Raw genomic sequence first — 144179 nt, forward strand, 5'->3', positions numbered from 1 at the left:
TGAAGAAGAGGTACATGGAAATAAGACTGAGAAGTTGTCAGGGAGTAAGAAAGAAAATCTGGATACAGACATGTCAGTAATGTAAAAAGAAGACAATGCTTCAAAGAAAAAATAGTCAAATAGAATTGAAAACTAGTGGGAGGTGAAATATGAGGAAATCTAAAAAAATATCTACTGGACTTAGTGACATTGTTACCATAGAAAAAGCTTCTTTAGTTTCATAATAGGAGCAGATGGTTTGTGTGAAAATTCAGTGAAGTATGTACGGATAAATAAAGATTCTGAGTGTAAACATTTTGAAATTGGTTCATCTGAGAGAAGAGAGCGATGGTTATATCTGGAAAAGTGTGTTGGATTATGATTTGATATAGTATATTTAATGGGAAATTTAATGGAAAGAGAGATGTTGAATATATCAAACAGAAAGGCAAATATTTGAAGTTCATGAGAATGGGGATTCTAAATATGGGTAAAGGAATCAGGCTCAAATGCAAGGAGGACAGCTTTTCTTCTGTAAAAGGAGGCAGTGTGCCAGTATGTTTCTCAAAGGGAAGGTGAAGAATTCTAATCTGATCTTCTCTTAAACAGTAATCCAGGCATCTGTAGGGACTGTGGTTTTAGATTGAGGGGTGGAGTATTTGAGGAGCATGGGCAAGACATAAAATAGTTATGTCAGAGGGAGAGAGCAGGTCAAAGAACCAGACTAAGATCGCTAGGCCATTTTGCATGCTTCCTGAGATCATGAATTTGTGGCAGTAACTATGGGCAGTGATGAATAAAATTCCCTAGCTGCCTCTGGCTCTTCAAATATAGGCATAGAGAAGGTACACAGGGTGGTGTTTTTGCTCCAATCATGCCATAACAATTCAAGAAGTTTCTGCACTGGGCAGAATGGCCTGAAATCTAAGTTGTGAGAGGACTGAAAGAATGTTTTATAACTGATATCTTTTTTTCAGGGGGGAGGTAAAAAATAAAATTGCTAGACTATTCTCAAGCAAATTTACTGGTAATTCATAGATACATAGATATTTTGACTGGAAGACACTCTCCACAGAATGTGGGACTGTGACTTAGCACCTTGTCTGGGCATGAGCAAACTAAGCTCATGCAAAACTGGCAAGCAAAACTCATCTTTCAATTATCCAAATCAGGTATATATGCACCCTACTGACTTCCCTGGTCAATGTGCACCCCAATTTGTTTCTTCAGATGAGCAAATCCACTTACTGGAATTACTACTGGGCACGGCAGGTGTGAAGTGGGACTTCCAAGATCCCCATCCTGCTTATTACAAGCATTCCCTCTTCATAGTCAGAGTCCCAGTGGCTGAGCTCACAGATTCCCCCTAGTTTCTATGGTGAGATTAGAGTAGGGGCTCCCACAAAGAAGCACACAATGCTGTGAGGAGATAGATGATCATCTCCCCTGGGTTCTCTTTCCCCACTGGAAAGAGAACTGAGGCTCAGAGGAGGCCTGTTCACTTGGTGCTGCATTGTCCTGGGGAAGGAGCAATGATGTCAATGTGTAGCCACTTGTTTTTTAATGCAGTGTGTCTAGGTCTCTGAGGTTCAAGGGGGCGCTCAAGTTCCCTCTGCATGCTCAAGGATTCTCTCAGTGGTGTCTTATTGTAGTTTTTCATTGATTTTTTTTTTGTGCAGGGTAGTGAAGTCAGAAACAACCTATGTGGCCATGTTGGTGATGCCCCTCTCAACTCTTTGTATTATCTCAGCAGACAAGGTACTTTTTTCCTCCAGCTTCATTCAGAATTTTGTCTTTATCTTTGATTTTCTGTCATTTGGAAATGATTTGCCTAGGTGTAGGGATTATTTTGTTACTTGTATTTGTTTGTTTTGTTTTTGAATTTAGCCTGTTGAGTGTTCTCTATTCTTCTCAAGTCTGGTGTTTAGTGTCTGACATTAATTTGGGGAGATTCTCAATCATTGTTATTTCAAATATTGCTTCTGTTTCTTCTTGTTTTTCTTCTGGTATTCTCATTGCATATATGTCACACCTTTTTTAGTTGTTTCAAAGTCCTTGGATACTTATTTTTGTTCTTTATTTTGGTTTTCAATTAAAAAGAAAAAAAGAAACATTCTTTCCTTATCTCTGTTCAGTCAACTAATAAGCCCATTAAAGGCAGTCTTTATTTCTGTGATTGTGTGTTTTATCACTAGCATTTCTTTTTTCTTCTTTCTTAGGATTTTCATCTCTCTGCTTACATTGTCCATCTGTTTCTGAATGTTTTACCTATTACAGCCCTTAGCATATTGATCATAGTTGTTTTACATTCCTGGTCTGATAAGTTCAACATCCTGCCATGTCTTTTTCTGATGCTTTGTCTGTCTCTTCAAATTTTGTTTTTGTCCATTATAGCTCCATAAAGCATAAAGATAAAAAGAAAGAAAAAATGTGTCTCCTACCTTTTGGTATGCCTTGTAATTTTTTCTTGGTAGCTAGATATTACGTCCCACATAAAAGGAATTGTTGTAAATACACCTTTAGTTTTGTGAGGTTTGGGGGAAGGGAGGTGTCCTACAGTTCCATGATTGACTCTCAGTCTTAGTTACCCTGTGCTTCTGGACTGGGAACTTAACAAGTGTTTTTTAGGTTTTTTTTCCACATTAGGTGGGACAGTATAACTAGAGTGGGTTGGATTTGGGTATTTTTGTTCCCAAATCAGTTAGGCTCTATAAACCCTAGCTGGTTAGGCTCTAGTTAAGTAGTTTACCCTGAGGTTGAGTCTTGTTGAAAAGAACACAATTCCATGGCATATTTCAAATTGATTCGTTTTTCCCTCCCCCTGCCAGAAACCTACAATTTTTCTCTGATATTTACTGCTGGAATCTATTTTTCTCTTGGAGGTAAATCTCACAATATTGTGGGACTCCTTGACCCACTACCACCAGTAATGGGTCTCCTTGGAGTTTTTAACTCTCATAGTTGTGCCTCCAGCAATTCATTAATTACAGTGCAGTTTTTCCTACTGCAGTTTTTCTTCCTGGTTCCTGTGGTGGTTTCAGCTTGTAAGTCTCTGATCTCGTAAGTCATGACTCTCTGTATTTTCCTGTCTGTCTCTCTAATCTTGGAGCTGGTGGTTTTCTATGTGTACTTTCTCTTTTTTGGATCCAAGAAGAATTATTGATTTCTGAGTGTGTTCAGATTTTTACCATAAGGACAGAGTAGCAAGCAACTTCTAAGCTCCTTACATGTGGAACCAGAAGCTCAACAGATATCTTCTGTTTATGTCTCAAATCTTCAATGTCTCAATTTTTTCCATTTTGTAATTTTTTTCTGGATAGGCTTCTCTTACTACCATATAGATACCACATTATGTTAAAATTCTCTGCAGACACTAACCAAAATTTCTATTTGACCCCTCCCTTGTGTTTGCATTTCTTTTCTTTCCACTGTGCTGAAATGTTATGCTTATTCAACTTAGTCCTTCTTTAATATGAAGTTTGCTTTTTTTCGACTTCCCAGAGAGTTTTGATAGCCGGTTTATGTTTTTCAATGAATAGCTAAATTAGTCATTTTAGGTATTTGGCAAATGTTTTCTCAGTGGCTGAGACCAGCTATTCCTGTTGTGGGCATTTCCACAGGATGTAACTTATATGACTGCAGGTAAGCAAGAGTCCAGATGTGTCAAAATGCAAGCTATCTTTAGGTTACACAAGCAAGGAGATCCCAGCAAAGTAAGATCTTTAACCCTTCAGTAGAGAAATCTGTCTACTTAAGTTACAGGTTGGCAGCCTCTGCTCCCAATGCCTTTTGTTTTTGTGGAGTTCTGCCATTACCTCCATGCATCTGCTGCTTTTCTATATCTGCTCTCAACACCAATACAGGGGTAGGGCAAAGGTTTATAATTGTGATATAAATAATACAATATTTAATAAAAATAATACAAGAAAAATCTCTGTGTTTTGCATAATCACAACTGTAAAACTACTTTTGCCCTATTCTGTACAAGGGGCAATCAGGAACAAATATTAACTTTAGAGACCAGCTCTCTGAGCTATAATGGGGTATGCTGAATTTCAACATGTAGAGCAAGGCCCAGACACATTAGCATCCTCTGGGAGCTTATTGGAAATGAAAGTTTGTGGATAATGCCCCAAACCTACTGACTCAGAAAATCTGGGGGTTGGACTTAGAAATCGGCATTTGAACAAATCCTCCATGCAATTTTGGTGAGCCATAGTGTTTGAGAACCGCTGTTCAGTTACACAGCCAACTCCTCTGTATACCAGGTGGAAGTTGGGGTACAAAAGGACTGCCACAACTGGCTCTTCTTTTTCAAATGTATTTAGTTAATTACATGGTCAGAAATCTATTCCCCTTTGTCTATTGATGATGTGAGCTAATCCATGTATTATGTTGGGAAAACTGGCTTTCATTTCTAACTCAGCCCCTCTGGTACTTATTTTTGTTTGAGGTTTTTCTATAAATTTGTGTTCACATTCTGTGTCAAATTTCCTCAAATTTCAGTATCACAGATGTGGCCTGCTTTATTGTAGTATTTGGAAATTCTTTCTCTCTCTCTCTCTCTGAATATATATATACAGGACAGACAACATGTTAGGACACAAAACAAGTCTCACTAAATTTAAGAAGTTTGAAATTGTATCAGCCATCTTCTCTGACCACAGTGCTATGAAACTAGAAATCATCCTCAAGAAGGACACTGAAAAACCTGCAAAGACATGGAAGCTAAATAATGTTATTAAACAATGAATGGGTCAAAAACAAGATTAAGGAAGAAATCGAAAGATACCTTGAAACAAATGAATAGGAGGACAGAACAATCAAAATATGTGGCACATTGGGAAAGCAACTCTAATGAGATATTCATAGCATTACAGGCTTATCTCAAAAGTGAAAAGAAAAGCTCAAATAAACAATCTAACTTTACACTTAAAGGAACTTGGAAAAAAACAACAACAAAGCCCTAAGTAGAACGATGGAAATAATAAAAATCAGAGAAGAAATAGACAAAATAGAGTCTTAAAAATGACCCAAAAATCAATTAATCCAAAAGGTGTTTTTTGAAAACAAGATTGACAAATATTTAATCAAACTCATCAAGAAAAAGAGGGAAAGGATCCAAAAAACAAATAAGAAACAAAAGGGGAGAAGTAAAAGAAGAAACATAAAAGATTATAAGAAAATATTATGAGCAACTATATACCAGCAAATTGGACAACATGGATAAAATGGATAAATTCTTAGAAATGTACAATCTTTCAAAACTAAATCAGGGAGAATCAGAGAATCTCAATGGACAGATTACGCTTAGTGAAACGGAAGCAGTAACAACAACAACAACAACAACAAAAACTCCCAACAAACCAAAGCCCTGGACTGAATAACTTCAAAGGGGAACTACTAACACTTCTTCTCTATTTCATAAAATTCAAGAGGAGGAAGGGCTCCCAAATTCATTTTATTAGGCCAGAATTATTCTAATTCCAAAATCAGATAAAGACACTACAAAGAAATAAAATTATAGGCCAATATCCCTGATGAACATAGATGTGAAAATCTTCAACAACCTATTAGCAAAATGAATACAGCAATATCCAAAAAATAATAAACATGATCAAGTGAGATTTATTTTGGAAATGCAAGGTTGATACAACACTCAATAATGGCTTGCAGCAAATCAACAAATGCTATTCAACACATAGACAAAATGAAGGATAAAACCACATGATCATATCAATAGATGCAGAAAAAGCATTTGATAAAATCCAGCACCAATTTATGATAAAAACTCTCAGCAAAGTAGGAATAGAGGAGTCATACCTAGACATAACAAAAGGCCATATAGACAAACACATTACCAGTATCACACTCAATGGGCAAAAACTACAAGCGTTCCCTTTAAGATCAGGAACAAGACAGGGATGTCCACTTTCAACATAGTACTGGACAGCACTCAGACAAGAATAACAAATAAAAGGCATCCAATTGGAAAGGAAGAAGTAAACCTGTCTTTATTCCAGTATGATATGATTCTGTACAGAGAAAAACCCAAAGATCCACCAACAAACTACTAGAACTGATAAAAGAATTCAGCAAAGTAGCAGGATAGAAAATTAATATTCATAATTCAGTTGTATTTTTATACAGCAATGGTGAACTAACAGAAAGGAATTCAAGAAAATAATCCTATTCACAATTGCCTCAGAAAGAATAATATACTTGTGAATTTACTTAACCAAGGATGTGAAAGACCTATACTTAGAAAATTATAAAACACTGAAAAATGAAATTGAAGAATATATAAATAAGTGGAAGCATATACTGTGTTAGGAAGAATTAACATTGTTAAAATGCCCATACTACCAAAAGCAATAGATAGATTCAGTTCAATTCCTATCAAGATTCCAATGATGTATTTCACAGAACTAGAAGAAATCCTTCAAAAATTTGTATGGAACCACAAAAGCTCCTGCATAGTATTCCTGAGAAAGGAGAACAATGTTGGAGAATTCACACTACGTAATATCAAACTGTATTATAAGGCCATAGTAATTAAAAAACATGGTACTGACATACAAACAGAGAGATAGATCAATGAAACAGAACAGAGAGCCCTAGATATAAACCCAGCCCTTTAGAGTCAATTAATATTTGGTAGAGGAAGCATGCACATAAAATGGGCTCCATATAGTTTTTTTTCAACAAATGGTGTTAGGAAAATTGGATAGATACATGAAGAAAAATGAAACTAGATCACTTTCTTATACCACACACAAGAATAAATTCAAAATGGATCAAAGATGTAAATTTTAGACCTGCAACCATAGAAATCCTAGAAAAAAACATAGGCAGCAAAATGTTGGACTTTGCTTGTAGAAACTTTTTATTGGATATATCTCCACAGGTAAGAGAAATGAAAGAATAAAATAAAAACAAATGGGACCTCATCAAAAGTTTTTACACAGCAAAGTAAATCATCAATACAATAAAAAGACAACCCACAGAATGGAGGAATATGTTTGCCATATTTATGTCATATTTGTAAAAATTTATGAAGTACTTACAAAATCACATCTATAAAACAAACAACCCAGTTAAAAAATGGGCAAAAGACCTGAATAGACAGGCACTTCTCCATAGAGTAGATACAGATAACCAATATACATGAAAATTTGCTCCACATCACTAATTGTCAGAGAAATACAAATTAAAACCGCAATGGGATATCATCTCACATGTCAGAATAGCTATCAATAAATCAACAAAAAAAAAACGAGTGCTGGTGAGGATGTGAAGAAAGGGGAACACTGTTGCACTGTTGGTAGGAGTGCAGACAGGTGCAGCCACTGTGGAAGCAACATGGAGATAGCTCAAAAAATTAAAAATAGATGTGCCTTTTGACCCAGTGATCCCTCTTCTGGGAATATATCTGAAGGAACCCAAAACACTAATTTTAAAAATATAAGCACCCCTATGCTCATTGCAGCATTATTTACAATCGCCAAGACATGGAAGCAGCCCAAGTACCCATCAGTAGATAAATGTATAAAACAACTGTGGGACGTTTGCATAATGGGATACTACTCAGCCATAAAAAGAAGAAAATTTTAGCCTTTGCAACAGTATGAGTGGACCTGGAGAGCATTATGCTGAGTGAAACAAGCCAGAGAAAGACAAATACCATATGATTTCACTGTTATGTGGAATCTAATGAATAAGCTGAACTAACAAGGAAAATGGGGATGAACTCATAGATGGAGAGCAGGATGACAAGTAACTGGGGTGGGGAAAGGTTAGGAGGTGGAGGGATTGAGAAAAAAGGACTCAGGAAGATGGACAACAGTGTGGTAATTGCTTGAGGGAGGGAAGTATAAGGGGACTTAAAGGTAATGTGAAAATACAATAAGAAGATTAAAAAATAAAACAAAAATATATAAAACTATAGAAGAAAATGAACTATTTCATGGAAATCATAAAAAGTGAGAGAAAGAAAAATAAATCAATAAAATATATAGTAAATTGTTGTGTGTATATATGTATACATAGATGTGTGTGTATACATACGTATCTATCTAATTCATATATATTTTTTACCTCTTATTGTGGAGATCTGTAAAACCATATTGTGTGGAAGTGCATTTCATTCTCTTAAGGCACACACTCTGTTATGGAATTCTGTGGACTCTGCCTTGTAAATACTCCCATTCTTTCCCTTCTTACGCAGTTCCACTGCTGCTATATGGCATAGGTTCCTTTTATCTTTCACTTAAATTATTTTGACAGCCTTCTCAATGTATCTTAAAACTTCTAGGTCCTTATCTACAGAAGAGTGAGGGCAATGGGTACCTGTAAGAAATAGAAGAACATAGCAAACCCTTCTGAATCTGTTGGCTGTTTTGTAAAATGGAGATAAAACAAGTTAATTATATTAATTATGGTGACCAACACTTGTTATTTAATGAAAAATATTGACAAATTAAATAATTCTTCACTGTAATGGACAATAAAACTATTCTGGGCATCAACAAATTTTTAAAAATATTTTATTTATTTATCTTTAGAGGGGAAGGGAGGAGAGAGGGAGAGAAATATCAATGTATGGTTGCCTCTTGTGCTTCCCTTGCTGGGAACTGGCCTGCAACCCAGGCATGTGCCCTGACTGGGAATTGAACCTCAATTCTTTGTTTTGCAGGCCTGCACTCAATCCACTGAGTTACACCAGCCAGGGCAACAAATAAATCTTTTATGAATTTATTTTTCCCACCAAGACCCACCAATTATAATGTACCTGTTCATCTTAATGACTTTGAATTCTGTGTTTTCTCAATCCTGAGATCTTATTTGTTGTTAAGACATACCAGCAATTTAATAACAGCTCTTCAGAAACAAAAACAAAAAAGCTACCACACTATACGCATACATTTATTGTAAGAAATATTTCAGTGCCAGAATATTAGAATGAGAAACGTGTAACTATTTAAAAAAGGAACTATGGCAGGTAAACATAACCATGTTATGTTAGCAGTCAGGTGATAGCAGGATTCTCTGAGGTCTGAGTGTATGTGAGTGGGTGGGGTGTTGATTCTATGGAAAAGAAAATTGGTTCAGTAATTTGCCTATTTTACAAACTGTGAAAACAACATGGAAATATGTCTCTATGATTTTCAATTCCTGTTCTATCGGACACACTATATTGACTTTGTAGGTCAAAAAGGATCACTCTTTAATCCTGCTGGAGGCACTGGATACTATCCTCTCATGTAACCAAATGGCAATTTGACTTAGTACATTTAGGAAAACAATTTTCTTCATTCTTTCTTTAGTGCTAGCCATAGAAATAGCATCACTATTTCTAGGGAATGAAAATAATTCCAGCTTCATTTTGAGAATTTTTTCAAGGAAAATCCTTAATAACTTGGTCTACACAAGAAATATAGAGGTTTTCTTTCCCCATGTAATTGGAAGTGAATAAAAGTTACAAAGCTTTGTATAAATCAATACATTTTATTTTCACTTTAAATAGAATTCACACCTAACTACCTTTTTTGCTTATTTGCTAAAAGACCACAGAGATTTTTTGCCTATAGATAACTAAAGGCAAGTTCCACCTGATGGTGAACTATTGAGATTTGTCATGATATATTCATCCTCAGTATTTGTGTCATTTCTAAAGTTTTCTTAGCCATTTTCTCTTTAAGGTAAATCATACCACTTCGCCTAAAATTATATGGACATAGAGTGTTTTTTTGTGCTAATCCTAATTCTGAATGTATTGCATTTCCTCCTAATGGCAACTTGTATTGCTACAAATGTGTTGTTTCTGTTTTTGCTCCTTTCTGAAGTCAGATTGTTCAAATGACATCCATAGAATAATTTTTAAATTTTTAAAATTTTTTTCCACATTTTTATTGTTGTTCAAATACAGTTTTCTTCATTTTTCCCCCACAACTTCCCCTCACCTCAGCCATGCCCACTTCCTAAACTCGATCCTATCCTGCTTTGGTTTTATCTATGTGTCCCTTAATACATGTTCCTGAAAACCCTCCCCTCCCTCCCCATTATTCCCTTCTATCTCCCCACTTGTTACTGTCAGTTTTTTCTGAATTTCAATGTTTCTGGTTATATTTTGCTTGCTTGTTTCTTAATAGACATTTCTTGGAGTTATCATCAAAGTTCAGTGATTAAGAGAATCTGCTGTAGAATTGATTGTCTCAGATACAATTTAATCTGTTATTTCAAAGTTGGGTATATGTTCTAGCCCCTCCTAAGTTCAATTTATTCATCTTTGATGTCGAAATAACACATGAACAAATTATGTGTAATGCAAATTAAATGAGACAATCTGGGAAAATTTTAATAAATGCTAGCTACTGCTCAACACATTTCATACCAATGTAAAACCTTTCCCCCTAGTCTTTAGCTTCATTGCCTAGTGCACCTGTTAACTGATTTATACACAAGTGTTTTACTTTCTATTTAGAAATATAGAGTTTTACACTAACAATTGGGATTTCTTTTTCCCCTTTCCTCTCTTTTTTCTCTTTCCTTTTTCTTCTTCCTTCCATCCATCCTTCCTTCCTTCTTTCCTTGGATGAACCAGGAGAATGAAAAAAGAAGAGGAGATTCTTGGAAATTACAGGTATTCAAGGGAAGAATTTCCATGGATATGCATATTATCTTCATTTCTAATAACTTACAAATTAAATAAACAATGTTCAGCTCACTGATTCAATCATTGGGAATTTGAATATCTATAGTATCAAATAACACTTGAAAATGAATTATAGTATGCTTGGCTTCTTCTACACATAATCTAAACTAAACATTTGGAAGCAGATGATAAGAGTGCAATAAAATATACAAAAATTTTAAATTTTTTTATTTAATTATTGTTCAAGTACAGTATTCTGTTTTTTACTCCCATCCCAGCCCACCCCCCCAGTGCTCCCCACCTCCCTCCCATTTCCACTCCCCTTAGTTGTTGTCCATGTGTCCTTTATACTAATTCCTGTAAATCCTTCCCCCATTTCCCCTAAAATTCCCTCCCCTCTCCCCTCCAGCCACTGTCCCCCTGTTCTCTATTTCAGTGTCTATGTTTTTAATCTTGCTTGCTTGTTTGTTTTGTTGTTTAGCTTCCTGTTAAAGGTGAGCTCATATGGTATTTGTCTTTCAATGCCTGGTTTATTTCACTCAGCATAATGCTTTCCAGTTCCATCCATGATGTTGCAAAGAGTAGTAACTCCTTCTTTCTTTCTGCTGCATATAATTCCATTGTGTATATGTACCATAATTTTTTGATCCATTCATTTACTGATGGGCACCTAGGTTGCTTCCAGCTCTTGGCTATTGTAAATTGTGCTGCTGTGAACATTGGTGTGCATAGGTTCTTTTGGATTGGTGTTTTAGGTTTCTTAGGATATAATTCCAGCAGTGGAATTGCTGGGTCAAAAGGCAGGTCTATTTTTAGTTTTCTGAGAAAGTTCCATACTGTTTTCCACAGTGATTGTATCAGACAAAGGGGGCAGCAACATAAAATGGACCAATAATAGCCTTCCAACAAATGGTGTTGGGAGAACTAGACAGCTACATGCAAAAAAATGAAACTCGAGCACCAACTTACACCACACACCAAAAGAAATTCAAGGTGGATAAAAGACTTAAATATAAGCCGTGACACCATTAAAGTCCTAGAGGAGAACGTTTGCAAGAAAATCTCAGATATTTCACTCAGCAACTTTTTTATTGATATGTCCTCTGGAACAAGGGACATAAAGGAAAGAATAAACAAATGGGATCTCAGCAAAATTAAAAGCTTTTGCATGGCTAAAGAAAACAGTATTAAAATAAAAAGAAAACCAACTATATGGGAAAACGTATTTGCTAATGGTAACTCAGACAAGGTTTTAATCTCCAAAATATACAAAGAACTTACAGGACTCCACTCTAAGAAGACAAGCAACCCAATTAAAAAGTGGGCAATGGACTTGAACAGACATTTCTCCAAGGAGGACATAGAGAAGATCCAGCAACACATGAAAAGTTGCTCAATATTGCTAGCTATCGGAGAGATGCAAATTAAAACCACAATGAGATACCACTTTACACCGGTCAGAATGGACATCATAAACAAAGCAATAAACAACAAGTGTTGGAGAGGTTGCGGAGAAGAGAGGACCCTAATCCATTGTTGGTGGGATTGCAGACTGATACAACCACTGTGAAAATTTACAGAAAATTTTAAAGATTTTAAATAAAACTTGCTGAGTGTTCTTTGCATGTATTTTTTTGTTAATCAATACCCTCAGTTTTATTTGGAATTCTTAATTAAAATCAGCTGGAAGGTTTTGACAATATCTAATATTACTATCCAAATTTCTTCATAGTCTATCTATCTATCTATCTATCTATCTATCTATCTATCATCTATCTATTTATGAATAGTGGGATTGGATTGTGTAAGGAAGGAGGATTCTTTAATTATGAAGCAGTCCTTGGGGTTTCCAGAGCCACATCATAGATGCTTTAACTTGCTAATTCATTCCAATTACTTAAATTAATAAAAGACCGGTGGGAAGTTGTTTTCCAGCCTTAAAGTTATTCAATGTCCAAACCATACACTTTATAAGATTACTTTTATGCTTTTCATGGCATACCACAGAAAGACATCTAAAGATAGAGAGTCTCTAACCCACATTTGTTGCTGAAGATGGATATTTGGCATATGTTCAGCTATTTCCAGGTTCTTTAATGAAGTAAAACCACACAACTAAGTTGATCATTTATCCATAGATTTCTGAGCTACATACATATCTTGAATGAATGATTTAAAATGGCAGTCTAAGGACATAAGTGATATGTGCTAAAGTGTAAATCATGGATTTTTTCACCAAAAAAGTTGTAAGAATAAAAGATGCTAAAAATCTATATAACACTTAAATGATCAGGGAATCAAAAAGTGTAAGATGTACATTTATTAATGCTTATTTATGTTGCTAGTGTGCACAGTCAGGATGATTTTTTAACTAAACGTAAATCACACAGATCCTCCTCAAGTGTTCTAGGATGTCAAAAAGTGAATTGCTCACAATCCATTAAAGCAGTTTTTCTTTTAGCTATAGAAACAAAAATGAGCATGATAATAACAAATATCCACATATATATGCATTATGTATTATATATAAAGTTTACAAAATTAAAGTGATATGCAAATTTTCTTTTTTTAAAGATTTTATTTATTTATCTCTAGTGGGGAAGGGAAAGAGAGAGGGAGAGAATATCAATGTATGGTTGCCTCTCATGGGTCCCCTGCTGGGAACTGGCCTACAATTCAGGCATGTGCCCTGGACTGGGAATTGAACCTCAATCCGTTGTTTCGCAGGCCCGCACTCAATCCACTGAGTTACACCAGCCAGGGCTCAAATTTTCTTTAAAGTGACAATCCAGTGATGTAAATCTTATTTTTAAATAACTAGATGGATATTTGCACATATTGAATGACTCAAAATTAGATAGCTATTGGTAACAGATGTCAGAAGCCATTATAGCTCTTCTGAAATACTGAAAAATGCTGTTTTCATACTGAATGAATGGTTCATTTAACTTTTGGGAATGGGCATTTAGGTCATTTTTTACTCTTTCTAGTGTTTTTCCTACTAGTATTCTAAAGTGCCTACTGCTTGGATATAAGCTGAAGTAGGTGTTTACTGGGGAAAGTCCAATAATCCTCACATGGGGATCATTGAGCTATAGCTCTGACATGTTGAAAGAAAAACTGTTTTATCCACTCATTTACTGACGGGCACCTAGGTTGCTTCCAACTTTTGGCTATTGTAAATTGTGCTGCTATGAACACTGGGGTGCACATGTTCTTTGGGGTTGGTGTTTTAGGGTTCTTAGGATACAATCCTAGCAGTGGAATTGCTGGGTCAAAAGGCAGGTCCAATTTTAGTTTTCTGAGAAAATTCCATACTGTTTTCCATAATGGTTGTACCAGTCTGCAATCCCACCAACAGTGGACCAGAGTCCCCTTTTCCCCAAACCCTCTCCAACATTTGTTGTTTATTGGTTGTTTTTTTTTATGATAGCCATTCTCACCAGTGTAAAGTGGTATCTCATTGTGGTTTTAATTTGCATCTCTCTGATAGCAAGCAATATTGAACATCTTTTCATGTATCTCTGGATCCTCTGTACGTCCTGCTTGGAGAAGTGTCTGTTCAAGTCCTTTCCCCATTTTTTAATTGGGTTAGTTGTCTTCTTAGAGTGAAGTCGTGTGAGTTCTTTGTATATTTTGGAGATTAAACCTTTGTCTGAGGTATCATTGGCAAATATGTTTTCCCATACAGTTGGTTGTCTTTTTATTTTAATGCTGTTTTCTTTAGCCACACAGAAGTTTTTTATTTTGATGAGATCCCATTTGTTTATTCTTTCCTTTATATTCCTTGCTCTAGGGGACATATCAGTAAAAATGTTGCTGTGTGAAATATCTGATATTTTCTTGCTATGGTACATATACACAATGAAATTCTATGCAGCAGAAAGAAAGAAGGAGCTCCTACCTTTTGCAACAGCATGGATGGAACTGGAAAGCATTATGCTGAGTGAAATAAGCCAGGTGTTGAAGGACAAATACCATATCATCTCACCTTTAACAGGAAGCTAAACAACAAACAAGCATGCAAAATATAACCAAAGGCATTGAAATAGAGAACAGGCAGGGAGAAATAGTGAAATAGTGACCAGAGGGGAGAGGGGAGGGGATTTCAGGGGAATTAGGGGAGGGATTTAGAGGAACAAATATAAAGGATAAATGGACAACAACTAAGAGAGGTGGAAATGGGAGGGAGGTGAGGAGCATGGGGGGTGGGATGGGATGGGAGTAATAGACAGAAAACTGTACTTGAAAAATAATTAAATAAAAAAATTTGATTCCTTGCAAAAAAAAAAGAATGAAAAACTTTTAATGCACTTGTTAAAATAAGTAAGGGAAACTTTATTCAACACAGACTACTAAAATGCAAGTTTTTCAGTAGAGTAGAAATATTGGGTTCAACTTCAAGTCAACAAGGATAAGTGGGGATTTATAACCATGAGGCAGGGTAAGGGTTAGTGGGTAGAAAATCACTACAAAGAAACAGCAGGGATAAGGGGGTGCTGGCTAAACAGACTTGACAAGATTCTTATTGAAGTCAGTTCCTGGTGGTAATACTTAAGACTGATGAATGAGGAATTTAACCAGATATCCTGGGTAGCAGGATTTTAGCTAAACTAAAGCAGCAGGGTTCTTGCTAACACTGGACTAAGATGGTAAAGGATGAAGCTCAAGGATAGATCTTCTCTTTTTTTTTTCTTTTAAAAAATTATTTTATTGTTATTCAAGTACAGTTGTCTGCATTTACCCCCCACCACTTCTCCCCACCCCATCCATCCCCTCCTACCTCCCTCTGCAGCTTCCACCCCTCCCTTGGTTTTGTCCACATGTCCTTTTAGTTTTTCCTGAAAACCCTCCCCCTCTTCTCACCTTTATCCCCTTCCACCTCCCCTGTGGTTACTGTGAGATTTTTCTTAATTTCAGTGTCACTGGTTATAGTTCGCTCACTTGTTTGTTTTGTTGATTAGGTGTTCACTACTTTTTAAATTTAATTCTTATTCAAATACAGTTTTCTGTTTTATATCCCCTGCCCTGCCCCCCCGCCCCCGTCAATTCCACTATTAGGAGTATATCCTAAGAACCCCGAAACACCAATCCAAAAGAACCTATGCACCCCGATGTTCATAGTAGCACAATTTACAATAGCCAAGAGTTGGAAGCAACCTAGATGCCCATTGGTAAATGATTGGATCAAAAAGCTATGGTACATTTACACAATGGAATTCTATGCTGCAGAAAGGAAGAAGGAGCTCCTACCTTTTGCAACATCCTGGATGGAACTGGAGAGCACTATGTTGAGCGAAATAAGCCAGATGGTGAAAGACAAATACCATATGATCTCACCTTTAACAGGAAGCTAAACAACAAAACAAACAAGGAAGCAAAATATGACCAATGACACTCAAATACAGAACAGGCTGACAGGGTCCAGAGAGGAGAGGGCAGAGAATCATAGGGGAAAAGTGGAGGTACTCACATGAATAAGTATAAAGAACACATGGACAATAATTAAGGTGGGGGGCGGAAATGGGAGGGAGGTTAAGGATGGGTCTTTTCAATAAAAGGACTCTGAGGAGCCTGACTCAGGTTTGGTCAATGGAACAGTCTTGATGTCAACTTCTTTATCCTATTGGAACAAAAATAATCTTCAGTTCCTTACTCCACTCCCATTCTTGCTGTCCTTTACACAGGGAAGATGTGCAAGGAAGGGGCAAATGTTAACCTCACTTTAAACAAGAAATTTAAGTTGCTCTGAGAAAAAAAATATTAATTGCTTTTCTCAGTGGTTAGTGAATGAGTAATCTGTATTTCTCTGACAACTTTTTCAGTGTCAAGGAATGGCTTGCTCACTGTGGGATGGGGGTGGGGGGTGGCTAGGTCACAAGACCTGAAATATCCAGAAAGACCATAAATTGTAGGTGAAGTTTAATCTGTTCACCCTCCACTTTATATTGGTTTTAAAATATATCAGACACTTATGCCAAAAAATCATTCTTTAATTTTCCTTATTTTTGCAAAAGTTAAAGGAAAAAGTGTTCCTTGCTCTTCTTATATTTCAAGTTACAGTTATGGGATTATGACTATAATTCACTTGTATTTAGTTATAAAGGCCTAGTGAGGATTTTGTTGTTGTTGTTGTTTTCTTCTGAACCCAGCATTGTCATTGTTTTTCGCTCTAGAAGCCAGGTTACCTCTCTTCCTCATGTAGTCCAGGATGGCTCAAGTTGTTATCAATGCTTCCTGGGAATCACAGCTGTGTGGGAGTCACAGCTGGTAAAGCCTAAATAATGACACCAGCTGTAGTGAAACTCAGATGGTCTGGGATTAGATGTAGAGATGCTGTGTGTGCTGCTCACACCATTCTCACAGATACTGAAACGTTGTCCTTAGACAATGAAAATGTGTCTTGATTTTTTGCTACTTTATTGTGAGTGCAGAGCCTTCCAGCACCAATCTATAGAGAGGGTGAAGTGTTCCTCTTATTTAACTTGTTTCAAAATTTATCAATGTTGAATTTAACCAATTATTGTAAAATCTCAATTTTTTTATCCTAGAAGGTCTAGGAACTTGTGTTTTGGGGAATCTTGGTGGCAGATTCTGATAAGGACTGATACAATTATTTTTTCCACTGTAGATTTACTGTAAATGGTATTATTATAACAGGTGCAGGGATTTATTTATCCAGTTTAGGTCTGTGTCTAAAATAATGCTTTTTGAGGAAACAGATTTAAATAATTTTATTTGATATACACTGAATTTCGCACATAAGGAATCTATTTATGTACTCATTTGATCATTTATTTAAGAAATATTAATGAGTACTTCATAAATGACAAGCACTGTAGTGATGAGCAAAACAAAAATAAAAACAAAAATCAAATAAGGTCCCAACCCACAAATTGCTTATGGTTGTAGTTTTTTTTTTCTTGTCATCTTTGGCAAACCACCTCCAGTCATGACATAAAACATTTTCATCATGTCCTGAGAATTTTTTGAGCCCCCTTTCAGTGATCCCAATTTTCACCTTCAACCACAGACAAGTGTTGATCTGCTTTTTGTCACTAGAGATTTTTTTGAATTTTGTAGAAATGGAATCACATAATATATACTCTTTTGTATCTAACTTCTATCACCATGAATGATAATTTAGGGATTCAATTAGGTTGTTTCACATGTCAATAGTGTTTCTTTTTTATTGTCAAGTAGTATTCCATCCAATGGCTTGACAACATTTTGTTTATGTATTTCTTAGGTGCTGAGCATTTGCATAGTTTTAAATTTGTGGCTTTTATATACAAAATTGTTTAAACTTTTTTGTACAAATCTTTAGTTGGACAAATGTTAATACTTAGGAGTGGAACAATTCATTCCAATGCCAGGTATATATTTAACATTTCTCAGAAATTGGTGAACCATTTTTAAAGTGGTTGTATAATTCTACATTATTATCAGCAGTATTGTGAATAAGTAAAATGAAGAGTTTACTCCTTTATCATTACTTATTAATTTTTGTATTATTTTCTATATGAACAACTATAAACCTACTTATGTCCATCACTGTGTGTATGAATTCTAGCTGCTCTGCATCTTAGCCAAGGTATTGTCTTTTTGAATTTTAGCTATTCTCCTGTATGGTAAAAATCATGGTCATTTAAATTTGTGTGCCACTAAATACTGATGATGATAAGCATTTTTACATGTGTTATATGACTACTTGTTATTTTCCTTCTCTTGTGAAAGTCTTTTTAAATGTTTATCCTTTATTTTATTTTTTAAATTTATTTAATTATTTTTTCAAGTACAGTTTTCTGTCTATCACTCCCATCCCATCCCACCCCGGGTGCTCCCCACCTCCCTCTCATTTCCACCCTTCTTAATTGTTGTCCATGTATCCTTTATATTTGTTCCTCTAAATCCCTCCCCTATTTCCCCTGAAATTCTCTCCTCTCTCACCTCTGGTCTCTGTACCCTTGTTCTCTATTTCAGTGTCTTTGGTTATATTTTGCTTGTTTGTTTTGTTGTTTAGCTTCCTGTTAAAGGTGAGATGATATGGTATTTGTCCTTCAACACCTGGCTTATTTCACTCAGCATAATGCTTTCCAGTTCCATCCATGCTGTTGGAAAAGGTAGGAGCTCCTTCTTTCTTTCTGCTGCATAAAATTCCATTGTGTAAATGTACCATAGTTTTTTGATCCATTCATTTACTGATGAGCATCTAGGTTGCTTCCAACTCTTGGCTATTGTAAATTGTGCTGCTATGAACATTGAGGTGCATAGGTTCTTTTCAATTCTTCATAGTGCTTCCTTACAATCCCTTCTATTTCTGTGATATCAGTTGTAATCTCTCTGCTTTCATTTCTGATTGTGTTTATTTATGTCCTTTCTCTTCTTTTCTTGATGAGCCTACTTAAAGGTTTGTCTATTTTGTTTATCTTTTTAAAAAACCAACTCCTGGATTCCCTGATCCTTAGAATTATGCTTTTAGTCTCTATGTAATTTAATTCTGCTCTGATCTTGGTTATTTCCTTCGTTCTAGTAGCTCTGGGTTGTCTTTCTTGTTGTTCCTCAAGTTCTTGTAGGCATAGAGTTAGATTGTTTATTTGAAAGGTTTCTATCTTTTTTAGGTACGCCTGTATTGGTATGAACTTCCCTCTCAGGACTGCCTTCGCTGTGTCCCATAAGTTTTGGGTTGTTGTGAGTTCATTTTCATTTGTTTCCAGAAACGTTTTTTTAAATATTTTATTTATTTATCTTTAGAGGGGAAGGGAAGGAGAGAGGAAGACAAACGTCAATGTATGGTTGCTTCTCCTGCATCTCCTGCTGGGAACTGGCCCCTGCTGGGAACTGGCCTGCAACCCAGGCATATGCCCTGACTGGGTATCGAACCGCAATCCTCTGGTTCACAGGCCTGAGCTCAATCCACTGAGCTACACCAGCCAGGGTTGTTTCCAGAAACTTTTTGATTTCTTCCCTAATTACATTCTTGACCCATTCATTGTTTAATAGCATACCATTCACTCTCCATGATTTTGGGTGTTTTGTGTTTTTTCTTTGGGGTTGGTTCCTAATTTCAGTCCCTTGTGGTCAGAGAAAATGCTTGGTATGATTTCAATTTTCTTGAATTTGTTGAGGCTCATTTTGTGTCCTATCATGTGATCTATCTCTGAAAATGTTTTATGTGCATTTAAAAAGAATGTGTATTTAGCTTCTTTGGGATGAAGGGCTCTATATATATCAGTCAAGTCCATTTAATCTAGGGTGTTGTTTAGTGCAGCTATATCTTTGTTGATATTTTGTTTGGAAGATCTGTCCATTTTTGACAATGGGGTGTTAAAATTCCCTACTATAATTCTGTTGCTGTCAATATCTTTCTTGAAGTCCTCTAAGATTTTCCTTATATATTTTGGTGCTCGTATGTTGGGGGCATATATATTTACAATGTTAATGTATTTTTGGTGGATTCTTCCCTTGAGTATTATGAAGTGACTTTCTCATCTCTCTTTATAGCCCTTTTTTTGAAATCTATTTTGTCTGATATGATTATTGCTACCCCAGCATCTATTTCTTGTCCATTTGCTTGGAAAATTTGTTTCCAGCCTTTCACTTTTAGTCTGTGATGGTCTTTCATCCTGAGGTGGGTCTCCTCTAGGCAGCATATGTGTGGGTCATGCTTTCTTATCCATTCAGCTATTCTATGTCTTTTGATTGGAGCATTTAATCCATTTGTGTTTAATGTTATTATTGAAAGGTACTTATTCATTCCCATTTTTGTACCAGAGTTCCTCTCTGTCTCTCTCTTTTCCTTCCTTTCCTTAAAGCAGCCCTTTTAGTAATTCTTGTAGAGCTGGTTTGGTGGAGGCATATTCTTTTAGACTTCTTTTGTCTTGGGAGCTCTTTATTTAGCCTTCTATCTTGATTGAGAGCCTTGCTGAGTAAAGTAGCCTTAGTTGTAGGCCTCTGGTTCTCCTTACTTGGAATATTTCTTTCCATTCTCTTTTTGCTTGGAGTGTTTCCATTGAGAAGTCAGTAGCTAACCTTATTGGGGCTCCCTTGTATGTTACTTCCTTTTTCTCCCACTACTGCCTTTTTCTTCCTTCTTCTGCCACTTTTTCTCCCTTGCTGCCTTTAAGATTCTCTCTTTGTCTTGGAATTTTGACATTTTAATGATGATGTGTCTTGAAGTGGGATTCTTTGGGTTCCTGTTGAATGGGACTCTCTGTGATTCCTGGATTCGTGTAACTTTTTCTCTCATCAAATTAGGAACATTTTCCATCATTACTCTTTCAAATAGGTTTTCTATCCCTTGTTCTTCTTCTTCTCCTTCTGTTATTCCTATTATTTGGATATTATTATGTTTCATATTATCTTGCATTTCTCTTAATCCCTCTTCATTCTTTCTGAACCTCTTTACCTTTTCTTGCTCTTTCTGGGAGATTCTTTCTACTGTGTCTTGAAAGTCGCTGATCTGATCTTCTGCCTCATTGATCCTGCTTTTCATTCCTTCTACTGTGTTCTTCAGTTAAGAAATTGTATTCTTCATTTCCTGTTGGCCTTTGCTGATTGTTTCTATTTTCTTTTTCATTTTGATATAGTTTGTGGAGAGGTCATTGTAGCTCCCCTCTAGTTTCTGGTAGCTCATTGTNCTTCTTCTCCTTCTGTTATTCCTATTATTTGGATATTATTATGTTTCATATTATCTTGCATTTCTCTTAATCCCTCTTCATTCTTTCTGAACCTCTTTACCTTGCTCTTTCTGGGAGATTCTTTCTACTGTGTCCTGAAAGTCGCTGATCTGATCTTCTGCATCATCGATCCTGCTTTTCATTCCTTCTACTGTGTTCTTCAGTTCAGAAATTGTATTCTTCATTTCCTGTTGGCCTTTGCTGATAGTTTCTATTTTCTTTTTCATTTTGATATAGTTTGTGGAGAGGTCATTGTAGCTCCCCTCTAGTTTCTGGTAGCTATTGTGATCTCTTTGGATTTCCTGATAACCAGTGCTTTGAATTCAATATCTGATAGCTGACTTGCCTCTCTTTCATCTAACATTATTTCTGAGACTTCCACATATTTTTTCACTTCGGCATTGATTCTTTGTCTTTCCATTGTTTGTGAGATGCTTCTTGTTAGCTTCAGCTTCTTAAATTGATCTGTTCTGACTCCCTAGGCTTATGGTGTGAACTTCTGTGGTAGAATATCTGTGAAATTTAGTGGTGCAGTCTCCTGCAGGTATCTTGGTGTTCTTCACTTCCACCTACTTCTTTCTTTGTGTGTGTGTGATCAGTTGGAGGGGGAGGCAAAATGGTTTATGACAGCAGGAGAGTACTTTATGATATTTACAGTCACAGCTAGTAGAGAAGAGATAGTAGATCTTTAGGCTATATATAGTGTTAACCATAATCTTCAACCCATCTTGCCACTTTTTAAGAAAGGATAGACCAAAGATAAGTCTCTTCTTGGTGGGGGGGAGGCTTGTGAGTTGTATCTAGAAAGCAGTGAGGTTGCGGGAGGTCAGATTTTGAGGTAAGATGAGAGTAAAGTATAGTAAATAGATGTAGCATGTGAGCAAGTAGATTAATCACTACAGTAATAGAATTCAGGAACCTGTAAAGTGGGCTAAGACCTGAGAGATGTGTTGTGAAGTATTTACAGTGGTATAGAAAGCAACAAACAAACAAACAAACACACAAAAAAAGGGCAAGAGAAGTGAGGAAAAAGTGATAAGTTTGGGATGAGAGGAAGAAGAACTAAAACAGGAAAAAAGAAAGGAAGGGAACAAAGTATTGAAAAATAAAGCAATAATAAAATTAAAAAACATATACAATTACTGAAAAACAAAGTTTAGAAAAAAGTTTTTTAAAAAGTTAAAAAAACCCCTCCTTTGTTGGTTTCAAACTGTCCAATCTGGTTTTTCTGGTTTCAGCAGGAACCCTCTATGTGCTGGGTTGTAGGTGCAGATGCACACCCACGCGCCAGCCAAGCTACCAGACTGGGGTGCCGGTGCCTGCCCACTCAACAGGCTGCCTGGGTCCCACAGGATCTGGTACTGGTCCTTCCCAGTCTTGTGGCTGTGTGAGAAGCAAGTCAAGCTGCCTTTGCAGGAGAACACTTCAGTCCACTTTCCAATAAAAACTTCTCCAGAAAGCCTGCCTCTCAGCTCAGCCCAATCCCCAACCCAACCAGTTAGGACAATGCTCCTCTCAAATCTCCCGGGCTGGCAGGCTGGCAGGCTGGCAGGCTGGTGACCACAGAGATCGCAACTGAACATGGCCCCCTGTCCTTGCCACCCTCCCTGCAAACCTGGGCAGACAGGTCTCTGCCCAGTGGTACCCAGCCCCGTCTAGATGGGGAGGGAGGGAGCCAGCTCTCTTCCAAGGACCAGGCAGCTGGCCCAAGGCTCCGCAGGGTGTTGAGCTCCCGAAGAGTCCTCCACGGCAGATGCCCTCGATGCTGGCCAAAATCAGAAGCCTCTGCACCCCTACTGCAGCGGCAGCGGGAGGCTCTGAGGCCCTTAGGGGCTGGCCAAGGGCTGCCGGTCCTACTGCTGCTGCTTTTGACTTTACTCTGGGGTGCCTGGCTCCAGATGAGTCTTCCGTGGCAGAGGCCCCTGTCGCTGGGCACAGACGGAAGCCTCTGGGCCCCAACTGCTGTAGCAGGGCCACCTTCATCCTTACTCATGTCCCTGGGACCCCACCGACCTGTAGCTGTCTGGTCCGTCACTATCTCTAATCTCTCATTTTAATAAATGCTGGGGAATTGTTGGTTGGGGAATTGATTGTGCTGTTCCTCAGTAGATCTGCCAGAATTTTCTCCCAGGGGTATGAGAAGTGGAGTCGCTTCATCCTACTCTGCTGCCATTTTCTCCTGTCTCCCCTAAATGTTTATCCTTTAAATAAATGTTCTTTGCATTTTGTTTCATTTTGAATATGTGTATATGTATAGTATATATACATATGCATACACACATACATATATGATATGTGCCTAAATATATATATCTCCCTTTTTTAATTTCCCCCACTCTGTGACTTGCTTGTATATATTCTTTGTTGAATTTGTTTTGTATTCATTTTGGCTTCTTTAGAAGAGTAGAAGTTCTTAATTTTAATAAGTTCAACTTATCATTATTTTCTTTCTATATTTCATGGCTTCCAGGTCCTAAAACAAGGTTACAAACATTTTTTCTTCTGTAGCTTTAAAATAATTCTATAATTTTAGTTTTTACATTTAGATCTATGATTAATTTCAGGTGAAATTTTCTATATTATGTTAAGTAATGTTGATGTTTATAACTTACAGATAACAAGTTGTTCCAGCAGAAGTGCTTTTAAAAAATTTATGTATCTTTATTTTTATGCTTTTTATTAAATACTTTTGAATTTTATTGTTGTTCAAGTACAGTTTTCTGCCTTTCTCCCCCATGCTTCCCCACCATGCCAGCCATCCCTACCTTGCTGCCCTGTTTCCACATCTCCCATTGTTTTGAACATGTGTACATTTGTCTGTGTGTTCCTGAAGGCCCTTCACCCATTTTCCTCCATTATTCCCTCCCCTTTTCCCTCTGGTTACTATCAGTTTGTTCCTAGTTTTAATGTCTCTGATTATATTTTCCTTGCTTGTTTGTTTTGTGGATTAGGTTCCAGTTAAAGGTGAGATCATATGGTATTTGTCTTTCACCGCCTGGCTCATTTCACTCAGCATAATGCTTTCCAGTTCCATCCATGCTGTTGCAAAAGGTAGCAGCTCCTTCTTTCTTTCTGCTTTGTAGAATTCCATTGTGTAAATAAACCATATTTTTTGATCCATTCATTTACTGATGGGTACTTAGGTTGCCTCCAGCAATTGGCTGTTGTAAATTGTGCTGCTATAAACATTGGGATGTATAGGTTCTTTTGGATTGGTGTTTCATGGTTCTTAGGATATAATCCTAGCAGTGGAATTGCTGGGACAAAAGGCAGTTCCATTTTCAGTTTTCTGAGAAAAATTCCATACTGTTTTCCATAGTGGTTGTACCAGTCTGCAATCCCACCAACAGTGAACTAGGGTTCTCTTTTCTCCACATCCTCTCAAACACTTGTTGTTTGTTGCCTTGTTTATGATGGCCATTCTGACTGGTGTGAAGTGGTATCTGGTTGTGGTTTTAATTTGCATTTCTCTGATAGCTAACAATACTGAGCACCTCTTCATATGTCTCTGCACCCTCTGTATGTCCTCTATGTGCACTATCATTTCAATTGCAAACAATGATGGCTTTGTTTTCTCTTCTCTAATTTGGATATTTTTTATTTCCTTCTCTTGTCTGATTGCTGTGGCTAAAACTTCCAATACTATGTTGAATAGAAATGGTAAAAGTGGACAAGCTTGTCTTGCTCCTGATCTTAGTGAGAAAGTTTTTAGTTTTTTTGCATTGAGTATGATGTTGGCTGTAGGTTTCATATATGGCCTTTATTAGGATGAGGAATGCCCCCTCTATTCCCACTTTGCTGAGTATTTTTATTATAAATGAGTGCAGTGCCTCATCAAATGCTTTTTCTGCATCTATCAATATGATCGTGTGATTTTTGTCTTTAATTTTATGTGATATATTATGTTTATTGTTTTGCAAATATTGTACCATCCCTGGGATGAATCACACTTGGTCATGGTGTATGATCTTTTCAATGTATTGCTGGATCTGGTTTTCCAATATTTTGTTGAAGATTTTAGCATCTCTGTGCATCAGTGATATTGGCCTGAAGTTTTCTTTCTTTGTTGTGTATTTATCTGGTTTGGGGATTAAGATGATGCTGTCTTCATAAAAACAGCTTTGGAGTCTTCCATCTTCTTGGATTTTTTTGGAATAGACTGAGAAGAATAGGGGTTAGCTCGGCCTTAAATGCTTTATAGAATTCTCCTGTGAAACCAACCAGTCTAGGGGGTTTGTGTGTTGGGAGTTTTTTTTTTTTTATTACTGCTTCAATTTCATCATCTGTTATCCATTTATTCAAGCTTTCTCCCTCTTCTCCATTCAGTTTTGGAAGATTATATTTTTCTAAAAATTTGTTCATTTCACCTACATTTACAAATTTCTTGGCATATAGTTTTTGTGGTAATTTCTTACAATCCTTTGTATTCTGTGGTATAAATTGTAATCTCTCCTCTTTCATTTCTGGTTGTGTTTATTTGGGTCCTCTCTCTGTTTTTTCCTGATGAGGCTGCTTAAAGGCTTGTTGATTTAGTATATGTTTTGAAAGAACAAGATCCTGTATTTCCGGACCCTTAGAATTGTCCTTTTAGTCTCTAGGTCATTTAATTCTGCTCTGATCTTGGTGATTTCCTTCCTTCTACTTGCTCTGGGTTGTGTTTGTTGCTTTTCCTGGAATTCTTTTACATGTAGGGTTAGGTCATTCTCTTAAAATGTTTCTATCTTCTTTAGGTAGGCCTGTATCATTATGAACTTCCCTCTAAGGACTGCCTTCACTCTGTCCCATAAGTTTTGGATTATTGTGAGTTGATTTTTGTTGGTTTTCAGAAACTTTTTGATATCTTCCTTGATCTCATTCTTGACCCATTCATTGTTTAATATCATGCTATTCAATCTCCATGAGTTTGAGTGTTTTGGGTTTTTTTCTTGAGGTTGGTTTCTAGTTTCAGTCCCTTTTGGTCAGAGAAAATGCTTGATATGATTTCCATTTTCTTGAGTTTGTTGAGGCTTATTTTGTGTCCTATTGTATGGTCTATGTTTGAAAATGTTTCATGTGCATTTGAAAAATATGTGTATATGCTTCTTTGGAACAAAAGGCTCTGTATATATCAGTTAGGTCCATTTGATATAGAACATTGTTCAATGTCTCAATGTCTTTGTTGATATTTTGTTTTGAAAGTTTGCCCATTTTTGACAGTGGGATGTTGAAATCCCTGCTATAATTGTGTTGTCATCAATATCTTTCTCGAAGTCCTCCAATATTTTCTTTATGTATTTGGGTGCTCCTATGTTGGGTGCATATATATCTACAATGTTTATGTATTCTTGATGAATTCTTCTCTTAAGTATTATAAAATGACCTTCTGTGTCTCCTTTTATGACCCTTTTTTGAAGTCTACTTTGTCTGATGTGAGTATTGCTACCCGCCTTTTTTTCTTGTCCATTAGCTTGGAATATTTGTTTCTAGTCCTTCATTTTCAGTCTGTGTAGGTCTTTTGTTTTTTGGTGGGTCTCTTGTAGGCAGCATATGAGTGGGTCATGATTTCTTATCCATTCAGCTATTCTAAGTCTTTTTGGTTGGAGCATTATTCCATTTATATTTAAGGTTATTATTGTTAGGCACTTACTCGTTGCCATTTTTTCATACCTGTGTTCCTCTTTCTCTCACTCTTCTTCTTCCTTTACTTAAAGTAGTCCCTTTAGCATATCTTACAGAGCTGGTTTTGTGGTGGTTATTCTCTGAGCCTACTTTTGTCTGGTAAGCTCCTTAATTGACCTTCCATTTTAATGATAACCTTTTTGGACAGAGCAGTTTGGTTGCAGGCCTTTGGTTTTTATTCCTTTCTTGCCATTGTCTTCTGGTTTGGAGCATTTCCATTGAGAATTCAGCTGCTAGTCTTATCAGGGCTTCCTTGTATATTACTTTGTTTTGACCTTGCTGCCTTTTATATTCTCTCTTTGTCTTGGAATTTTGCCATTCTAATTTTGATTTGTTTTTAAGTGGGCCTCTTTGGGTTCCTCTTGATTGGAACTGTGTGTGTTTCCTGAATTTGTGTGGCTTTTTCTCTTATCAAATTAAGGAACTTTCCTATCATTACTTCTTCAAACAGTTTTTCTATCCCTTGCTCCTTTTCTCTTTTTAGTATCCCTATTATGTGGATATTATTATGTTTCATATTGTCTTCCAGTCCACTTAACTCCTTTTTGTTCCTTCTGAGCCTCTTTTCCTTTTCTGGCTCTTCCTGCTGTTTTATTTTACCTTGTCCTCCGGCTCGCTGATTTGATCCTGTGCTTCATCTAGCCTGCTTGTAATTCCTTCTAGTGTTTTTTTTTTTTTAATTTCCAATCTTTTATTGTTCATTTATTCCTGTTTTTTTGTTTATAGTTTGTATTTCCTGTTTCATACTGTTATAGTTGTCACTCATTTCCTTGTAATTGTCTCTGAGTTCCCTGAGCATCCTTATTACCATTGTTTTGAATTCTATATCTCATAGTTTGCTTACCTCTCTTTCATTTAGCCTTTCAGTGGGGTCTTCCATTCGTTTTGATTGCAGGTTCTTTTTTTTGTCTCCCCATCTTAGGTGACTCTTTTTTTTTGTTTATGCACTTCATGCTGTTTCACTTTGCTAGGTGTCTTTGTAGGGTGAAATTAATAGTAGGCATTCTATGGCATTCAGTTGTGTGGTCTCCTTGATCTCCTTGTCTGGGCACTTAAGGTTTGCTCTTTCTTCTGTTTGTGTGGGCTCTCTTGTTGTACTTAGGTTTTTACCTTTGATGGTTCCTTTGTTGGTGGTTTCTCTCCTCCAACAAGTATACTGATATTTGCAGCTCTCACCTATTCTCCCACCTATTCCACCAGCAAGTAGAGAGGGGATAGGAGATTCTTTAGATAAGTATAGCATTAACTGTGATATTTCACTCTAGTAGCCACTTTTTAGGAAAGGTGAAAGAGCGATAAGACTCTTGTTAGAGGAGAGGAGGATTGTGAACTGAATTGAGAAAACAGAGTGCTTGTGCAAGGTTAGGTGATGAGATATAGTGAGAGTAAAAGATAGAAAGTAGGCATAGTGTGAGAGAGAATAGAGTTAACCACAACAATAATGATGCTCAGGAATAAAGGGAAGTGGGCTAAGATGAGGGAGAGTTGCTGTGTAGCATGTACAATGGTATGAAACAACAATTATTTATAATAGTACTGGAACAACAATAGTATGATAAGAAATATAGGATTTGGATAACCATAATAGAAAGTACACCATCAAGAGTAATGTGTTATTGGAACACAAGTAAAGTAAAAGCATGAAAATTGAAATAAAATCAAGAGAGAATGAGAAAAACCAGTCAAATAATGCAATTAAACAGAGAAATACAATGAGGAAAACTAAACATATGAAGAGATATTAAAAATACTGATAAATTAAAATGGTAAAAACAATGAAAAAATAATAATGATACCCTTTAACAATGAAATGCCAGGTCTATGGGATAGCAAAGTGACATTTGTCTCAGTTTCTCAATTTGGGGGGTTAGCCTTGTGCTTCCCCTTTGGATATTTCTCTGGAGCCTTCATAACTCCACATCTTATTTTCTCACTTGGGGGATAAAAAATGAAATAAAAGACAGAGGAAAGAAAAAAAAATAAGCCTCCTGCTGACTTTAAACCTATTCAGCAAGTTTACTGGTCTTCCTGGATGCTACAGGAAGATGGGGGCGAGGCTTCACTTTTCTTCCTTCCTGTGATTTTGAAAGGATGGGGACCAGTTCGGGGCTACAATATTCACAATTTCCCAGCCTCTGGCCCAAGTCCTTTATGAACTGTCAGGCTCAAATCACCCACTGAATCTCTATGTGTGTATTGTGATGCATTCTCTAGCACTCTGTTCCACTCCACCACTCAGCTTCTGGGAGTGCAGCGCAAGTCAGGCACCGGTGCTTGGTTGCACTCAACTACTCAGACTCTTGGCATGCAATGGGCCTCAAGCTCAGGTACCTGGTTCTGCTTAGCCACCCAGTCTCTGGGTGCACGCAGCTCAAATCACTGTTACAAAGCAGCTGCCTGACATTCTCAACAAGTACATGGCTTTTCAAACAGCCCAACTTTTGAACTAGTCCAGAGACTATCCAAGTCAGGGTTTGATATGGCCCAACTCCTCCCTTCTCCAGGTATTACCCAGCACCCCAATTTTTCTGATGCTGGTGTCCACAGTCCCAGCGGATGTATACTGCCTCTGTGTGTGTCCCACTTCATCTCCATTCCCCCCAGCAACATCCAGCATACAGGTCCCTCCTGGTGTCAGGGTGCCCTCCCTGCTCTGGTAGGGAAAGAAGATGGTGATCTAACTCTCTTCCCCACATCCTGTGGCAGATTCCAGGTGGGGGCTGCAGTGGTCTAAGTCCCTGCACAGATCCCTGGGACCTTACCATCCCAGCACAATCTCCTCGCCATCTGTTTTTCAATGTCCTCTACAATTTTTGTCCTCCAAACTTTATATAAGCTGGGAGTCCACTGGCTGTTCACTCTGTTCCTCAGAAGATTGGCTAGGTGTTCTAGGGGCTCAGAGGGAGAACTGGGCTTCACTCCCATCTGCCTCCCCACCATCTTGCCCCAAGATGCTGTTCCCCATCTTGTCATTTTTACCTCCATTTATTTTATCTTTGTCTCTCTTCCCCTCTCTCTCTCTGACTGAAACATCAATACATTGCCGACGTGGACACCAGCCTGCAGTGTCTGCAGCATTATGGATGAGATACAAGACAAATTCACATGGACTACTAAGTCCTGTGAAGGAAAAGGGATGGCATGGCTACTCCCTCAAGGGGGCAGTGACTCAGAGTGGCCTAGCCACTCTCTCAAGGAGAGAGCATGCTGACCCTTCCCAGGCAGGGTTTTATGGGGTTCAATTAGCACAGGAATACAGGTAAAGTTAATTAATCATTGTAAGGCAGTAAGAATCAAATAATAGATAGCATAAAAAGAACTATGAGGGCTTATTCTGAGTCAGGGTCTATTAGCTAAAGGGCTACAAAACATTGGGTAATAAACTTATTTCCTGCTCGGAACCTTATCATTTAATTAAGAGCATTCTTGGCAAAGCAGGTTTCACAGGATTTTCTGCATTCCTTCTCAGGCCTGATCCCTTGGGGAACCTGCCTTTTCAGCACAGGGCTGTACCACACTCTGTCATTGTTTCAGGTTTAGGTCAGATAGGGGAAGTTAGGCAGCCAAGAGATTAGGAGACTTCTGGCAGACAGAATAAGGACTCGGGCCTTGTCAACGCTGAGGGGTGAGGGTCCATAACCCCCTTTTGCTGTAGCCCCCAAGTCCTTCCCTGGGGCCTCTATGTGATCGCGCTTGTCTTAGGTCATTCCCCCTCTGGGGAATCTTACTTGTCATTTTCTAACAGATCAAGCACTGGGGGCCAGTTATGGATGAAGTAAAAGGAGCAGAAGTGGCACTTCTGCCAGGGGGATAAATTTTGTCTCCTTAGTGGTGTATGGTCCAAAGGTTGTTCACTCAGCCTTAGCCATGGGGGTGGGGAGGGGATTACAGCTTTTGAAACCAGGAAAGGCAGTTCTCAACATATTTTATTTCTTTTTGCATTTTCCATTATTACATAAAGGTAATATGATTATACTTATAATTCTGCAAGAGGTTTTCACTGAATTTTGTTATTTGGTAAACATTAGTATGTGCGAAAATAATGTATTTGTTGACACAAGAAATATTCATCTTTCCTCTGTCGATGAACATATTTCACTTGCTTTTTATGCTACTATAGGTAATGTCACAGTGAAACCTTTGTATATGTCCATTACATGCATTTATGAGTTTCTACTAAACATATACTGAAAATTAATGGGTAATAATAGATACACAAGTTCAACATTGTTAAATATTGGCACATTTTTTCAAACATCGCTTGTAGGCATTCACGTTTAAAGCAGCAATATTTAAATTTTCATGTCCTCATATTTATGATATTGATGATTATGAAATGGGATCTCACATTTTAAATTGACTTACCTGATTACAAGAGATTAAACATATTTTCAAAAATACTAGTCATTTGCATTTTCTCTTCTTAAATTGATTCAAGATGTTGTTTGCCCGTTTAATTTTTCTTTGGGCTAGCTTGTTCTATTGATCTGTAAGTATTCTCTTTTTTTTCCTTTTTACTAAATTTTTTTCAATACACTTTACATTCAATATTATTTTGTATTAGTTTCAGTTTTTGTTTCAGTTTTACAGCAGTGTTTAAAGAATCATATATTTTACAAAGTGTACCCCTGATATTTCCAGTACCCATTTGACACCATATATAATTATGATATTATTGACTGTATATCCTATGCTATATTTTATATTCCCATGGCTATCTGTAACTACCAATCTCTACTTCTCAGTCATTTTACCTTTTTTAGTCAACTCCCCAACCACTCTCTCCTCTGGCAACCATGAGTCTGTATCTATGAGTCTATTTTTGTTTCGTTTATTTGTTTATTTTGTTCTTTAGATTCCACAAAAAAATAAAATCATTTGGTATTCAACTTTCTCCGACTGACTTCTTTCACTTAGCATAATACTCTCAAGGTCCATCCATGCTGTTGTCATGGATATTAAGATTCTAGGTTTTTTAATTGCTGAATAATATTCCATTGTGATTACGTACCACAGCTTTTTTATCCACTTGTCTATTGATGGGCACTTGGGTTGCTTCCATACCTTGACTATCATAAATAACACTGCAATGAACATAGAGGTATATATATTGTTTCAAATTAGTGTTTTGCGTAAGCATTTGTTTAACTAACCCGTGGCTGGTTATGTATGTTGCAAATGTCACCTTCCAAACTGTAATCTATTTTATTTTTTAACTTTGTTTATTGTTCAAGTATAGCATTTTTAAAACTTAGCTTATGTATGTCTTTAGACATACAGAAATTGTTTAAAAACAATGCCACTTTTATCACCATTTCACTTTTTTCAAGAAACCTTACCCTACCATGAAATTCTCATAAATTTTTATCTAAGCTTTCTAAAGTTTTCTTTTTCAGAGTTAGAGCACTAGTTTATGTGGAATTTATCCTATGTGCATGGTCAGGTGGAGATCTAATCTCATAATTTTCCAAATCAAATATTTGAAAGCAGTTAATTAAATAGAACAGAGATTGTCAAACTGTGGTCCATGGGCCAGCTGCCAGGTTTTGTAAATAAGGGTTCACTGGAACACAGCCCTCTCATTTATTTGCAAATTATATTTGTCTAATTTTGTTCTACAATAGAGCGGCTAAGTAGTTATGATGGAGACTCTACGGTCTGTGATACCTAAAGTAGTGACTATCTGGTTCTGTAAGATAAAATTTGTCAATAATAGGAGTAGTCAAAATTTAATTTACTGCTTTATAAAATATGAGTTGTTACATACCAAGTTCCCATAAAAGGTTTGTTTCTTTTCTGTTTGTCTATAAATCTATTCCTTTGCCTATATCACACTATTCTAATCACTATAGCTTTATAACATGTTTGGATACCTAATGTACCAATTTCTCTCCTCTTATCTCCCAGTTTATTCTGATTTAAAGTTTTCTCTATGATACCTTTGTAAATTTTTGGTAGATTGAGTCTTATTTATGTTCACATTCCCATTTATATCTCTTACCTCTTCTATTTTATTTCTTCATTTCTGAGCTACATTGTAGGTAATTCTGTTTCTCCCAGAAACAAATTTCTCCTGGACTGGAATTAGAAATGTAAAATGAGCGAACTAAATGGCATGCTCTCCATCTCAGGAGCATGCCCACAGCTTTCACCTTTCCCCCATCTTCTTCCTCCCAAGTGCATTACCTATTCCTTTCTCCTAAGCTCCAAAGGCCTTCTGCCTTTTAACTTTTTTCCTGAGCTTGCAAAGCCTACCTGGCTCACTTTTACTACCTCTGTAACCTTCTAAATAAACTTTCTCTTATAATTAAAAAATCTGAATAACCAACCAAAGACTAGCTGAACAGAAGTCTTATAACCAAGGATTTACAGAAGAAGCTACATGGAGAATTCTGGGAGAGGCAAAGATCTGAAAAGAACTGCCCCCACTGCTTCCCATTGGTGGCCACTGAGATCCTGGAGGGATATCTCAGCAGCAAAGTTTCCCTCAGAGGAAAAAGGGGTCTTAGTCCCATGTTGGATTTCAGAGCCAAGAGTACCAGAGCCAGGAAGAAGCACATATATATCTCACTGTGAAAATCAGTGAGAATTCTGTCCAACAGGGAGAGATGAGGGTCGTCTAAAGACACAGGTTTCCTATTAAAGTGCAATGCACCAAATTTCACTAGTAACCATATACCTGGGACTCCAGTGGAGGGATGGCAGAACATCTAGAATCACATTAGGAGAGTCTGGGATTTTTGGCTCTGGGGAAAAAGTTGAAAGGAAAGCTGCCAAGATTCCCTACCACAAAGGTCTGAGGGCACTGGCAAGTAACAGCTAGACTTCATATACACTGGGGCTTTTGCTGAGTGGCCTCAAACAGCACTAGCACCAAGATTGAACTCGTACCAATATGGTGAACTCCACTTTTTCCCTACCTGGTAATTCAATGAGAACCTTCCTTATACCAGTCAAGTACCACCTGGGGCTCTTTCAGTGACTAAAGCTAACAGGCAGCTGGCAAGCAAAGGAAGGCAGAAGCTGATTTCAGGGTGCCTTGGCCTATTGCTGACTTGCCTTCAGACTCAGTGTTTGTGGAAGCCAGCTTTCTTTCACAGCTGGTCCTTCCCACATGCATCCAGTCCCAGCATAGGCAGGCAGAAACTGAATTTGTTTATAGCTCCAAACAGTTGGCCCAGTACCAGCCATAGGCAGTGTATAACATTGACTTGAACCAGAGTCTCTTTCAAGAGGCCCCAGAAACACCATACCTAGTGACAAGCTTCAGACAACAACAGAGCAGGATCCAATCAGCTTCCAAAGTGGAATATGCATAGGGTAACCTCAGCAGGCACCAGACACTGCTGAGGTGAATTCCACTTAGTATGGTCAGTACCTACATAGCAGCTCATACACTATAGTCAAGGTCAATTCTCACAGTCAGCCAGTCTGAAGGTTGAAGACATGGATAAAGACCAATAATCAAGAAGATTCAATTACAACAGGAGAGCTTACATAACCCGCATAAGGGGCATTTCTGAAGTACCTCGCTAAGGTGAACAAGGACACTGTTCTATTGTACTACACAGGGTACCAACTATATAAGGCCACTCTTATGAAAATTGGAAGACACAGCAGATTTACCTAATGCACAGAAACAAACTCAAAGAAGCAGACAAAGTGGCAAGAGAAAGAAATGTGCCCTATATCAAAGAAAAGTAGAAATATCTAGAAACAGAGCTAAATAAAATGGAGGCAAGCTATTTACCACATATAAAGTTCTGAAAAATGGTTATGAGGATGCTTAAGGAACTTAGTGAGAACTGAAAGGAACTTTGTGAGAACTACGACCGTGTGAAAAGGTATGTAGAAACCATAAAAAAGAACCAGTCAGAGAAAAAGAATACAATATCTGAAATGAAGAATACATTAGAAGAAATAAACAGTAGGTTAGATGAAGTAGAGGATCAAAAAAAAAAGATTTGGAAGACAAAGTAGCAGGGAAAAACAGAACAGCAAAAAAGGTTTTTAAAAATAAGTATAGTTTAAAGAGCCTTTGGGACAACATGAAGCATACCATAATCTGCATCATAGAAATTAGAAATATCAGAAAGAGAAGAGAAAGAGCCAGTGATCAAAAACCTGTTTGAAGAAACAATGATTGAAAACTTCCTTAACCTGTTGAAAGAAAAAGATACATAAACCCAGGAAGCATAGAGAATCCTAAACAAGATGAGCCCAAGAGTTGCAAAACAAGACACATCATAATTAAAATAGCAGACTTAAAGGCAGAGAGAGAATCTTAAAATTTGCAAGAGAAAAGCAGTTACCTACAGTAAAATGTCCCTAAGGCTATCAGCTGATTTTGCAAAAGAAACATTTCATGCCAGAGAGGATTGCCATAAAATATTCGAAGTGATGAAAAGAGAGGACCTATAACCAAAATTACTTTATCCAACAAGGCTATCATTTAAAATTGAAGGAGAAATAAAGCATTTTCCAGGTAAAAAGAAACCTAAAGGAGTTCATTAGCACAAAACAGTATTACATGAAATGTTAAAGGGTCTTCCAAAAGAAGAAGGAGGAAAGATGAACATAGATATAAAGAATATAATGGCCATCAATATATACCTATAAATGATCACTTAAAATGTAAGTGATTTAAATGCTCCAATCAAAGACATAGTGTAGCTTAATGGACAATAAAACAAGACCCACCTATGTGCTGTCTACAAGACACCCACCTCAAAATAAAAGATACACAAAGACTAAGAGCAAAGGGATGGAAAAAAGGTATTTCATTCAAATGCAAAAGGAAAATAATCTAATAAAGCAATGCTTATATCTATAAAAATGAAACTTAAACAAAAAATATAGTAAGAGACAAAGAAGGACACTACATAATGATAAAAAAAGATTAACCAGTAAAGAGAATATAAACCTGTAACCACTTATGCATCCAAAATATTAGCACCTAAATATGTAAAACAAATCTAGATGAACATAGAGGGAGAGACAAAGAGTAATACAGTCACAAAAGGGGATTTGACAAACCCATTGACTACAATGGATACATCTTCCAGACAGAAAATCAACAAGAAAAAAAGGGCCTTAAATGACACACTAGATCAAATATGTATAACTTATATCTTCAAAGCATTTCAGACAAAAGCAATAGAATATGTGTTCTATTCAAGAACACACGGAACATTTTCTAAGATAGACTATGTGTTAGAACACAAAACAAGTATCAATAAATTTAAGAAGATTGAAATTATATCAAAGATCTTCCCTGATCATAATGGTACTAGAAACCAATCACAAAAAAAAAAACCTGCTGAGAAACACACAAACACATGGAAGCTAAGTAATATGTTATTGAATAATGAATGGGTCAACAATGAGATTAAGAAAAAAATCAAAAGAAACTTTGAAACAAAAAATAATGAGAACACAACGACCCAAAATCTATAGGATGCAGCAGAAGCAGTCCTGAGGGAAATCCAAAGCATTACAGGCCTACCTTAAGCAACAAGATCAATCTCAAATAAACAATGTAATTTTATACTTAAAGAAACTAGGAAAAAAGTAACAAAGCCCAAAGTGGGATAAACAAAAGAAATAATACAGATCAGAGAAGAAACAAAAAGAGTCTAAAGAAATAATACAAAAGTTCAATGACACAAAGAGATAGTTCTTGAAAAAATAAACCAGATTGGGAAAAATTTAACCAGATTTATCAAAAACAATGAGGTAGGATTCAAACAAATAAAATCAGAAATGAATAAATAGAAATAACAACTGACACCACAGAAATACAAAGAATGGTAAAAAATATTTGAAAAAAAAACTATATGCCAACTAATTGGACAATTTGAACAAAATGAATAAATTTCTAGAAATATACTTCAAAAACTGAATCAGGAAAAATCAGAAAGTCTGCATAGAAGCAGCAATAAAAAAATTCCCATCACACGAAAGTGCTGGACCAGATAGCTTCACAGGTGAATTTTACCAAACATTCAAAAAACCAACAAAATGGATGGAACTGGAAAGCATTATGCTGAGTGAAATAAGCCAGGTGTTGAAGGACAAATACCATATGATCTCACCTTTAACAGGAAGCTAAACAACAAAACAAACAAGCAAGCAAAATATAACCAATATAACTGAAATAGAGAACAGGCTGCCAGTGACCAGAAGGGAGGGAATTTCAGGGGAAATAGGGGAGGGATTTAGAAGAACATATATAAAGGATACATGGACAACAACTGAGAAGGGTGGAAATGGGAGGGAAGGGGGAGCACGGGGGTGGGATGGATGGGAGTAATAGACAGAATACTGTACTTAAAAATAATTAAATAAAAATTTTAAAAACCCTTAGCTTTCTTAAACTTTTCCAAAATATGCAAGAGGACAGAAAACCCCCATGCTCATTGTGTGAGGCCAGCATTGCCCTAATACCAAAACCAGATAAAGACACTACAAAAAAAGAAAATTATAGGCAAACATCCCTGATGAATACAGATGCCAAAATCCTCAATAAAATAATAGCAAAACTATCCAACAATACATTTCAAAAAATCACACACCATGATCAGGCAGGATTAATTCCAGGGATGAAATATTGGTACAATATACACAAATAAATAGATGTTAAACACGCCCAAAAAGGGGGGGGGGATAAAACCACATAATCATATCTGTTGATGGAGAAAAATCATTTGATAAAATCCAGCACCTGTATGATAAAAACTCTTGCAATGTGGGAATAGAGGGAACAAACTTCATCATAAAAAAAAGGCTATATATAAAAAACTCACAGCCAAAATCATACTCACTGGACAAAACCTAAAACCATTTACTGTAAGATTGGGAAAAGGATATGGATGTCCACTTTCACCAGTCTTATTCAACATAATATTGGAAGTCATAGCTACAGCAATCAGACAAGAAGAAATAAAAGACTTCAAAATTGGAATAGAAAAAGTAAAACTTTCACTATTTTCAGATAACATGATATTATATGGAGAGAACACTAAAGATTCCACAAAAAAACTGCTAGAACTGATATATAAAATCAGGACAGTCACATCATAAAATGAATATCCAGAAAGTAGTTGCATTTTTATACACCAATAATAAACTAGCAGAAAGACAAACTAAGAAAACAATCCCATTTACAATTATATTTTAAAAATAAAATATACCTAGGAATAAATTTAACCAAGGATGTAAAAGACCTGTGCTCAGAAAATTGTATGGCGCTGAAGAATATACAAACAAGTAGCAGCATATACCATGTTTATGGATAAAAATAATTATCATTAATATGTCTATACTGCCCAAAACAATCTACAAATTCAATGCAATTCCTATCACAATACCAATGATGTATTTCCCAAAACTAGAAAAAATATTCCAAAAATTTATATGGAATACAAAAGAACTCAAGTAGCTACAGTAATCTTGAGAGAAAAGAACAAGTTTGGAGGAATCACATAATCTGATATCAAACTACACTACAAGTCTGTAATAATCCAAACAACGTGGTACTAGAAAAACACCCACATATAGCTTAATGGAACAAGGTAGCCCTGAAATAACCCATGTCTTTACAGTTAATTAATATTTGACAAATATATTTGACAAAGAAATTACAATTTGGTAAAGACAGTCTGCCGTCGTCCGCGGCAGCAAGGTGGTCTCGAGGTGAGGCGAGGGACTTAAAGAATGGAGAGGACCAAGTGCTCTGCTGGCAAATGGCAAATTTATTCAAGGAACTGCTGGCTTATATGCAGAACTGCAGTGGCCTGAGAACAATGCTGTTTTACAAAAGTTTGTACACTCCCGAAGGCTATCAAGAGGGCAAGATGTTCTCATATCCTGAGAACATGAGCCCAAAGATAACAGTGTCCTCATTACTATCACTTCCTTGGAACATGACGCATATGCCAAGATCTTGTTCTTTCCTTCAAGGCTGAGAAGGAGAAGGTCTGGAAGATGTCAAGATACCCGCCGGCTCCAGGGACCAGAAACCAAGTCCCGCCACCATTTTCACAGTGGGGGCTCTGTCCTTGATCCCCTGCGGCCTGGCGGGCTCCCACAACAGTCTATTCAAAAACTAGTGTACAGAAAATTGAAGAGATATGTGCAAAAAAATGAAACTAGATCACATTCTTACACCATACACAAGAATAAATTCATATTAGAATGAAAACTTAAATGTAAGACTTGAAACCATAAACATTTTAGAAGAAAACGTAGACAATAAAGCTTAAATATTTCTCATAGCAATATTTTTCTGATATATCTCTACAGGCAAGAAAAACATACATAAGACTACGTCAAACTAAAAAGGGTTTGTAAAGAAAAAGAAACCATCAACAAAATTAAAAGAGAACCCACTGAATAGGAGAACATATTCCCCAAAGATACATGTGATGAGGGGTTAATATCCAAAATTTATAGAGAACTTTTACAACTCAACACAAACCCCTCCCAAACAGTTCAATTTAAAAATGGGCACAAGACTTGAATAGATACTACTCCAAAGAACATACAGATGGCCAATAGACATGAAAAGGCACTCAACATCACTAATCATCAAAGAAATGCAATTTAAAACCACAAAGAGTTATTAACTCATGCTTGTCAGAATGGCTATCATTAACAAATCAACAAATAAGTGCTGGTGAGGATGTGAAGAAAAAGGACCCCCCATGCACTATTGGTGAGAATGCACACTGTGGAAAACAATATGAAATTTCCTCAAAAAATTAAAAATAGAAGTGCCTTATAACCTTGTGATTTCACTTCTGGCAATATATCTGAAGAAACCTGTAACACTGATTTGAAGAAATATATGCACCCCTGTATTCATTGCAGCATTATTTTCAATGGTCAAGCTTTGGAAGCAATTTAAATGCCCATCAGTAAGTAGATGTGTGGAAAAAAAGCTGCAGTAGATTTACACAATGGAATACCACTCAGCTGTAAAAAAGGAAGAAAACATTGCCTTCTGCAACATATATGGAACTGGGTAGTGTTATACTAAGTGAAATAAGTCAGTCACAGAAAGACAAATACCATATGATTTTATTTATATGTGGAATCTAATGAACAAAATAAACAAACAAAATAGAAACAAACTCATAGATATGGAGAACAGACTGACATGTGTCTGAGAGGAGATTAATTATGTGGCTGGGTAAAAAGGTAAAGGGATTAATAAAAAAACTCATAAACAAGACAGCAGTGTGGTGATTATAAGACAGAAAACCAATGGTGGAAAGTAGAAGAGGGTAAAGGGAAATAAAGGGTGAGGGAGACTTGATTTTTCATGATGAACACATAATGCAATATACAGATGTATTATAGTATTATACACTTGAAATTTATATAATTTTATTAACAAATGTTACCCCAATAAATTCAATAATTTTTAAAAGACAATATCAAATAACATGGATTTAACAGTAGAAAAACAGTAAAAAATAACCAATTAAGAAATTAAATATACAATGTATATTTTTTAATTACTTGGGTTATAAAAGAAACTGAAACCAAAATTAGGGGGGCTTATGTCTTTGGAATTGAGAGAATTCTGTACATGCCATCTATAGTATTTACAAGAAAATATATTTTTAGTTTATGTACTAGAATATGAAATTAGCACAGAGTAATTTTAGTATGGAGTAGTATTGTGTAAAGTATTAATATAGAGTACTAGAGAGGCAGTAATAGACTTGTTATACATGTTTCCAAAGGCAGAAATTAAAACCTAATGTAGATAAATAAATAAATAAACACATATGCTATATGAAAATAGATCTGAAACAAGTTAATGTCACCAAATAGTCATCCAAAAGCAGTTTAATTGGTACATAAAAATTTATTTGATAACATAGGTGACATTCATTATTAAACAAGATAGGCTATTCAATAATATGTGCCAAAATAACTATCTACTAAATATTAGACATCTATATCCCAGGAAAATAAGTATAAGAAAACATCTTTATAATCTTTGTTTAAAGAAATACCCCCTAAAGACATTAAAACTCAGAAACCACCAAGAATATTACTGACTAAATTGGATAAATGACCACATAATTTAAAATAAAACATAAGTTACAAAGGTTAAAATATCTGTGATGATTTTTAAACATTTTTTAAAACTGCTGACACTAAAAGAAATTGTAGAGCCTAATGCTTAATTATCCTCCTGTTGAATAAGGGTCAGTCTGAGGTACTTGAAGCTAATGAATGAAAGGCATCCGAAATGACTGAATCACATACAAAGTTGGTCCAGAAAAGGAAATACTATTTTTTGTCCAAATGTATCTTAAAATACTTGATCTTGGAATTCAGCTACTATGTTTTAAGAAAGCCCAGGCCATGAGAAAGATCTTACATAGGTGTGTGGTCAATAGCTCCAGCTAATTTCAAAGATGGAAGCTAGGGTCAACCAAAACACATGTAAGCTAATAATTCTTCAGATAATTCCAGTCTTCAGCCTTTGATCTGGGCCAAATGAGGAAGGGTGGAAGAGAGTCAAGTTGTTCCCATCAAACCTTGTCCAAATTACAAATTTATGAATAAAATAAACATTATTTGTGGGGGCCCGCCAGGCCATAAGGGGACCAAGGACAGAGTTCTCCACTGTGAGAATGGTGTGAGCTTGGTTTCTGGTCCAGTGAGCTCTCTCCACTGTGAGCTTGGTTTCTGGTCCCTGGAGCCGGCGGGTACCTTGACACTTTCCTAACCTTCTAGTTCCCAGCCTTGAAGGACACAACAAGACTCTGGCACAGGTGTCATGTTCCCAGATGGTTATGAGAACTTCTTGCCCTTTTGATAGCTTAAGGGAGTGCACGAACTTTGAAAAACAACATTGTTTCTAGTTCCCTGCAGTCTTGCTTTAGGCATTAACAGTTTGTATATAAGACAGCTGTTCCTTGAATAAATTTGCCATTTTGCCAGCAGAGCACTTGGTCCTCTCCATTTTTTAAGTCCCTCGCCTCACCTCGTGACCACCCTTGCTGCAGCGGGCTGCGGCAATTATTGTTTTTTAAGCAACTATTTTTATGGGCATTTTGTTCTGAAACAATACATCTCTAGAACAATATCTTTTGTATATTAAGATTTTATACAATTCAGCCCTGGCCCGGTGGCTCATTTGGTTGGAGCACCATCCAACACACCAGAAGGTCCAGGGGGTTAATCCTTGGTCAGAGTACATACCTGGGTTGAAGTTTTCATCTCCTGTGGGGGCATCATGCAGGAGGCAACCAATCATGTTTATTTCTCACATCTTTGCCTCTCTGTCTCTCTCAAACCAATGAATATATCCTAGAGTGAGAGTAAAAAAAAGATTTTGTGCAATTCAAAATTAAAATGACACACTACCTAAAAATAGGCAAAAGTGAAAAAGAAAAACATAGAACAGTAGAAAAACATATGAACAGTACATGCATAGAAAAACATATGAACAGTACATGTACCCCCAAAATGCCCAATGATTTTAGTGATTGCAGGGCTTAAAATTATAATGACATGTATATACATACATGCCATATTAATATGAAAACTTTAACTTCTGTGACAAAAAAAGATCTTAAAAGAATACATTTATTAAAAAGTAATTGCAGAGAACTTTCAGCCAAGATGGAGGCATAGGTAGATATACTTTGCCACCTTGCACAGCCAAAAGAAGGACAACAACAAATTTAAAAACAAAAAATAACCAGACCTGCCAGAAAATTGAACTGTGTGGGAGTCTGAAAATCAAGGAGTTAAAGAAAAAAACATACAGACCAGTAGGAAGGGCAGATACTGGCAGCTGGAGGGAAGAGGACTTGCAGCAAGACCACAGCTGGCTGACCACACATTGATGAGGTGAGGTGGCAGCTGGCAGAGTGGGTGGTCCCACATTTGTGTGTGGATAAACAGGGAGAAACAACTGGGGAGGAAGAAAGACTGTGCAACCTAGTGTTCTAGTACAGGGAAATAAAGCCTCAAAACCTCTGACTCAAAAAACCTATGGGGGTTGTGGTTGCAGGAAAAATTCCCAACCTCACAGGAAAGTTTGTTGGAGAGACCTTCAGGGTCCTAGAATGTACACAAAACCACCCACCTGGGAATCAGCACCAGAAGGGCCTAAGTTGCTTGTGAGTAGCAGAGGAAGTGACTGAAAGTTGGAGAGAACTGAGCAAGTGGCATTGTTCTTTCTTGGATCTCTCCCCCAAATACAGTGCCATAACTCAGCAAGGTGGGTTGCTTCACCCTTGTGAATAACTAAAATTCTGCCCCTTACTACAAAACAGGCATGAAGAAACAAACAAACAAAAAAAATGACCCAAATGAAAGAACAGATCAAAGCTCCAGAAAAAATAATGACAAATGACAAAAATAAAAACTAAATGACAAAAAAAAATAGACAACCTATCAGATGCACAGTTCAAAACACTGGCAATCATGATGCTCACAGAAATGGTTGAGTATGGTCACAAAATAGAGGGAAAAGTGAAGGCTATAAAAAGTGAAATAAAGGTAGGTGTACAGGGAACCAGCAGTGAAGGGAAAGAAACTGGGACTCAGATAAATGGCTTCAACCAGAAGGAAGAAATAAATATTCAACCAGAACAGAATGAAGAAACAAGATTTCAAAAATAGGAGGAGAGGCTTAGGAAGCTATGGAACAACTTTAAACATTTCAACATCTAAATCATAGGGGTGCCAGAAGGAGAAGAGGAGGAGCAAGGAATTGGAAACTTATTTAAAAACATAATGAATGAGAACTACCCTAATCTGGCAAAAGAAATAGACTTCTGGGAAGTCCAGGAAACTCATAGAGTCCCAAAGAAGTTGGACCCAAGAAGTACACACCGAAACATATCATAACTACATTACTCAAGATTAAAGATAAGGAAAGAGGTTTAAAAGCCTCAAGAGAAAAAGAGACAGTTACCTACAAAGAAATTTCCATAAGACCATCTATCAGATGATTTCTCAAAAGATACCTTGCAGGCAAGAAGGCAAGGACCCACATGCAAGATTACTCTACCCAGCAAAGCTATCATGTAGAATGGAAGAGTAAAGTGCTCCGCAGCTAAGGTCGAGTAAAGGAGTTCATCATCACCAAGCCCTTATCATATGTAATGTTAGAGGAACTTACCTAAGAAAAAGAAGATAAAAAATACAAATTGTAAAATGACAGCAAACTTACAACTATCAACACACAAACCTAAAAAAAATGAACTAAGCAAACAACTAGAACAGGAACAGATTCATATAAATAGAGATCACATGGAGGGTTATCAGTAGTGAGAGAGAGGGGGAGAATAGGGGAAAATATACAAAGAATAAGAAGCATAAATGGTAGGTACAAAATAGACAGGGAGAGGTTAAGAACAGTATAGGAAATGGAGAAGCCAAAGAACTTATATGTATGATTCATGGAGATGAACAAAGGTGGGAAAATGATAGTGGGAAGGGGCTACAGGCCAGAGGGGAATAAAAGGGAGAAAAATTGGACAACTGTAATTGCATAATCAATATAATATATTAAAAATAATAATTTCAAAATATATAATGATACATCATATATACATTTACTAACAAATAAAATATGCATAAAATAGTCAAATTCTAAAATCATAAGGAAATAAAAGATATGTTATTTTCTGATTAATAAATCATATGTCTGTATATGCACATGAAGTTGGTTGCAGGTACAGGGTTGACACAAGAAACTTAATTTTTATTCTACGTATTTTTGTATTTTTAAAAAAGTAGTATGCATTACTTTGGTAATAATAAAGAATCAGTTTTTCATTAAGCTCCTACTGTGTAAAGGAGTGTGGACACTGGAGTTTGCGCAGAGTGGAGGGCCTTCAGAACTAAATATATATGACCCTCTCAGGCTGTTACCAATAGAATCTACACCCTGATCAAGTAAAGTGAAAAGACAATCCACAGATTCAAATAAGAGTAAGTTATATTTCTGAAGAAAGACTTGCATCCAGAATGTATAAAAAAACTTCTACAACTCAATAACAAAAAAGAGGACTCAAACATTTACAAAGGATTTTAGTAGACATTTCTCTAAAGAAAATATACAAATAGCTATTAGCCCATAATATAACACTCAACATCATTATTCTTTAGGGAAATGAAAATCAAAGCCACAATGAGATACCACTTCACACCCATTAGAATGACTATAATCAACAAAATAGACAATTATTAGAATCCTCATTCATTGCTAGTGGGAATTTAAAATGGAACAGCTACTTTGGAAAAGTTTGGTAACTTCCATGAAATGTTAAATAGAGAATCACTATGTCACCCAACAATTCCACTCCTATAAAAGAAATGAAAACCCAAAAACTTGTTTGCACAAATTTATAGCATTAGTCATAATAGCCAAAATTTGAAACAATTGAATGCCCATTAACTAATGAATGGTTAAACAAATGTGGTATATCCATACAATGGTATATTAATAGGTAATTAAGATATATGCTACAATATGAATGATCCTTGAAAAAATTATGTTAAGCAAGGGAAGCTCATCACAAAAAAAGAATATTATATGATTCTATATTTATACTAAGTTCCCAGAATAAGCAAGTCTTTAGAGACAAAATGAACCAAGGGTTGCGTGGTATGGGGAGTGTGGTGAATGATGAGTCACTATTAGTGTGTATGAAGTTTCTTTTTGGTGTGATGAAAATGCTTTAAATTTATGTTGTGGTATATATGCACAACTCTACAAATATACTAAAAACCACTGAATTACATATAATTTAAATTGGTGAATTGTATGCATTCAATTAACTGTTTGAATATCTCGATGAAGTGTTTTTTAATAAAATAACTATACTCAATATCTTGGTCAAAGAGTTCAGTGCCTTATGAATTCAAGGTGGGTAGACCACAATAGCTTATCTAGCTCTGGAGAGAAAAAAATTTAGTCTTTCCATGTACACAAATTGGTAAAGGGTCAAAGGCCTCTATTGTAGGAGGAAGTAAGAGCAGAAGAAGGAAGATCCCAAGTCAGAGGTGAAGAAACTATATAATTTAATCTCCACCATATTGCCTTCAACTTAGAGCCACTGTATATTATGTAACCATCTAATACACCCCAGTACTATTCAGGGTGTAAATAAAATAACACCAGGTTGTATTTATCTCTCAATTATGGAAGGCCAGAACTGTATCTTATCCATCACTAAACTGCTTTGGATCTGTAAAAGGCAACATATGCTCAACTATTGCTGGTAGAAAATAAGAATGAATTCATTAGGACATTCTAAAGAGATTCAATGGACAAAGATTCAAAGCAGGTCCAAAGCATTATTTTATCATTTACCAAAAGAGGTAACTGAAGTTCAGATACGTTATCTATCCGAGACCATATAATCTGATTCAGAGTAAGGAATGAAACTCAGTTCTACTTGCTTCTTAAGACTATGCTTATTCCAGTACCCCCTTTTAAGGCCTCAGATCAAGTGTCCCATCTGTGAGGAAAAAGTTCATGTGGACCTGCGGTTTTCATAAGGTGGTCGCTGAATTAGTAGCATTAGCGACACCTGGGAAATTGTCCAAAATATAAATTCTCAGGCCCCACCCAAACACACTGAATCAGGCAGTTTGGAGATAGAGCTCAGCAATCTGTTTGAACAAGCCTTTCCCAAGATTCTAGTAGACTGAAGTTATATAACACTCACATAAAGAAAAGCGAAATATAGAACACTTATTTACAGAATAGGATATTAAGAACATCCAGCTTTCCTTTACATTTTTAGGCCCTTAAGCTATCTGTCCAAGAAATAACATCTTTTTCTAAAGTGACAAATTATATATACAGAAAAATTTCCATTGATGTTTGTGAATACTCTTAATTACTGAGCTATAAAATATTAAAAAATTCAGTGAGTCTCCCAGTTTGTATTGAGATCTGAGAAAGTTCTAGTTGAGATTCATGGGGAGACAAAGAGTGCCTCCCCCACCCTCAGAAGTGAAGACTTTTCCAAGTACTTTAAGCCAAGGCCTGGAGTTAGAGACAATACACAACTGCCAAAAGCTTCAAGCCTCCATTTTAGAAGAAACTGTCTCTTAGGTTTCCAAGGAAACAGAAATTTCAGGTTTGAATCTTGATTTAGACTGAATTGAGTTCTAAAAATCATCAGGATCTACACCCAAGGCAAAAGGTTAAAAATAGTGTATTCCACTTTGGCCACTGAAAAAGACAAAATAATAGGTAAGAACAACAATTGCCAACTGCACAAATTCTCCCAATTGCATTGCCTAATTTTGAAGAATGTATTATTTCTAATCACTACTGTCATACATGAGTTACCAGGAAGGAGAGAAGATTCCCAGCATTTACGGAGATGTGCCTCAGAGAGATTCAAATACACGGTTAAAAATAAGAAAGAAAGTCACACAGCTTCTATTAGGCAGTAAAACCGATTCTAAATAATTAGTGGATGATTCCAGAACCAATATGTGTGTGCATATGTGCCAGTGTATATAACATGTATGCATGTGCGTGTGTGTATGTGTGTGTATAAAATATGAGACTGGATATAGATTGCATCAATTAAGAGCTTCTCACATGAAAATAAAATACAGATTGAAGAGAAAACAAAAAATGCCCTGGAGCCTGGTATTAAAAAATGATAAAGTCAGCCAAACAACACATCTCAATAATCCTAGCTAGATGTGCTGAACATGGCAGACTATAAAACAAAGTTGTATAAGATTGAAGCCCAAGGTACCAGCACTGATCATCAGTAAAATTTATCCTATGACTACTCAGTTAAGAGAAAAGAATAAAAAGTACTCAAAATAGTACAGTATTTTATCTTTTCATTTTTTTAAAAAAAGTGTTTGCTTAATAGTACACTGATCACTTTTTTAATATTATATGGGAAATGCTATAATATTTTTGAGAGTACACTATGCTGTCTTTTGAAAAATATTTTTTATTGTTGTTCAAGTACATTTTTTTTCCCTTTCCCCTTACCCCCTTCCCACCAACCCAGCTCTCCCAACCTCCCTCTTGTTTTCACCCCCCCCATTATTGTCCATGTGTCCTTTATAATTGTTCCTGCAAACGCTTCACCCTTTCCCCCTATAATCCTCTCCCCTCTCCCCTCTGGTCACTGTCAGCCTGTTGTTTTAAAGGTTCCTATACCATTTATGGAAATATTTAAATAGTTATATACATATTTATAAATTAATAGGCTTTATATTTAGAGCATGTTTAGGTTTACAGAAATATAGAGCAGAAAGTTCCAGGATACTCCCATCCCTCAGTTTCCCCTATTACTAACATCTTCTATTGATGTGCCACATTTCTGACAATTGATGAACCAATATTTATCCATTATTAACTAAGTCCAAAGTTTACATTATAGTTCACTCTTTTGTGTTTTATTTTATTTTATTTTTATTTTTAAAATTTATTTAATTGTTGTTCAAGTACAGTTTTCTGTCTTTTACTCCCAGAACAGCCCACCCCCCAATGCTCCCCACCTCCCTCCCATTTCCACCCCTGCTAGTTTTTGTCCATGTGTCCTTTATACTTGTCCCTGTGAATCCTTCCCCTTTTGTGTTTTTTAATTATTATTATTTTTTTTAGAGAGAGGGGAAGGGAGGGAGAAAGAGAAACATCAATGTGTGGTTGCATCTCATGTGGCCCTTGCTGGGGACCTGGCCTGCAACCCAGGTATGTGCCCTGACTGGGAATCAAACTGGCAACGCTTTGATTTGCAGCCCGTGCTCAATACACTGAGCTACACCAGCCAGGGCCCCTTTTGTGTTTTATATTGTTTGAGTTTCAAAACTACACTGTCCTAAAACTCCCCTATGCTCTGCTTGTTTGACTCTTACTTCTCCCCTTCCCCTCACCCCAACCGTCTGTCAAGCATTGCTCTTTTTCTCATCTCCATAGTTTTGCCTTTTCCAGAATGTCATATAGATGGAATCACAAGGTATGTACACTTTTTGAACAGACTTCTTTCACTTAATAACATGATTTTAAGATTCATTTATGTCTTCTTGTGACTCAAAACTCACTTCTTTTTATCCCTGAATAATATTCCATTATATGGAGATCTCACAGTGCCTACCTGTTGAAAAACAGCTTAGTTACTTCCAATTGTTGGCAATTATGAATGAAATATATATATTTATATATATGTGAGTATATATATATATATAAACATTAGTGTATGAATTTTGTATGGACTCCTCATTAGCTATAAAATTAGATTTTAATAAACACACAATCCTAAAAATGTATTTTGTACCTCAATATCTCTTAATCATTGTTTTCCATATCAGGTCCATGACATTTGGTCCTTGAATAAAAAAGGGAGGAAAATAATTGTTAACAAACAAAAATGAGGTTTGGCTGTTCACTGCCAAACACAGGTATTTTCCAAAGACAAATGTTGGTGGGGAAGGAAAAGGTCTTTATTAAAATGCAGCATAATTCAGGGAAAAGGGACTACCCAGCTCCAGGCTCTTTTCTTCTTCAAAACAGAAAAAAAAATTTGTTCCCCAAAAGTCTGAAACCCAAAACCATGCCCAGAAATCTTGCTCCATCCTTATCTGTCCTTCTGAGTACAAGGCTGCTAGGCAGACTGCCCTCTGGCTTTGTGCTCTCTGTAGTCTGCACACTGGGTCATGCTGCCATCACCACACCAGCACATGCCTTCTGGGGCCTGCAGTTCCGTAAGCGCTCTGGCCCTCCCATCCGAGCCTGCAACCCAGAGGAAGAGAAAGGCAGGTTTTTGTCTACTCTTCATTTAAATTTCTCAGGCCAAACTTCTCTGCACTCCAGAAATATTCAGCACCCCCAGCCAATCCCATTCTTTTCCCAGGCTTAATTGGCAGGTCAGCACCTACCCCAGTTGCCATGTACTTGAATGGTGTTTCAGAGCTTTTCACTAGCCTCTCATGTGAGACCTTCTTCTTCCACATCTCTGCCCTTGGATAAAGAAATCTGTTGTTACCTGCTGTGCTTGCTTGCTTACAACTGTCTTGGGCAGCCTCTTCTTAAGTCCCTTCCCCTCTTCAGATACCACGTTGATATCAGAATCATAGAAAGTCATGATTTAAAGGAACATTCATGGCCATAGAAGTCAGTTTCTGTGCCCTGTGCCCATGCTTGGATTCTCCTATGTATCTCTTATATTTGTACAGGTTTTGCTGACTATACTTTTGTTGTTTGGCATGCTCTGAATTTTTAAAATATTATATTTTTTATTGCACCAGCTGAAATTCTATTTTAAGGGAAACACAAGAATAGTAGACTTCATCATCTTCCTGGAAGTCATGAGACTTTTTAAGACATTGTCACATTTCCCCAATCCCCCCCAAACTTTCTTCTTAGAATATGTTTCTGAGTCTTTTCATCAATAAGATCCAGTCATGATTTTAGTTCCATTCTATGTCAAATTCCCACACTATTTCTATCTGAATGCAAGGAATAGACATGTCATCCTACATGTTAATAGGTAGCATACAATGATAAAAATCTCATGGTTTTACACTGCTTTTAACATCAAAATCAAGCTCTGAATATGGCATAACAAACTTATTTATATATCATGCTTATTTGGATTCTCTAGTAGAAATATTGACATAATGAAGACATAATCTTAAAACCCTTGTAAGAGACCTTGAGGATGCTGTTTAGATTTAAGGATGGGAGAAAACCTTAAGATATCTCATTTGAATTATTAATAAAATTGCAAAATTCTGCGGTAAATTCATTTTACGAAAAATAAAACAATCACAAAAAGCCAGAAAGAAAGAAGAAAGGAAAGACATGAGAGGGATTGAGATCAAAACTACTGTGTTAATTACAATGGCAGCAAGATCTCAAGCAGGAAATATAAGAATAGTAAATTTGTAGATTAAGTAAAAGTTCTAGAAATTCTTCCAGTTAAAAAATTTAAGTATATGCAACAAGTTCATACAGAAAAAAAGAAATATGGACGTCAACCAGAATAAATAATATATATGCACAAATATTTTTTTAAAAAATTTAAAAAACTTCCTTGATCTAAAGTTAAAGAACACAATAGATAGTGAGTGAAATTATTGAATGGGGAAAGTTGCATTTTACATATGCAGACAATTTTTACATTAAATGCAAAATAAATAAAATGATTTCACAAGTATTAAGAAAAAATATCTCACTGAATTTTCTGATAAAATAATACTAGTTACAATCAATCCTGTCCCCTACAGCACTATAACAAAAGTCATCAAAGTGTATAGAAAAATAAGAAGAAAAATTATACACATGAAAGAAAGCTATAAACAATATAGTAGAAATGAAGACAAAGAGGAAACAAACACACATAGAGAATCAACAAAACCAAAAATTAGTTATTTGAGAAAAGCAACAGAGTCTATAAGCCTCAGGCAAATCTAATCAAGAAAATGAAGAACAAAAAAGCCTGAATTATAAATATCAGAAGTGAAAGAGGCGACTGCACTGTAGATTCTAAAGACATTAAAATGATAGAGTATTCTATAAAACAATTTATGGCAATAAATTTGAAAACTTGGGTTAAACAAACTAATTTCTAGACAGAATAATGTTTTCACAATCAACACAGAAAAATAGTATTTTAATACTCCTATATGTTATAAAATAAATGTAATGTGTAATTTAAAATCTTCACACATAAACACTAAGGAACAAATAAAAAGAGTAAATCTACCATGTGAATTATCACTTTAAACTATTAAAGAAAAAATATAATCAATTTTATACAATATCTTCTAGATTGTTTTTTTGGAAGAGGAGCTATTTGCTAAACTGATTCTTTTAGCCTTGATTTTAAAGTACAAATGACAACTAAAGGCAACCCTAATAAACCTAAGGTACACATATGTAAAAATGGTAATATGTCACCATCAAATGGAATTGATTCAAGAAATGCAAGGTTAGTATAATATTTAAAAATCAACCAATGTAATTATTCATATTAACAGGGAAAATAATTTATTCTTATATAATGTAATACTTCTGGACATATCTATTCTTATAATAGTATCACACTATCTTAACACATTAACAATGTTTTAAATCTGGGTAATAGGTAGAGTAAATCATCTACAAAAGTTTTTATTTAAGATTTTTTTGGTTTGTGTAGGTTATTTGAATTCTATAAATTTTAGATTTAGCTATATCTTTTAGAAACTATGCTGTAAGGTTTAATTAGTATATGGAAAGTAAAGAAGGATTGACATCTTAACGATATTGAGTTTTGTAATCCATAATTAATTTCACTCAATATTTGTTTTGTTTACAGTATAGAGATTTTAGATGTTACTGGAGTTCTTTACATTTCAACATATAGGTGTTTTACATTTATTTCTAGATAATATTTTAGCCCTATTAACCACTGAATGCTGTCATACTCTTGACTCTTGATACATGTAATATGAATTATTTAAAAAACATGTTGAATGTAAGAAGTCAGATGCAAAAGAATAAATAATGTAACAAAGAAATATCACTTACATAAAACTTAAAACCAGCAAAACTAATATATGAGATACAATTATGAATGATTGCTTGTCACTGGGAGTAAACAGAAATTATTGGAAAGAGACCTAAAATATTATTAAGTAATTGAAATGATTTATATCTTTATCTAAATGGAGATCGTATGGGTGAAATCATATGTGAAAAAATGATAAGGCTGTTCACATAAAATGTGTACATTTTACTGTAAGTAAATTATACTGTAATATAACACTGTTTTTTTAAGTACATTATTTCAAATCATAAAACTGCATTGGGACAATTTTCAAATGTAAAAACTGTAGTGATGATGAAATGCTTTTGAAAAACAGTTCCTGAAATATCCAAAACGTTCCTTAATATATCACTTTTCTCTCTAAGTCTCCAAGGAAAAATATGCATAGAAACAAACACAAAAAGCAAAGGGACAGTGTATTATTTATTTGGCTTTGACCCCAAACGGCAGTTTAGAACTTTATGAAACTATTCTGGACTCCAGAGCCTCTTTTTATCTTAGCTTTATATTCTAGCATTGCATCAAAACAAATCTGTCAAATGGTCTTCACCTCCAATCCTAACCCCATTAAAGGGAAAACTAAATAATGAGAACTCAACAGTTAGGCAGCTCAGGACAGGAAAAGCAAGAACAAGGTAGTTCGCTCTTGTACTTTGAGCAAACAGGTTAAAGCTGCTTACCTCCTACCCTCTGAAAAGAATCACTGATAGAGCCAGTAAGCTCTCCCCAAGTGAGAGCAATCCTTTGCAAAGGTACAGACTCATTCAATAGCTTCATTCATCCTAGGCTGTGGACCAACACAAAGTCCTTGGATTTTATGAACGTAGAGCTGTACTCCTCCTCAGAGACATGATGCGAGTGGAGGTTGCATGGACTTGAGTGGACCTGTGAGTTGTTTCTGCCCCAGAGTTCAGTATTAATGAGTTCCATGGCTTCTGGGCTTTGTTTAACTAAAAAAAAAACACATTTTTTTAAAAATAGAAAGAAGGTAATAATACCAAACATATAAGTTTCTTGTAAGAAGTATGTGCCAGGTATACAAATCCCTAAAAGTCATTCTTAGCATGCAGCAGGTGGTAGAAAAATTGGTAAATTTTTCCCAATTTGGTAAATATTATTTAGTTATTTTTTCCCTTAAGGTTGAAAATTCTATGGGTGAGTATCTCTTACTTGTTATCTTACATATATAGTAGTACGGATCTCTTACATATATAGTAGTACCTGACAGGTGCTAAGTAAATATTTAGTGAGAAAATGAACAGCAAACATTGTGCTAACCATTGTGAAAGGGTATATGACTGTGGTTGCTATGGTCAATTATTTTATGATATACTGAGAAATTGACATACAAATACCTAAATAATGAAATGAAATATACACTGTGAAGTCCTATGAAGTCAGAAGGGAACTCTAATACAATTAATGAAAGTAAGTTAATTTGGATCATCATGGAATGGATGAGTCAGATTTCTCTATTATGTGCTACACCACCCAAAAATGATGTTTGATTTGAGCAAGGATATAATCTTTAGAAGACCCAGCTGAGGGGACATCTTGGAGCAGGTAACATCTGAGTATCAGATAACATCTAACAGGACACAAAGCAGCCTCAATTAACAACTATTAAGTGGTGCTGTTTACCCTAAAAGCAAAATACATGAGTGCCAGAGTTTTGGACTATGGGTACTACTTAATATCACTCCTGTAGATTTACCTACAGGATATGCACTTTCTGTCCTCCAACTCTAGATTATTTACTCTGGAGGTTCTGGATTCTAGAAGATAAATGCCTCCACCAAGGACACAGTAAAATACCATAAACTTTAAGCTTCAGATAACACAACTTCAGGCTCCTTTTGCCAAGAGACTAGCAGGGCAGGAAAGTGACCATCCTGGTAGAAATAACTGACCCTGATAATTAAGAGGAGCTATTTGTTTTTATACACACTATGGAAAGGAAGAATTCATTTGACAATTAGGCAGTTCACTGGACCATCTCTTGGTTCTTACTTTCCTAATCTTGATGGCAAATAGACAAATACAGTAGTTTAATAGGATCATTGCACCCAGGACATCAGAAGAATGAAGGTCTGGGTTAAACAAATAGACAAGCCTCCTAAAGCACCAGAACTTCATTGCCAATGATGAAGGGAATATGTAGAGGAAATAAAAGATGAATATTAGCTGTGTATCCAAGACCAATTACAATAATGGAGACTGTAGTTCATTTCGCTAAACTTCTTTTATGTTTCCTCAGTTCTGTTCCCATTTGGAATGAATATGTATAACATAAGTGGAACCAAGTGGCACAAAGAATGGAGTTTTATGGATATCATAGTTTGCTCCTGGAGAGCTCCCCTTTTGGACCAAGACACTCACTCTTTCCAGGTGCCAATAGTGTTGGCTTCATATGGCTCACAGCTCAGTCCCTTCCAGAGATTACCCATGGACCAAGCCTCAGTCAAGGTTGATCCCTCCCCAGGCAGCCTATACCCATTTCCTCAATTCAGAACAAATACAAAGTTTTGATGAACTCTAAAGTTCTCCTGGAATCAACTGAAGATTTCCTTGAGATTGCATCATAGCCCGACTTCTTCCCCTGCCCAGTCTTCCTTCCTTCTGTCCCTCACAGGTATTGTTCCCAAAACACTACCCAATAAAATTACTGCATACAATTCTACTTCAAAATCTACTAAGGAAAGCTGACCTAAGAAACATATATCACCGGATTCCATTGAGAAATTCTCTAGCACTGGTGCTTAAATACAAGCATTTATAGTTTTTCTCCATAAATTCTCATTATAATGTTTTTATTCAAAGTATTATCAGTCATTTACATGTGCTAAGAACTTAATAACATATCATTAAAAGAGCAAATTCATGTGCCATGAATATAATATTTCAAGTTTATATTTGTGTGTAAAAACTAATAAGTACCAAAGTTAAATTTCTTGCAATAAAACTTACTTGTTTATGTCAACCATGAGGTATGTATTAGAAGCTATAACCATCTCAATCAACTATGTTAAACAATCCCATGATTTTTCATATGCCCAGTAAAAACTTAGAGAACACTGGGCACAATATAATCCAACATAAATTTCTTTATACAGTACTTCTTCAACTTTATTTTTAGTTTATGGCTTTAGTCTTTTCATGTAGGATGCTGCAAGTGGCTCACAGGAGCAAATTATGGTACCTGTGAGTTTCTTACATTTCTGTATTCTTTATTCTCCAAAGAGCAACACTCACCCTTTTGCATTCTATAACAAAATGAATATTGTGTTTGATCCAACACAAAGTAGTATCATCCTACACATTTGCCTCTCTATCATTTTCCACAACCCCATCAGTTAACAATTCTCTCAATCCTCCACTTTACTGTGTCTCAAATCTTTTTCTTCTTCTCCATTCCTCTTGCCATAACATGGATTCAAATATTTGTTCTTTGAGCACCTCTATGATAATATCAATCTCCTGTATAGGTTTTAGATATAGCCAATGATAGCATCTTAAACCTCTTTCCTACTCCTTCCACATACCTTCATCTCTTCCACTGTCTACCTAATTCTGCAAGGGTGTCAGGACAATATATTTTTTTCATTTTTTTATTGTTGTTCAAGTACAGTTATCTCCATTTTCCTCCCATCACTACCCCCATCCCAGTCATCCCCTCTTCCCACCCTTGTTCCTAACCCCTTTTGCTTTTGTCCATGTGTCCTCTATACATGTTCCTGAAAAGCGTTCCACTTTCCTTCCAATTATCCCCACCCACCTCCCCTGTGGTTACTGTCAGTTGGTTCTTAATTTCAATGTTTTTGGTTATGCTGTGCTTGCTTTTTTTGTTGTTGATTATGTTCCACTTATAGGTGAGATCATATGGTATTTGTCTTTCACCATCTGACTATACTACTTCACACCGGTGAGAATAGCCGTCATAAACAAATCAACAAACAACACGTGCTGAAGAGGTTGTGGAGAAAAGAAAACCCTGGCACACTGTTGGTGGGAATGCAGACTGGTGCAGCCACTGTGGAAAACAGTATGGAATTTCCTCAGAAAATTGAAAATGGAATTGCCTTTTGACCTGGCAATTCCACTGCTGGGACTATACCCTAAGAACCCTAAAAGGATCATATTTTTAAATCACAAATCTCAACTGTTACTCTCTTACTTAAAATCCTTTGTTGTGTGTATGTTAAGGTAAATTTTTATCACAGAATGTAGGGGACCAGTTTGTTTTGGTCTGGCAAATGTGACTCAGCTCTGTATGGAAAACCTACAGAAGCAAAGTGGTGGGCAGGAGCTAGACCTTCAGACCTAGTTTTCCTGTGAGAATCAGGTCTAGAAAATGCATACAGATTGTTATGGCTTGTTACAGCTAAAACTCTATCACCCTTGTCTAAAACAACAAATGAGTATTGTCTCTCTTCAAGGTAATTTCCAAAGCCTGTATGAGTTCTCCGAAGGACAGAGCTAATCAGCTCATCACCATTCCCCTCTGCATGTTATTTTCATTTTCTTGATTGTACCTAAAATGTAGACAAAAATATTCTATGTAATAGATAATAAATCTTTATCTGATGCAAGACCTGAGAAAAACAATAAAAGCCTGTCTAGGGCAAGGGTTGAGGTGCTCCCCTCTTGAGGGCGTGGCCGAGGCATCCATAGGCACTCTCCCCTTGAGAGAGTAGTCATGCTATTCCCTCCACAGGGGAATGGTCATGCCATTTTTCTCCATAGGATTGTTGTCCCCTGTGCATCCATTCTCGCCTTCATCCACAATAGGCGGATTCTGCTGGCCAGAGTCTGCCACAGCAGAACAAATGTTCTGGCTCTCTATTTTTTTAACATCTTCTCCTACCTGTCCTCCATATATATATCTGTTTTATCTGTCCTTAATATTATAATTTTTCTAAATGTCACATGACCATTTGCCACCGCAAATATGCCACCACATATTTCCCCTATTTACCACCCTCTATCCTATTAACACTATTTGTGTACATACTTTATTCAATATAAGCATTATTTCTTCAATTGTACTCTTCCCTAAGTCACATTCTTTCTATAAACCTGCCAATAGCTTGCTGCGTTTGATTATTTGTTACCCTGTAGCCAGTACTAACTGCAATGATTTACAGCCATGTATTTACTTGTTTTCCTTTTTATTGTACTCAGATACAGGGATCTTATCTTATGTGACTTTGTATCTCTAGAGTCTAGCTTGGTTTTAGCATATTGTTGATACCCAAAAGTTATGGATTTAATTAGATAGGGTTGTATTGAATTGGATTTTTACTGGATTTAACTAAACTGAATATAAACATTTAAGATTATTGACAATAGCCCGAAAACCATATGAACAATTTTCCTTCCCTAAATTTAATGGTTAAAAATTATTTTATTCCTCAGTATATCTCTTTAGAGACCTGAAGAGACAGGTAAGGGGACAGTCATAGACAAGAATTCCAAATTTTGCTCACTAGGCTAATGATTACATTCTTCGAATTTAACAAGTCGGTCATGTTTTAACTCTGAAGTAGAGGTGGGACTTTGAACACTGTAGGAATCAACAAATCATCAAGAATCAAGGATATTAGAAAAGGTGTTAACCCTACTGCTATAGAGGTTGTTTACTTGTTACTTTTCTTCTAAGAATTCTTAATACCTGCTCCTGCCACTCCATTTTCTTGGAGGGAGTTTGTATGAAGATATATGTTTCAATTAAGACAATATTTTGGATTTTGTTTTCCCTATATTGCTAACCTTAGGTTAATTGTCTGAATATTGTTAAATTTATTCAGTACAATAATACACATAAAAGATAAAATTAGTATGATGTTTGAGAGAAATACACAATATAATTTTAGAATAAAGCTTCATCTTTGAGTACTCTGGTACATTAATGCAAAGGATTTTCAAATTATAAGTTTTTTGTTATTGCAATAAAACTAGTTTCTATTTTGGAATATCATCTTTCACATAAGCATAAGTGGGTGATATAGATAGAAGACAGTGATTAGAAAGACTGAGAAATGAAAAGAACCACAAAAGAATAGTATGTTTCACAGCAACCAGAGTATTTAAAGTATCTTCCAGTTAGACAACAATGTGGGAAATGAAAGCAAGAAGTGAGCTCCCCACTTAAAAGTAAGAAGTATCGGTTTGAGAAGAAAATAAGACATAGTATTCTCTCATTTAAATGTGTTTATCAGACTTCATCTACACCTTTTACACATAAAATAGTTCTCTTCTGAGAAATGAAAATTTTATAGAAATAGAGAATAGAATGATGGTGACCCAGGGCAAAGAGGAAGGAAATGGGCATGGGAGATATTGTTCAAGGGTACAAAGTTTCAGTTATGTAAGATGAATTAAGTTCTGGAGATCTAATGTACAACAATCTGATTATAGTTAACATTTCCGTATTGTATACTTGAAATTCTCTAAGGGAGTTAATCTTAAGTGTTCTCACTACAAAAAAGAAAAAATGAAAGCTAAGTGATATATATATATATATATATATATATATATATTGATTAGCTTTTTGTGATTATTTCACTTTATGCACATAAAAATTATCAAGTTATAAAAGCTTCAGCAGAAGGGTATATTTATTGATTTTAAAGAAAAAGGAAAGGAGAGAGAGAAAAAGAGAGAGAGAAATATCAGTGTGAGAAACATGGGTCAGTTGCCTCCGACACGGGCCCCAACCAGGGACAAAGCCCACAATCTAGGTATGTGTCCTGACTAGAGATTGAACCCACAAACTTTTGGTGTATGGGACAATGATCCAACCAACTGAACCACCTAGCCAGAGCTAAATATATATAATTTTTAATTGTCAATTAGCTCAATAAAGCTGAGGAGAAAAATAAATAAATAAATGATGCAATGTAAATCCATCACTAGTCTTGGTAAATCAATTCAAGATATGTGACCAAAAGTAGGCATATCTCTAGACTTATCTTTGGCTTTTCTCTCTTCCCCAGTCATTCTTATCCTTTTCTGAGAAGTCATTCTTATCCCTTATTCTATGAAACTCAACTTCATTGATTTGTCAACACTATCTGTGTTAATCTTCCCCAGTCCTGACTCCTTTCCTAAGCTTCAGCATCAAACACTAACTCTGTACCTGATACTTGCCATTATACAACCCATCATCAATGTTTAATATAATCTATTTTAAAAAATAATCTGTATTCATTACAAATAGTACTAATTAGGACCAACAAAGATGAGTTAGCGTTAAAGAACTTTGAACTTAATTTCATATTCAAAGTCCAGAGGTTAACAGACCCTTTCTTTGACAAAACTTTAGCAAAGCTCCTCTGACCCTCTTCTCAACTAGGCAAAAAACTTGGCACAAAACCTTAACGCTACAAACATGAACAAAAATTAGCATGATTTCAAGGCAGCTCAAGGCTTTGTCCCTGTGCTAAGCCAGATCTGTTAAGCTTCTGCCTAGGGAAAATGCCCAAGGCTGCCAAAAAACGAACTGTTTGTTCCAACCAAAACTGCAAAAATATACCTTAAGCCAACATCTGTCTTACCTGACAGATCTCAAAATCAACCACCCCACCCCCAACTTCTGTAATTTCTCCACTATCCTGATTCTGCCCTAGACTCCTTCATTTCTCCTCATCCTTCCTTTAAAACTATAGTCATTTCTTACTAGGTTGGAGTTGATTTCAATTTTTATTGAAGTACTCCTTCCTTTACTGCAATAGCCTGAACAAAATCTGTTTTATAGCCTTTAACAAAAGGCTGGCTCTGTTTCTTTTTGACAGAGGTAGTTGCTGCAGAACTGATTGGCAAAGCCCTGGTCCAGGAATCTGTTTTCCTTTTCCTTCTCTTATGTTTCTCTACTATGCGTGGCTTCAAATCCCGACACCTCATAGTATAGGATGCCTGTTACAATTCCAACTATTATGGCTGCATTTCAGCCAATTAGAAGGAGGAGGAAGGGAAGATAAAGTATACCCTTTAAAGACAATTTTTGGAAGCTACATGAACCACCCTCTGCTGGTATTATATAGTCACATTTAGCTACATAGATGCTGGAGATAAGAGACTTTATTCTATGAAAACTTAGGCTCTGGAAGAATTAGGAATTTATCATTACTGTAAAAAAGGAGAGAACTGATATTGAGATACGACTAGTAAGCTCCACCATGCCACTTCCCTAACTGCTTCTATTTATTTAATCATTTCTATAGATGTAGTTTAGTTATCTGAATCAAAACCTGGAAATAAAGTCGAAGCCACTTTTTTGTTTCATGAAATAAAGATATTTAATTAGATGACTTCTAAGATCCCTTTTAAATATTCCATAGAATATCATTTGCCAAGAGGTAACAAACCCTTTTAAAAGTTTATCTTTTTTTTCAGAATGGAAGTGGCATTTTATTTTTTTTATTTTTTAATATAATTTTTATTTAATTCTTGTTCAAGTACAGGTTTCTGTCTTATATTCCCAACCCTGCCCGCCCCCCACCCCATGCTCCCCGCCTCCCTCCCCTTTCCACCCCCCACTCTTAGTTATTGTCCATGTGTCCTTTATACTTGTTCATGTGAGTCCATTCCCTTTTCCCCTATGATTTTCTCCCCTCTCCCCTCTGGACCCTGTCAGCCTGTTCCATATTTGAGTGTCATTGGTCGTATTTTGCTTGCCTGTTTGGTTTGTTTAGAATCCTGTTAACGGTGAGATCATATGATATTTGTCTTTCATTGCCTGGCTTATTTCACTCAGCATAATGCTTTCCAGTTCCATCCATGATGTTGCAAAGGGTAGTAGTTCCTTCTTCCTTTCTGCGGCATAGAATTCCATTGTGTAAATGTACCATAGTTTTGTGATCCAGTCATTGACCGATGGGCATCTAGATTGCTTCCAACTCTTGGCTATCGTGATGTGTGAATCGGATAAGCCGTGAAACTTTTAAAAGTTTATCTGATAAAGAACGTAGAACTGCAAGTTAAGTCTCGGGAAGCAGTAAGTGGCTTCTACTATGTATACATAAAATACAGTTGAAAGAGCCCTAAACCAGAATTATTAATCCTTGAAGAGATATTGACTACCAGTCAGGGAGCTGGGGGAGGAAACTGGCATAATGACACCAAACTTCAAAGAATTCTATAAGTGTAAGCTTGAAATTAAGTACCTAGAGATGAGTTCATTTAGTTCAAAACCTGGAAATAAATATTCTGTAATTGAGCTATTCTCATAATATTGAAACAAATATGATTTCTCAAAATGCATTGCTTTTAATGTAGTAATAAAATTTTGATTTAATGATATTGTAACCAAATGAAGTTTTGGCTGCCTGTCACTACAAGAGCCAATACTCAAGAGGCAGATGCTGATGTAAAAGATAGTGATTTATTCACATTCTGGCCTCCTGGAAGATGAGATCTCATTCCCAAGCCCATTTTCCTGGGAAGATGGGGGACTCATGTCTCAAAGCCCAATTTCATCTCTCAGAGGAGGCAGAGGTTTTTATAAAGAGGGAGAAGGGAACAGAACAAACAGATCAAGAGAGGGCATTAAAAAGTTCTGTATGTGCCCATGAGTACAGTTCATTTTGATAAGACAAGTGATGGTCCCATGTGCATCATCCTGGTTTAGTGATACTGGCTTCACATCTTTCTGGCTTTATGTCACTGGCTCCTGGAGCTGAGATGCCTGAAGCTTGGAGACTGTATTATTTGAAGTTAGTTCTTAGGATTCTTATAGAAACAAGCCGTTTATCTACAAGCTACATATTAGTCAGAGTCAGTACTTAAGAAAAAAATGTCAAAAGAATTTGGTTGGTTAAAATTTCCCACCATTACAATTTTCCAATGTTACAATTTGATTGTATTTTGTTTTAAATTAGTCCCTGAGTATTTGCGTAAATGGAAATAACATTTTTCCTTTTTAAAAATATGTTTCGGCATAAAAGTAAATAGATCACTTCTTTCTTTGTGTTCTAGAAAAAATTACATAATATTACAATGATCTGTTTATTTTTAAAATATTTTATTTATTTATTTTTAAAGAGAGAGGTAGGGAGGGAAAGAAACATCAATGTGTGATTGCCTCTCCCACACCCTTTACTGGGGACCTGGCCCACAACTCAGGCATGTGCCCTGACTAGAAATCAGACCAGTGACCTTTTGGTTCATAGACCTGCACTCAATCTACTGAGCAACAATAGCCAGGGCTGATCTGTTTATTGATTAAACAAAATTTGTCCTAAAGAATTGAAGCCCAGATTCTTATGGCAACATTTTTGAAGTAATACTTCAAATGAAGACTTTCAACTAGTTCTTGAGTGTATTTTGATATATTATAGTGGCCTAGAAAATCAATCATTTATCAAGTTTTAAAAGTATATTATCTTATTTTCTTTTTTATTTAAATTATTTTATTGTTGTTCAATTACAATAGTCAGTATTTTCTCCCCACCCCCTCCAAACCAACCTCCTCCCTTACTTGCAACCTCCCCCTTAGTTTTGTCCATGTATTCTTGATAGTAGTTCCTGAAAACCCTTCTCCCCACTGTCTCCTACCCCACTCTTCCCTGGCTATTGTTAGATTGTTCTTAATGTCAATGACTCTGGTTGTATTTTGTTTGCTTTTTTGTTTTGTTAATTATGTTCCAGTTAAAGGTGAGATCATATGGTATCTGTCCCTCACCACCTGACTTATTTCACTTAGCATAATCCTCTCCAGTTCCATCCATGCTGTCAAAAATCATATAAGCTCCTTCTTTCTCTCAGCTGCTTGCAATTCCACTGTGTAAATGTAGCATAGTTTTTCGATCCACTCATTTGCTGATGGACACTTAGGTTGCTTCCCGCACTTGGCTATTGGAAATTGTGCTGCTATGAACATTGGGGTGCATACGTTCTTTTGGGTTGGTTTTTTGGGGCTCTTAGTGTATAATCCCAGCAGTGGCATTACTAGGTCAAAAGGCAAGTTGTTTCATTTTTAGTTTTCTAAGGAAACCCCATATTATTTTCCACAGTGACTGCACCAGTCTGCAATCCCACCAACAGTGCACTAGGGTCCCCTTTTCTCTGCATCCTCTCCAACACTTGTTTGTTGATTTGTTTATGTTGGCCCTTCTGACAGGTGTGAGGTGGTATCTCATTGTGGTTTTAATTTGCATCTCTCTGATGGCTAGTGATGCTGAGCATGTTTTCAGGTATCTCTGGGTCCTCGGTATGTCCTCCATTGAGAAGTATCTGTTCAAGGTTTTGCCCATTTTATAATTGTTTTTTTTTTTTTGTCTTCCTGGAGTGGAGTCAGGTCAGTTGTTTATATATTTTGGAGATCAAACCCTTGTCTGAGGTGTCATTGGCAAATATGTTTTCCCATACGATTGGCTCTCTTTTCATTTTAATACTGTTTTCATTAGCCATGGAAAAGCTTTTTAACTTGATCTGTTTATTTTTAAAAGATTGGGACAGATACCATATGATCTCACCTTTAACTGGAACATAATTAACAAAACAAAAAAGCAAACAAAATACAACCAGAGTCATTGACATTAAAAAGCTTTTTAACTTTTTAGCTTTTTAACTAGTCCCATTTGTTTATTCTTTCCTTTATGTCCCTTGCTGTAGGGGACATATTAGTGAAAATATTGCTCCATGGAATATTTGAGACTTTCCTGCCTATGTTCTCCTCTAGGAATTTTAAGGTGTCATGACTTATATTTAAGTATTTTATCCACCTTGAATTTACTTTTGTGCATGGTGTAAGTTGGTGATCAACTTTCATTTTTTGGCATGTAGCTGTCCAGATCTCCCAACACCATTGGCTGAACAGACTATCTTTGCTCCATTTTATGCTTCTTCTCTCTCTGTCAAATATTAATTGAACGTAGAGACGTGGGTTTATTTCTGGGCTCTCTGTTTTATTCAGCTGGTCCATGTGTCTGTTTTTATGCCAGTACCAAGCTGTTTTGATTACAGTGGCCTTATAACACAGTTTAGTATCAGGTATTGTGATCCCTCCTGCTTTGTTCTTCTCTCTCAAAATTGCTACATTTATTCAGGGTCATTTATGGTTCCATATAAATTTCTGAAATGTTTGGTCTTTATCTGTGAAATATGTCATGGGCACTTTAATAGGGTTTTCATTGAACCTATAAATTGCTTTGGGTAGTGTGGCCATTTTGGTTATGTTAATTCTTCCAGTTCATGAGTATGGTACATGTTTCCATTTATTTGTGTCTTCCTTGATTTCTTTGTTCAGTCTTGTATAGTTTTCTGAGTACAGGGCTTTTACCTCCTTAGTTAGGTTGATTCCTAGGTATTTTATTTTTTTTGTTGCCATATCAAATGGGATTTTTTCCTGATTTCTGTTTCTGATGTTTCATTGTTGGTGTACAAAAATGCCTTTGATTTCTGAGTATTGACTTTCTAACTGGCTGTTTTGCCAAATTCAATAATTAGGTTGAGTAGTTTTTTGGTGGAGTCTATAGGATTTTCTATGTCCACTATCATGGCATCTGCAAACAGTGACAGTTTTGTTTCTTTGTTTCCAATTTGGATGCCTTTTATTTCTTTTTCTTGATTGATTGCTGTGGCTAGGTCTTCCAGAAAGTACTATGTTGAATAGGAGGGGTGAAAGTGGGCATTCTTGTCTTGTTCCTGATCTTAGTGGGAAAGCTCTAAGTTTTTGTCTATTGAGTATGATGTTGGCTGTAAGTCTCTCATATATGGCCTTTATTATGTTGAGGAATGTTCCCTCCATTCTCACTTTGCTGAGTGTTTTTATTATAAATGGGTGCTGTACCTCATCAAATGCTTTTTTTCAGCATCATTGATATGATCATGCGATTTTTGTCCCTTTTGTTTATGTGGTGTTGATTTACAAATATTGTGCCATTCTTGCATCCCTGAGATGAATCCCACTTGATCATGGTGTATGATCTTTTTAATGTATTGCTGGTTGAGGTTTTTCTGTTGAAGATTTTAGCATGTATTTAGCAGGTATTTAGCCAATATTCTGTTTGAAATTTTAACATGTATGTTCTTTGGCAGTATTGGCCTGAAGTTTTCTTTCTTTGTTATGTCTTTATCTGGTTTTGGGATTAGGATGATGTTGGCTTCATAAAAAGAGTTTGGCGGTCTTTAATCTTCTTGAATTTTTTAAAATAATCTGTGGAGGATGGGGGTTAGCTCTCCCTTAAATATTTTGTAAAGTTCTCCTGTGAAACTGCTGGTCCAGGGCTTTTGTGTATGGGAAGCTTTTAAATTACTGTTTCAATTTCATCATATACTATCAGTCTGTTCGGGCTTTCTGCTTCTTCTTCAATGAGTTTTGGTAGATTATATTTTTCTAGAAATTTGTCCATTTTACCTAGGTTCTCAAATTTCTTGGCGTATAATGGGAAGAAACAAAAAGAAACTTCTTTTGTCCGGGAAGTCTCTCATCTGGCCTTACATTTTAATTGAAAGCATTGCTGGATAAAGTTGTCTTGGTTGCAGACCTCTGGTTTTCATTATTTGGAATATTTCTTGCCATTGTCTTCTAGCTTGGAACATTTCCATTGAGAAATCAGTTGCTGACCTCATTGGGGTTCTCTTGTATGTTATTTGTAATGATGGAAAATGAGCTATGAAAATGAACTATGCATATAGTTCTTTGTAGTAATTTCTTACAATTCTTTGTATTTCTGTGGTGTCAGTTGTAATCTGTCCCCTTTCATTTCTTATTGTGTTTTTGGGGGTCCTCTCTCTTTTGCTCTTGATGAGCCTGCTTAAAGGCTTGTGTATTTTGGTTATCTTTTCAAAAAATCAGCTCCTGGATTCATTGATCCTTAGAATTGTGCTATTAGTCTCTATGTTATTTAGTTTTGTTCTGATCTTGGTTATTTCCTTCCTTCTACTATCTCTGGGCTGTCTTTGTTGTTGTTCCTCGAGTTCTTGCAGGCGTCGAGTTAGGTTGTTTATTTCAAATGTTTCTATCTTTTTTAGGCACGTCTGTATTGCTATGAACTTCCCTCTCAGGACTGCCTTCACTGTGTCCCATAAGTTTTGGGTTGTTGTGAGTTCCTTTTTGTTTGTTTTCAGAAACTTTTTGATTTCTTCCCTAATCTCATTTTTGAGATTCTTGACCCATTCATAATAGCATGTGATTCAATCTCCATGATTTTGAGTGTTTGGGTTTTTTTCGCCTGAGGTTGGTTTCCAGTTTCAGTTCCTTGTGGTCACAGAAAATGCTTGGTGTAATTTCAATTTTCTTAAATTTGTTGAGACTTATTTTATGTCCTATCATGTGGTCTATCTTTGAAAATATTCCATGTGCATTTGAAAATAATGTGTATTTAGATTCTTTGGGATGAAGGGCTCTAAGTATATCGGTTAAGTCCATTTCATCTAAGGCATTGTTCAATACCACAATATGTTTGCTGATATTTTGTTTGGAAAATCTGTCCATTTTCTTAAGATTTTATTTATTTATTTATCTTTAGAGGGGAAGGAGAGAGGGAGATAAACATCAGTGTATGGTTGCCTTTTGTGTGTCCCCTGCTGGTAGTTAGTCTGCAAGGAACCGGCCTGCAACCTGGGCATGTGCCCTGACTGGGAATCGAACCGCGATCGTCTGGTTCGCAGGTTGCGCTCAATCCACTGAGCTACGCCAGCCAGGGCGAAAATCTGTCCATTTTTGACAGCGGGGTATTAAATCCCCCAACTCGTAATTGTGTTGCTGTCAATATCTTTCTTGAAATCCCCCAAGATTTTCTTTATGTATTTGTGTGCTCCCATGTTGGGTGCATAGATTTACTGTTTGTGTCTTCTTGGTGGATTCTTCCCTTGAGTATTATAAAGTGACTTTCTGGGTCTCTCTTTATGGCTCTTTTTTTAAAGTCTATTTTTTCTGATGAGTATTGCTACCCTGGCTTTTCTCCCCCTGTTCATTTGCTTGGAATATTTGTTTCTAGCCCTTCCCTTTCAGTATGTGTAGGTCTTTTGTTCTGAGGTGAGTCTCCTATAGGCAGCATATGTATGGGTCATGTTTCCTTTTTTTTTTCATGTTTTCTTATGCATTCTGCTATTTTGTATCTTTTGAGTGGGGCATTTAATCCATTTATATTTAAGGTTATCATTGATAGCTACTTATTCATTGTCATTTTTTTCATACCTGTATTCCTCTTTCTTTCATTGTTTTTCTTCCTGTTCTTAAAGTAAACCCTTTAGCATTTTCTGCAGAACTGGTTTGCAGGAGGTATATTCTTTGAGACTTCTTTTGTCTAGGAAGTTTCTCATCTGGCCTTACATTTTAATTGAGAGCATTGATGGATAAAGTAGTCTTGGTTGCAGACCTCTGGTCTCATTACTAGGAATATTTCTTGCCATTCTCTTCTAGCTTGGAACATTTCCATTGAGAAGTCAGTTGCTGACCTCATTGGGGTTCTCTTGTATGTTATTTCCTTTTTCTCCCTTGCTGCCTTTAAGATTCTCTATTTGTCTTGGAATTTTGCCATTTTAATGATGATCTGTCTTGAAGTGGGCCTCTTTGGGTTCCTCTTGATTGGGATTCTGTGTGTTCTGGATTTGTGTGACTTTTTCTCTCATTAAATTAGGGATGTTTTCCATCATTACTTTTTCAAACAGGTTTTCTATTCCTTGCTCTTCTTCTTCTCTTTCTGGTAACTCTATTATATGGATACGGATAGTATTACATTTCATGTTGTCCTGCATTCCCCTTAATGCCTCTTCATTCTCTCTAAGCCTCTTTTCCTTTTTTTCACTCAATCTGGGTGTTTTTTTCTACCTGCCCTCCAGCTTGCTCATCAATCCTCTGCTTCATTGATCCTGCTTTTGATTCTTTCTACTGTGTTCTTCTGTTCAGAATTTGTATTCTTCCTTTCCTTCTGGCCCTTCTTGATAGTTTCTATTTCCTTTTTCATGTTGATATAGTTTGCAGTGAGTTGATTGCAGTTTTCCTGTAGTTTTTGGTAATTCTCTGTGAACTCATTGAACTTCTTTATAACCATTGCTTTGAACTCAATATCTGATAATTAAGTTGCCTCTATTTCATTTAACATCCTTTCTGAGTCTTTCTCCTTTCCTTTCATTTGGGGATTGTTTATTTGTCTTTCTATTGTTTGTGACACTCTTCTTGTTAGCTTCTGCTTCTTAAATTGATGTGATATGACTCCCTGGGTTTATGGTATGAATCTCTATGGTAGAATACCTTTGATATTTGGTAGTGCAGTGTCATTGATTTCCTGAGCTCACTGGTCTTGGGCTGTCGTTCATGTTGGCTCTGTGTATGTCTTTGGTTTTTGATTGCTGTTTGGGCTTTTTTTTTGGTGGATCCTTCCCACTAGCTGTTTAACTGAGGGTCACTCTGTCCATCACCTCTTGCATTCTTTTGTGCAGATGTGGGCAGGATTTGTTGAAGCCGTTTCTTCCATGTGTACAAGATTTTGAGGATTCTTTCTTGCTCTTGTTCAGTTGTTTGCTCTGGGTAATTTCTCCACTATTTAGTTGTATTTCCAGATAGGTCCTGGGTTGAGTTAGTGAGGCTTCCACTTCCTTCTTCACCTTCTTCTTTGTTATCTGTTGGTGGTTCCTTTGTTGGTGGGTTTACTCTTCCAGCAGGTACCCTGGTGTTCTCAGCTCCCACCTACCCTTTTTTTTTGTGATCAATTGATCAGTTGGAGGGGGAAGGCAAAATGTTTTAAGACACCAAAATTGTATGCTATGACATTTACAGTACCAGCCTGTAGAGAAGAAATAGGAGATCCTTTGTGTGTATATAGATAGATAGATAGATAGATAGATATAGATATAGATATAGTGTTAACTATGATATTTCACCCAACTAGCCACTTTTTAGAAAGGGTAGAAAGAAGATGAGACTCTTGTTGGGGAGGGAAGGATTGTGAGTTGGATCTAGGAAGCAGTGAGCTTATGGGAGGTCAGATTATAAAGTAAAGTGAGAGTAAAAGATAGAAAATGAGTGTAGTATGTGCGAGAATAAAGTTAACCACAACAGTAACAGAGTTCAGGAAATCGTGAAGTGGACCAAGATCTGGGAGGGGTGATGTGTAGTATTTACAATTGTATGAAACAACTATTATTTACAATCATAGTGGAACAACAATCATATGAAAGAATCTGTGATCTGGATAACAAGGATAGGAAGTACAGGACCTAGAGTAGTTTGCTAATGGAACACAAGTGAGGTGAAAGACAGTAAAATGACAATACACTATGAAAGAGAGAACCAAGGGAAACCAGTCAAACAATGCAATTTAACTGGCCAAGTGAAGAAGACTAATCAGAAAGAAGAGGAATACAAACATATTAATAAAATAAAAGATGTAAGAATAATGAAAATAATAATAATAATATGCAATAACTTGCAAGTTCTCTGTAGTAGTAAAGTGAAATTTGTCTCACTGTCTCAGCTGTTGGGATGTCCCTTCTTTGGGCCTATCTCTGGTCTTTTCACAATTCCAGGTTTTTTGTCTCACCTGTGGGAATTATTTAAAAAAAAAAACAAAGAAGAGATAGAAACTGGTAGAAAGGAAGAAGGAATAAAACAAGAAAAAGAAAGAGAGAAAGGAGTTAAAAGATTTTTTTAAAAAATTAAAAAATAAAGAATTACTTAAACAAAAAAAGCCTCCTGTTGGCTTCAAACTGGCCATGCCAGTTTTGCTGTTCATCCTGGCTGCAGCAGGCTAAGGGGTGATTGATTTCGATATTGTTCCTTCCTGATCAGCAGTCAGCCTCCAGCCCACTTCTTCAGCAGCTTCTGGTCTGAGCACACACTGGCTCCAGGGCTTTGGGTGCAGGTCGGTGGGGGGCCTCTTCCCGGGGCTTTAGGTGTGGGCTCTGGGCCTTCCACAGAATGCATTCTCTCCATGTTGCGGGTCTGCATGCTTGGCCTGGCTGCATTAGAATCCAGTCCCTCAGGTTCAGGCACACGCTCTTCCCAGGGCTACAGTAGTGTGAGCAGGGCGTTCCACACAATCTTGGGAGACTGCTGAGTGGCTGGGTGGGGAGGAGGCTGGAGTGGCTGCTGCAGGAGAATTCCCTAAACAGCCACCAAATGTCTCCTTTTTCACTTTTTTCTTTTTGAGAAATTCCTCCTGCTCAAGACTGCCCCTCCATACAGAGGCCTGGCCTCTCACACAGCCCAATTCTCCAACCAGACGGAGGACTATCCAGGTCAGGGCTCATCCCAGCCCCACTCTCAGCTCTCCCCAGCCAGTGTCCACAGACTCCGTGGGTGCTCACAACCCCTGTGTGTTTGCCACTTAGTCCTTATTCCCCTCTCTGAGACTTTAAACAACCAGGCCTCTTCCAGTGCTGCTCAATCCTTCTTTGGCAGGGGAGGGAGCTGATGACCCAGCTCTCTCCCAAGAACCCTGTGGCAGAACTGGTGGGCTCCAGGCCTGGGGCTGTAGCAGCCCTGGTTCCCATGCTAGTCTCAGGGACCTTATTATCTTGAAGCAGCCTTCTTATGGTCTGGTTTTTCAATGTCCTGTATAATTTTTGGTCTCCTATCTTCATATATGCTTGAGTACTGTTGGCTGTTTGCTCTGTTCCTTAGTAGAAAGGCTAGGTACTTCACCCTTGTGCAGGGGAAAGTGGATCCCACTACCTCCTACCTGGACACCATCTTCCTTCCCCTCAATATTATCATATTTTTTCAATTACCTATGATTATACTCCATTTTCTCTGTGTAAAATTATGTCTGTGAGTTTTGTATTTTCCCTTCTTAATCTTGCAAAATTTTGTATATTTTTATCATATCAAAGAACAATATTTTGAATATATCTACTTAAATGCCATTTGTCTTTTAAAGCAATTATTTATATTTTTACCTGTACAAATTATTTTTGTCTATTTCAGGTTTAGTTTTAATATTTCATTTTATAATTCTTTAATTAAAATTTAGTTTGTTTACTTTTACATATTTCATTTAATAATTAAAAAAGCTGACTTTTGGAAAAAAGGAGAAAAGAGATATTGTGATGCAGCTTGCATTCTTCACCATGCACTTTCCAAGATGCTTCTCTTTCTTTGATTACTTATGTTGACATATTTTAACTATCAGAGTCAATATTTGTTACCTGTGGTTTCACCTGAGTCAACTTTAATTGTGTACCTAAAATTGTCAGGTCATAGAATTATTGCCATTTTCTACCTTGCTGTGAATTTCAATTTTGATTTTCTCTTTAACTCAACAGTTGTGTATGTAAAAAATATAAGTTTTCTAATAATATTATCTTCTTTATGTGAAGAGAGTCTATATGAAGAGTATTTTTCCTCAACTTAGATTTTTCTCTGTCACTCCTTAATTTATTTTTTGAATATTATTCAGAATGCATCTTTTCCTTAAATTTCTTGGGATAAATATATTAAGTATCACTTTACACTGTTCTTTATAAGGTAAAATTTATATATTACCCTGTTTTGAAATGGATTTGGTCAAAGGTTTTACAGGTTGTATTCATAGATATTCATGTTAATCACAGGAAGCAGAAGGTTGATATTGTACAGAGATTTTGCTATGATAGAGGCTCTAATAAGCCTATCAATTGTTTAAAAGGACTTGAAGTTGAAAGCTTATAGAAGGAAAGTTTATGAGGTATTTTTTTGTTTATTTCTAGCAGACACCTTTAAAACATGGTCTTTTCAACCACAGTTGTTTCTAGTTGCTCCTGCTCCTAAGGGAATGAATTATAAATACCTCTCAAATTGTTAGCTTGTTTTATTAACAAAATACCTTGAAATTATAATGTGAATGTAAAAGATGAGGTCTGTAGAATGTGTTTAGAAGGAGATATCAACACAACTAAATAATTAAGTTGCTTATCCAAAAAAGAGACAGGACTTTGCAGTATGAGAAAGCAAAGAGAAATGAGGAAAATCAGCTAAGAAAGGAGAGAGGGGACAAACAATACAAACTTCATGAAAAGCATCGGTGCCTGAAAAATTTATAATAGATATATATTTAAAACCATGTGTGTCACCCTGGGTGGGTGGCTCAGCTGAAAGGAGCATCATCCCATACACCAGAAGGTTGTGGTTCAGCTCCCTGGTCAGGGCACATACCTAGGTTGCAGGTTCAATTCCTGGAGTGTCCCTCTCTCTCTCTCTCTCTCTCTCTCTCTCGCAATAAACATTTGAAGGTGAGGATTTTTTTTAAGTGTGGGCGTCAATTTTTGTACTCTAATTCTTTCAGTTCTGCTCAATCTTCATTAACAACTACCTGCAACAGCCTATAGTGAACGGTGTCATAAGAAACTCAAGGACATTGTTTCATATTCTTCCTGTAAGTTATAACATAGAGAAAGACATGTGTGATCCAGAATTCACAGGCCAGGAAAGCAGAGCTAGAGGTGACCCCATGCATTTGTGCTTCTAGGAATTCATACATATCTTGGCAGCACAGTTTTTTCCACCAACATTAGGAGAGCACATAAATTTTCAATAAATTTCATGGATTCTCACTGATGTGGCTATTTTCATTAAGGTTCTACATGGTTAATATCCTTGCCTTTCCTTAACATGCATCCAAGTCAATAAAAGTTTGGGGAGGAATTAAGGAACCAAAAACATTGAATGTCATATGTAATATAATTTTCCTTAATTGTTGTAAAGTACAAGTCTGCATTTTACCCCCACCACTCCCCCACCCCAGGTACCCCCACTTCCCTCTCCTGATTCCACTTCCCCTTGGTTTTGTCCATGTATTCTTTATAGTTGTTCCTGAAGTCTCTTCCCCCCTTTTCCCCATTATTCACTCACCCTCCCCTCTGGTTACGGCCAGTTTGTTCTTAATTTCGATGTCTCTGGTTATATTTTGCTTGCTTGTTTTTTCTTTTATTAGGTTTCACTTAAAGGTAATATCACGTGGTATTTGTCCCTCACCACATGGCTTATTTCACTCAGCATAATCCTCTCCAGTTCTGTCCATGTTGTCACAAAGGATTGGAGTTCCTTATTCCTTTCTGCTGTGTAGAATTCCATTGTAAAAAATGTACCACAGCTTTTTGATCCACTCATTTACTAATGGGCACTTAAGTTGCTTCCAGCACTTGGCTATGGTGTATTGTGCTGCTATGAACATTGGGGTGCACATATTCTTTTGAATTAGTGTTTCAGGATACTTAGGGTGTAACCCCAGCAGTGGAACTTCTGGGTCATTTAGTTTTCTGAGGAAATTTCATACTGTTTTCCACAGTGGCTGCACCAGTCTGCATTCCCACCAAGAGTGCACTAGAGCTCTCTTTTCTCCACATCTTCTTCAACACTTGCTGTTTGTTGATTTGTTTATGATGGCCATTTTTAACACTGTGAAGTGGTATCTCATTGTGGCTTTAATTTTTGTCTTTCTGTTGGCTAATGACAATGAGCTTCTTTTCATGTGTCTCTGGGCCCACTATATTTCTTCCTTGGAGAAGTATCTGTTCAGGTCTTTTGCCCATTTTTAATTGGGTTGTTACTCTTCCTGAAGTGGAGTTATGTGAGTTCTTTATATATTTTGGAGATCAAACCCTTGTCCAAGGTATCATTGGCAAATATGTTTTCCCATACAGTTGGTTCTCTTTTCATTTTAATACTGTTTTCTTCAGCCATGCAGAATAAATTTATTCTTTTTGTTTATTCTTTCCTTTATGTCCCACTTGTTTATTTATTTATTCTTTCCTTTATGTCCCTTGCTTTAGGGTACATGCTGGTGAAAATATTCCTGCATGGAATATCTGAGATTTTCCTGCCTATGTTTTCCTCTAGGACTTTTATGGTGTCATAACTTATATTTAAGTCTTTTATCCACCTTGAGTTTATTTTTGTGTATAGTGTAAGTTGGTGATTGGGTTTCATTTTTTTATGTAGTTGTCCAGATCTCCCAACACCATTTGTTGCAAAGGCTAGTTTTACTCCATTTTACACTTCTTCCCCTTTCATCATACATCAATTGACCATACAGACTTGGGTTTATTTCTGGGCTCTCTATTCAAAGCCTTTGTAAAGTTGAAACTTTTTCTTCAGCAACTGTTCCACAATTTACCCTTCCTTCTAGCTCCCTACTGCTATGTCTCACCAAAGGGCTAAAATAGGCTAGACTAGAGAATTTAAGATATTATTCTGTACATTCCATCTCCAAATACTCTGGATGAAACTGCCCTTTGCATGTGCTAATTATAGACAGACAACTTTTGTTTCTTGCTATCCGGTCTCATCAGCAATATATTTTGTAGGAAATCTTCCAAGTTTCTGACTTATGGGTTTCAAGCTTCCACATGATACAGGATTGAGAGAGTTTTCCTATTTTAATATTAACTTGGTCATTTCAGAGAGAAAGACTTTGAATGCACAGTGCACAGTCTAAATCATTGTTGGAAAAGGAAATCTAGTTTTTCTGAACAGGGACAAACTCTAACCAGACTTGCTGTCGGTTACTTGTACATGGTCTCACTCACATTCATCTTTTCTTCAAAATACACTGTTATATGACTCATGCAAGGCTTGTAGAATTTGTCAGTAGACTACTACCTTCCTAAGCACTAGACTCTCTTTTCCTGAATCTTGTCATAATCCTAATATTCTTTTAACGTTCTTTTTATTTTGTCTTTCTCCTGCTCATGCACCACTGAAAACTTCCATGAGACCATAAACTTGGGTAATTCTTCCAATTGAGTTGCAAATGGAAATATACATGCCAAGAAGACCCATGACCTAAGGGTTAATCTAGACAAATAATATAATGTTTATGTGGAATTCTAATCTCAGATGCAGGAGCTCTACAGAAATCCAGTTACTAGACTATAGCCAAGAAATCATGGTGAGAGTTTCTTCTTTTTCACTGCTATATAATATTCCACTGTGTAAATGTACCACAGGCTTTTTACACTGTGTAAATGTACTCATCTACTGATGGGCACTTAGGCTCTTTCCAGATCTTGGATATTGTAAATACCGCTACTATAAAAATAAGTATGTAAATATACTTCTGTGTTGGTGTTTTTGGATTATTCGGATCTATTCCCAGAAATGGAGTCACTGACTTAAAAGGCAGATCCATTTCTAATTTTTTGAGGAAGCTCCACACTGCATTCCTACCATCAGTGCACAAGGGTACCCTTTTCTCCACTTCTTCGCCAGCACTTGTTGTTTGTTGATTTATAGAATATAGCCATTTAGATAGGTATGAGGTAATATCTCACTGTGGTTTTAATTTGCATCTCTCTGATGATTTATGATGTTGAGCACTTTTTTATTTGTCTACAGGCCATCTGGATGGGCTCTTTAGAGAAGTGTCTATTCAGGTGCTTTACCCATTTGTTAATTGGGTTGTTTGTCTTCCACTGTTGAGTTGTGTTAATTCTTTGTGTATTCTGGAGGTTAAACTCTATTTACACAATAGAATAACACACAGCAGTAAAAGAAGAAGAAACTCTTACATTCTGTGACAGGATGAATGGACCTGTATAGTACAGGATCCCCAAACCCGAAACAGGGAGCTGCCTAAGTGTCCGTGATATTCCCCCTAAAAATCACCCAGAAAACTAACAGATGTGGACATGCCATTTATTACATTATAGGGAAATGCACTGACAGTGGCTGGTCAGTGTGAGACACCATGCCTGCTCTAGTCTAAGGCTCTTTGTAAGGGGTCCTCGACATGTCCTCTGCATGATTCTAAACCACGATACCTTGGTGTGTAAAAAGGTCAAAAGTAGTCATAGGACAAGAAGCCTCTCCCAAAATCAGATAAAGAGGGAGTTACCATGAATTGCCAAAACAATACACATTTCTTCTTGCCAGTGGCCTTCTGACCAGCCCTGTTATGGGAGGGGGAAGGGCCATGCCCATTGAGCCCACAACCTGGAGAATGCTATGCTAAGCAAAATAAGCCAGTCATTGAAAGACAAATACCACATAATTTCACTTATATGTGGAATCTAATGAAGGTAACAAACTAATGAACAGAATAGAAACAGAAGCAAAAACACATAGAACAGACTAATAGTGTCTGGGGCATGTGGCAGAGACTGGATGAAAGATAGTGGAGGGGTTAACCATAAACATTCATGCATGGACAGGGACAGTGATGTGCAGATTGACTTAGAGAGGAGAGAGGGTGGAGCTGGGTGGAAGTGGAGAAAAGTAGAAAAAGGAGGAACGACTTTAATTGCATAAACAATTAAGGTAAAGATTATAGTGAAAAAGGGATTGCATTGATTTAGGTAGAAGGTGAGTGTCTGGTTGTGATAAATGTTTGCTAACATCCTCGGAGCCTCACATCTTCCTCTTTCCTTTATGCTTCATGTTTGGGTAATCTGAAAAAACAGCCTAGATGTTCCCACATTAGGCATTGGTTAGCACTTCAAACAACACAAGCCCCTTCCCATGTGGGAATTTTACGTCTGGCCCCATGTTCTAACCACCAAAAACCCCAACCTGTCTCCTTTCCATTTTGTTTCAAACCATATTCACACAAGTTTGGAGCACTGCCCTGCTCTCTCCACAGAGCCTCATTATGTAATTATTTACATAATGTTTTTCATACCTTCTTGGTTTATATGCAGTATCATTAGTATTGCTTGAAATTCACACCAATTTGGAGGATGGGAGTTTATACTGTTCCAATAGCATGGCTACAACATTAATTTTTAAAACATAATAATATTCTGGGTCACAGCAGGGAGTAAAACCACACTGAACAATGCTCGTGAGGCAATACACATCGATTCACTCCATCGGATCATTACTGAACGCCAAAAGCACAGACAAGCAATCAGTCACTAGTTAAGAGGTTTAGAAGCAACTAGTCTGCCTGATTACGGCTAGAGAAGGCTCTGGAATTAAGAGCATTGGTTTTGTTTCCCAAATTTATCGCTGTTTTCTGGCAACAGTAAGTACTTAGTAAATATAACCTAGTAGGATCAGAAGTATTATTATCTGTTCCCTTCTGTAATTCTTGCTATACTTCAAGATACTTATGGTGGGATTTAGTCATTTGTATTTATTTTAATTTGCACAGGTGATGGAAAATAAGAGATACTCAGGATTGAGAAACACTAATTTGTTCAAAGGGTTAACTTTTACCTAACTGATAGATCTTTTTGAGAACAACTGGAAGCCATGGCATAGTTAAAAGTCCACATTTTCACTTGTGTGTTTCTGATATTCAGTTTTCCCAGATGTCTTTATAATTAGTTTGTTTTACTTTAGGTTGGTTGAAAATCTCACTCAGCCACTGTGGAAAACAATATGAAATTTCCTCAAAAAACTAAAGATGGAAATGCGTTTTGACCCAGAAATTCCAATACTGGGATTATACCTTAAGAATCGTAAAGCACCAATCCAAAACAACCTATGCACCCCAATGTTCATAGTAGCAAAATTTATAATAGCCAAGTGTTGGAAGCAACCTATGGGCCCATCAGCAAATGAATGGATCAAAGAACTGAGGTACACTTACACAATGGAATACTATGCAGCAGAAAGAAAGAATGAGCTCTTACTTTTCACAACAGCATGGATGCAACTGGAGAGGATTATGCTAAGTGAAATAAGCCAGGCGGTGAAAGACAAATACCATATGATCTCACCTATAAGTAAAACCTAGTCAACAAAACAAACAAGGGAGCAAAATATAACCAGAGTCATGGACGTAAAGAACAAACTGACAGTAAACAGAGGGGAGGGGGAGGGGGAATAACAAGGGATAGAAGGAGAAGGGTCTAGTCACAGAACATGTATAAAGAACCCATGGACAAAGACAAAGGTGGGGGGAAGACTGAATGTGGGAGGTGAGGGTGGGTAGATTCGGGGAGAATAAGGAGGGGGCAGTAATGAAGACAACTGTAATTGAACAAAAAAGAAGAGAAAAATCTCACTCATTTAAAATGAACCCACATTGTCTATGCATTTAACTATTGTTATGCTTTTATCTAAAATATAAACTTTTTAATAATACAGCTGGAAACAAACAAAACTTCTCAGTAATGTGGAATAACTTGGTGGAAATGAAATTATTGGTTACCAATTGCAGCTTTTCATGTAGAACTGTGTATGTACTTTTAGGGGGGGGTGTAATTAGCTAGTATATTCAGAGATAGCTATATCTATTTGACTTTCAAAGAAGTGCTTCTTCTTTTTTACACTCCTGTTTTAAGTTAAATTTTATTTATTACAGAAGGGTTGGAATGGGTGATGCAATTTGCCGATTAAAAACTTAATTAATGATTTGATTCATATGTACAATCCTATGTGCTTTCAAATAAGATGAAGGAAAAGCTTGGGAAAGATTGTTAAAAAGAATGTTATCTTATTACAGTGAGGTAATCCATTTTGTAAAACATAACATCGGCATGTTTCTGTAATGGCACCACCAGATCAGGTTACATCACAGGTACTGCCTATTCTTACCTACAGACTTCCAGTTGGCTATGGAACCAGATACAACTGACACATAATGAATGTGGCACAAAATGATGTCATAGCCCACATTACATGCTAAGTAATACCACATGGCTTTGGAATTATCCCATATAGTTTCTTAGTAATAACCGGCAATAGAAACAAATATTGAATACATACCCTACAAAGCTGGGAACATTACAGACCTGGCAAAAGTCAGACTGTGCTTATTGCTCTTAAAGGTCAAATTAACTGAAAAACAAATGCTGAGATAGAAGCATTTTATACAAATAGAATTTATAAAATTCTATTTTATAAATGGGGTTGGGGGATTTTATAAAATAGAATTTATAAAATTCTATTTTATACAAAGAGAATTTTATGATAGAAGCAGAAACTTGGGAACTGCATAAAATATACAGAATCATTCTAGTAGTGTTCCAACTGGCCTTGAACCTACTTGGCTGCCCGTGTGAAACAATCACTGACAAGTCATAAAAATGCACTAAAATGATTTGTTACATAATCAGGAAAAAATCCTTCCTGGAACTTGTTTTGAGTTGTAAATGTCTAACACTTAGTGAGACTATCTATAAAAGACCAGGCAATCAGCCTCAAGCACTACATAAACCAGAGTACTCAGCTAAATGCCCTCATCAGACGCACGAAATATTTATGAGAAAAGGGTTTTAATGTTGTACCCAAAGTCACCGAATTCATGAATTTCAGAGCTGAAACTAACACCACAGTCAATTAATTCCTAGCTTAGACATCCTTAGATACCTTTCAAATTTTAGATCAAGTAATTTGTCATCTGTTTAATCTTGGTAATGTAGCTTGTTATATTGATTAAGAGAAACATGTCAGAATCATCTTAGTTTACCAATAAAACATCTTGAGATTTTAAGTTATCTGAATTAGTTCAAAAAAATCAAGAACTAACAGAGGAAGGATCTGGCTCCAACTTCCCCACTGAAATAGTTGCATAAATGGCTTTGAAACACATAATGTTTAAATTCCCTTCTGTCTTCTGATTCTTTTGAAAAATTATTTTATCGTTGTTCAATCACAATTGTTTGCATTTACCCCCCTCCACTCTCCCCCAATCCCAGCCATCCACATCACCCTCCCTGGCTTCCACACCCCTTTGGTTTTGTCCATGTGTCCTTTATAGTTGTTCCTATAAACCCTTCCCCTGATTACCCCCTCCCACCTCTTCTCTGGGTGCTATCAGCTTGTTCTTAATTTCAATGTCTCTGGTCATATTTCGCTTTCTTGTTTTGTTGATTAGGTTCCAGTTAAAGGTGAGATCATATGATATTTGTCTTTCACGGCCTGGCTTATTTCACTTAGCATAATGCTCTCCAGCTCTTTTAGTTGATGCCAAAGTATCCAGTTAAAATTTATTTTATTGTCTTTAATAATTTACCAGGATATAATATTTCTCTTACAGAAGTATTCAAAACTTATATTTGTTTATTGTACTCTGACTGCAAAGGATTGTCTGTTTAAAAAACAAGCACCTATAAAATAGAAAAATAGCACTTACATAATAGGGCTCAAGATAATATCTATGGAGTACTTAGAGTGGTTTATGTTACATAAACTGCCACCAATCAAAGAATGGTATTATCAAAATCATAGACAATTGTATGCATCTCTAGAAGAAATAAATATTGTCCATAATTACTTTAGAATTGGAAATATATTTGTATTTTCATACTAGTATATTAAAACTCAAAGTTTTCAAGTAATTATGTAACAACAGGTTGTCTTTTTTAAATACCATATTATCCTCTCAGACTAGACTTGGAAGGAAACTTAGAAGCCATGTATTTCCAGGTATTTTTTTTTTTACTTCCAAATGATTAGAAAATCATTTTCTTCCTATTAAAACTTAGGTAAAATTCCAATACATAAATTGCTTTAAACTGTTTTGATTATGGCAGATTCCCAGTAGTTTCCTCTTTTTCCAAACGGTAATATCTCAGTCAATTCTAAATTAATTCCTAGTTCTCAATATTGTGTGAAAACCACTAATCTAGACTAGCCCTCTTATTTTACAGGTGAGAAAACCCATGCTCAGTGCTATCCAAGATGGTAAATTGGCCTTACAGCTAGAACTAGAATGCCAGTGTCCAGTAAAGTGTTAACCTTGCCACAGAGAAGTGTGGTCTCTGCCCTTGGCTCCTGGGAGGTAACCTCTAAGCCCTTGGGATGTCCCTTGCTCAACAAGAGTAGCTTTGTTTGCCTGGAGGCTCTGGAACATGCAAATTACCAATGTTAATAATGTGGTTTGTGGTGAAAGCCTCAGAACACTTACCAACTCAACCTCTGAATGGGCTGGAGACTAACGTCACCCATACAGGTGGTCATCCGCATGTACATAAATCAAGTCCCTATAAAAATTTGGGGCACTACAGCTGGGCTGATCTTCCCTTGCTGACAATACTCCACATGTATTTTCAGATGCTGCTGCTGGAGAAAAAAATTGTGTTGCCATCCACACAAGTCCACAGGGAGAGGACAAATTGAAGGTCATACCAGGCAACTCTGAGTCCCTGCCTTGTGTTCCTCTTCCCTTAGCCTGTCCTTTTGGTGTGATAAATCATAACCATAAGTATAATGAATTTTTCTGAGTTCTGTGAATCTTTCCATCAAATTATTGAGACTGAGAGTGGTCTTGGGGACTCGAGTATTGTACGACATCACTATCTTGACCTTCTTGGCCCGAGTATTGTACGACATCACTATCTTGACCTTCTTGGCCCAGTTTTCTTTCTGTAATACCACTTGCACAACCCCACAATCCTCTTTCTACTTAGTCCAATGGAGAACAGCCATGATATGAAGCAGTGCAACACAGGCTGCCCATGTCATTTATGGCAAGGAGTATAGAAAAGGTGAACCCATGATAAGACTTAGAGTATATTACATACTTCTTATCAAAATTATTATGTAGATAGGAATCATAAATATAAACTAAGAATTAAAATACAGTTTTTCAAATAAGGTTTACATGACCAACTAAATATTTTAAAAGACTTTATTTTACTAAGTATTTTCATATATCTATTTTATTGATTTCCCTCAGGCCCTCTATGGTAGGAAATTATTACTGCAGACCTACATATCATCTAAATGATATGTAGGTGCTTTCAGGTGCTGCTTTGACGTGATGAAGCCTCACATACCCCCAAGGTCTAATTTTGTGCTCTTCTGCAGGCACCACATATGCTTCCATACAGCAAGAAAGACTCCCCACCCAGCAGGCAAGGCTCCCCACCCTGCTATTGCCACAATCAGCAAAATTAGCTGCATCTCACCTGGTCCTTAACAGTTCCTCAGCAACCTAATAGGTTTTGCCTCCCTAGCAACTCATCAAATTACCCAAGCCAATCACATCCTCCCATGGAAATCTCCGGGCATCTTAAACTTGTTTGACTACAAAGCCTGCTTCTCATAGTCCCTTCAAGTTCATGTGACAGTGTGTTCTTTCCCTGGGCTGTGAGTACATGTGACTAACTGCTGTCAGTCTTCGTTAGTCCATTGTTGGGTATCATATAACTACCTTGTCAAATTTAGGGCATGGAATCACTCCACCAGTGGGGTGAGTCAAAGGTAGTCAGAACACCATTGTATGGGTGAACTAAACACATCTTTTATGGTATAGTCGTGTAAAACAGGACTTTCTATACAGATGGGACTCTAATCATAAACATTTCTTCATCTACTGAGTCCAGGTTGATATTTCAACGGCATGTAATGATCCTACATAGAAGGATTGTGAGGGCTCCTGCTAAAAAGAATAAATGAGCAGAAACCCTCCCAGAATTGTACTCACTTTAGAACATACCTTCATATTTTTTGTTACTTTCATTTCTTTTCTTTTCTTTTTAGGCTAAAAGATCGCAAAGACTTCCTGTTGCAATCCTGATAGCAACAGGTTTGGAAAATAGATTAATTTTAGTCAATGACAGTGTTTCATGGAGCTGGGTCTGTTAGGTCATCTAGCTTGTTTCAGTTTCATGTCGACGTCTAGCACCCAAGAGCATACATAGCCTTGTAGCTACAACAGCGTTCAAAAGGACAGCACCGACTAGACACGCGTGCTTGTCTTGTGCCACCGCAAGGCAGGCAGAAGCTTAATTCTAAGTTTTATTAACCATTAATTTCTAGGATTTCATTATAGGTTACTGTAAACCCAGTGGATCTGTTTTGGGAGGTACTTACACAGTATCTTTTCAAATAATAAAGGTACTTCGTGAACGGTGTGCAGCTTCTTTTTAAGAGGAGGGAGAAAAGACAGTTCAGGGCTGTTATCAGAATTGTAGGCTGCTGAAAATACAGTGGGTCTCTTCATTCAGACAGCCTGTGAATCATGTAAATTTCTGTCTCTTAATAGATTTGAATACAAGCTATTAAAAATAGTGTTTTGAACATTGCTTGATGTTTTAAAGATGTTTCTGATTTTTAATAAATCTCTATGATTATTTTTATGTCTAAGTATCCATGAATAATCACTATTTATCAAATATTTATATGCATTCATGTAAAAATTTTCTTAAAAATGCTTTCAAAGGCATAAGTACATGATAAGACTTTAACTATCAAAATGTATTATGTCATTGTAAAAGTACTCTCTTACTTCCTGCAGTATCCCAAATCTTTCTCCAAAGAGGCAACCACAGCAAAATTTATTGAATAGTCTATTAGAAAATATACACGTGTTTGTAAGTCTCCATATATGTACACTTTTCATCTGTAATAATTAGAACATATTCTGCTCATTGAATTATTTCACTAATTTTATAGATATTAACAACTTGTTGCCAATGAGGTTACACCAGTTAACACCTTCGACAGCAGCATGGAGGGGTGTACATTTCCCTCTATTCCCTTCAACACTGTTTATTTTGAAATATTTTTGTATTTCTCACTTTTATAAATAAATATTTTAGTCATATTAATGTAATTATGAGCATTAGGATCAGCTTATAGATTTATAAACAATTTATAATTATTTATACTTACCTATTTTTATGATAGATTGGTGGTGTTTTTTTTTAAATTACAGTGAATGTTCTTTACAAATTAAAATAAGTGTTTGTTTTCCAAAAAAATACAGGGTGGGGCAAAAGTAGGTTTGTTCATAGGAAAATAATGCATTTAATAAATAATAATACAAAAATAAATGGTGCTTTGCATACTCACAACTGTAAACCTACTTTGCCTCTCTTGTGTAGTCTTAAAGTGATGTGTGGTTTTTATTACAGTGTTTGTATTCATAAATTGTATGTTTTCATTTACACAATATATAACTTTTTTCCTTTATGGATTTTGCATTTTCTGTCTTGATCTATATCCTGAAAATTATAGTATGTCCAGAGTATCTGCAAGAAGAATTCACCCCTGAACTCTGACTGACATAGCTAAACAGCTGAACTATTTACTTGATACATATAGAGGTCTGTCCAGAAAATGTCCAGCCATTGTTAATCTAATGAGAATGGTTTGCGTGACACCATTGTAACCTGGCAGCCAAGGAGAGTGGACTGGAGTGCTCACGTGTGAACAATGATGACTTCACTGTACTAGTCAGTAGGGGCAGTAGACACCTTTATGCAAGCATGTGAACTGTGTGGCTATCACATTCAAAATTACTGAGAGAGTACAGCAACAAATCTGCATCAAATTTTGTGTTAAGCCTGAACATTCCTCCATGGAAACCATTCAGATGATTCAGAAGGCCACAACTATGGGCAACTGATTATTGGCAACTTCATTATCACAATGTACCCACTCATGCCTCACATCTTGTGCAGAATTTTTGGTAAAACATCAAATCACCAGGTGACTCAGCCCCACTACAACCCAGATTTAGTGCCCTGTGGCTTCTGGCTTTTCCTGAAACTAAAATCACCTTTGAAAGGGAAGAGATTTCAGACCATTAATGAGATTCAAAAAAATACAACAGGGCAGCTGATGGAGAGTGGGAGAACTGTATGAGGTCCCAAAGTGCCAGCTTTGAAGGGGATTGGGGCATTATTGCTCCATATTCAATGTTTGTTGTATATTCTATCTTCTTCAATAAGTGTCTCTATTTTTCATATTACGTGGTTGGATACCTTCTGGACAGACCTCATATACTTAATACTATCTTTCTCCTGATTATTTTTCATATATTATTTCTTTCTTATTTACTTAGTTATCACCCCAGCCAGCAATGAGGAATAATATCAGAACACTGCCTACATACACACTCACCCAGACTTACATGGCTAATATTCATACAGTACACACCAATATATCAATAGGTTAAATGACGGTTGAAATACAGAATTTCTTTTCTACTGATCAAAAAATATGTAAAGTCTTGAATCCTCCAGCACCCTAGCTCTTCCAGCGTCTCCTCTGGATGCCTCAGTATCTCACCCACATCGGCAACTAACGTAATAACAGGTGCCACAGCAAGGGACCACTAGGACCTCAGTTCAACACATCCACTGTGATTGGTCAGCACACATGCCATACCAGATGGTATGAGCTCCGATTATCACTGCTGTATAAGTCATACATACACACATATGGACGATTGCCTCAGGCAATGGAATAGATGTGATATACCTCACATCAAAGCAGGAGCTTCAAGGAAAGTCAGGAAATTCTGTTTGCTTTTATGCTTCCTTGTTTCTGTGGATTACTGATGGACAAGGGTACAGCAGAAACGGATGTGAAACTAAAGGAAGGCTGTGTTAAGTATATGTTTGGAGTATGGCAGTAAAAATTGAGGACTATCATATCTCCTCTACAGTCACATACCTGATGAGACACAAGGACTACTACTTCAGCCTGAAACCTAAAATGAGAAGACACATGGGGCCTGAAGCCAAGCCACAGTTAATTTGTGACTGCAGTAAAGCTAGAGATGTATCTAATTATGTAACTATCACTATAATGATTTAACTATAAAAATGTATATGTGTACACACAGATACACTCATACATCTGACTCTTTTCTAAAATGACTAACACAATGACTAAAAATAGGCCTATAATAAATATTTATTGAATTAATATATACTAGTTGACATTTTCTTATTTCAGATCTTCATCATTTTCTTTCTGGAGATTATAATAGACTTTTTGATAGTGTGCATGTCTCCAGTTTTACAACGCTCTAAGCACTTTTGTGTTCCTACCAGAGTCATCATCCTAAAGTGCAAGTGTACAGTATTATTCAATACCATTACTTTATCTGTCTTCTCTGCAGGAAAGGCCTAACTCTTCCCTTGTGTCATATTACAGAGCTTAGGGTCACCCTAACAAGGCCAAGAACTAAAATTCTTTTGTCTTCATACACATGCTGTACCCTTGCCTAGAGTGTTCTTCATCTCACCTAAATGTAACCACATTGAGGGGAAGGGTGATATTTAGCACATTATAAATTCTCAATAAATATATGTTGAGTTAACAAGAAAGTTACTTATTTCTCATTTTCTTTTTTAAAATATATTTTATTGATTATGCTATTACAGTTGTCCCATTCCCCCTTTCACTCCCCTCCACCCCGCACACCCCTCCCCCACCATTCCCCTCTTTCATTCACATCCATGTGTCACAGTTCTTTAGATTCTGTATTTCCCATAGTATTCTGGCCCTCCCCCTGTCTATTTTCTACCTACTGCCTATGCTACTTATTCTCTGTACCTTCTCCCCAGCCCTCCCCATCCCACTCCCCTGTTGCTAACCCTCCATGTGATCTCCATTTCTGTGGCTCCACTCCTGATCTAGCTGTCCTCTTAGTTTGCTCTTGTTTTAGGTGTGGTTGTTAATAACTGTGAGTTTACTGTCCTTTCACTGTTCACATTTTTATCTTCTTTTTCTTAGATAAGTCCCTTTCACATTTCATATAATAAGAGCTTGGTGATGATGAACTCCTTGAATTTGACCTTATCTGAGAAGCACTTTATCTGCCCTTCTATTCTAAATGAAAGCATTGTTGGAATAGAGCAATCTTAGCTGTAGGTCGCTGAATTTCATGACTTGGAATACTTCTTTCCAGCCCCTTCTGGCCTGTAAGATCTCTTTTGAGAAATCCACTGACAGTCTGATGGGAACTCCTTTGTAGGTGACTGTCCCCTTATCTCTTGCTGCTTCTAGAATTCTCTCCTTCATTTTAATCTTGGCTAATGTAATTATGATGTGCCTTGGTGTGTTCCTTCTTGGGTCCAACTTCTTTAGGACTCTCTGAGCTTCCTGGATTTCCTGGAAGTCTATTTCCTTTGCCAGACTGGGGAAGTTCTCCTTTATTATTTGTTCAAATAAGTTTTCCACTCACGGCTGTTTCTTTTCCCCTTCTGGTACCCCTATAATTCAGATGTTGGAATGTTCAGATGTTTAAAGATGTCCTGGAAGTTCCTAAGCCTCATCTCATTTTTCTGAATTCTTGTTTCTTCCTTCTTTTCTGTTTGATTGTTTCTTTCTTCCTTCTGGTCCACTCCCTTGATTTGAGTCCCGGCCAAGATGGAGATGTAGGTAGAAACACTGTACCCTCTCCCACAACTAAATTTAAAGACAGCAAAGTTTTAAAAACAAAACACAGCCAAAACAGTGAAAATTGAACTGTACAGAAGCCCGACAACAATAAACCACTCAGCCAGACTGGTAAGAGGGGCAGAATCAGCACAGGGGAGAGGGATCGGGCTGGAAAGATCCAAGGTCTCACCAACCCAGGAGCAGAGGCGGTTGGCAAATCCCAGGTGTGGGGTGGCAATGGGGAGACCCAGTGAGGGCACAGGGTGGCTGGTTGACTGCAGTCACACATTTGCTCACACATTTGTGCGCAGATAAACCAAGGAGCAAACAGTGAGCCCCAGCGACGGGAATTAGAGCCTGAAAGCACCAACTGGGAAGACTTTGTTGGGGTCAAGGGGCCAGGAGAGGCTCCCAGGCTCACAAAGAGTTCCTTGGAGAGACCCACAGGGTCCTGGAGAGTACACAGGCCCACACACCAGGGAACGAGCACCAGAGGGACCCAAATTGCTTGTGGGGAGCCGCAAAGGGGACAGAAATCCGAGAGAGAGTGGAGCAGAGCAAAGCGCCATTTTTCCCCTCTCTGACCCCGCCCCCACATATTTCTCATTTTCTTTAAAGACTCACATCCAGTATGGGTCTTTGTCTGTGAAGGTGTTGTTAGTTGTTCTTTCTCTTCCCTCATTGACAGAGCTCTCCAACCTTTTCCCATACAAAAATAATTTCCCCTTTTCTTTCTGCCCCCATCAGAATTCCTTGTGCATGTCTCAATTACTATGTTTGATACATTATTTTATTATTGTGTCTATCTTTTCCTATAGACTTACTTGATGTCATAAATTGATCTTATTTGTCTTTCTCTTGCTAATGTATAATATATAGTGCAAATTCCAAAATATTAACTAAAGCACCAAATAAATAGAGAAATGAGTGAGTGATTGGATATCATAGTCATTACATCACATTTTAATTTCTGACTTATATGCTGCCTTGATTTCTATCCTTCTAGCTTCTGAGCTCCTGGATGGTTGAGATCATGCCTTTTACCATAACTCCTAATTCACTGACTCAGAACTGCAAATACTTAAATGTTTAATTAAAGACTCAGTGAATGAATGATGGGAAAATTAAATGCTAAATGAAGAACCGACAAATAAGAGCATTCACAGCCAAAAACAAGCTTCAAACAATGAATTTTACATTTTAGAAAATTCTTACTGCCATTTTATTTTCTTCATAAATTCCTTCACAATTTTCTTTTTCTTACTTAATGAGCTAAAGGAATAAAGACATTATTCCTATTGTGAGTTAGGTTTTTTTGCATATGTAAACAAATAAAACAGAATTCAGTACCCTATTAAATGTATTGAAGCTTGTGAGTATGTTTCTTAAACAAATAAGAGGTAAGGTAAATCTGACATCATGCTGTTTTATTTTGTGGATAATTTTAAATTTATCAGCATTTAAGGCAAACACCTTTATTGCAGTTAAAATGTAGTTTGAAGCAAAGAGATTTACATGTTTATGAACCATTAAAGAAAATCAGTTTTCATTTTAGCTAGTTTAGGAAAAGTTAGGGCAAATAGCATAACACAAAAGATTCATTTAGAAAGCTTTCAGGTCATGAAGTAAATATAAACTTGATACTTTAGAATTTAAGAGAAGAAGTAGGTAAATTCAATACTTGCCAAAGGCAAGTAGATAGGAGATAGTGTGGTATCAAAAAGACACTAGATAGAAATAAAAACGTGTATTTAACGATTCAGATTGGGATCTGGCAGGAAAGTCCCTCCTGTCTCTGCGAAGATCGGCCAAATTGGGAAAAGGAATTTCCTGAAAGAGAAATAACTAAGGGAACTGTGACATGATTCTTCACAGTTAGATTCTGATATAAGTACAGATAAGATCATATCTAGCATTTGGAACACTGGTTAGTACATCAAGAAGTAGAACCCATATGAATATGAAGAAAATCATTTGCCATGTTCCTGAAACAAGCTCTTTGCTAGAATTTAAAATATTTTTGTTATTCACCATTTTATGGGGTGCATATTAAGAAGATAATTCATTGTTAGAGTAAATGCCTGTAAGTTGCTCATGTAAATGGATAGTTATGATTGTCCAATTTTAACACCTAGTGAAGTTAAATTCCTTCACTGTAAAATTCAGTTAATTTGCTGCAGTAGGAAAACCTACCAAGACTATAACTATCCCAAATAGTTATTTCTGCAAGGCAAATTGAGTTAACCAAGTCTTGTAAAAAAAAATCTTACTCAAGGAAAAACAAGGTGCTAAATGGTTAAGTGATGCTGTGTGAAACCTCAGATAATTCACAAACTTGTTTAGTTTACATAAAGCTTACAAGTTTATGGAGATAGTGGCCATGCAGACTTATTCACCATTTAATCTCAACTCTTAGCAAAATTTGTGAAACACAGCAAGAATGTAATAGACATCTATTGGAATCGATAAATGTCTATATCTTAATACATTTTTTAAAAAAATGTATTAAGAAAATACAAAAAATACACATCAAGATTGATTAAGAAGCAGAAAATGAGGTCATAAAGAGATACTGAAACCTACAGGTTTCCTTGGGGAAGTATGTTTCTGGGTTGGTTATTCCTATTTGAATGAGCTATACAAGAAAAAACTAATATAGTCTTGAGTAGTTAAGAATTATAGAATAAAACAATAAAATACATACAATAATGTCTACTTTTAATCATTTTTTAACACCCAAGATTTAGCAGTCATATTTTGTAGTGGTTTTCAAATGATCCACTGTTGGCCATTGTATCTGAACAAACTTGTGTTTCCTTGTCAGTATATTTAACTAATAACCCTCACATTAAGTTATAAAATTTGTACACATTTAAAGTAGTTCTAAAGTTTTCAGCGAGATGTTTAAATGATTGATACTCTGAGTAAATATGCAAGAATGCATCCAATAATCTTTTCTGTGAGAGCAAAAGTATATTTTACCAAGATGCTTTTGGAATAAACTTTATTTCTCTTTATGAAGAATAAATATTATGAATGACTGAGAAATTAAACAAAGAAAAATGATAATGGAATGGATAGTTACAACACATACCCTTGAACCATTAGTGATTGTAGCTATAGCTGCCATTGACAGTACCAGGTAAGCTCTCACTCACCTTGTATTGTCAGCATTATCCCTCAAGCATCCAAGATGAGTTGGGTTGATTTTGGCCCTAGAACTTCTCCATTGTCAAAGGAATCCAATTAGCCTTTATGTAATCATGACCTAGAATCACAGAGAAGTTAACACCCCTGCTAGCTGACTCTCAACCAAAGAAGGAGGTCATAGCCTCCAATCCTTCTGGAAGATATTCTGAGTGTTTCTCAGAGATTCCAGTGGAATTTTTGCCTACAGCAGTATCTTTATGTCCACTTTTTTACCTTTTCTGTATGACTCTCCTTCCATGCTGGCTCCTCATTTTACCTTCTAAATAAAATATCTGCTTGCAAGTCTTTTCCTCATGCTCTGCTTTCAGGAGAACCCATACTAAATGTATAATAACAAAATATATAAAGCCTATGGTTGTGATACCTACAGATAACCAACCGTAACATTTTGGTGAATATCCTTCCAATTTGGCTTCTTCTTAAAATTATATAATAAGTAAAATACTGCATTTGACAATAAATCAGTATTACTAAATTGTGCACAGCAAATGACAAAAAATTTCCTTCCCTACTTCTAGCAACAAATCTAACTACCATCTCTCCATACCAGTAAGTCCTATTAAAGTTTGATATACATACTCCACGTATAAATATAAAAGACTATACATATAGGGTTATTCTTGATTAATATCAAGACACTTACAAGTACATTTTTTTGATGTTCTTTCACCAGTTTTCATAAGATCCATAGTTGTTGTTTTTGTTATTTTATAAATAATATATAAATGTCTCTTTAACACATGACATTTCTTCAATAACTGAAAATAAATTAATGAAGATGACACACAATTTTAAATTTTAGAAATATTAAATGAATGTGTGTGCTACATGCCATTGAACATGCTCTGACTCCCAGCAACCCTATGAAATGAGTATATCTACAAGGTCCTGCCTACAACCATCCTGCTCAGCCTCTAGACACTCTTGCCTACAGACTCATGGATTCTTTTATGGAGTCCATCTCATATTTGGTCTTCCTCTTTTCCTGTTGCCTTCTTTTTTTTTTCCCTCATCATTATTGTCTTTTCCAAAGACCCCTGATATCTCATGATATGTCTGAAACAGGACAGCTTCAGTTTAGTAATTTTTTTCCTGCAGCAATGTTTCAGGCTTAATTGGCTCTAGGGTCCATGGATTCAGCTTTCTGGTGGTCCAGTAGAATACAACGTAAAATTCTGAGTTACTGTAACTTGAAATTTCAGTGAAATAAGCAACTTGTTTCAAGTATTTGGAATCTAAATATATCAATCAACAATTACTATGTAACAAACTTCCCCAAAACAGTGACTTAGAACAAAAATTAACTAATGCACCTCTGGGTCAGTTGAGTAAAAGCTGACCTAGGCTGAGATGAGTAAACAGCTTTGCTTCTCATCATGCATTTGCAGGTAGTTGGACTATCCCTGTTTCAGGTTCCGATGGCTTGGATCACTCTGCTCCACAAGGCTTTCATTCTTTTCTAGGAATGCCAGTGTAAATGTTTGTTCTGTTAGGTATGTTGCCTTTCTATACATAGAAAACTGGCAACAAATTACCTAACATAGAAAAAACTATTTTTTGATGTATTATTTGTAACTTAGTGTATCTTCCTCTCTCTCTCTCCACCCCCTCTCTCATCAGTGTCATATTGCATTATGTATTGTCACATAGTATTATGAGAGAATAACTTTTCTCTGTTTATATTTCCTTTTCCACAGATTTCAATGAGTATTTAAATTTATGACAAGTTTTATATTTTTTAAAACAAATGTATTTTAAAAACATACAAGCAATAAACTAGAATAAGAAATATTCATTCTAAAAACCCACAGCTGTGCTTCTCTGAAATGTTTAAGAGTTTTGTGGGGTGGAGTTCTCTTACACATTGCTGTTAAGTGCCTACACAGAACAGTTTGGCTTAATCAAGGACCAGATAGTTCCTCTTGAAGATGAGGCCTCCAAGTGCTTTTTCTGGTTACGTTCTTCCTGCAAAATCTAAATCAATTCAAGGCAGGTCACATTTTTTGCTGCAATGGAAAAGCAACTTTTAGTACTAGTTCCCATTCAAGTCAACACATTATGTAAGGAGTTCATTACTTCATTTTCCTCCTCCGACCAAATGCATTTAAAAGCATCTGTAGCTGTTACAACCCAGAGAAAGTCTTCAGTGATTCTGAGCTGAGTGGGAAGCTCTCCACATTGACTCCCATGTCTTCTTTATACTGGATATCCAGTATTCACTGGATATATCTGAATACTGAACCGTCACAATAAGGCTCAAAATAAGGAAAGTAAAAAAAAAACACTACGTTTCTGCAATGCAATCTGTACACTATTCAGCACTCAGTCAAACTTCACAAATTAAAGATGCAGTCTTCCACAAGCCTGCCCTCACTTCAGGCACAACACACAAGTTGGCAGGGGTTGCAGGGAGAGGTTCCCAGGCCACTCACACTTCACCAATTAACTGGCTTCAATTTGAGGGTTCCAACTACACACTTTGTTTTACTGATTTGTTAGCATGACTCACAAAAGTCAGAAAAAGGTAATACAATCACAATTTTACTATAGCAAAAAAAGGGGTGGGGGAAGTTACAAATAAAGACTAACCAGAAGAACTGGTGCAAAGGGGAAGGTAGAGAGGGTCTCCACTGCAGTGTATTACCAACCTGGAACTTTACCTAAAGGGGTGTTCAGTTTTTTTACTGGGGTTTCATCTGAAGCATGATAGATTGAATCATTTGCCATGAGACTGAACATTTTTATATTTTTATCTCTTTTCTTCTTCTTCTTTTTAAAGACCTTTTAACATTTTTAAATACTGGTTTGGTGGAAATGAACTACCTTAGCATTTTCTTGTCTGGAAAGCTTTTTATTTTTCTTTCAATTCTAAATGATAGCTCTGCTGTGTAGAGTAATCTTGGTTGTATGTAGGTTCTTGATTTTCATCACTTTGACTATTTCGTGCCAATCCCTTCTGGCATACAAAGTTTCTGTCAAGTAATCAGCTGACAGTCTTACAATAGCTTCCTTGTAGACAACTAACTGCTTTTTTCTTGCTGCTTTTAAAATTTTCCTCTTAATCTTTAACCTTTGCTATTTTAATAGTGATGTGACTTGGTCTGGTCCCCTTTGGGTTCAACTTTTTGGGATTCTCTGCACTTCCTGGACTCGTTTATCAGTTTTCTTCACCAGATTAAGAAAGTTATATGTTATTATTTTTTTGCATACGTTGTCAATTGCTTTCTTTCTTTCTTTCTTCCTTCTCCTCCTGACTCCCCCAGGATTTGAAGGTTAGTAACTTTGAAGTTACCCCAGAGGCTCTTAATACTATCTGAATGTTTTTAAATTCTTTTTTGGCAGTTTTTGATTAGGTGTTTTCTGCTTTCTTATCTCCCAAACTACTGATTGCTCCTCTGCTTCATCTACTCTACTATAGATTTCCTATAATGCATTCTTTATTTCAGTTAGTGTATTTTTCATTTCTGACTGGTTCTTTATGTTTTCTATCTCTTTGTTGAAATTCTCACTAAGTTCTTCTACTCTTCCTCTAAGTTCATTAGGCATCCTTATAACCAGTGTTTGTAAGCCTGCATTTGATAGATTGTTTAGTTCTTTTGGGAGAGTTTTGTGCTGTTCTTTAATCTGGGACACGTTTCTTTGTCTCATTATTTTTGTGCTTCTCTGTATTTGTTTCTATGTATCAGGTAGACATCCCCCCATCCTGGTAGAGTGGCAACCTCCCCAGTCACCTGAGCAGGGCACTCCAAGCATACCCTCCATGTCAGCTGTGGGTACCTTACTGTTGTAGTTGAGACCCTGACTGCTGTTGGCACAGTAATGGGAGAGATTTATTCCAAAGCTAGTCAGCTATAAGTATTGGCCACAAGTACCATGGAGAATTTTCTGTGTGTGGCCAACTACACAAAGCACGATGCACTTTAGAGGGACTCAGGCACTCACCAAGTCCAACCCTTGGGTTTATTGCTAATGAAGGTAATTGCATGTGCTTCAGTATGGTCTGAGCTGATTTGGGGGACTCTTGAAAGGTGCACGCCAGAGTTGACCTCTAAAGTTAGCTAGTATCTATACCCTGAGGGGCCACATGGCATGATCCACAAAGCATTTCTGCAGATGGCTGCTACTTGTGTTGAACTTGGAGATACCCAGGAAAGGAAAAGTCGTAAACCAAGGCTAGCTGCTCTTAGTGCCAAGACTGGGGCCACTTTACTTACAAAAAGTACAGGGTGCAAAGAGGCCGGAAGCTGCTTATTTAAGAGGTTTTAGCAAAACCCACATCATGAACCAAAATAATCCTTTTGTGGAAAAGCCACTGGAAATGGATTGGGTGTAGTCATAGGGAATCACCAGGTTGAACAAACAGTAGTAGCCAGTTTTATAGAGACTCAGAAAAGGTGCCAATCTGCTGGCTCTGTGGAGGTAGGACTCAGCTAAGAAAGAATGGCCTCTGCCAGCATTTCTGTCTGGAAGAAAGCTGCTCCTCCAGCCCTCACCATGTTGCCAAATGCTTCAGTTCCTCCCCATATATTCCCAGTGCCTTTCAAGCTCCTGCCCCAGTGCTGGAACTCAGAGTGAGTCCAGGCAAGTCTTGTGGCAGCCTTTTAAAAGACTGGGACTTTAGAGGCCTTCCATCTCACTCAGCCATAGTCCCTCCTGGTCTTTATAACTGGAAGTTATGGGAACTTCTTTTTCCAGTACTGGAACCCTATACTAGGGTTTCTGGTGCAGGACTGGGACCCCTTGCTCTTCAGGAAGGATCTCTGTAGCCAAGATATCTTTTTTAATTTTTAATCGCCATGCATGGGTTTGGGACCAGCCAGTTCTGAGGCTCCTCCCCCTTACCAGTCTTCTTTATATCCTTAGTTATAAGACTTCTGTTCAGCTATATTTCAGGTGGTTCTGAACGATGGTTTTTCTGTAGTTTAGTTGTAATTCTGATGTGGTTGTGGGAAGTTCTGAGTATTGAATTTACCTACTGCACCATCTTGACCATAACTCCCAGCTGAGTTCTTTATTATACAATATCTTGACATATAATTGAATATCTGAAATATGCCTTTGTTATTTAATCCCTAAACCAAAAGAAAAGGAAGCAGTATGAGAAGTGGTGATATTCTTGCAAAGCCACAGAAGCGTATATAATTACATCTATTAACAATTCTCACATTAAAGCAATACGATCTAGAGATTTAATACAAATAAAAATATAATAATGAAATAGAAATTAAACTTTAAAGTTGAGCAATAAGAGTACTGCTATGCTAAATCCGGGTCCATTCTAATTAATTTTCCCTCTTGAAGGATCATTTAAACTATCTGACCCAGCTCAATGGCCTCATCTTTAAAGTGGAATGTCTTATAGATTATTGTAAAAAATATAATTACTGAAAGTCACATTAGGGGTACAAAAATGTGAAAAATGTCCATTAAATTTATTGGACATTAAATTTAATTTATTTGTCCATTAAATTTATTAGAGAGGAATCTACTTGTGGCACACAATATTTTTCTCACTGAGTAGTGAAGATTCAGGCCCCCATCACAGTGACAGGACTTTTCTTTCTCTCTACTCCCACATTTATCTAATCTGACAACTCTAGGTATGAAGATGCACAGCAGCAATTTTCAACTGGTGTGCCTTAAGAATTTTTAAAACATACAATACCTGACTAGTTAACCAGGAACACTGACCTCTTTTACCTTGGATTGTCAAATAAAAAATGACAACAACTAGCCTTTGCCAGTTGGCTTAGTTAATTGGAGCATCATCCCATGCACCAAAAGGTTGTGGGTTCAATTCCCAGTCAGAACACATACCTAGGTTGTGGGTTTGATTCACAGTCAGAGTATATATGGTAATTGATGTTTCGATGTTTCTCTCTTAAGTCAACATTTCTTTCTCTCTATCCTTCTCCCCTTTCTGACTTTCTAAAATTAATAAACATGTCCTCAGATGAGGATTTTAAAAAATGACAAGAGCCAATACAACCATATCTACTCAGTGTGAATGAATAAAAAAATGTACCTATTTTTGTCAGATTGGTAAAAGGTGTATTTTTGGTGCACTGCTGAATTTTACTAATTAGCTGTGTGTGCCATGATATGAAAAAAGTTGAAAATCACTGGTTTAGAGACAGAAGGAATTAGATTGTAAGTGCTGTGAAGCACTTTGTAAACTCATGATTGTTGAACCAGTGGTACATATGATTGGTACCAATTTTAGCCACATCAGTTTACTAAATTTAGTTTCTTTCTGCTATTTGGCCAAGAACTTCAACATTCTCTCCAGAAATCCTTCAAGAGTAACAACTAACGTAAAACACTTTTCCATCCTGTTGTTGGCAACGGGGACATACTGAGTGTGGCGTGCCATATGCAAGTGACGCTTTTCCATACAGTGGTGACGGCCTTTAATCGGCCTGTCTTAAACAATATTATGAACTACAGACTTTTAACTTGAAGGTTTTAGTTTTGTTTTGTTTTCAGACATTGTCAGTTGATTGTTGTTAAATAATTTACAGAAAGTTAATCTGTTCTTCCACAGGTCTAGATGATTTTGAAGCTAAAGAAATTAACCCCTCTAATCTTTCCAATATATGAAATGAAAGAACTGCAGGTCCTGCACTGTAGGTTACACAAGGTCTCAAAACTTGCCCACTTTGCTTTGATATGTAACTGCGTCTGCTGCTTTCCATTCAGCCTTCTAACTGGGCCCATCAGATTATCAACAATTGCATACTAACAGCTAACTTCTTGGGAAGTCTTCTTAGGATGGCAAAAATGGGTTTTTTTTATTATTTATCGTTGCATTGTTTTTCCATTACCACTTATTCCTCTTACATCATCTTCCACCTCCTCCCACCTTTGCTACCCAGCCCTGCAATCACCACTCTGCTTTCTGAGTCCTTTTTTTAATTAGTCCCTCCACCCTCCAATCACCCCCACCCAAGCTGTCAGCCTGCTCTCTATCTATGAGTCTGTCTCTGTTTAGCTTTTTAGTTCAATTTGTTCATTAGATTCTACAATGAGCGAAATCATATGGTATTTGTCTTTATTTCACTTAACATATGTTTTCCATGTCTATTCATGCTGTTGCCAAGGGTAAAAATTTTATCTTTATTTGTTTTTACTGCCAATAGTACTCCATTATGTATACGTCCCGTAGTTGTTTATTCACTCATCTACTGATGAATACTTGGACTACTTCCAAATCTTGGCAATTGTAAATAATGCTGCAATCAACATTGGGGTGCTTATATTCTTTGAATTAGTGTTACATTCTAACAAATGGATACATTGCAATAAGTGGAATCACTGTGTCATAAGGCAGTCCCATTTTTAATCTTTTTGAGTTAACACCATACTGTTTTTCACAGCGGCTGCAAGAATTTGCATTCCCACCAACAGTACAAAAGGGTTCCTCTTTCTCCATATCCTCACCAGTGCTTATTTCTTTGTTGGTTTATTGGCAATGCCATTATGACAGATGTTCAGTGATATCTCATTGTAGTTATAAACTACATTTCTCTAATAATTAGTGACATTAAGTGTCTCTTTGTATGTCTATTGTCTATTCTCCTTTGCATGCCCTTCTTGGATAAATGTCTTTTCAGGTCCTTTGCCCATTTTTTAATTGTATTGCTTGTTTTTCTGGTGTTGAGTTTTAAAAGTTCTTTATAAATTTTGGATATTAACCCCCTATCAGAGGTATTGGCAGATATGTTCTCCCATTCTGTGGGTTGTCTTTTCATTCTGCTGATGGTTTCCTTTGCTGTGCAAAAACATTTTAGTTCAATGTAGCCTTATTTATTTTTTCTTTTGTTTCCTTTGAGGAGATACATAAGAAAATTAATATTGCTACCAGCAATGTCTAAGATTGTACTGCCTATGTTTTCTTCTAGGATTTTTATTTTTTTTTGAGTCTTACATTTAAGTCTTTAATCCACTTTGAATTTATTATTTTGTGTAGTGTAAGATGGTGATCTAGTTTCATTTTTCTGGATGTATCTGTCTAATTTTCCCAACACCATTTATTGAATAAGCTATCTTTAGACCATGGCATGTACTTGCTAACTCTGTCAAGTATTAATTGACTATAAAGTTGTGGGTTTATTTCTGGGTTATTCTGTTCCATTAATCTATGTGTAAGTTTTATGCTGTTTTGACTAAAATGGATTTATAGTATAGTTTGATAATTAGGTAACATGATTGCACCAGCTTTATTCTTCTTTCTCAAGATCACTGTTGTTATTTGGGGTCTTTTGTGGTTTGATATAAATTTTTGAAATGTTTGTTCTAGTTCTGCAAAATATATCATGGGTATCTTAATAAGAATTATGTTTAATCTAGATTTATTTGTGTAGTATGGAAAGTTTATTGATGTTAAATCTTCCTATCAATGAAATGGTATGTGCTTCCACTTATTTGTAGCTTCTTGAATTTTTCTTCAGTGTCTTATAATTTTCCAAGCACAGGTATTTTGCATCCTTGGTTGAATTTATTTCTAAGTATTTTATTCTTTTTGAAGCACTTGTAAATGGGATTTTCTTAATTTCTCTTTCTTTTTTAAAAATACATTACCCTGATTATGCTATTACAGCTGTCCCATTTCCCCCCTTTATTCCCTTCTGCCCTGCACAACCCCTCCCACCCACATTTTCCCCACGTCTTAGTTCACGTCCATGGGCTGTACATATAAGTTCATTGGCTTTTCCATTTCCTATACTATTCTTAACCTCCCTCTGCTTATTTTGCACCTACCATTTATGATCCCTAGTCCTTGTACCTTCCCCCCCCCATTCTCTCTTCCCCACTGATAACCCTTCACATGATATCAATTTCTGTGATTCTGTTCCTGTTCTAGTTGTTTCCTTAGTTTGTTCTTGGTTTTTTTTAGGCACAGTTTTTAATATTTGTGAGTTTGTTGTCATTTAGCTGTTCATATATTTTTTAAATATTTTATTTATTTATCTTTAGAGGGGAAGGGAAGGAGAGAGGAAGGAAACATCAATGTATGGTTGCTTCTGGTGCATCCCCTGCAGGGAACTGACCCCTGCCGGAAACTGGCCTGCAACCCATGCATGTGCCCTGACTGGGAATCGAACCGCGATTGTCTGGTTCGCAGGCCCACGCTCAATCCACTGAGCTACACCAGCCAGGGCTTAGCTGTTCATATTTTTGATCATTCTCTTTTTCTTAGATAAGTCCCTTTAACATTTCATATAATAAAGGCATGGATAATGAAATCCTTTAACTTGACCTTATCTGAGAAGCACTTTATCTGCCCTTCCATTGTAAATGATAGCTTTGCTGGATAGAGTAATCTTGGATGTAGATCCTTGCCTTTCATGACTATGAATACTTCTTTCCAGCCTCTTCTTGCCTGCAAGATTTTTTTGTAGAAATCAGCTGATAGTTTTATGGGAACTCCTTTGTAGGTGATTCTCTCCTTATCTTTAATCTTGGGGAATACAATGATGATGTGCAGTGGTGTGTGCTTCCTTGGGTCCAACTTATTTGGGACTCTCTGAGCTTCCTGGACTTTCTGAAAGTCTATTTCCTTTGCCAAATTGGGGAAGTTCTCCTTCATTATGTTTTCAAATGAGTTTTCAGTTCCTCGTTTTTTCTCTTCTCCTTCTGGCACTGCTATGATTCAGATGTTGGAATATTTAAAGTTGTCCCAGAGGTTCCTAAGCCTCTCCTTATTTTTTTGAATTATTGTTCTTCATTCTGTTCTGGTTGAATGTTTATTCTTCCTTCTGGTCCAAATTATTGATTTGAGTTCTGGTTTCCTTCCCATCACTGTTTGTTCCCTGTACATTTTTCCTTGATTTCACTTTTCATAGCCTCCACTTTTCCCCCTATTTTGCAACCATACTCAAGCATTTCTGTGAGCATCATGATTATCAGTGTTTTGAACTGTGCATCTGATAGGTTGTCTACCTCTTCACTGCTTAGTGGTATTTTTCTGGAGCTTTGATCTGTTCTTTTGGGGGGGGGCGCTATTTTTTTCTCAGCACAGCTATTACACACTAAGTGATGGAGCCTTATGTATTTGCCAAGGGTAGGGCAACCAAACTTGCTGGGTTGTGATGCTATCAGTTACAGAGGGGTCCAAGAAGGAACAATGGCACTTGCTCAGCTCTCTGACAGCTTTCAGTCACTTCCTCTGCTCCCCACAAGCAAATTGGGCCCTTTTGGTCCTGATATCTGGGTGGGTGAGTTTGTGTATGTTCTAGGACCCTGTGGGTCTCTCCAACAAACTCTCTTCTGAGGCTGGGAGGTTCTCCCACTGCTGCAACCTCCACAGGATTTTACAGTCAGACGTTTTGAGACTTTATTTCTCCACACTGGAACCCTGGGTTCCGTGGCCTGTCTCACTCCCCAGTTGTTCCTCCCAACTTATCTGCACACGAATGTCGGAGCACCCACTCTACCAGCCACTGCCTTGCCTGTTCCAGTCTACCAGCCACCACCCTGCTGAGTCCTCCCCACTCAGTTTCCCATCTCTGCCTCTCCTACTGGTCTGGGTGAATGTTTCTTATTTAACTCCTTGGTTGTTGGACTTCCATAGAGTCAGATGTTCTGGCCGTTCTGGGTTTCTTTTTTTTTGTTTCTTTTTTAATTGGTTATTGTCCTTTTGGTTGTGTGAGGAAGCACAATGTGTCTACCTACACCTCCATCTTGGCCAGAAGTCTTAATTTCCCTTTCTGATAGTTCATTATTGGCATATGGAAATTAAACTGATTTCAGGATATTAATTTTGTATCTTGCTATTTCACTAAATTCATTTATCAGTTCTAGTAATTTCTTGGTGGAGTCTTTAGGGACCTCTATGTACATTATCTCGTCATCTGCAAATAATGAGTTCTATTTCCTTTCCAATTTGAATGCCTTTTATTTCTTCTTCTTGTTTGATTGCTGTGGCTAGGATTTCCAGTATTATGCTGAATATAAAAGGTGAAATCGGACATCCTGTCTTGTTCCTGATCTTAAGGAGAACATCTATTGTGTTTGCTCATTGAGTACGATGCTGCCAGTGAGTTTGTCACATGTGGCCTTTATTATGTTTAGGTATGTTCCTTCTATTCTCACTTTACTCAGAGTTTTTATCAAAACTGGTGCTGGTTTTTATCAAATATGTTTCTACAGCTATTGATATTATATATGGTTTTTAGTCTTTATTTTGGTTATGTGGTAAATCGCATTTATTGATTTGCAAATGTTGTACCAACCTTGCATTCCTGGAATAAACCCCACCTGATCATAGTGTATAATTTATTTTGTTATGAATTGCTACATTCTGTTTTGCTAATATTTTGTTGAGGATTTTAGCATTTATGTTCATTGGGCATATTGGCTATAATTTTATTTTTTTGTAGTGTCTTTATCTGGTTTTGGAATTAAGATAATGCTAGTCTTGTAAAATGAACTTGGTAGTCTTGTATCCTCATGAATTTTTAATATAAGTTTGAGGAGAGGTGTTAGTTCTATCTGATGGAAAATAAAATTTTTAAGAGAAGCAACATCTCTTACCATTGTAAGAAAATATAACTTATTGTAGAAGAAACATATATGAAGAAAATGATAGTGTGATTATGTGGTTACGGAATGAAGATCCCCCAGATACTGATTACTACATTCTAGATAATTTATGTACATTATGTGTACATAAATTATGTGTTTTGTGTGCATTATTCCATTTTCATTTGGTTCCATGTGATTAATATTATTACTGTTCAGGATGACAGAGTCTAAGGAATTGTTAAAGATTATAATGTCACGATATAGTATACTGTTCCTGCCACTGTTTTTAAAGATTATGCTATGCTGCTTGTCTGTGAAAGAGAATTTTACAGAACATCATAATATAAACAAGGCCTAATGCAGCCTTCACAGTACAGAAATAAGAAGTCCTGAATTTTATAGAAATGTTTATTCTATTTTAATATAGGGAAAGACCATTTAGTATTCACAACTGATCTAATTTCGACCAGGCTGCCTATAAGTTGGTTATACTCCCTGCTGTTAATGGAGTTCAAGAAGATGAGAAATAAGCATCTTGTGGGGTGTAGACAAGGACAATAAAGCATCCCATAACCCTGAAAAAGATTCATCAAAGTCCAGACATTATTTATTAATCATCAAGTGTATAAGGTCTTATATCTATTCCCAGTCCCTCAGTTCTACACTTCTCTTATCTGACTACTTCTTAATTGAGTAATTGTTTTTATTTTTCCATCTTCTTTCAAGCATTCTAGAAGGTAATAACTTGATCAACTTAGCCCCAAGAAGAGATACTTGAGAAGCAAGTTTTTCTCCAAGAACTCTTGGCAGAACAGTGGTGTGAAGAGTTCATTCATAGTATTCTAAATGGACAATCCTTGGTGAGTGGCTCAGTATAGTCCAGGTTATTCTGGTGCTCTTGGTGAATCATAATGATATAAAATTAAAAATATTCACATGAATATGCTTGGCTTCTCAGTTTTCCTATGAGTTCCTAGAAGGTGAATAAAAGATCCAGTTGCTGAGATTAAAAAAAAAAAAACTTTGTCCTGGCCCTGTCTGAGTAGCTTATTTGGTTAGAGCATCATCCTGATACACCAAGGTTGCAGGCACATAAAAGAATCAACCAATGAATGCATAAATAAATGGAACACCAAATTGATCTCTCTCTTTCTCTCTTTCTCTTCTATTTTCCTCTTAAAAACACAAATAAAACAAATAAACTTTTTAAAAAATAAAAATCATCTGGAGTAACAAATCCCAATAATACATTGAGCCCATTGCACAAAATATACACATAGAAACCTTCAGAAGTCTGAAATAAAGAAAATTATACCATAATTTTCATAACATAATGACAAAATCATTAATATTTTTAAAATGTGACTTACTATGATTTAGAATAGAGATGCTAAATAGTGTAAAGATATTTCTTTTTTTTAATGTTAGACATTTGACATAGAATTTCACCATTACCTAGACCTAGTTCAACAAAAAATCAGACTCAATCACTTCCAAGAGGTGAAATGCAAGTACTTCAAATCTTACCTAGTTACATTTCAGTAGTGCCTGAGATGATAAGCACACCCTCAAGTGTTTCCTTCCCAAGTCCTTTGTAGCCATGTCAACACATGGACACACTGTTCAGTGAAGGGTTTACCAACAGATTCTGAACAATCAGAAGCCTTCTTTCCTTTTTTAAAAATCTGTTTCTCATGCATCTCTATTTGTACCTAGCCCTTGACTTCATTTTTTACTCCCATTACCCTCTTGTTTCTCATCCATGAAGATCATGTGGAAAGCTAATAGCAGCCAAAATTCCTTTTCAAAATTCAAATCTGTTTTAGAATTTGGAGGTTCCCAGATTTTAGAGAAATCTTGTGCTTCAGGTAGCAAACTATAGTCAAACATATTATTATTTCTGCAGACATTACATGCATATTCACACTAAAAGGGATAAAGACCATAAATAACTTCACATATATTTGGATTAAGATTTCTACCAAATGAATCACAAAGTATATTTTCCTTTAAGAGACTTCCGAATATCAAATCAGCAAGTACAGAATGATGGATCAGCAGTAACTCAACAATTTATCAGACACTATTATAAGCCATATGCTCATCTGCTTCATTTTGTCATGAGGCCCCAAGTAGTCGTTTTCAGTAGGCCAGTACTGCACATAGTGGAGCTCAGAGAGCTGAAGTTTCTCACCTAACCATGCACAGATAGCATGAAATACTGTGCTAAAGCCCAGACTTCAGCTTTTATACACTTTACCATTGACAAACATTTCTATCCAGATTTAATTCTCAGTTTCCTTTCCATGGTGACCCAGATGACTTTGTAGGGTTATATCATATTGAAAAGTGAGGGAACAATGTGCACAAAGTTCAGAGTATGATGATCTTTGGAGGATTAGGCCATCTGATTGTGTGAAGAAGGCAGTAGGAAGCTGCTAAGTGCTAAGGGGAGAGTAATATCACTTAATCTGGAATTTATATAAGAGATACAACCCAATAAAATAATCCTTATAATCAAATGAGCATGATAAAGATTGTGTATTGCAAGTTCAGGCATAAAGAAGTGGAGGCAAAATTGAAGCCCATTTCACAGATGACTTTCACACAGAATTTGGGGATTATGTGCTTGATGACCCTTTCCTTTGAATGTGCCACATCCTAGGTCCTTTCTTGATTATGTCATCCATTTTAAATTTATACTGTACAATGTTTGCACCAATCACAAGCAGTACAAAGGTGGTAATCATAGACTACCAGGAAAGAAACTAAGTTTTAAAAAACTATGTACAGCTCAAAATTGAGCAAAGCATCTTCTTTCCAAATATATACTTACATTCAATCTATTAGCAAATATTTTAAAGCACACTTTCACCAAGAACCAGCACCATTTATTTGTAATAAATACCCCTAAAAAAGAAATAACTAGTAAAGCTCAATAAATACTGGAGGCCAGAAACAAGGAAAGTCTCTTAGATACAGTTCAGTTGTGGAGACAGATAATAACAAGAACTAAGGAAAGTGTGGGTGCCTCACAAACTAGCTCAAGAGTGTTTCCTTGCCTCTGTTCAATCCAATTTTACTTTAAATGAAGAGGCCCCTATGTCTTTAGTTCAGAAGTATCTCAGGTTCAGGCCACTCACTGATCTTGGTGTAGTGGTATAGGCATTTGTCATCTCATTCACCATCTGTCACACAGCATCATACTGAGCTATTCAGGCAAGTACATGCTGGGCTGGGTCTGGCAGGGATACACAAAGAAGATAATAACATCCTCATGTGATGCGCTCAGTCAATAGTCAAGGGCTGGATAAGAGATCTGCCTCTACAACCTCACTGAATGATATTTAACAAAAAGTCTTAAAAAAGGGAACAATAGGGTTTAGAGTCAAACTATTGCTCTTATATTACATGTTTAGCTCATTAAGCATAAACAATATCCTACTGACATGGAAAACAGTATGTAAAAAGTAAGGAGAATCCTTTTCTTTTGAGAACTGGGAAAATCCTTTATACAAATTCCACACAGTTGGTACAGGGGATATATGCATAAATTTTAGCTCCAGTCTGTCCTCAGTTTAAACCCCTCCTCTGTCATTTAGTAGCAGCATGAATGTGAGGGGATTATTTAGTATCTCACTTTTATTATCTGTAAAATCTAGATAATTGCATCTACTTCATCAAGATCTTAGTAGCACACTGCTTGGCACTTATCCACAACTCAATATATGAAAGCAGATATTAACAATAATAATAACTTTGTAAAGCATACGATTGGCCAACCACTATGCTGTGCAACTAAAAGTAACACAGAGAATACTGAAGGCAAACTGTAATTCAAATTATTTTAATAAAATATTAAAGAAAAAATGTTATTGTTGTTGTTGTTATTATTAATTCTAAAATTAAGTAGTGAAAGGCCAAGGCCAAGAAAGGAAAGGCTACCCTATTGGTTACATTCAAAGGAAAAGGTCACCAAGCACTAAGTAAATAGGCTCACTATCAAAGGAATGCAGGGAACACACATAACACAGGAGTTGGGTTGAGGGAGGACCAAAAGTCAGGTTGGGAGAGATTGCAATCTTATCAAAACCTATCCAATGTACCAGCAACTGAGTCTTCCCAAGTAGTTTCCACTTGAGCCAAACTATGAAGGCATCTGTGGTGGATGCTGCACAGTGAGGCTTCTCGAAGCAGCAAAAAACTGGGTGTTTCATCAGTGGACTACAAGGATCACAAGTTATTGATGTGTGAAGTTGTGTGACACAGCCCCGGAGCTCTTCAGGGAGGCTTTTCCAGCTCTGACTTCTCTGGACTTCCCCCACCCAACTTGAATCAAATTTACCTTGAATAAGTCTAAACATTGCCCTTCTCTTCATCAGGATCTAAACACAACATGAGAGAATTCACCTCAAGTTTCAGTTTGTACTGTAGTTGTAAATTTGTGAAAATAAAGGGAAATTGATAAACCAAATTTATGCCAAAAGTTTCAGGAAAATAAGATAATTAATACATTTTCAAATAAGTAAGTCTTTTTTAGGTTCCTTTTTAAAAAACAAATATATATATATATAATATATATATATATATATAATATTAGTGTATACCCTTAAAAAGATTCAGGGCAATTTACCTATAAAGAGGAAAAAACATGGTCAAAAATGTTCATTTTGAAATTAAAAATATGCTTTCTAGATAATAACATATAACTGAGGTAGAGGAATCAAAAAAGAAAAAAGGACTCACACACGTGGACAGCAGTGTGGTGATTGCAGGGATGGTGGGAGTACACAGATGTTAAATAGTAATGAAAAAAATACAATATTTTTTAAATAAATAAAATATAACTGAGACATCTGACCAAAACAGAGGCATAGGTAGACACACTGTGCCCCCTCATACAACCAAAAGAAGGACAACAACAATTTAACAACAAAAAACAACCAGAACTGAGAAAATTGAACTATATGGAAGTCTGACAACCAAGGAGTTAAAGAAGAAACATACATCCAGACCAGTACTAGGAACAGAGTGGGGCAGCTGGGCAGAGAGGACTCACAGTAAGGCAGTGGCTGGTGGACCCAGTGAGGTGGTGGCTGATGGAGCAGGTGGTCCCACATTCATGAACAGATAAACTGGGAGGAACAACTGGGGAGCAAGACAACCCTGGGCCCCAGCTCGAGATGTAAAGCCTCAAACCTCTGATTGAAAACACCTGTGGAGGTTGAGGCGGCAGCAGGAGAAACTCCAACCCCACAGGAGAGTTCACTGGAGACACCCACAGGGTCCTAGAATGTACACAAATCCACCCACATAGGAGTCAGCACTAGAAGGGTCCAATTTGCTTGTGGGTGGGTTTGTGACTGCAATCTGGCAGAGAGCGGAGCAAATTCCATTGTTCCCTCTCGGGCTCCTCACCCACATACAGGATCACAACTTAGCAACATGGGTTACCCGACTGAGGAGAACACCTAAGGTTCCACCCCTCACTAGACAATGGGCATGTCAAGACAAAAGAAAATTGGCCCAAATAAAAGAATAAATCAAAGCTCCAGAAAAAATACAACTAAGTGATGAAGAGATAGCCAACCTATCAGATGCACAGTTCAAAACACTGGTAATCAGGATACTCACTGAATTGGTTGAATTTGCTCACAAGTTAGATGAAAAAATGAAGGCTATGCTAAATGAAATAAAGGAACATGTACAGGGAACCAATAGTGATAGGAAGGAAACTGGGACTCAAATCAATGGTGTGGACCAGAAGAAAGAAAGAAAGAAACATCCAACCAGAAAAGAATGCAAAAATAAGAATTCAAAATAATGAGGAGAGGCTTAGGAACCTCCAGGACATCTTTAAACATCCCAACATCTGAATTATAGGGGTACCAGAAGGAGAAGAACAGCAACAAATGGAAAACTTATTTGAACAAGTAATGAAGGAAAACTTCCCCAATCTGGCAAAGGAAATAGACTTTCAGGGAGTCCAGGAAGCTCAGAGTCCCAAAGAAGTTGGACCCAAGGAGGAACACACCAAGGCACATCATAATTACATTACCCAAGATTAAAAATAAGAAGAGAATCCTAAAAGCAGCAAGAGAAAAGGAGAAAGTTACCTACAGAGAATTTCCCATCAGACCGTCAGCTGATTTCTCAAAAGAGACCTTAACAGGCAAGAAGGACTAGAAAAAAGTATTCCAAGTCATGAAAGGCAAGGACCTACATCCAAGATTTCTCTATCCAGCAAAGCTATCATTCAGAATGGAAGGGCAGATAAAGTGCTTCTCGGATAAGGTCAACCTAAAGGAGCTCATTGTTGCAGAACCCAGCTCATGGGGTCCATGGCATTATAGCTGAGACAAAAGAAATTCACAGGGACTGCTGAATCCTGTGAAGAAAAAGAGCAGGTAGCTTTGCTCTCAAGAGGAGCCAATAGGCTTGGCCCTTGCTTCAATGGGCTTTTATTGTCTGCCTGGGCACATTACATGATGGTCCTCAGTTACTGTGCACAGGTTCACTTTAGATGGTTACCTTTTACAGAAAACAAAGAAAATAATGTAGCTAATCACATCACAGAAGAAGGATATTTGCGAATGCAAAGGGAAAAGTGGCTGAATGAGTTACACTTCACACTGGGTAGTTTTATCATGGATGTTAGGAAGTTACAGTAAGCATTTTCTGTCTCAAATAGTGCGAGGGAGTTTTAACAAAATCAAGTCTCATAGCAGTCTAGGTACAGTGCATACCTGATTCCCCATGGGAGAACCTATCCATAGGTGTGGGTCCTGTGCATCTCCAAGTGGGAGCTGGGCCCATGCCACGCAGAATGGTTTCCTACAGTTTATCATCACCAAGCCCTTATTATATGAAATGTTAAAGGGATTTATCTAAGAAAGAAAGGATAAAAAATGTGAACAGTAATATGGCAGCAAATTCACAATTATTAATAACCACATCTAAAACAAAAACAAAAGCAAACAACCAGAACAGAAACAGAATCACAGAAATGGAGATCACATGGAGGGTTATCAACAGGGGAGTGGGAGGGGAAGAAAGGCGGAAAAGGTACAGAGAATAAATAGCACAGATGGTAGGTAGAAAATAGACAGGGAGGAGGCAAGAATAGTATAGGAAATGTAGAAGCCAGAGAACTTATATGTATGACCCATAGACATGAACTAAAGGGGGGGGGAATGTGGGTGGGAGGGTGTGTGCAGGGTGGAGGGGAGTGAAGGGAGGGAATGAGACAACTGTAATAGCATAATCAATAAAATATATTTAAAAAATATATATATATATAACTGAGTCAGGCTCAAGATTTATAAATGACAAATATGAATTAGTGATTACCCAGAAAGAGGAAAAAAATGCTTAATTTTTTCTGGTTGCCATCCCTGAAATGAATGCTATGTATTAAGTACAGTTCAAGTTGAACTTCTCCATCTAAAAGGACCATATTGGGGTAAATAGTTCTCAAGATTTTCCCCTAAAGCTGATATTATAAGACATGTCATAACAGAAGCTCAATTAAACATCTCAGGATTTTAGTTTATGCAAGATTGAGGATCTTAGAAACAGTGTAAACCCCTGGTGAAAAGAAGTGTGCTTGGTAAAGATGTTTCTGTCAAATACAGAAATTCTTGGATGGAACACACTTGGCTGAACATTGTACGAGAAATGTGAGTGAGGGGAGCTTTTCTTTTGCTCCTTAAAGCACCAGTGCAGGCTAAGCAGAAAAACTGTATCACTAGTCATAGCAGAGATCAGCATCAAAGCCAGCCAGGCCATACCACATGCATCAGGCTCCATGGAATTGAAGTGCTTTTGTGGATGGCCTTTCCACACTGTCCTAATATAACGCAGGGATGATCATATAATTGTTATCTAAAATGGGGCACTCTTAAGAGTGAAAGAAGAAACACAGAAAAACCAGGACTGTCCTTATCATACATAGGTTTCTAGGCACCTTGACTAGTGATGAAATATTGGTAAATGATTAAAGAGTTTGCCCTCTGGGGCTGAGCACTTGGCATCTCTGAGGCAGTGAGGAACAATCCTATGAAGTTAGGAGACAGAGCTTTAATGATGGTTCCTGTGCCTTGGTTCATTTCAGTGTTACCTACTCAAACTTAGAGATTGTAAATGATGGAACAGCATACCAGGGTAGTATGACTGGAGAAATAAAATATTCCTTGTAGTCTGGTCATAAGAAAGCTAGAGGGGCACTCCAGAGCAACCTTCATTCTCATGTTCGAAATGTAAATTGGACCTTCCAGTGAGAAATGGACAAGAGGTCACTAAAGAAATTAGAGAAAAACAAATATATATATAGTTATATAGTTCTAAATGTTGTGTGTGTGTGTGTGTGTGTGTGTGTGTGTGTGTTTAGAGATGGTGTGAGACACAAGTACAAATTACTACAATGAAACACGGAGAGAAAAGAATGGCTCCAGTATTCAGAAGGAGAATTTTGCATTTTGACAGGATTGAATGTAGAAGAGTGAGCTGGGCTTTGATGGAAGTGTAGCAATTGGGGGAGGTGTAAGGCATTTAATGTTAAATACAACAGATATGTGAAGGCCAAAGACTGGCTTTGGGGAAGTTGAATTTGGTCCATACAGAGACAGTTAGAGAGAAGCTCTAAAGGTCACTGTGATGGGTGTTGTCACTTTTAGCTGGCACATCTGCCAAATAGGTCTTTCGTGATTGTTCAGGGCTCCAGGACTAATGTGCCAACACAGTGAGCAAGTATCATCTAAAAGGCTCATCTATAAATTTTCTTCAATGGCAAGTGGTAGGGTTTTACTGTCTACTAAAGGGAGTTGATGAGTGATATGGATAATCACTCTCATAGTAGACTATATTATCAAAATAGTTTCAAAACACCAAGACATACTAGAAATAGTCATAATACTTGGGGTGTGTTTTATATTTTAAAGAAAAGAAATTATTTTTCAAGATATTCTTTGAAAAGCAAAAATGGCCCTGTTATTGCAGAATTAAGCTTCCACTTTCATTGCAATATGTGATGCAATGTCAGTCATGATGATATCAGTCAAACTTCCCATCCTGATTAGAATACTCCAACCCCCTCACCATAGGTGTAGCTTGAGGGATGGTTTCAGGACCTAATTCCAGACAATCAGAATCCTTTCCTGGACTTTTCTTCCAGAATTACTGAATAATACATTTTATCTCTAATTAGGAGTGCATAATATTCTAAGCTTACATAAGTTTCAGTCTGCTTTCAGGCACCCAATCCAGTTCCATATAGGAAGCTTCTTTGCAATAGCAAAAAGTGAGTTTAGAATCAAGAGATAAACAGAAATTAAAGATGGAGGGAGAGAAGAAAGAATCCTTTCTTTCCCCCCTTGAATTCCAGGTTCTGCCTTTTCTCTTTAATTCTATTAGCTATCACAATTGCTTTCCAAATTATGTGGCCCAGTACGTTCTTAGACAGACTCAGGACCCTAGAGACCATAAAAAGTAGCAGTAACCACAAATGTTTTGTGTTCATTACACAAATTTTGGCTTATCGAGGCTCATGCCAACATCCCCAAAATACCCTATTGAGGGGGAACTATCCTACCATAGATCTCCAGTTCAAAAATATATCACAGTTTCTGGGATTTGAAAAAGAATTTGAAAATGCATAAAATGGGAAGAATAATTCTCACTTAAATAATTATTTTTTATCTCCAGTAAATAAGATAGCATGGTATTGGTAGAGTGATAGATATATAGATCAATGAGCCAAAATAGAAAATGAGAAATAAACTTGTACCAATATCTCTGATTTTTATAAAGGTGCAAAATTCAATGAATGATGGCCTTCTTTATAAATGATGATGGAGCAATTGAACATCTATAAGCAAACCAACCTTGCTTAAACTTCACACTTTTATACAAAAAATTAATTATAAACTTAAATGTAAGGTATAAAACTATAAATTAAAGAAATAGGAGAAATCTTCAAAAAATTTTTCCAGGTAAAAAGTTATTAGCCTTGACATCAAAAGTATGATCAAAAGAAAAATTGATAAATTAAACCTCATCAGAATTTAAACTTTTACTATGTTAAAGATCCTATTTAAGGGATAAAAAGATATGCTCAATAATGAGAAACAATGTTTGTAATCTACATATCTTACAAAAATTAGTCTCTGAAATAAATTTTCAAAAAACCCACAGGAGTCAGTAATAGAAAAAAAGCAATCCAATTAGAAAATGGGCAATAGATATGCACAAATATTTCAACAAAGATGATATAAGGATGACAAATAATCAAATGGCAAGATTTTCAACATTACAGACCATCAGAGAAATGCAAACTAAAATTAAGATATTACTACCCATCCATAAAAATAGCTAAGATAAAAATTGTGACAATATCAAATACTGGCAAGTACATGGAGAAACTGGATCACTAGTGCATTGCTAATTGGCATAAAAAATAGTTTTTTCTCTTTCACAAGACTAAGCATGCAACTACCAGCAACCCAGAGGTGCACTCCTGGAGACATGAAGAAATGATCAAACATTGCTGGTGGTAATGTAAAACAGTTTAGCCACTCTCAAAGAAAATGTAGCAATTTCTTTAAAAAGTAAATAAGCAACTATTATATGATCTAGTAATAGAATAATTGGTCATTTATCTCAGGGAAGTAAAAACTTATGTTTGCATAAAAACTTGTACTTGAATGTTCAGGAAAGCTTTATTTGTTGTAGCCAAAACCTGGAAACAGCCCAGATATCTTTCAGTGGGTGAATGATTAAGCAAACTGTAGTTCATCCATGGCATTGAATACTAGTCAACAATAAAAGGTAAACTATACTATTTACACAGTTTTGGTGAAATTCAGAGAATTATGCTGAGTGGAAAAAACTAAATTTCAAAAGCATATTGTATGATTGCATCTATGTAAAAATTTTGAAATAACATTTTATGAGTGGAGAAAAGATTATTGGTTGCCAGAGGTCAGAAATGCGAGTGGAGCAAGTTGAAGGAGAGAAGTGAGTTTGGTTGTAATAGGGTGATGAGAGGGCGGGATCTTATAGTGGTGGAAACATTCTGTATCTTGACTGTGATGGGGAATACAACAAACCTATATATGTGATGCAGTTGTACAGGACTAAATGTGCACATATGCACAAACACACAGATAAGTACAAGTAAAACTATAAAAATATAAATAAGATTTTTATCATATCAATATTGTCTGTGATATTACAGTTTTGGGAAAATGTTGCCATTGGGAGAAACTGGGTAAAGTGCGCTCTATTATTTCTTTTTTTTCTTTACTTCTTACAACTGCGTATAAACCTACAATTATCTCAAAATAAGTTTATTGTAAAAAATTGATTCTACACTTATTTCTCCCTAAAGCCAACTGCAGTAATCAGTCTCTTACATAGCCGATCTTATTACTGTCTGTCTTCAGGGCTGCACAATAACAAGAACCCAGCAGCTTCAAATATTTCAGATAGACCTAGAAAGCAGTAGACATTCTGGGAACAGTATGTCCTTATTTGATATTGTCAGTCATTCTGCACTTTAAGTAAAATGACATATGTAATGAAACTAATTTCACCATAGGTTAATTAATATAAGTAAGAATTAATCTCTTCGAGCATCTGATAAACATTGTAAAGAAATTTTGTTGATGGAAATGACATTATTTGAGTATCTGCTGTACTTCACTTTTTCTGTCATGGGTGTCAAGCAGCCAAAGTGCTGGGTGGAAATTATTTCTGAGGAAATTGAGTGTATCGAGTTGGAAGGTGTAACTCCATCTACCCAGACGAATCTTCTATTTCATAGCCTTTGATTTTTGACTGATGCTGATAGAAATAGATCAAAGGAGAAAATAAAAAAAGGCTCTCTTTAAGTGGGACCTTCAAGAGACTCATGAACCCCAGGTGGAGGAGTACAGAAGAGACAAAGTATCAATAAATTTATGCTGAAGTATCAATAATACATCCCAGCCAGAGAGGCCAGCATTTAGTAGTCACACCTTTACCACTCAGGCAGCCACCTGTGCTTATTTCATATTTTCATGTGGCCTCTATCAACAATGGCACCCAATAAGATATCACCACTGTGACACTGTACCCATTCTGAAGGGCTGCTTTGAGACCATAACTGAAACTAGAATGTTCTACTAGTAGACACTGTGTATTCTGCCTAATAATTTTTATAAAGATACACCATTATCCCGATACACAGTATATTCTGCCTGAATATACTGTGCAGGTTCATCATGTTCTGAAGAACCTGCATAGTGCATTTACCTAGATGGAACTTTCCTTCCAATCCTAGCAATTCCTGTTAACCTACTGATAGTTGTCAACAAAGCATCATTTTTCCTAACTGCTTGTTGAGATTCAGGTTAAGGTCCTCCCATCTTCTTACCCATCAATAGATAACTTTAAGTTTATGAATTGTTTTTATTAGTGATTATGAGTGAGACAAGATTCAAATTTATTATTATCTTCACCCCTCAGTTCCCACTGTCCTTTCTCTGGTTGAAATTATTTAATGAGTTCTCTTTCTCTAAGAATAATCAAAATAAGGGTGTTCCCAAATTCTTCCAGAGATGTCAGGTGTGGGGGCAACTTTTCCCAAAAGTCCCTCTGTCCACCATGGATGAAAGTAAACACTACCAATATATGATCTGCTTGGGGAGGAGAGGTGGCCATGAGAAGGGCCTTGAGCCTCTTCCTCCAAAGGTTTTTATTGGGTTGTAATACACAGGAATACAGGGCGGCAAGGATCAAAAGTAGATAACATTTTAGAGAAATCTGAGGGCTTAGTCTGAGTCAGAGTCTGTCAAGAAGGGAGTTTGCAGAAACTTTTAGGGTTTCCTGCTCAGACACTTAATATATGAATGAAAGCACTTTTAGCAAAGCAGGTTTCACAGGTTTTTTAGGAATTCTTTGTGATGCCAGATTTTCCCCCCGGGATCCACTCTGGTAAGGCAAGGAGCTGCACCCCTACCTATCAGGTATTCAGGCTTAAGTGGATTAGAGCCAGGAAGCACTTCTCTCAGAGGTCTCGGGGACTTGGGCTATGTCTCATAGCCCTGGGGGGTGGGGGCAAGAGTTCATTGCTCGCTCTTTGTTGCAGCCCCCCGAGTCCTTTCATGATTGCCTCCCAAACCAAACAAGTGATCATGTTTGGTTTAGGTTGCTCCACTGTGAGGAGAATTACCCGTCAACAACATAGACCATGCTTTGCGGGCAGGGAGAGGAAACTGAGGCAGCATTTGCTACCAGAGACAAGCTTTTGTCTCCTATGGCTCCTATTCCGGAAGTCGCTCACTCATCCTTAGTCACGAGGGGTAGAGTTACAATTCCTGAAACAGGCAGAGGAGTATAGAACATGCAGGTACGTTTGTTTACATACATCTAGATTAAATTTCTTTTCCATCTAAGTTATTCTCCATGAAAGTGTTTTGCAATTACTTATAATGCAGTGTTAGTAGGACTGTTTCTCTGATGTAAATATGGGATTTGTTCTCACAAGAAAATATTCATATCTATATTTCTTGTATGTCTACCTCAATAGTTTCCATAGTGGGCTTTCTTTTTCCCCCCTGATTTTATAAGCATAATGTTTTACTCTACTTGAGATTATCCTCACACAAATTCTTCAAGTGTCCTTCAGAATGCTTTTTAATAAACATGGTTCTATCATCAAAATGTTCCAACAAAATTTTGTAAGCATATGAGCTAGAGAAATATTATGTACTAGACAAATATTTCCAAAAGGATATACTAGTTAATAGGTTCTCTTATTGATGCTAAATTAGGACCTTCTTCTCTGCAAATGTTTGTTTTCTTTGATAAATATTTGAAAGTACTCACTATGGCCATGAGTGGGATTCAGGGATAGATAGATTAGATATAGAATTAAACTCACAAAAGATGTCTTTCTTAATTAACTCACAGCTTAACAGCAAGAAAATGATCCTAATTATATAGTTACAATAATGTAATCAAGGTTCTCAATAGCTACTCAAAAATCTGTTTCCTCCTTTCTCCCTACCCTTGCTACTTCCCTGTGGACAGAGCAAGTGTGCTTGACTTGCTAGCCGAAAATAAAATTTGCTTATGGATGTTTAACCTAGCTCATGTTTTAATGAAATACACCTGAGGGTCTGGTAATTCTACCTGCCAGTCTCTATGCCTAGCCCATTCACTACCCATCTTTGCTCTACTCTGTGCCCACCAGGGCTGTCTTTGAAGAAGCTACATTTCTGAGCTGCCACTCTTGTGGCTTCCGATAGGGTTCAATTAATAGAAGGAGTTATAAGGCACTAGCAAGAGATAAAGTCATAAAGAGAATGAGTACAGGGCATTTACCACCCCCCAACACACACACACATGCATAATCCTTCCTTGTCCATGCATGTGTTCCTGGCAATGGTGATGATGCTCTATGACTACAACTAGAATTAATCAGCCCGTCACAATAGCTTTAGCTATCACCTGAATCTACCAAATTTCCTGTCTTTAGCCTTTGGGTATAGAGTGTTAATGGCTTCTTGCTGTGGTTAGTCCCTAGGTACCCCAAAACACTTGCTAGTCCCCTTAACCCTATCCATACCTCTGTAACAGTTGTTGTATCAAGTTCTTTCAACATCCTAGCTAAATGTGCTTTCTGCTTTTTGTTAGGACCTAGTTTGTGCATTTGGGATTACTCCTATAACACAAGATTGAAAAGGAAAAGTGGTAAACGGCATAAGTTAGAGTACTTCCTAGGTTTTGTGGTGTAAGACATCTTTTTCCAGATAGTAGATGAGAAAAAGCTTCATGGATGACAGGCAGTCAATAAAGGCGTGGGTTAATTCTTCATCTTTCTGATGAGAACTACCCATTCATTTTCCCTCAATCTCTCTCTTAGATTTGGGTTATTCAGAGAAAACCACATATTGCTCCTAGAAAGAACTATGGGTTCCAAATCTCCCTTTCACCTTTTGATGAACTTACAAAATGTCACTGTCTCTAGGTGAGCCTGATCTGAATACTCCTGTTGAAATGTCGTGGGGCCAGCCTTGTTCACAGAGTACAAACTCACCTGGGAGGTTTCTGGACTTCAGCAGCATCACAAGGCAGACGACAGCCACAGTGAGCTCATGAGTAGAGAAGCTAATCTGCTTCCTTGCCCTCTCCTTTGCCCTTACCCTCACTTTCCCTATATCCCTACATCTCTTCCTCTCCTAGACAAACCATCTAGCAAACAGGATAAGGGTGAGAAAGACTTTTTTTTTTCTTTTTAAATTTAAAAAGATTCAGCACAATGGTTGAAGAGAATTGCATTATGCCAGAGAGTTCTGTGGACCATTGTTCAGGCCTATTTTGATTTCACAGCTCTGGCAAGCTCCAGAGCTGAGGCCCCATTTAGGACTGTAATCAAACTAATTCCACCTTCACCTGGGCTGAAAAATGAGTAAAAGTCTCAGATAACTGTTCACAGGAGAATCCTTGGGCACTGTCTCTTCTTCCTTCTCTCATTTGTTTCTGTCTTCTTCTCCCTTTCTCCCCTCTTTACACCCATGTTTCCTTTCTTCCTTTTTTCTATCTAATTGTAGGGGGAACAAAGTTGGAAAATTATTATAATTATTGTTTCAAGCGTATCTTGGCTGGCATTCAAAAACTAGAGATTTTTCCCCCCAAAGAAATGTTAAGAGAAAAGAAAAACAATTAAATGTCTTAAAGTTCAAAATGTTAGGGCAGCCCTACCTCAGTTTGAGTGGCTGATGCCCTAAAATATCAGGAGATCTGAAACTAAAGGAAAGGTGCACTGCCAACTCATTCTCAAAGGAGGTCAAGATCCACAGCTGTAGGTGAGGTCATAGATCAGTGCGATTCTTTTCCTTGTTTGGACTCCACCTTTTGATTGGTTACTCTACACATGAAGTCATGGAGCCCTCAGAGCAAATAATATGTAATATTATTTCTTCCCTTGTAACCCATCCCACCATTCTTTTAACACTACTTCTGTATATGGTGACTCGTTAACTACTATGTGACTGCAGATAAATATCCTGTTTGCTTATGCATTTTAGGAACTAACTTCAAAAGAAGCAGATTTCAACCTGCTGACCTTCAAGCTCTGGAAGATTTGCTTACCCTCAAGCAATTATCTGAACAGACTGTCTTGGTTTACACAGTAGTCTTCTCAACAAAGAATTATCAGTTACCTTCTTTTAATTCCTTTGTTTTGTTTTGTTTTGTTTTGTTTCTTCTTCCCTCCTTACAAAAATCTCTGCCCATGTCCGATTGTTAAGATGGCCTTTGCACGATGAGTCCGCCATCTTCTCAAGCTGCTGGCTCTTTAATAAACGTACTTTCCTTCCATCAGAGCCCACCTCTTAATTATTGACTTTCAAGCATCAGGCAGCCAAACTGGGTTCAGTATCACCCTCAGCTTCCACTCTCCAACAACATATACTCTTCTACTTATAAAATGATTTGCCGTTCTTGCCCGTGAGTTCTAGCACATTGCCTGAAAGGGAGTAATTGCCCAATATACAATACCTTAAGTGAGTAAACAAATGAATAGCCCTGTTAAGAAAGAAGAACAAAGATTTCTTGAAATTTCTCCTATAGTGTTGGTTTTACTTTACTTTTTTATTATAACAAGAATATATGTTCACTATATAAAAAACTGTAATTACTACACAGTATATAATTCTCTCCCCCCATCTTTACCTATTTGGAAGGCAAAATAAAACCTTATTGTTTAAATTTGCATTTATATTATAAGTGATCTTGAACCTTTCTTCCTAAAGTGTAATGGGCAGGTGTATATTTTTACTGAGTAATCTGTTTCTGCTATTTACCTATTTTTATTGGAATATTCAATTTATCAATTGTTAATATAAGAAATCTCATATTAAAACATTTTAGTCAACATTTTAAATGTATTTTCAAGCATAATTTATTGCTTTTACTTTTGTTTATTTTTGCCAGGTTTTTAAAATAATTTTAACTGCTGGAGTCAAACGTATTAATATATTTACCATGATTTCTTTGAACTTATTTATGGAAAGGTTTTCTTATGTATTTATTGTTTCATTTTTAGATATCATTTTTAAAATCTTTTTGGAATTCATTTTGACATAGAGCATATAATTTCTCTACAGAGATAACTAATTGCTTCAGCATAATTTATTGAATAATTTATAATTTATTTTACTTGAAATGTCACATTTACCATCTATATATGATGTTGTTGCTACCTTTTAAAAATGAGGTTTCACTGAGAAAGATACTCTGGCCTCAATATAGTAAAATAAAAAGTCAGAGTTTGAAAACAAAATTTATCTTAAGACATTTTCATATTTATCTGTGTCAGCCCCCTCTCACTTTTCTACCCCATTTATTCTTTGCTTTTAATCTTTTCTTGCCTAATTTCCAAGATGTATTCTTCTACATGAAAGAATATTTTTTTAATTCATAACACCCCAAAATATAGAAACTATTGATTGAAATGAAAGACTTCAAATGAGTTTTAAAATAACACTGTTACACTTTTAAGTACATCTCTTTTTATATTTCTAGATAATTTTGAAAGCTATTTGAAGTATATACCTTTCAAAATTTATTCCAAATTATACAATTTTTTTGTAGAATTAATGGGAAGCATTTCTTTTCTCATGTATTAGTTTTCTGTTGCTGCTGTAAGAAATTGCCATAAACATAGTGACTTAAAACAGCACAAATTTATTTTCTTACAGGTTTTGAGGTCAGAAGTCCAAAATTGATTTCAATGGTCTGAAAGGCCAACCATGCTCCCTCTCCTGGCTCTAAAGGAGAATCCCTTTCCTTGCCTTTTCCAGGTTGTAGAGCTGAACTCCTTGCCTCCCTTGCTTGTTTCATAGAATTTCCTTTTTCTTCAAAGTCAGCAACTTTACACCCTAAAATCTTTCTCTCTGTGCCCCTCTGCTCCCATCATCATAGTATTTACTTCTATAGCACAAGTACCCCATTATTAGGATATCTGTGATTATATTTGGAACCTAAGAACATAATTCAGGAAAATCTAATCTCAATATCTTTAGTTTAATCTCATCTGCAAAATCTCCATAAGGTAACATTCACAGGTTCCAGAAACTAGGACCTAAGGCATGTTTGGAGCAATTATTCAGCGTACTACTACCCTTAATATTTATGACTGGAAGTAACTCTTTATTTTAGTCTAATGATTTTCTACTTGGGTAATTGAAGCAAGAGGAAATAGTGGCAAATTTTGTCTCCTTTTCAGGACTTAAATCTTTTCTTTTTCTCCCCTATCTTATTAAGTATAACTTTAAGGAAGGTAAATAACACGGGTAGTAGCAGGTATACTTTTCTTGATCTTGATTTTAATGCAAATTTTTCTGATGATTTATTAATAAATTATAATTTTGGAAGCCACTTAAACATTAATTTCATTGATATTGTATAATGGTATTCTCACATTTTTTACATAAAATTAGAAATGAACTCAGATTGAAATTCTCAAATGTGCTGCTTTTTAGTTAATTCCTGCCTAAACCTGTATAATATTAAGCCTTTGAAAATCCTCTGTTAGGTTCTGAAAATATCAAAGAAAATAATGCCAATATTATTACTATAGTAAGAGTGGGACAAATAAATATATGCATGTTATTTATGTTGCATTAAATATTATAAAGGGAAAACATTTTGATAAACTATGAGTAAAAAGAACTGAGGGACTAATTAGATTGTACACTGAAGCATGTTTTTTAAGGCATAAAGTCAATGTGGAAGAAGACAAGGTCACTGGACAAAATAGGATAAAAATATATATCCTTTATTCCATGTACATAGGAGAAAAGTGGGCAGCTGAAAATCTCTCTTTAATTCTATAATTAAAAGCCTTTTCAGAAAAGACTTGTATTTTGAGAATATTTTTGTTACTTCCTTTGTTTTACTGCCATGGAAAGAATGACATGTGGCCAGCAAAATTTTCGGTACTGTGTTATCGCACCCTCCCAAAATATTGTTACCAGGATACAGAGAGATCCGATTAAGATAGCTTGGATCTCTGGGGAGAAGTAGGGAGGGGCTGGAGGAGGAGCTTGCCAGGCAATTATGGGCAGTTTAGATGGAATTGGATGGGAAGTTGAATGCCTCCAGAGCCAATGGAAATTAAAAGAGGGCTTGCCCTCTGGCTCAGGAAGGGCTCTCTGGCTCCTGAGCTGGCTCTCTCTTTCTCAAGCTCAGGCTCAGGCTCAGGCTCAGGCTCAGGCTCAGGCTCAGGCTCAGGCTCTCAGGCTATTCTTTCTTGAGTATGCCTGGATGACTGTGCTGCAGCTGCCTGCGTTTCCCAATGTATGGTATTCTGTACGGGAAGGAACTCTAGGCAGTCTAGGATCCAGTTGGCCTGGCAAAAGGTGGCAGGTTTATTCTTTGCATGTTCTAGAGGGAACAGGCTCTGAGGCAGAGGCCTGCCATTGCGTAGTTCTGTATATTATGTGATTTGTAAAGTAACCCTATAGAAACGAGATAACTAAAAACTAACAGAGAAAAGGATATGAGAACTCAAGTGTTAGAGTTTAGCCTTAACTGATGCTTAAGTGATTAGAATTCTGACTTCAGTAATTGGTTTTGAATAAAGACTCCTTGCCTTTATCACCAAACCTTTGCCTCTGGAATTTTTGCCTAGAGCAGGGGTGACAAACTCATTTTCACTGGGGGCCACATTAGCCTCTCAGTTGCCTTCAAAGGTCCGAATGTAATTTCAACTCCTGAACAGTTAAGGAGCAGTCATATTTATAGAGTCCTAAAATTATTTCGGCCCTTGATGGCAACTGCAAGGCTGATGTGGCCCCCAGTGAGAATGAGTTTGACACCCCTGGCCTAGAAGGAGGCAGCAGGAAACAGAACCTCAAGTGCTGTTTGGTAACAATAGGAGGACAGATTCCTTGTAGAATTATTTCTGTAATTTACTCTAGTTGGTCAAAAAAGATTTAATAGATACTGGAAACCTTTTCTTTTTTGAGATTAACATACCATTTGTTACATATGTAATATAATTAATATTATTCTTACCTTTGTCTAATTTTGATATCTGGAGTAATGTTTAACTGCAAGGTAGTATAGCATTTTAAAATTTTACACACTTGTTAAGTTCATTAGACATGGCTTTATAAAGTATATTCCATGCTGTGTCATAGAAACTCAGAATCAAAATCTTTTTTGTTGGACCCTGAAAATAAGCATTTTGAGCAAATATGTAATTTTTATTCAGATTGTGATGTTTGTGACCCACATGTGTGGTGATTAGTCTCACTGGTTTCATAATCTAAATACTCACTAGTTATATGACTTTTGAAATATTTTTATGTTAAACATGATGTCCTCATTTATGAAATAGAAAAAATGTTTAGGGAAGTTTTAAGAATGACTTAAAATCATGTCTGCAAAGAATTTAGTTGTAACTAAGGTCTTTTTAAAATAAGTACTCCTTTCAATACCTTATTATAAGTCACTATTTCACTACATTCTAGATTAACATTCACATTTGGTTCAGTGATAACTTTTTAAGTTTGATCTGTGTATTTGATGGCCAAAGAAATCCTTGTGTTTTTTGCTTTCCTTTTGTGGAAAGTATTCAAAGTCAGAATATTTAGCCTTCTAACTTAAGAAACACTAAATCAGATAGTAGATTTAGAGGACTGAGAATTTGACCTTGACTGCCCTTGCTAGATAGGCCATAATGTCTCAGATCATAGAAGCAGGAAATTAGAACTGGGTTTCTTATATAAAGTTAGGCAACCTCAAAAGACATTTTCAATATGAATTGGGAAGTAGAATATTGTATTCACCTATCCTAAGAATAAGCAAAAATAAATTTGCCATGACCCTGAAATCCTGAGAGGATAGTGACCTATCAGGGATATCAAATTTTGTTCTGTGTCAGGTCTGATGGTGTTGTCTAAATTTACAATACCTACTAGGTTTGTGCATCTAAGCTAAGAAGGTAACACAATATGTGTCCAGCATAATGATCGGATTTTGCCTAATAATTTATGTTATTGAGCAAAACTAATATGTCAGCTCTTCCAAGCCTTTACAAAGATTTTTTTCCCACAGTTTATCTAAAATTTTTAGTTGTGCTCAATATGAGAGTTAGCTTGCAAAAAGTTTTTTAAGCAAACGGTAAAAATAACTGTGACTACAATAATCTATTATGAGAGACACAATATAAAAAATGTGTAAATTGTGATACCAATTACCTAAATGTGAGGGCAAGGGAAAGAAATGTAAAGTTTACAAGTTCTATTCAAGTTAAATTGTTATAAGCTTAAATTAGAGTGTCATTAGTATATTTTATGTATGCCTTAAAGTAACCACAATGGAAAATCCTATAGAAATTACACAAAAGAGCACAAGAAATAAGTCAAAGTATATTGATACAAAAATAAAAAAGAGAGAATAACAAACAAGAAACAATGGATGTACACAACTAGAAAACAATTTTAAAAAGTAATTACCTATTAATAACTAAAATATAAATGGATTAAAAAAAGGAGATTCAACAACATGTTGCCTACAAGAGACTCACTTTAGACTTAAAGATACACATAGACTGAGATTGAAGAAGAGAAAAAGACATTTTAAGCAAATAGTAACCAGAAAACAAGCAGGGGTAGATCTACTTAAAAAAAAATAGACTTTGAACTAGAAATGGTAAAAAAGAAAAAAAAAATCCCTGGCTGGTGTAGCTCAGTGGATTGAGCGTGGACCTGTGAACTACATGATCATGGTTTGATTCCCAGTCAGGGCACATGCCTGGGTTGCAGGCCAGTTCCCAGCAGTGGACTCACGAGAGGCAACCATACATTGATGTTTCTCTCCTTCTCTCCTTCCCTTCCTTTCTAAAGATAAATACATAAAATCTTTATTTAAAAAAAGAAAAGAAACAGCAGGTCATTATATGATAATAGGGGGGTCAATACATCAAGAAGATATGGCAACTGTACAGATTTATGCACTCCACATTGGAGCACCTAAATATATAAAGGAGGACTAATGGTTTATCCAACTCGTCCAATCTTCTATCACAAACAAAAGTTCTATTATTTTGAATGTTATATATCAAAAAATCTCTAGTCTTTATTTTCAAAATTTCTATTATAAATGTTGATACTTTTAATTTTAAATTCCATGTTTCTCAAGCTTTCATATTTTCCAGGATTATTGGGATTTTTTACCCATTTCTGCTCTATTATGGCTAATTGTTCAAAGTTTATTTCAATAAATTAATGTCTCTTAATTTGTATCTGATTTGCTGTGTAAATTGTTGATTGAATTTTTATTCTCAGTGACTTTATTTTTAAATTTAGGAATTAGATTTTCTTCTTTGTGAAGATCAACTTATTATTTTATAATGTCTCTGTTTTCACAGGATTTTAATTATGTTTTAAATATGTTGATGGCATTAAACTTAACTATTTTATGTTCCCTTTCTTATTATTTTATTATCTCAAGTGATAAGGGTTTTAATACTACCATAATCTATCTTTTTGGTGATTTACTTTTAAATTTTTTATTGTGAGCTGATCTCTATCCTTCTTTCTTTTCTTTTTCTGAAGAGTTTGTTGAAACTATCTTATCAGAAAGACTTTGTATCTACTTCTGCAAAATATTCAAGTAATATCACATACCTAGATTAATGTCTATTTGTTTTCTAAATATTTAGAACCCAAGATATGTAACGGATAAACATGAACCACACATTGCACAGTTGCTTGGGCTCATGGGAGTTTTTTTCTTTTCTTTTATTGTTGTTCAAGTACAATTGTCTGCATTTCCCCCCACTACAGCCATTCCCTCCCCCTTCCCCTGATCCCACCCTCCTTGGTTTTGTCCATGTGTCCTTTATACTTGTTCCTGAAAACCCTTCTCTTTTTCCCTCCATTATCTCCTTCCACCTCCCCTCCAGTTACTGTCAGTTTGTTCTTTATTTCAATGTCCCTGGTTATATTTTGCTTGCTTGTTTGTTTTGTTGATTAGGTTCCACTTAAAGGTGAGATCATGTGTTATTTGTCTTTCAGTGCCTGGCTTATTTTACTTAGCATAATGCTCTCCAGTTCCATCCATGCTGTTGCAAAGGTAGGAGCTCCTTCTTTCTTTCTGCTGCATAGAATTCCATTGTGTAAATGTACTACAGCTTTCTGATCCACTCATTTATTGATGGGCACTTAGGTTGCTTCCAGCACTTGGCTACTGTAAATTCTGCTTCTATGACTATTGGGGTACATAGGTTCTTTTGGATTGGTGTTTTGGGGATCTTAGTATATTATCACAACACTAAAATTTCTACGTCAAAAGGCAGTTTCATTTGTAGTTTTCTGAGAAAATTCCATACTACTTTCTACAGTGGCTGCGCCAATCAGCATTCCCACCAATAGTGCACTAGGGTTCCTGTTTCTCCACATCCTCTCCAACACTTGCTGTTTGTTGATTTGTTTATGATGGCCATTCTCACTGGTGTGAAGTGGTATCTCATTGTGGTTTCAATTTGCATTTCTCTGATGGCTAGTGATGCTGAGCATCCATCCTTTCATATGTTTTTGGGCCCTCTGTATGTTCTCATGGGAGTTTTTCTTTACTCACATTCCAGGCAGAAATGAAAAGAATAAATATTTTCCTTAGAAATCTTGTGATTTTTATTTCTTTTATGGTTCTCCTTTCAGTTTAAGATAAAACACTTCTAGGATTCAGATTTTCATTTGGATGTGGAAGGGCCTAAATTCTAAGTTTTCATACCTCTGGACTTACAGCTTTCCTTATTTATCCTTAAGGGAAGGGGGACCCAGTCTCCAGACTAGACTGTCTCAATTTCAGCAATATTAATATTTTAGGCCACATGATTCTTTGTTCTAGGTTGCTTTCTTGTAGTAAGACGTTTAGCAGAATTTTTAGCTTCTATTTACTAGATGTCATTACTATTGACCACATCACACCACCCATATAGTCGTGGCAACAGAAAATGTCTCTAGATATTGTCAACTGTCCAGGCAGCATTCCAAATCATTCCCATTGTGAGAACCTGTGTTCTCAATTTTTCATCTCAACTCCTCCCAGATGCCAGCTGCCCCTGCTTTCTAAGCCGCTCTCTTCACCAAAGTAGAGCTGTAGCAACATCTCACACAATTATTTCACTGTTTGTCCAAAAACTCTTATTTTTCACTCCTTGAAGGTACAAAATTCTCTTTCAATCAGGCAATCTCAGCTGTCTATGTTTAAATCCAAAGTGTATTTTTATGTTTCCAGTGAATGTTTCATTTATTTATTTATTTAGTGTGGTTCTTTTTTTAACTTCTTTTTTTATTTTTTAATTTAATTATTGTTCAAGTACAATTTTCTGTCTTTTACTCCCATCCCAGCCCCCGCCCCCCGCCAAGTACTTCTCATCTCCCTCCCATTTCCACCCCTGTTAGTTTTTGTCCATGTGTCCTTTAAACTTGTTCCTGTGAATCTTTTTCCTTTTGCCCTGAAATTCTCCCCCCCTCCCCTCTGGTCCCTGTCAGCCTGTTCTGTATTTCAGTATCTTTGGTTATATCTTTCTTATCTGCTTGTTTGCTTGTTTTCTTCTTTAGGTTTCGGTTAAAGGTGAGATCATATGGTATTTGTCTTTCACTGCCTGGCTTATTTCACTCAGCATAATGTTTTCCAGTTCCATCCATGCTGCTGCAAAGAGTAGTAGCTCCTTCTTTCTTTCTGCTGCATAGAATTTTATTGTGTAAATGGACCATAGTTTTTCGATCCAGTCATTTACTGATGGGCACCTAGGTTGCTTCCAACTCTTGGCTCTTGTAAATTGTGCTGCTATGCACATGGGGTGCATAGGTTCTTTTGGATTGTTGTTTCAGGGTTCTTAGGATATACTCCTAATGGTGGAATTACTGGGTCAAAAGGCATATTCATTTTTAGTTTTCTTAGAAAATTCCATACTGTTTTCCATAGTGGTTGTACCAGTCCACAATTCCACCAACAGTGAACTCAGGTCCCCCTTTTCCCACAACCTCTCCAACATTTGTTGTTTGTTGCTTTGTTTATGATGGCCATTCTGATGGATATACAGTGGTATCTCACTATGGTTTTAATTTGCATCTGTCTGATAGCTAGTGATATTGAGCATCTTTTCATGTGTCTGTGTGTGTCCTCCTTGGAGAAGTGTTTGTTCATCTCCTTTGCCCATTTATTAATTGGGCTGTCTTCTTAGTGTGGAGTCATGTAAGTTCTTTGTATATTTTGGAGAGTAAACCTTTGTCTGAGGTATCATTGGCAAATACGTTTTTCCATACACTTGGCTCAAGTTTCATTTTTTTGCACGTAGCTGTCCAGTTCTCCCAACACCACTTGTTGAAGAAACTATTTTTAGTCCATTTTATGCTGCTGCCCCCTTTGTTGAATATTAATTGCCCATAGAGACTTGGGTTTATTTCTGGGCTCTCTGTTCTGTTCCACTGGTCTATGTGCCTGTTTTTATGCCAGTACCAAGATGTTTGGATTACAGTGGCCTTGTAGTACAGTTTGGTATCATGTATTGTGATCCCTCCTACTTTGTTATTCTTTCTCAAAATTGCAACTGCTATTCAAGGTTGTTTATGGTTACATATAAGTTTTTGAAGTGTTTGTTCTATGTCTTTGAAATATGCCATTGGTACTTTAATAGGTATTCTATTGAATCTGTAAATTGCTTTGGGTAGAATGGACATTTTGATGATGTTAATTTTCCCAATCCATGAACACAGTATATGTTTGCATTTGTTTGTGTGTTCCTTGATTTCTTTCTTCAGTGTCATGTAGTTTTCTGTGTATAAGCCTTTTACCTCCTTGGTTAGGTTTATTCCCAGTTATTTTAGTTTTCTTTTTGCTATATTGAATGGGATTTTTTTCTTGATTTCTGCTTTTGCTGTTTCATTGTTAGTATACAAAAAGCCTTTGATTTCTGGATATTGACTTTGTATCTTTCTGTTTTTCTGAATTTATTTATTAGGTCAAGCAGTTTTGGGGTAAAGTCTACAGGATTTTCTATGTACACTATCACGTCATCTGCAAACAATGACATTTTTGTTTCCTCTTTTCCAATTTAAATGCCTTTTCTTTCTTTTTCTTGTCTGATCGCTGCAGCTACAACTTCCAATGCTATATTTTGAATAGAAGTGGTGAAAGTGGACAACCTTGTCTTGTTCCTGATCTTAGTGAAAAGGGTTTTAGTTTTTGTCCATTGAGTATGATGTTGGCTGTAGGTCTCTCATATATGGTCTTTATTATATTAAGGAATGCTCCCTCTATTTCCACTTTGCTGAGTGTTTTTATCATAAATGGGTGTTCTACCCATTTATGGGTACATAACCCATTACCCTTTACCCTTAATTACCCTTTATTACCCATTTATCCTTTATCAAAAGCTTTTTCCACATCTCTTGATAAGATCGTGTGATTTTTTTCTTCACATTTCTTTATGTGATGTATTACATTTACTGATGTGTGAATCTTAAACCATCCTTGCATCCCTGGGATGAATTCCACTTGGTTGTGGTGTATGATCTCTTTCATGTATTGTTGGATGCGATTTGCCAATATTTTGTTGAGGATTTTAGCATCTATGTTTATGAGCTATATTGGCCTGAAGTTTTCTTTCTTTGTTGTGTCTTTATCTGGTTTTGGAATTAGGGTGATGCTGGCTTCATGAAAAGAGTTTGGGAGTCTTCCATCATTTTGGATTTTTTGGAATAGTCTGTGAAGGATAGGGGTTAGCTCTTCCTTAAATGCTTTGTAGAGTTCTCCTGTGAAACCATCTGGTCCAGGGCTTTTGTGTAACAGGAGATTTTTGATTACTGCTTCAATTTCATCTGCTGTTATTGGTCTGTTTAGGCTTTCTGCTTGTTCTTCTTTGAGTGATGGAAGATTATATTTTTCTAGAAATGTGTCCATTTCACCTAGGTTTTCAAATTTCTTGGCATACAGTTCATAGTAATTTCTTAGAATTCCTTCTATTTTCTGTGATATCACTTGTAATCTCTTCTCTTTCATTTCTGATTGTGTTTATTTGTGTCCTCTCTCTTCTTTTCTTTACAAGCCCACTTAAAGCCTGGTCGATTCTGGTTATCTTTCAAAAAACCAGCTCTTGGATTCATTGATCCTTAGAATTGTGCTTTAATCTCCATGTCATTTAATTCTGCTCTCATCTTGGTTATTACCTTCCTTCTGCTTGCTCTGGGCTGTCTTTGTTGTTGTTCCTTGAGTTCTTGTATGCCTAGGGTTAGGTCATTTGTTTGAAATGTTTCTACATTGTTTAGATAGCCTGTATTGCTATGAACTTCCCTCTCAGCACTGCCTTCACTGTGTCCCATAGGTTTTGGGTTGTTGTAAGTTCATTTTCATTTGTTTCCACAAACTTTTTGATTTCTCTCCTAATTTCATTCTTGATCCATGTGTTGTTTAATAGCACGCTATTCAATCTCCATAATTTTGAGTGTTTTGGTTTTTTTCTTTTGGGGTTGGTTTCCAGTTTCAGTCTCTTGTGGTCAGAGAAAATGCTTGGTATGATTTCAAAATCAAGGATTTCAAAATCCTTCAGATTTTCTTGAATTTGTTGAGGCTTATTTTGTGTCCTATCATGTGGTCTATCTTTGATAATGTTCCATGTGCATTTGAAAAGAATATGTATTTAGCTTCTTTGGGCTGAAGGGCTCTATATACATCAGTTAAGTCCATTTCATCTAGGGCATTGTTCAATGCCACAATATCTTTTTGATATTTTGTCTGGAAGATCTGTCCATACTTGGCAGTGGGGTGTTAAAATCCCCTACTATAATTGTGTTGCTATCAATATCTTTCTTGAAATCTTCTAAGATTTTCTTTATATAGTTGGATACTTCTATGTTGGGTGCATATATATTTACAATGTTCATGTCTTCTTGGTGAATTCTTCCCTTGAGTACTATGAAGTGACCTTCTGGGTCTCTTTTTATGGCCCTTTTTTTCAAGTCTATTTTGTCTGAAATGAGTATTGTTACCTCAGCTTTTTTTCTTGTCTGTTTGCTTGGAAAATTTGTTTCCAGCCCTTCACTTTTAGTGTGGGATGGTCTTTCATCCTGAGGTGGGTCTCTTGTAAGCAGCATCTGTGTGGGTCATGGTTTCTTATCCATTCAGCTATTCTATGTCTTGTAATTGGAGCATTTAATCCACTTGTCTTTAATGTTATTATTGAAAGGTACTTATTCATTGCCATTTTTGTACCAGAGTTCCTCTCTGTCTCTCTCTTTTCCTTCCTTTCCTTAAAGCAGACCTTTTAGTATTTCTTGTAGAGCTGGTTTGGTGGAGGCATATTCTTTTAGACTTCTTTTGTCTTGGAAGCTCTTTATTTGGCCTTCTATCTTGATTGAGAGCCTTGCTGGGTAAAGTAGCCTTGGTTGCAGGCCTCTGGTTATCATTACTTGTAATATTTCTTGCCATTATCTTCTTGCTTGGAGCGCTTCCATTCAGAAGTCAGTAGCTAACCCTATTGGGGCTCCTTGTATGTTACTTCCTTTTTCTCCCTTGCTGCCTTTAAGATTCTATCTTTGTTTTGGAATTTTGCCATTTTAATGATGATGTGTCTTGAAATGCGCCTCTTTGGGTTCCTCTTGAATGGGACTCTCTGTGATTCCTGGATTTGTGTGACTTTTTCTATCATCAAATTAGGGAAGTTTTTCCTCATTACTTTTAAAAATAGACTTTCTATCCCTTCTTCTTTTCTCCTTTTGGTATCCCTATTATTCAGATATTATTATATTTCATATTGTCTTGCACTTCCCTTAATCCCTCTTCATTCTTTCTGAGTCTCTTTTTTTTTTCTTGCTCTTTCTGGAAGTTTTTTTCTACTTTGTCATCCAACTCGCTGATCTGATCTTCTACTTCATTGATTCTGCTTTTGATTCCTTGCACTGTGTTCTTCAGTTTAGAAATGATATTCTTCATTTCTTCTTGGCTCTTGTTGATAATTTCTATTTTTTTCATGTTGATATAATTTTCAGTGACCTCATTGTAATTCTCCTGTAGTTTCTGGTTGCTCATTGTGAGCACTTTGAACTTCCTGATAAGCAGTGCTTTGAGTTCAATATCTGATAGCTGACTTGCCTCTATTTAATCTAGCATTCTTTCTGCAGCTTCCTCCTTTCCTTTCATTTGGGGATTGTTTCTTTGTCTTCCCATTGTTTGAGACTCTTCTTGTTAGCTTTGTCTTCTTAAATTGATTTGTTCTAGCTTCCTGGGTTTTTGATGTGAACTTCTGTGGTGTAATACCTGTGAGAATTAGTGGTGTAATCTTGATCTCCCCAGCTCACTGCTCTTGGGCTGTCCTGTACCTTGGCTCTGAGTTTGTCTTTGGGTTTTGGTTGTTTTAGGGTCTTCCTTTTGTGGGTTCTTCACACAAGCTGGTGAACTTATGGTCCCTCTGTCCACCATTCATTTTAATTTGTTGTGCTGGTGAGGGCAGGTTGTGTTGAAGATAGTTCTTCTGTGTGTACAAGATTTTGAGGATTCTCTCTTGCTCTTGTTCAGTTGTTTGCCCTGGGTAGTTTCTCCTCTGCTTAGTTGTATTTTCAGATAAGTACTGGGTTGAGGTTTGTGCGGTTTCCACTCTCTCCTTCATTTTCTTCTGTTGTTATCTGTTGGTGGTTCCTTTGTTTTTGAGTTTCCTCTTCCAGTGGGTATCCCGGTGTTCACCACTTCTACATACTCTTCTTTTTTATCAGTTGGCGGGGAAGGCAGAATGCTTTATGACAGCAGGAGAGTGTTTTATTATATTTACAGTAGTATCCAGTAGAAAACTGATAGGTGATCCTTTGGCTGTGTATAGTGATAACCTTAATCTTCAACTCAACTAACCACTTTTTAGAAAAGATGCAAAGAAGATAAGACTCTTACTGGGGAGGGAAAGTTTGTGCGTTGAATCCAAAAAGCAGTGAGGTTGTGGGAGGTCAGATTCTGAGGTCAAGTGAGAAGAAATGATAGTAAATAGGTATAGTGTGAGAGAGAATAGAGTTAACCACTGTAGGAATTTAGTTCAGGAAATAATAAAGTGGCCTAAGATCTGGGAGGGGTGTTTTGTAGTATTTACAATCATATGGAACAGCTATTGTTTCCAATAATATTAGAGCAACAATCATATGACAGAATCTATGAAATACCAAGAATAGGGAGTATCGGACCTTCAGTAGTGTGCTAATGGAGCACAGGTGAAGTGAAGGGTAGTAAATTTGCAGTACACTATGAATGAGAGGACAGGGAAATACTGTCAAATGATACAATATAACCAGCCAGGCAAAGACGACTATACAGAAAGAGGAGGAATACAAAGATACTATTAAAATGAGAGATGTAAGAATAATGAAAAATAATAATAATACAAATATGCTGTAACTTGTAATTTCTCTGCTATAGCAAAGTGAAATTTGTCTCTCTGTCTCTACTGTTGGGATGCCCTTTCTTTGGGTCCAACTCTGGTCTTTTCACAGTTCCAAGTTTTTTGTCTCACTTGTGGGGGGAGGGGGGAAAGGCAGCAGAAGGAAGGAAAAAGCAATGTTTGTAAAGAAAGGAAGAAGGAATAATACAAGAAAGAAGAAAAGAGAGGGAAAAGGTATTGAAAGATAAAACAATAATAAAATTAAAAAGATAAAAGATTACTTATTAAAAAAAAAACAGAAAAAAAAACCACCCTCATGTTGGTTTCAAACTGGCCAAACTGATTTTTCTGTTCTTGCTGGCTGCAGTGGGCAGAGGGGCAATTGGTGTGGTCTTTCTGCGAGCGCTCTCCCAAGAGCTATCCTGGCACCTCTTCCCATCACCCCACAAAGGGGATCAGATCCTCTTCAGAGCACTCTTTCCCCGGAGGTCACTGTGGTGCCCTGGGGTGACGACGCACAGCCTGGCCATGCTGGCTGGGTCCTGAGGGTTCGAGCACTGACCCATCCCAGTTCTGGGGGGTGGGGGGGAACTCTAGGCCTTCCTCCCAACCTCGAATTGCTGCCTGGCTGGGTGTGGAGTAGGCCAAGTGGCTGTTCCAGGAGAATCCTTCAGTTTACTTTCCAAAAAAGTTCTCCTTAAGGAAACCTGCTGCTCATCACAGCCCAATCTCCCAGCCAGACTGGTGACTATCAAAGTCAGAGCCCGACACTGCACCTCTCACTTCTCCAAAGCTGGTGACCACAGACTCCGAGGTTGCACAGACTCCGAGGCTGATCACGGCCCTTTGTCCTTATCACCCTCTCTGCAACCGCAAGCAAACAGGTCTCTCCCGGTTTTGCCCAACCTTGCTTGGCTGGAAAGAGAGAGAGCTGATGACCTGTCTCTCTCCTGAGGACTGGGCTCAGGCCTGGGGCTCCCAAAGAGTCCATGGTAGACCAGCCCGGTGCCAGTCACTGGTTGAGACTGCCTCTGCTCCTGTCTCCTCTCCAATCCCTGAGACCCTACTGTCCTGCAGCCCTCTCCTTACCGTCTGTTTTTTAGAGTCCACTACAATTTCTGGTTTCTTATTTTCATATATGCTGGGGAACTGTTGGTTGTTTGTGCTGTTCCTTCATAGATCGGCCAGGATTTTCTCCCATGTGTAAAGAGAAATAGAATCCGCTCCATCCTACTCCATCGCCATCTTCCCTCTCGCCTAGTGTGTGTCTTAATTGCATAGTCAGGAAGAAATTCTCTGATTCTTCACAATGGTAAGCAAGTGCTGAAGTCTGCTCTGCAAAAACATGAAAAACTAATGTAATTTTACTAAAATCTGGTAAGATAATATCCCAAAGGCTATTTTACACCTCCGGCATATCAGAAACAACAAATATCCTTGTGAATACCAGGAAGTTATTGAGATTCTAGCATATGTAGAGAATGACTTTTCATAATTTAAAGATATTCAGTCTAATGTATAGACTGTATGTTCATATTCATTTGTTATCTTTCCAACAAAATTAGTGCTAGGAATATCAGACAGATATTGTCTAAGATGCTCTGTCCAATTACTTTGACCCTAAAAGGTGTAACCTGCACAAAACATATATAATGCTAATTTTATTATTTTTCATTTTATATCACAAAAATACACATTGCTTATTATGTGAATTTTTACAACACAAGCAAAAACAGAAATGCAATATATGGATACAGCTAAATGCAGAATAGTGACTTTTTTTTCCTTTTCAAGAGGCCATGATTCCCATTTCTAGGAAAACAAAGGCAGAGAGGCACAGACGTAGAAATAGGTTGGTCATTAGCTCCACAATTTTTCTTAGATGATCTGTAAATTCATTTTCCCCCTGCTACCTACCATAAAGCATATATTCTTATAATGTACTTTTTTAAGTATCAAAACATCCCAACATAAAGTCTTGGGTAAATTAGTAAATAATATAAATTATTTATATATTAATATATAAATTATTATTAATAGTAAATAATATATTTACTATTATTGGGTAAATTATATTAATATATTTACTATTATTGGGTAAATTAGTAAATAATATAAATTAGTAAATAATATATGACAACAAAAGGACCATTAGATTTAGTCAGAAACCCTATTGTATGATCTGAGAGAGTTTTCCTAAATTTTCTGAGTTTCAGTTTTTATATTATAACAATTACTTCATTATTCAATGGTTTTATAGTTTAATGAGATAATATTTATATATTTTTTTCTAAAATGAGCTTTACAATGACAAGATATCACATACTTTATAGAAAAATCTATAGAAAATGTTGAATTTGAGATCTTCCCAAATCACAGATGAAAATAATGGACAAAATAAAACTTTAGGTTTTAAAAATGTTTACTTCACATTCCTAACACCAGAGTTTCCTGCCTATGCCCAACAGGAAACTAAGTAGTCAAGAATCCAGTCACATATGCTACCATTTCTTAATCTTGGACACATGCTACCATTTCTTAATCTGGGACATATGCTACCATTTCTTAAACTCTGAAGTGAAATGGGTCCAGTTACAAAAATAAAACCTTTCAATATTTGTTTTTTCTAGACACAGGCAGTCAAATTCCTTCAAAAGACTGCTGCTATTTTGGTATTCTATTGTAAACCTCCTTTCAGTTACTGTGGTATGATTCTGGGTTGTCTTACTAAAATATTTCAGGATAATTATAGAAGCATAATACTGTTATTTGTCAGGAAGAGAAAAAAAATCCATCAGACCACATCATTTTTCAGACTACTTGTAAATCAGGCAGTGACTTCAGAAAGGAAGCATGAATTATCTGCAGCATATTTTGAATTATTCAGTATCTACCATGCATGATTCTAATTGTATCAAAGACATCTCAGTTAAAAAAAGCAGCTTTTCAGCTAAGCTTCTTCCATCAGTAACTTTATATCACTACTGACTTATATGAGAGAAACCCATTTTAATTGATTATATGTGTGTGTACAGACCCACATGAGAATATAGATATAAATTGATTATATATAATAGTATATATTACATATTATACATTACATTGTATATTATATTATATATGGTTTTCTGATAAGAGTAAGAATGCATAATCAGGAATAATGAATTATGTCTTCTTCCACTGAAAGCGATAAACATTTCTTTCTTTTTTCACACAGGATAGTACGTTATGGTTAGCACTGGACTGAAAATCAGAAGAGCTATTGGAGAACAGTTGTGGAGAAGTGGGCCAGGGAGATAAGATGGATAAGAGAATGACTGGATTTTTCCCTAAAGGTTGACATGGGACGGTGATTCTCCTCCATCTTTTTTTCCTATTCTGTCCTTATCCCTGGGCCATTAGAGAAAGGCTGTTCCTCTAGAGAGGACAGTAATTTCATAGGGAGAATAAAACCTTTCCTTGTATTATCCCAGTCCATTAGATTGTTGCTTAATGTCGCATGGGGAAAATAGCATATGTAGGCAATAGGACCCCTAAAAATTCATTTATAGTTTCTTGCATACCACATACCAAGTCAGGCAGTTACTGGTCTCTCACCTTCTCTTTTCTAATCATACTTAACCACTAGTCCAGCTAGGATTAACAATATGTGCATCAAATTACAACATATAAGAATGTATAATGCCAGTAATGTCAAATGACCCAAACATTCTGTAACCCTAAAAATACTTTGAAATTCTCATTATCAATTTGATGTTTTGGTACACATAGAAAGTAAATTCTAATAAAATGGTCATACCCTTATCTTAACCCTGGAAGTTTTAAAAAGCATTTTTCTGCTTGTATCATCTTCTCTCCCTCCCCTAACCACGTGGAAGCTAATTTCTGGTTAAACCTCTTCACCATCAGCTACTATCTCCTGCATGACGAGACTAATGGTGCTCCATTATTACCTGTTAAGATGGATTACTCCCACACTAAATTTCTCCTTTTTGTCTCTTTACAATGTTCCATGGAGCTTTAAAGACAATTTAGAATGCCAAGGTGTCACCATCATTATTTAGACAAGGCAATCAGGATCCCAAAATAAAATGTGATCACTGAAGCATATTCTAATTTGCAGTACAAATCCCATCAAAAAGTGGGAACACTTAAAAAGGAAATGATGATATTGTAGGTCTGAATTCATTGCTGCATGTCACAGAGCATGGTATCTGGGGAAACAGGGTAGGCAGGGGAAATAGAAGAAAGAACAATAGAAAGTTTCTGTAGTTTCCCTTGTGTGTATCTCCAAGATCTATTCAATTTATTCTAATTGTCTAGAATCTACCTACTGTGAAATGACAGACATGTGAATAAATAGTACATTGAAAAGTGCTCCAGTTATCCATTGCTGGGTAGCAAATCACATAAAAATGTATGGCTTAAACCAACACCTTGTTATTTTCTCTCAGGCTTCTGTGGTTTGACTGAGTTCGGCTGGCAGATTTCACATGAGTTATCTGAACGGACTGTACTCCAATGGTCTGCGGTGCTGGAGTTGTCTGAACACTTGACTGGGATGAACTGAGAGATGGCTCACTCAAGAGTCAAAGTCTGTGAGATGAACTGGGCTTGTTAACCAGAGGAGCCAAATGTGCCCACTTTGAATGCCTTGGAATTCTCATTGCATGGTGGCTGGATTCTAAAATGAATTGTCTTCAAAGCAAGTATTGTAAGAGGCCTAGGAAAAGCTGTGGGGCCTTTTCTGAACGCCTTGGAACTCCAATAACATTATTTTCACTGTATAGAAATCAAGCAAATCATTAATGCAAGGGGAGATGAAGTAAAGTCCAGCTCTCTATGCGAGGAGCAGCATGCACAAAATGCAGGAAAGAAATTGATGGCAGCTATCTCTTCAGCCTAACTACAACAAGAGGTTAATTGTGGCTCTATGATTTCGATACCTTGGGGAAACAACTTTTATAAGTAATGCAAACTGACTAACCCTTCTTCAGGAATGACATTACATATGAAGGCAGAACTTTACAATGATGGACCCCCTCACCTCCAGGTAATTTCTGAATTTCCCTTACTCCCATTAACATTTAATCCATATATTTAATATCACTTAATGTCTTTTTCCATTGTGCTAAATATACTTGACCCCCACATACCATTTTAATTTCTCGAGGTTCTGGCATTCTAAAGATAAATTGAGTGGCATGTGTCTAAGGATGCAGTCTGGATCACCTGCACCGAGTTTATAGCAGAGAAAGTTCCGAGCACTTTCTTGGTTTTGTCTTCCTCAAAAGCTAGCTTCTTTTTATTTTTCCAACACAACAGGATTCAAAAGTTCCTTCAGGCCACAATCCACTGCTATTGAAAGTTGAATAAATAAAAAATAATTGAGATTTCAGGTCTCCTCTAAGAAACAGTATGCCCTTCTTACAAGGACTTCTCCCTAAAACTTGGTCCTTCCTCCACATTTGATTTCTCCGCACCTTGAATAGATATTGTTCATTCAAAGAGAGTAAAATATCTACTGTCATATCCTTTTGCTTCTGATTCCATCTCAACTGAAATAACTTCTCAGATCCTAAGCCCACCCTACTAAAAGATAAAAAAATCACTTGAAAATTTCATGAACATCATCCTACCCACTGATGTCTGCCACACCTTAAGAAAATATATTGTTAATTTGAGTTGGCTGAGGTTCTAGAAAATAATTTCTATACCCACAGGCATCAGATTATGCCCAATAGATGTAAAGGGACTTTGGCTGACTAGTGGCACCTACACATAGAGAATTTAAATAAGATTCCTCAATATTCCATAATAAATTCTCAGAACAGTTTTTAATAGATTTCCATATAATCTGAAATTCTCAGAGGTTCTCGAGGTAGAACTCTACCCATGATAAATGATTCTTAAAATTTAAGAACATGGATAAATATGCTCAGGCTCAATAAATAAATGCTTGTTTTTTTAACCACAGCTAGACTCTTAAAGAGCAAAAATATTGGGTAGATTCTTTTTCAGTATATATGGTATTGGCACTCAGGCATTGGCATAAGTGAGGGGAGATCTTAAAAAACCTTGACATCCTAGGAGAGTTGAGACTGTGTCACCATCCTATTTTAAGTTCCTCATCTATGCAAATTGAACCATAAACATAGCTTCACAAGCATTTAATAAACATTTATAAGCAGGGAATTTTCCTTGTATAAAGATACACAAAAGAGTCCAGGGCTTGAATAAATACTTCAAATGAAGAATGTGCTATCAAAAGACCTGATGCAAAGAGGAATCCTTGAACTTTCTCTATGCTTGCCTCAGGATAAAGTTCTGAAAACCAAAGCTTCAAAACTATACATGGCTCTATCCCTGCATCTACATACATAGTTTAATCATAATTACATTATTATCTATGTTAACAATACTTTACTATTCTGTTGTTTTCATTACCTTACCTTTACTATTTCAGGAAACCCTTGCCAAAGAATAATGATTGTTTACCATAAGCCTTTCTCCAAATTTTCCAATTTCCCTTCAACACTTCATTAGGAAGTAACAACAGATACTTTAGGCCTTCTGACTTTGTGAATCTGTCACCTCAAAATTTTTGTGGTTGCTATCTCCACCATTTCTAAATTGTTATATTATACTCTTTTCCCACTTCTAATGAGCTGTTTCACTGAAAGACCCAGCTTAAACCAAACTTATTCTTATTAAAATTGTCATTGTCCTTTCTCCTCTGAAAACAACAGAGCTCTGCTGAGGTATCATTTTCCCATAGAGCGGTGACTTTCCCAAGTCATTCAACAAATTGTGTTGAGGATGTTTAAGGTGATATTTAACAGAAAGTAAAATTCAGACCTCTGCAAACTAATCTTTCAGACCAAAGAACAGAGAAGAGTGAAGTTGGAGTGGGCATGCAAATATGGTATCAAATGGTAAAAAAAATTGCTACTGTTTTTTCCTCTAACTCAGCTCTATAAAGCAGTGTGGTCAAAAGGATCTAACACTTCCTGAAATATTGAGGTCAGGTCCTGGCTTTTAGGCCCTACTTAGAACTTTCCAAGTTCTTTGGCTTTTACCAACAGGCAATGTTCTCAGAAGCCAGATCCCCTAATGTGGCCAAGTCACGGCAAGTAGAAACATAGATGATAGATCAATAGATGATAGATGATTGATAGATACATAAATACACAGATACATAGATATATATAATAGATATAGACTGTTCCTATTCTTGGCTCCCACTCACTTTGAAACAAGACACAGCATTTGGCACAACTCAAAAACAAATGCAATCTTTTAATACATTAAAATATCAGTATTTTATTGAAGATTTATTCCATAGGAGGAGCAACAAAAGTACAACACACATAGCACAAGCTTAATAAAATCCTTATCAAGCATATTCATTCTTTTGTCCTCAAAGTTCATAAAATGAACAAGCCACCTCTTCCCCTTTCTTGTCCCTCCCGTTGAAAGTAAATCCTCTCTATGCTGTACAGCATCCCTGACCTTCCCATTTTTAGCTAAAACTCTCCTCCCTTGGAATGCAATGTGAGGGACCATCTTAGTGTTTCTCAAGCCAGAGCAAAAAGGAAGTCTAACCTCTTTGGAATGTTTCATCATAGAATTTACCCCAAATGCCACAAATATATTCCATTTATACAACATCAAGTTGCCAGACCTCTGCAATTCAATTTGACTAAATCCAAATCATCCGTATACTAAAAACTGAAGCAATATTCTAGCAGAAGAATAAGTGCTTAATCAAGAAGTAGCAGAAGCCTATGAACAAATATTCAATGACCTAGAAAATTAAAATGAGGATTAATTGAACCAACAACTTGGGGTCTGTGTGTGTGTGTGTGTGTGAGAGAGAGAGAGAGAGAGAGAGAGAGAGAGAAAGAGAAAGAGCGATTTAATAGTGAAAAGCTAACTATCTTTACACTGATTTCTAAGGTAATTTGCTTGTTTGTTTATTCTGATACACGAGAAAATAGCTGGATATCGTTTGCACTTAGGGAGTAAAATTGAACACTGCTTAAAGATAATAATAGATATACTATATAAATATATGTATAGTGGCACTTACATTAATGTTTAAAATATAATGATATTAATGTTGTATTTTAAATCCTTATGTTCTTTAAATTAGAAAGATCACTAGAGTAATCTGGGAGGAGATAAAAAACATTTTGGTGGAGTGGTTAATCTCTGGATTTAAAAAATGTGATTATTAGCTCTTTCACTGATTAATTATGTTTAAGCCTGGCTTGATCTCATTCTCATTTAAAATTTCAGGCTTTTTTTCTTTCCCAGAAAAATGAAAATGTTGAATTAAGAAAAGGCTTAGCTTTATTCTACTTGTGGTCACCCTGGGTATATTTTTGTTTTAGAAGGTGTGGCTGTGACCAAAATTCACCTTAGTTTTATACATATATGTAATCACAATGGTTGAGATGCATCCATTTAGAACCTGCTTAACAATAATTTGGTTGGTTTTTTGTTATTGCTGCTGCTATCATTCTGGGAAAACAAATTTTCTTTGCTTATAGCCACTGTTCTGAGGTAGCACATCAAACAGTAGCCAGTTTTCAAGCCTCTTGGACAGGTACAATTGTGTGCATCCAGACACCCACACAAATACGCCTGATGAAGTCAAACATCTGTTTTCCTACTCCTGCCATTCGGATCCCCCTAGTACCTCATGGTATTTTTTCCACTAGGGGAGAGTGAGAAATGGTGAGTTCTCAGGAATTAATTCTGAATCAGTCCACGAACAACCCAGTCAACAATCATTGCCATAAGCAGACACAGAGGCACAGGGTGACAAGAGAAGATACAGATCCAGAGAACAGTGCCAGACCATTCAGATATAAGAGAGGAACTGCTGGCCATTAACTCCAGAATTTACCCTAAAAATCTGAGTTACCTACTGGTACAAGTTGACATCTCATTTTCTATACTGTGGAAATGTGTAAGGTTTTAAATAAAGATGAAGTAGTCTCTACAGTTAGCTTCCACCAGCAATAAAGAGAAAGAAAAGAATCCCAAAATGTAAATTCCAAAAGAAGTTGACCAAAAGGAGTGGATGAAACACTTGGGTATGATACGATAAAACCTGAGATAGGGCACTAACTCTTTTCTCTTTACACTCAATTTTCCCCCCTTAGAAGTTTAACTTAGTGACTGTTTTTGTTCTGGGCCCTGGATATTCTCTTGTAAGTGATGGGGAGTAAAATGTAGTCTGGATGACATTATTATTGCAGTCTGGGACAATGAGGACCACAACAGGCTGTTGACAAGAACTGGGTTATACTTTTGCCAAATATTAATGTTTTCATGTTGTTTTGAACCTAGCTGAATATAAATATTTCTTTTTAGTAGATCTGATTTATATACTGCAGATATATATCTATCAATGCATTACAGGCATTGTGTTCCCTCATATCTAGTTAAGAAAATCATTCCTTTGATGATTTTTGCTCTTTCTCTTCTCTCTCTCATATCCAAAATATTGACTTTAATAATATTTACTATCACATAAATGTTATATTAACTACACACTATATGATCAGCTGATACTAAGTATCTATTTAAAGACAATTTAGCCAATGAAGTTTTAAATATCTCTGAGTATTTCTCAGCTCTTTGGGTTTAGGTGAGTAGTGAACAGGCAATTTAATCAGATGTTGAGGTTTTGTCAAAATGGACTAAGGCAAGATTAAGAATTTGAAGTCTTAAGGGGAGAGCCCACTGTACAGGTAAGAAGAGAAGAATGTGAGTGCATGTAGCAAGTAAAAAAATGTTAACTAAAAAAATGAAATAAAGATTACACATGAGGAATTCTGGTCAAGATGGCAGCATAAGTAAACATGGCTCACATCCTTGCACAACCACATCAAAACTACAACTAAAATATAGGACAGCCATTACTCAGAACTGTCAAAAATATGGTTGAATGGAAGTCTGACAGCTACAGAATAAAGAAACCACATCCACCCAGGCACGTAGGAGGGGAGGAAATGCGGAATGGGCTGGCCCCACATCCACATGTGCTGAATAAAAATTAAAGAGGAATATCTCAGGAAGGAGCCCAACACTGAGCACACCAGGCCAGGGTTCCAGTGCCAGAACATAAGTCCCCATAACTTCTGCTCTACATACCAATAGGATTGGAGTTGGTGGAAGAAACTTCTGGATCCCAAAGAGCTTCTCTTAAAGAGCCCATACATGAAGTTATTCAGTCTCATACCTCTGAGCTCCAGCAATCCAGTAACAGCTTGAAGGGTACCAGTGGCACATGGGGAGGAAGAGAAGAGTTTGGCATCAATGTGGGAACCAGAGGACAGCTTTGATCAAAAGAAAAAGCTCAGCAGAGGCCCTTGTCTCTTTTTCTGAGCACTGCCCAGAGGTCCTAAGAGCTAGAAGGTAGACACCATACCTGAGATTCCATCAACCTTGTTAACACTGTTTGCCCCACCCTAGAGATCCCCTGAGACACTGTCTCTCCTAAAGTACAAGCCCACCTCAACTCCTAACCATGACTTTTCCATTTGAATGGCTGGTAATGGCTGATGCTTCATCAATTTCCTAAATCCTATCAAACAAGCAAATAGCCAGCCTCAGTAAGCCTCCAGTCCACTTACCTCTTACTAAGTAGTACCAGGACTGGTACTAGCATCAGACAGCCTAGTACCAGGCAGCTTGGCTTAACCTGAGAATCTCCAAGCCCAGCCAAACTAGCAGCCATTTTAGATTGCTTTATAACCCAAAAGCGGTGGCCCAGGATAGCAATGATGGTAGTTCCAAACACTCTGAGGGTTGAGAGAAAATTATTTATAAAATTAGAGATTTCACCTTATCAAAATGAAGAAAACAGGATAACTCTTTTAAAGACATGTTTCACACTTGAATTTATTTAAAACTAGTTGTTTTCTGCCTTGTTATGTTGTATATCCCATTACATTTCTAGCTTAGTTATTAAAGAAGACATGTATTGGCAAATGCACTGACTTTCTACTAACTCTTTATTGATGCTATAATCTGAGTGAAGTGTTAAACTGATTAACTCTAATTTCATGGGATGAATTATATGGGAAAGGAATAAATTAATAGTAAAGAAAAAGAAAGACCTAGAAAAATGACTAACAAAAACATTTTTTCTCAGTAATATATGGTTAGCTATAATTGATTACTGCTATTCTAAAGATCTTAAAATCCTGCCTTATGAATTTTAATGGGATTGGTGGAATTAGTAAGAGTTATTTAAAGTTTACCTCATTTACTGTGATTTAGGAAGCCAGATGTACAGTGGACAAATCCTAAGCAGTTTACCAATGTCACTGCCATATAAGTCAAATATAGCCAGCCATTTCTTGCACTATGATATTTTTAAATTTTTTTCTGATGTGTGTCTATATGTGTGTTTATTTGTGGATAATATTTTTGCATGGTAAAGGCATTTTAAATTACAAAACATTGTTAAATATTTTTTGTTTTATTCACTATAAATCCTATTGTACAGGTGAACTTGACTAATCCCATTGGGTAAGATATTTGA

The sequence above is a fragment of the Sturnira hondurensis genome, unplaced genomic scaffold (genome assembly GCF_014824575.4).
Source record: "Sturnira hondurensis isolate 20B ecotype Veracruz unplaced genomic scaffold, ASM1482457v3 Scaffold0006496, whole genome shotgun sequence".
In the NCBI taxonomy this organism is placed as follows: domain Eukaryota; kingdom Metazoa; phylum Chordata; class Mammalia; order Chiroptera; family Phyllostomidae; genus Sturnira; species Sturnira hondurensis.